The 144,179-nt window shown below is 41.3% G+C and overlaps 7 protein-coding genes across 9 annotated transcripts; 4 read left to right on the top strand and 3 right to left on the bottom strand.

Moving 5' to 3' along the window:
• Positions 1 to 29,786: 29,786 nt before the first annotated feature.
• LOC139444725 (uncharacterized) lies at positions 29,787 to 32,756 on the bottom strand. The gene is made up of 3 exons (XM_071225660.1): positions 32,456 to 32,756; positions 30,016 to 31,496; positions 29,787 to 29,864 (listed from the first exon to the last, which is right to left on the bottom strand). Exons 1-3 carry the CDS (start codon positions 32,754 to 32,756, stop codon positions 29,787 to 29,789), a joined length of 1,860 nt encoding a protein of 619 aa, XP_071081761.1.
• A 14,588-nt stretch (positions 32,757 to 47,344) lies between these two features.
• Positions 47,345 to 48,361, top strand: LOC139445138 (NF-kappa-B inhibitor epsilon-like). Its single transcript, XM_071226241.1, has one exon. It carries the CDS (start codon positions 47,345 to 47,347, stop codon positions 48,275 to 48,277), a length of 933 nt encoding a protein of 310 aa, XP_071082342.1. The 3' UTR covers positions 48,278 to 48,361.
• Positions 48,362 to 57,697: 9,336 nt separating this feature from the next.
• LOC139445128 (transmembrane protein 42-like) lies at positions 57,698 to 62,255 on the bottom strand. The gene is made up of 3 exons (XM_071226231.1): positions 61,987 to 62,255; positions 61,338 to 61,484; positions 57,698 to 60,346 (listed from the first exon to the last, which is right to left on the bottom strand). The coding sequence occupies exons 1-3, from the start codon at positions 62,173 to 62,175 to the stop codon at positions 60,206 to 60,208; spliced, it is 477 nt and encodes a 158-aa protein (XP_071082332.1). The 5' UTR covers positions 62,176 to 62,255; the 3' UTR covers positions 57,698 to 60,205.
• Positions 62,256 to 62,461: 206 nt separating this feature from the next.
• Positions 62,462 to 66,935, top strand: LOC139453966 (ER membrane protein complex subunit 8-like). The gene is made up of 5 exons (XM_071235425.1): positions 62,462 to 62,665; positions 63,056 to 63,132; positions 64,177 to 64,246; positions 64,670 to 64,761; positions 66,202 to 66,935. The coding sequence occupies exons 1-5, from the start codon at positions 62,462 to 62,464 to the stop codon at positions 66,353 to 66,355; spliced, it is 597 nt and encodes a 198-aa protein (XP_071091526.1). The 3' UTR covers positions 66,356 to 66,935.
• Positions 66,936 to 72,108: 5,173 nt separating this feature from the next.
• LOC139453965 (kinesin-like protein KIF15-B) lies at positions 72,109 to 121,380 on the bottom strand. Of its 3 annotated transcripts, none has more exons than XM_071235422.1 (36): positions 121,298 to 121,380; positions 116,359 to 116,380; positions 115,788 to 115,965; positions 114,471 to 114,547; positions 113,746 to 113,783; positions 112,378 to 112,478; positions 110,760 to 110,939; positions 107,897 to 107,998; positions 106,343 to 106,450; positions 104,782 to 104,907; positions 103,330 to 103,388; positions 102,128 to 102,191; positions 100,535 to 100,667; positions 98,671 to 98,771; positions 97,897 to 98,100; positions 95,774 to 95,984; positions 94,911 to 95,047; positions 92,995 to 93,174; positions 92,254 to 92,448; positions 90,946 to 91,053; positions 90,278 to 90,383; positions 88,258 to 88,388; positions 87,307 to 87,384; positions 86,844 to 86,960; positions 84,935 to 85,186; positions 84,288 to 84,515; positions 83,177 to 83,275; positions 82,745 to 82,792; positions 82,123 to 82,151; positions 80,592 to 80,682; positions 80,015 to 80,103; positions 78,849 to 78,974; positions 78,006 to 78,077; positions 76,297 to 76,390; positions 75,320 to 75,451; positions 72,109 to 74,479 (listed from the first exon to the last, which is right to left on the bottom strand). In XM_071235422.1, the coding sequence occupies exons 1-36, from the start codon at positions 121,302 to 121,304 to the stop codon at positions 73,874 to 73,876; spliced, it is 4,629 nt and encodes a 1,542-aa protein (XP_071091523.1). In that variant the 5' UTR covers positions 121,305 to 121,380; the 3' UTR covers positions 72,109 to 73,873. The 3 variants fall into 3 exon arrangements, with proteins under 3 accessions (XP_071091523.1, XP_071091524.1, XP_071091525.1); XM_071235423.1 differs by having other exon boundaries at positions 94,911 to 95,041; XM_071235424.1 differs by lacking the exon at positions 82,745 to 82,792.
• Positions 121,381 to 121,975: 595 nt separating this feature from the next.
• On the top strand, positions 121,976 to 129,282 carry LOC139445121 (uncharacterized protein SCO4629-like). The gene is made up of 3 exons (XM_071226221.1): positions 121,976 to 122,155; positions 123,541 to 123,664; positions 127,803 to 129,282. The coding sequence occupies exons 1-3, from the start codon at positions 121,976 to 121,978 to the stop codon at positions 128,261 to 128,263; spliced, it is 765 nt and encodes a 254-aa protein (XP_071082322.1). The 3' UTR covers positions 128,264 to 129,282.
• Positions 129,283 to 129,825: 543 nt separating this feature from the next.
• LOC139444715 (cadmium metallothionein-like) lies at positions 129,826 to 142,050 on the top strand. Its single transcript, XM_071225648.1, has 4 exons — positions 129,826 to 129,853; positions 132,744 to 133,371; positions 141,328 to 141,426; positions 141,948 to 142,050. Exons 1-4 carry the CDS (start codon positions 129,826 to 129,828, stop codon positions 142,048 to 142,050), a joined length of 858 nt encoding a protein of 285 aa, XP_071081749.1.
• The last annotated feature ends 2,129 nt before the right edge of the window (positions 142,051 to 144,179 follow it).

The raw sequence follows: 144,179 nt of genomic DNA, 5'->3' as shown, positions 1-144,179 counted from the left end.
AAATGTACAATACCAGTCTTTTCTCTGTTAACACATCTTGTTATCGACATACCACTTGTGTACATGACTTAGCATTAATTGGAGATCCGTTTCATTCTCCGCGAGTAATACAAGGTCGTCAGCATAAAGTAAAACACACGCTAACTGGTCGTTTATTGTCACTCCTTTCTCTAGCGCCTTTAAAGTGATTGCTAGATCATTAATACACATATTGAAAAGTATTTGAGTGGTGTATTCATGTTAAAACTGCGGCATGGTATCTCAGTGGGCTAGCACTATAAATTGGCATCAGTCAAGCAGCCACACACACACACACACACACACACACACACACACACACACACACACACGTGCATGCAGTGCAATACTCTTGAACGCAACGTTAAAGTCACCTTCAGCAATACAGAATGTCAAATATAAAGTTTAATGCATACTAAATACAATGACTTCCAAAGCCCTCTAGATTTCCTGTTTGATCAAAATAATCTGCACATCAGTGAGACCCTGCGGGCCCAATAAGCGAGCATCTGGATACAGTTTTGTAACGGAATGTCATGATCGGAATGCATAAAAAGACCATTTGAATGTATCTCATTGTTTTAACTATAGATTTTTAACCCCTTCTTATCTAGAGCGATAGTGTGATGACCTTGTGTAATTAAACTCTGTATCTCAAAGTCAAGCTAAAGGCAGCTCTGGTTACCTTTCGATATTACCGTAATTGAAGAAAAAGATTCCATTCTCATTTAACATTTCAAGAAACTGATATCAAGACCGACTTTCAAGTGACGTTCCATTAAAAATCAAGAAAATACGCAAAGCTATATTTTCCAGTATCCGGTTGCCGCTACAGATATAACAAAACATGCAGAAAGCACCATAGAAGAAAACATCGACAAGAACGTAATGGATATTAAATTTATATATCATTTGAAACGCTCCAAGCTTACAACCTAATTCCTCGATGCACGGGAAGCCATCAGTACGTGACACTGTACAACATTCCCGTTGTTGATGGTCACGTCATTGTGGTTTTTAAATTGTTGCGTTTCTTAACTGTTGAGTATACTATAAGGACACAGCCGATATATTGCCTGCTACATTTGGCTCTTTCCGTAATTGTCCTACTTTAGTCCCAGGCAGACCGAAAAATTATTGCAGCTGAAAACGTGACACCTCGCTCAAGTGAGTTATTTTTGTTTGAAGTGTCGCTTTTATTATCTCGTTATAAATCAACAGTGAGTAACTCCAAAAAACAGACAATTGCGTAACTCTTGCAAACGTGATTAAACCGAAATAATCAGTTTAGTCATATGTGGAATCCTCAGCATGGAAATAAGTTACGCAACTACTGCCTTTTCAAACAGATCTTGTCCAGGAACTTTACTTGCAAACCACTATATCCAGGAATCTCAGAAACTATCCCTCTAGACTACGTTGTGGAAGCCTCTCCCTTCATGTGGAGAGACAGGTCGGCACAATAGAAAACTGGGAAACTGGGGATGATGAGCCTGATAATCCGGATGTCAAGTCCCACCTGATGAAGATGGACAGCTAGTCTCTGTATGATAGCGGCATCGCGGCGTCGTTTCCCTGTGCCCCGGGGTAATGGGTTATATAAGATATTATAGTAATCCGGTAAGGGTGGGAGGGAGAACATATTAACAATGTCACCCTGTGACAAGTTCAAGCACAGGTCACCAGGGTTACCAGAAGGAAATATTTAGGTTGGCAAACGTGGTAAAAATAATTCACATTCATACAGCGGTAACGTTCGGGAAGCCTCGGCGGCCTCCGGAAAAACCCGAATCAGATATGGCTGCTTTTGTTCAGTACGAAGATGCTCTGTCAGTGCCTGTTTCCGAAGACTGAAACAACTGAAAGTATTATACAGCAGTGATTGAAAACACCTGCGCCACCAAGTTTACATTATCTTGACTGACAAATCACAAGTTAATTTCATTCGACATGAGGTATCCTGCTCCCACATTTTTCAACACATTCCTGCATGATCTTAGCACAGGTGTAATTCTATGTGATCTCAACATTTGTCACTTGACGTAGTACACATAACGGGCAAGTGTTAATATATTTATCCCCCAACCTTTCTCAACAGGCAAATAAATTCCTTGTACGAAATCTCAATAACGGATGTTTAATATTACTACTGATATGGATATAGGATTCTTGTCCAAATTCAGGTATAAGATTTACCCTTAGAGGAATATGTTTGGTCTTGGTGCCATCTTTGAGTAAAAGAGTATGTAAGACTAGTCAAGTCTGTAAGTCAAATATACAAAGAAGCCATTGTCTCTCATAAGTTTTCTTATTAATCGAAATATACCTTGAACACAAGTATTTTAATATATTCACAATAAAATCAAAAATTTAGTAAGATACTTTTTATCCATATATAATTTGAAAATAATGTCATATAAAATTCCCGCAAGGTTATTTATACATGTATATGTCAAAGGAAGCAGAAAATGAAATATGAAGTGATCAACATATTCAGTGAGGGCAAAGGTAACAAATGAAATAACGTCATCAAGATGACGTTTATTAAGGTTTTAACCATCACGTTGACGTTAAAACATCATACATTCTTCTCCTGGTATAACGGTTGATATCTTTATGCCATACATTTCATATGAGTAGAAGATATAAGGCAAGACATTTGTTCACGTGAAAAAAACATGGGAACATATGGGTCAAGTTAAAATAGGGAATTGCATCGGACAGCACTTTGTCACCGATGCGTCAAATTTGGAAATGTCGTCAACATGTCTACGTTTAAACTTTTTGAAAGCTTTACTGAGGCCTTGAATGTTGTAACCTTGATCAAACAACTTCTGAGCCAGAGTCGTCATTTGTCGTAAGAAATGTTGATTACCATTGGATCGGTAGACTGAAAGAACAATACAGTTGCATTTCCCTGCTTGTGATCGATCGTGTTTCTCGCATAGTTCTTAGTTACATTCAACTCACAATATTTATAACCGGAATTTACAAATGTCCAAGTTGTGGTGGAAATTATTTACAGTGACATTTATAAAAAACAACAACCTTATTTTGATCAGCATATCAAAAACAGATGCTAAAATTGTGACGCGAGATGAATTGTGAGATGAAGATTCATGGTTTTTTAAGCAGAGTATTAGGAACGGAGATAACTGTTGATTCAGAGAGCCACGCATTTACTGCCATGTTTCGTTTTGAATGAACTCGCCGGATACGGATTTCTAATAAAGCCGATATATATTTAAGAAAATAACACTCATTAGCGTTGCACTTTGGTAAATTGCCCAATAACTTTTACGTATGGAATATTTTGACGAGTTAAAGGGCCAGTACATCGACCATTCTGAAGCATTGTTTACAAACAATAGCCGATAACCCCCGAGCTTACCGAGAAGTTTCTGCACCGGTCACTGCGCCCGAGTGTTGGCTCATTGCATGACCGGTTTTTTCTCTTGTTTGATTGGTTGGTTGGTTTGTTGTTTAACGCCGCACTCAGAAATATTCCAGCTATATGACGGCGGTCTGTAAATAATCGAGTCTGGACCAGACAATTCAGTGATTAATATCATGAGCATCGATCCACACAATTGGGATCGATGACATGAATCAACCAAGTCAGCGAGCCTGACCACCCGATCCCGTTAGTCTCTCTTGTTTGAAAACAACGCACTTGTTCTGCAATAAGAACAGGCGGGTTTTATGCAAGCCTTTCGGTAGGCTTTACGTATTGTTTTGCATAATTATATAGATATGCTACTACAACTGAGGCAATGAGGTACATGATGACAATACAACCATACACATCAAAGTGACCGTATCGCTCTCCGTAGGGCTTTGAGGACAGCACGTGGAGCCGTACAGCCATTGTAAGCATAGGGTAACTACGCAAATGGAAATGGTTGTTCAGGTTTTAGGAACTGTCTTCTCAAAGAAGCTTCTCGCGGTAATGCCATTTCGATCGCATGGTGGCATATAGTAGTTAAACTATAACAAATACGTCAAAGGAAGGTATCTATGTTATATGTAGCCATACTCTGTCAACTAAGGTTCGTTTCAAGGCGTCAATCAGTAGACAATAACCAGAGTGTGACAACAGGATGTGTGTTTGTGGGGAGATAAGAAAATAGGAGCCAGTGATTACCCGGCGGTATAAGCGCATCCGTGGTATCGTGAAGGGCGTTATCGCTTGGGACGACGTTTGTTTGTCACAGCGATATTTATTGATAAAATTGCTTTTTTGTTTGAAGTTATCATTAACTTTATAAAAATTAAAAAGTAACTTCAGCTGCAAATCATGTTGCATTTATGACCCATCGCAATTATCATAGGCCCATAGAGTGGTTTTGATGGCCTATACATTTTTTTTAACATGGGGCCAAAGGCTTTTCCTTCCCAGTCACTGATTTTGGTTATGAATAAGCAATAACGTTCTTCGACAAGCACATCAAAAGAGGAATTGAAATTGTTTGACAGGCATTTCTTAGAAGTTGACTGATGACAAAGTAGACAAAAGGTTTATGTATAACAATGAGTCTTGCTTGAAAAGGGAAGGGTCTGTACCGAATCGTCACTTTAACAATATAATAAAGAAGTTGTTTTCCATGAACTTTTTGTCTGCTGTGTCAGGTATGACTTTACTCTATATTCTGAGCCCGATGGACTCAGGTTAGGACAGGTCCGTGGCTTGGCTGGCTGTTTTCACCTGATACTATCTCCAGCAGACCACAGAGCAGATATATAACCACGAAACCGACAAGACCCTTTCCATGTTCGTACTCTAAAAGCAAAGTGGATTGTACAATAGCATGAACAGCTATTTATGAATCACTAACAAATGGTGATGATACAAGGTGTTCAGGAAAAGTCCTGCATATCCTGCCCAACGGAGGCACCCATAACAAACACATGCAAAGACAAGTCAAGTGTTCACCCGAAACGGACGGGAAGATATGGCACAAGTCAAAATAGGGAATTGTATCCGACATGAGTTTTGTCACTGATGCGCCAAATTGGCAATGTTTCCCACATGTCTGACATTTACCCCCACACCAGTGTCATCCCTTGTTAGCTCCAGCAACCAATGCTCATCTTTTCAGCTCTGAAATTGAAATGGTTAAGTGTTTCTTACTACTCGAGGGTTTCCTCATAAACTGAATTTACCCTCGACCTTGACACTTACGACCCCGGGCCTGAAGTTCTTTTCAGTAAGTTGCTACTGTTCGCGACAAATAATATTATTTCTTCAAGTAGGACAACCCGGTATGTCTGTGTGACCAATAGTGTTATTGTCTATGACAGTGCCAAACTGTTCGCAAAGATATAGTTTGAAGGTCGCGTTGCTTCCTTCTATGGCTCCGTACTATTCCAGTTATCATTCCAGACAAGCACCGCGTAACAAATATGTAAGGTCATTCCGGTAAGAAGAAATGATAACATATCGGTATGTTTATTCTCGTCGATATAGCTGCTTAATATAGTCCTAATAACGCCAATTTCAAGTGTTACAGTCTTTAACGCGAAGCTAACGCCCATTGTACCTCCGCTCTATGAGAATTTCCGCGTTTAAGATCTGTTATGTTTTGCTTGACCTATATAGGCGTATCAAAGTGTATATTTATGGTAATGTAGATTCAATACAACGCATGGGATACTATTCAGACAGGTGGCCGTTTCAGTATCATGTGATAGTCCTATGCGTAAACCTACGACTGCTGCAATAACATTTCACACACAGGGGCTGTACGTATTGTATATTATCTATGTTTGTAGGACTGTTTTTACACAAGACTCCGAAACATCCGTCACACAGTCACAAATAATTATTGCGTGTGGTTATGCCAATCTAAGTAATACCACTGAACTCTGTTTACATAGTGAATCATCATAATAATTGACATTATAGAGTCCCATCGGGACCCATTCGGACGACTACATCTTGAATTATTATGACAGTGATGCAACACGCAGACCAAGTAAACTGCATCCATGGTCTGAGCAGCCATGTCAACAGCTGATTGTTTACTTGTGTGCAGTGTGTTGTTTGAGCAAATGATAATTAATACACCCCACAGTTTGTGTCAACAGCAACCAACAGCGCCAGGAGCAAGGTCATAGCCTCGACATGGCGCGGGAGATTGGGTCACTCAAGACATGACTTGGTCACGACTGTCGCTGCGAGGAATACAACAAAAGTTTTCTCCAATAAAACCGTCTACTTCTGTTGAATTAAGCGAAAGCATGAGGAATAAGGGTCACGTGACTACTGCCGAAAGAGGCGTGGACGGCTGTGTACATATTTGCAACAGCTGAAAGTATGCAATGCGCCGTGGCGAATCAGCTCTCAGGATTAAAGGGATCAGAACTAAGCTGTTGTAACGCTGTGGGAGAGACAATTGTGTCTACGCAGCATTTCCTGCACCGACTGCACAACATCAGTCTGAGAAGATGGAATATGCCGACAGTCTACAGTACTGCTTATCTATAGTCGGCATCTTTCTCTCCCCCGTGAGGGTGATACATCGGGGATTGCGTGTGTGAGTGAGTCGTTGAGCGTGTGTGAGTGAGTCGTTGAGCGTGTGTGAGTGAGTCGTTGAGCGTGTGTGAGTGAGTCGTTGAGCGTGTGTGAGTGAGTCGTTGAGCGAGTGTGAGTGAGTCGTTGAGCGTGTGTGAGTGAGTCGTTGAGCGAGTGTGAGTGAGTCGTTGAGCATGTGTGAGTGAGTCGTTGAGCGTGTGTGAGTGAGTCGTTGAGCGTGTGTGAGTGAGTCGTTGAGCGTGTGTGAGTGAGTCGTTGAGCGTGTGTGAGTGAGTCGTTGAGCGAGTGTGAGTGAGTCGTTGAGCGTGTGTGAGTGAGTCGTTGAGCGAGTGTGAGTGAGTCGTTGAGCGTGTGTGAGTGAGTCGTTGAGCGTGTGTGAGTGAGTCGTTGAGCGTGTGTGAGTGAGTCGTTGAGCCTTATATCAACACTCGTTGAGATATTTGATATCAAAAGACACGATATATTTTCTATATTTAAATGTGTACACGCGTGATTGAACACGTGACTGAAGTTAGATCTAATGAATGAGTGCATGATTTTACATAATTATATTCAGCAGCCATTTCTATAATCCGATTCCCAGTCACCTCTTACGAGTGAGTGAGTGAGTGAGTGAGTGAGTAGGGTTTAACGCCAGTTCTAAACAGTATTACAGTTATATCACAACGAGTCAGATAGATGTGGAAGGAATGCCCGAAATGATGCAGGTCTCAGACGTTTACCAGGTTGGTGAAACCAAACCCACGAGTGTGGATATGGTGCTGACAAAACTAGAAACATATTCGGGAAGAACCGGGATTCGAGCACACGACCATGAGTGAGTGAGTGAGTAAGTGCGGGAGTGGGTAAATGGATGATATGGTAAATGAGTGTGGGTGAATGAGAGTGACGTTGAATCTGGTGAGTGAGTGAGTGAGTGGGGAAGGATTTGCCAAAGCTCTTTCATCCTTATGATCCAGAAGGAATTCATGACAACTTGACAGTTTTAATCCATACATCCGTTCAGATTCTTTAAATTGATTATTCTATCAAAGTAGTCAATGAATTTTACACACAGTCAACACGTCGATACGTATGGCACGTACTTCTGAAATGGAATATATTTGGTAAAGATGTCTCTAGCTCAGTATGTAAAAATGTGTAATAATTAATCTGTATAATTTTCTATTTATGTATATTTACAATAGTTATTAATTGATATTCCGTGCTTGTCCTTGAGGTCGAATTCAACAATTCGTATTCAACAAAGTAGTTGTAAACGTACAGTTAGCGTCCTCCGAGTGTTGTGTATCCGAGCTTGAAGATACAAAAGCTTCACTATAACAGACGTGTTGGAGCGTGCAATTCACTGTGCAGAGTTGCGTCCCTTAGGCGTACCAGAACCTAATGATAAGGGGTTCGAATCCAAGCTTCGCCCTGATTCAGGCTTTCCTGCCACAAGAAACTGACACGCTGTGATATAACTGAAATACCGTTCAAAGCGGCGTTAAACCCAATTCACTCACTCATAAGAGGTGACTAAACTGCGAATCGGGTGGTAGAAATGGCCGCTGAATATCAGCTATCAACTACTGTCCAGTTCAACCTCGGTGATCGTATGTGCCATCGCGATATGTTGTCGTCACTGCAATGATGAATCTGATTAGCCCATGTGTTCTGACAAGACAGTATAATGAGTGAGTGAATGAGTATGGTTTTATGCCGTTTTTAGCAATATTCCAGCAATAGCACGGGGGCGGACACCAGAAATTGGCTTCAAACATTGTTCCCATGTCGGGAATCGAACCCGGGTCTTCGGCGTGGCGAGCGAACGCTTTAACCAGTAGGCTACCCGACTGCCCCAGAGAGTATAATGTATATATCCTATAAATATATACATCCTACACTGCCTCACGACTTACAGGATCGTAAATCAGATAACATGTTGTCATGTATGTCAAGCTCGAAATCGAAAACTCCGATATAGACTCAAACAATCATTCTTCAAGTGGGAACATCGCCACACAGATCACGATTGACAGGACCCGGATATACAGCATATAAGTTAAGCTTAATATGCCATATGTGTAATAAATCATATCGGGAAAGTTCTTTTAATTATTATAGGAGTAACCAAAACTGCACAGTTGTAAACGACAATCGTGATGTGCCGTGTACTGTTTCAGCCGATCAGGTATCAGAGAGACGAAACTCACGTGGCGCTCCGCCGACTGTCATCTGGCAATCTGCATCGCGGTTTAAAGGGACGTCTATTACCTATACATTTATTTGATAGATGAGTTGACATGGCTGTTTATGCTGCGTTTATAACACACTGACCTTTACCTGAGCCAGGCTGTGGGTCCTACCTATCGTCGTCAGCAGTGTTATTGCTACTTAGTCTGCAGTCGCGGCTGTAAATGGCGTTAGAGGTTGTAGCGAACTGGGCTAGGTCAACGTACACCGACATGTGACGGATATGTGCAAGCTAAAGGAATTCCGGTATCAACAATTGACACGGAATGTACGAATTACACAAGTGAGTGGGAATGAGTTGAGTTTTACGCCGCTTTAAGCAATATTCCAGCAATACCACGGCGGGAGACAACAGAAATGGGCTTCACGCGTTGTACCAATGCAGAGAATCGAACCCAGGACGGTGTGACGAGTGATTGCTTTAACCACTAGGATACCCCAACGCCCCTTATTTTGTAATGACATGGTGAATCGATATGAATCCTTGGAATGAATTATGTTATCAGACATACAGACATAATTTATTTTTTTTGAAAAAGTTGACCTGAAAGTAACACCCGATTGGTCCCGACACAGACACGAATATTTTGCAACTGATAGGATACGATAAGAGATGTGGTAAGATAACGTTTATTTTCCAGAAGGAAATGTGGATGACCTCAGTACAAGGTCTCAGCGTATTCATTTCCAAATTACCGATCCAATGGTTTGTCTGATCGAGACACGATTATTCACAGCCCGCCATATCTGAATATTGCCGAGTGAGCCGAGAACAACACATAAACAATCAAGGCACCAAGACAGCAGTCATATAATGTGGTGTTACAGTTACTCTAGTTGCTCATCACAGACGACACACTTGTATTTGTTCTACAGTGAAAATAATCAATCATTATGTACCTGTGATGCCAGTCGTAAAACAGTTTGGCCGAATGTGATGGGGTGGCATGGTGTGACGCTTCATCAACGCACTAGCATCAGTACCGAAATGTCGCTAGGAAAGAGTATGAAGTTGAAATCCTTTTTCTCATTGATACTAAAGTCTGTTAAATGCCACCTGCAGATATTGTTTCTGGTGTAATGTCCTACTATTGTTATCGATCGACCAGCTATACATACCATAAGGTTATTTGAGTATTGTAAACTATCAGGGAACGATCGACACAGATGGAGACCATCTCACGACGGTGAGTATCGAATGTCGATTGTGTAAAACAATTTTTGTAATTTAACCATGGAGGACAAATAAACTCTAGATTAAATCGACTTGTGATTACAATGGTCGTATTTTTCAATAAGCAGACTGCAACGGTTGACGTTTCATATGTTTCTGAACTCCACGTGGCCGGAAACGCATCAACTGTTGCTATAGTTACAGAAGGTGTACGTTACACAGACAGGTCGTGTTGTTAACCACGGTGCTGACATCAACACGCAACATAGGCAATATGTATGACACACAACCAGTGGTTAATGAAACGCGATCCGTGGTTCATGCTCTGAAAACATGGTAGCGTGTTGCCAGCAATACATTATCAATGCTTACTATCTAATATTCGACTTTCGCATTGTGTTTACCCTCTTCTGCTAAGCATGACCTTGATCTACCAAGATTATTGCTGGGCAATGTATACACAGACCCGTCCAGGACTTTAAAAAAAGGGAGACCAATGCATTTTAAAGGGGGTGACCATTTAAGAATTGAGATAAGGGCCAAACATGCAATATAAGATAATTATAAAGCTGTGTCAAATAGGTACTAAAGGTAAAGTCATAGATTGATGTAGATCGAGCCGATACTACGATGGTTTGGATGTGCATTTCTTCGATTTGTTCACTAGGATTGGTGGTAGCAAGGATATTCGTGAACGATCATGCATACAAACTCTCTGATGTTTCTCAATGTACGCTAAAACGCTGAATTCAGTATTAAAGGGGCACTGATCTAACGCCATTTCCCGGACTGGTTGTTGCCTTTGTTATTGTTTTTTCCCCCGTGAGTACCCGGATGATACGCAACGCAACTGAGCGTGACCAGAGACTGGGCTACCGTCTGCAAGGACAGCTAAATAAACTTGGAGGCTGGAGGCAATATTTGTTTTACGCATTTTTGAATAAACACTGATTGGTTAAATGTGATCTATAAAGATTCGACAAAGGGCGCATGTTAATTAATTTCTTCAGCCTAAACAAACAGACAAAAAGAACGGCGGAGCTCATCGGAAGTCGTCATTTGGAAATACCCCAGATGGTTATAGTTTAATACTAAAAAAAAGTATCCATGCAGTGAAAGCATTTTCGGATTTCGGATTGCGTCGATAATACGATTACTACTCCCTTGTTGTCATCCACGTTTTCTCGTATAAACCTACACTTGTGTATTTGTCGTCATTCACTTGATGCTCAGTTAATGAATTTATTACAGGTACAATTAGTGGTAGCACCACTTAGATTACCTGACAAAGGTTCTCATTTGGCATTTATTGTGTCTGGGGTAATTATTCAATCTAAATCCAGGTTTGAAGTGAGGTGAAATGTGCGTTATGTAATATTCACGTGGCAGCCCAGCAAGAGATGAATGATCAGTTGATTTACTTTTTTAGGTAAATCAACGGATCGTTCCTAGTCATCAAAGGATTAACAGAAAATACGTTGATTGATTAATCACTGTTATCTTGCACCAGTGGATATGTCAAAAGTGAGTGTTTACATGTCTAGGTTTACTAAAACAAAGGGAATACACTCATATCATGGCGTGAAGTGCCGATGTAAAAACAACATACTTTGTTCAAAGGGTTAACTGATAATACGTTGATTGGTTGCTCATTGTTATCAAACTCAGTGGATTTTTTAGGAACCGTGGACGTTATGAAAATAGTTGTCACGTGGCCTTTCTCAGCCAACCCTTGAGACTTGACACCTATGTGAAACACCTGAAACAATCCAAGTGATCAGTTGAGAAACGAACACTGGTGATAATATCCCGAAACAATATATATCTTTTAGAATATTTGATAGTTACAGAGACACGTGACATCGAATAAGTTATTTTGTATAGCTGCAGATGAGTAGGACATTATTCCTTTGTGTGGATATTCACGGATACATTCCTCGAACAAGGAAGCTGCTTATTTATACACATAAATTTGGTAAGTTGTAATTATGGTATTTGCATTTTGTTTTCCTTCATTTGAACCGATTCGTTCTTGTTTCTCTACGTCTTGGTTGGGAAATTCTTCAATGCGCGATAGACGTTGTTTTCACAGGTCATTTCCTTTGTAAGCGTGTATAGATTACCGTCAATTTGTAAACAGTGATTCTCAGACACTCACAGACACATTATCAGACACAACGCTTCTGTATGTATTCGTGCAAGGGAATTCCAAGGTGTTCTCTAAGGAATATGGAAGTAGTTCGGCAGTTAACGTCATTTCAAGAATATAGCCTCGTGAAAAAGTATGAACGTTAAGTTAAGTCGTTCATACATTTATGCACGTCAGTTTCGCGGTCATGTGACCGGCCTCTCCTCCAATGGAAAAGCCGTATATCGTGTAAACTTCCAATTAAATAAATGTTGAATAATTAGTCTTGGGTCCGGACGCTTGGATTCACGCATTGAGGTTAAGGGGGGTTTCAGGTCCAATATTATTTGCCATTACTTCGGGAAATATTCGATTCTGATTGGTCAACCAGAGGTAATAAATCACACTAACCATCTCTGATTGGCTGAATTGACGACCGCATCACTGGGGAAGATGATGCTAACAGGCGAGTGAGTGAGTGAGTGAGCTGGGTTTAAAGATGCTTTTAACAATATCCCATTGATATCACTGTATATCACGGCGTGTCACCTTAATGTGGGAGGAATGCCCGACGTGAAGCAGGTCTCTGACGTTTACCACATTGGTAACGGCTATGGTGCTGACAAATCTAGAAACGTAATCGGGTCGAACCGGGATTCAAGCCTACTATCATAGGTTTCTGGCATGTTCATAGAACGCTACCCTCCACGGTGAATTGCGGCGTCATAGAGAGACTGGGCCACGCGTGCTCCTATATAAACATGTGTACAATTATAGGTTATGACATGCAGATAGCAACTATTTCAAAGTATGCGTGGCAATACATTTTGGCAGAAAACACGATAGTATCGGACTGTGACGTTTCAAGACATCAGAGATCTTGAAATTCTATAGCCGACCGCGACGTCATATTTCCTGCGTCACAATATTATATTTTGTTCGCTGTGGTAACCAATGACGTCATAATGGTCTGCAAAACATTGTGATGCAATTTCATTGCAGCGATATCTTCAGCGTACCCGTGCGATATCTCCTGTGGGAGCCAGTTTGGGATGATAAATAGAGAATCTCACCCGTGTCTTTTGATATCAAATATATCAACACGAGTTGATAAAAGTGGAAAAAATTCCGAGGCTTGCCAAGTTGCCAATATATTTGATATCAAAAGACACGAGGGTGAGATTTTATTTATCATCCAACATCATTCTTCCAACTTTTTCAATTAGTAGACAGTAATTAGCAGTGCCATTAGTGATGTCATTTGATGTCATGGTAACCAGTGACGTTACAATGGTCTGCAAAGCATTGTGATGTAATTTCATTGCAACGATATCTACAGTGTAGATATCGCTTGATCTAATCCAAGCGATATCTCCTGTGGGAGCCAGTATTGATGATAAATGTAAGGTAATCAAGCTCAGACAGTACGTTTGTCTGAATATGAAGGTCGGATGACTTCATGAAACTGTATCAAAAATGGTTATACCATGAAACCAAAAGGCGATGTGAGGACATTCCTCCACTTTGGCTATGTACTATGATTCCGAACCCACACATCCACATCCTACAGCCAACATTACCACGCCAATGGTGCCACTGGACCAACTATCTATCATCATAATCCGCCCCAAGGAAATGACCATCTGGGCACCAATCTTTATGGTTGTTGCGAGGTAATGGTAATGGCGTGAATTGATCAGTTATTTGCGAATTGCATTATGTTCAGCTTCATCTGTATGCTCGACGTCAGGACACTGTGTTAGTGGATCTAGTTAAACAAAGACTAATGCTGATTAGGCAAACATTCTCCTGAACATTTCAAACGTCTTTTTGAGGCATCCAAGGTCAATCCCTACAAGACAAACAAGAAACTGGAAGAATCAATACTTTCTTACTTAATTGCTCCTAATTCCAATTCAGTTCTTAAATACCTCTTCTTAAAAAGTCTTTTTCTTGTTTTATATATTGTATTTCATGTTATATGTATTGAACAGAGCTATGATGTGAAACCTGTTTAAATGTTTTTAATCTCTCACGCCTAATGAGAGGGCCGATTACAGAAGCAGGTTCAGACAACGTACCAAGCGCCCGACAACTCGGGGGTGAGACAAATGGACTGAACTAACGAGTCATGGAAGGTGTCCTTCTGAGGAGCGGTGTGGCTCCTGCCGTCCTTCGACCGGCGTTTGGACCAACCGACGACACCGCCTGTCTCGTCGTTTTTGCTTGATTGATATTTTATCAAGAATCCACTCTAATATGTATTATTCCCAAAAGTGCAAACCTTTTAAACATGATTAATATGTACACTGTCGTTGTTGACGAGCTGGGAACGATTTGATCTGGTAAATATATTCAATTTGGATAGAAATTTTATGCTCACGTCAATAGAATGCACTTGCTTAGACAAGTTATTGACGTTTTACAGGTTTATTTATATAACAATGTATGCATTTTCCGCACAAACACAATTCAGAAATTTTGTATGGATTTAAGATAAACATAAGCTGGTATTCATAAGAATCCGACCCGTGAAGATCCGGGGTAGAATAGTCCTTCAGCAACCCAAGCTTGCCGTAAAAGGTGACTATGCTTGTCGTAAAAGGCGACTAACGGGATCGGGTGGTCAGGCTCGTTGACTTGGTTGATGCATGTCATTGATCCCAATTGCGTGGGTCGATGCTCATGATTTCAGTCACTGGATTGTCTGGTCCAGACTTGATTATTTACAGACCGCCGTCATATAGCTGAAATATTGCTGAGTGCGGCTTTAAACAACAAAACAACCAACATATGAATCCACGACATAAGACCAGTATGTTCCTCATGTAATACTACCTAGCGTAAACAATCATATCTGTATTATATCCCTGTTATACAATCCTGCTACTTTGAACCGGGCGTACATATTGTGTAACGCTAACTGACTCACGTCTTGTGGGAGGACGGTAGTTTGTTTACATATTAAGGTAAACAAGACCATCGACCAGGAGAGTGAACAAACGTCACCCATATATTTATATCAATTTTAATCCATGCATCCAGATCACTGATCAGGTATGAATATCAAGTATAAACTATTTCTTGCCGACATAGATATACATGGAAGACAGAGACCGACCTTGTCTGAGTCCTTCTCTAGTGAGTGAGTGAGTGAGTTGATATTTAACTTCACATCGGCAATATTTCCTCTACCCGTGACGAGAAGTTATACATTAATAATACATATATTTAGACTAAATAAAAACCTGTCAGAAAAATAACTAGAATGTCACAGATTAATATCTTAAACTGGCATCCAACCATAAAATGATATCTATATAAGTTACAATACAGGGGTCAGCCTTGTGGTTAAAGCGTTGGCTCGTCACGCCGACGACCCGGGTTCGATTCCCCACACGGGTATAATGTGTGAAGCCCATTTTCCGGTGTCCCCCGCTGTAATACTGCTGGAATATTGCTAAAAGCGGCGTAAAACCATACTCATACCTTCAGGTGTTGGCGACTATTGGTGCATTTAACCGAAATGTAAAAGAACGCAAATTCTACAATTAAAACTATGATAGGAATAGCATACATTGAATGATATGGATTTACGATACCCGAGTCCACCTCTAATTGTTTTAGGATATATTGTATATAAATACAATAACTATGTCAATGTATGAAATATGCGGGGCACGGGTGGCCCAGTCGTCTTAGGCGCCGCGATTCGCTATGCGGAGTTGCGTCCTTTGGGCACTGCAGAAACCTATGATCGTGGGTTCGAATCCCGGTTCGCCCCGATTATGTTTCTAGGTTTGTCAGCACCATACCCGTGCTCGTGGGTTTCACCGAAGTGGTAAACGTCTGAGACCTGCATCACTTCGGGCTTTCCTCCCACATTAAGCTGACACGCCGTGATATAACTGGAATACTGTTAAAAGCGGCGTTAAACCCAACTCACACACTCACTATGAAACATTTATATTATACTTATTAGTATGACAACGTTAACATATTTTAAATGTTCATATTACAAAGCGTTAACTGATATTTCACGACATGACTCTGCTCAAGTACGTACCCCATGAACCATTAAACAATAGAGGGAGGTGTGATAGTAGTTAATGCATATGCCCGTTCATGTGCCATGCTTGTGATATTATCTTCACAACACTAACAAATAAAATAGAGACATGTAAACAACGTCAATGCAAATCAAATTGCTCTTTCGTTGAGCATCAGTATACTCACGATGAAGATCAGAGAAAGTTGGCCGACTTTATAAAGGAATGCGGGGGGTCGTGATGCACTTGCAACAGCTGTAAATCTTAGTACATGAAAGGTTGACGGAAAGTGTCAAAACGTTTGGATAAGGACGTCTGTCAACGCCCGACCACAAGACGTAACCGTGTCACATGAGGACTTCTCAGCTCTATCCTTTCCTTGAACGGCGAGCTGTGGTACTCCACGTCGACGGAGCAGAATGCCTATGCAAATGTATGAATCATGGTTTGCGTTGGAAATGATTTTAATGTTGCTCGAATTATGTCTGTGCATTTACTTAGCAGGATATGATTGCATGTTTCACAGTGATTGTTTTGTACGAGGTGTTGTAAAGTGGCTGGGTGAGTGGTGGAATCGGTATGAATGTGACGGTGGTAATAGCGATGTTGGTGGTAGTAGTAGTAGTAGTAGTAGTGGGAATAGTAGCAGCAGCAACAGTCGCAGTAGCCGTAATAGTCATAGTAGTAGCAGTAGTAGCAGCATTAAAAGTCATAGAAGTAGCAGTAGTAGCAGGAGCAGTAGTAATAGCAGTAGCAGCAGCAGTAGCCGTAGCAGCCGTAGCCGTAGCCGTAGCAGTAGCCGTCATAGTCATAGTGTAGCTGTGGTTGTAATAATGGAAGCAGTAGGTGTAGCTGTGATTGTAATAGTGGAAACATTAGGTGTAGCTGTGATTGTAATAGTGGAAGCAGTACGTGTAGCTGTGATTGTAATAGTGGAAGCAGTTGGTGTAGCTGTGATTGTTATAGTGGAAGCAGCAGGTGTAGCTGTGGTTGTAATAGTGGAAGCAGTTGGTGTAGCTGTGGTTGTAATAGTGGAAGCAACAGGCGAACCTGTGGTTGTAATAGTGGAAGCAGTTGGTGTAGCTGTGGTTGTAATAGTGGAAGCAGTTGGTGTAGCTGTGGTTGTAATAGTGGAAGCAGCAGGTGTACCTGTGGTTGTAATAGTGGAAGCAGTTGGTGTAGCTGTGGTTCTAATAGTCGAAGCAGTTGGTGTAGCTGTGGTTGTAATAGTGGAAGCAGCAGGTGTACCTGTGGTTGTAATAGTGGAAGCAGCAGGTGTAGCTGTTGTTGTAATAGTGGAAGCAGTTGGTGTAGCTGTGATTGTAATAGTGGAAACAGTAGGTGTAGCTGTAATTGTAATAGTGGAAGCAGTAGGTGTAGCTGTTGTTGTAATAGTGGAAACAGTAGGCGAAGCTGTGGTTGTAATAGTGGAAGCAGTAGGCGTCACTGTGGTTGTAATAGTCGAAGCAGTTGGTGTAGCTGTGGTTGTAATAGTGGAAGCAGTTGGTGTAGCTGTGGTTGTAATAGTGGAAGCAGTTGGTGTAGCTGTTGATGTAATAGTGGAAGCAGTTGGTGTAGCTGTGGTTGTAATAGTGGAAGCAGTAGATGTAGCTGTGATTTTAATAGTGGAAGCAGTAGGTGCAGCTGTTGTTGTAATAGTGGAAGCAGTTGGTGTAGCTGTGGTTGTAATAGTGGAAGCAGTAGGCGTCGCTGTGGTTGTAATAGTGGAAGCAGTTGGTGTAGCTGTGGTTGTAATAGTGGAAGCAGTTGGTGTAGCTGTGGTTATTATAGTGGAAGCAGAAGGTGTACCTGTGGTTGTAATAGTGGAAGCAGTTGGTGTAGCTGTGGTTGTAATAGTGGAAGCAGTAGGTGTAGCTGTTGATGTAATAGTGGAAGCAGTTGGTGTAGCTGTGGTTGTAATAGTGGAAGCAGTAGATGTAGCTGTGATTTTAATAGTGGAAGCAGTAGGTGTAGCTGTTGTTGTAATAGTGGAAGCAGTAGATGTAGCTGTGGTTGTAATAGTGGAAGCAGTAGGCGTCGCTGTGGTTGTAATAGTGGAAGCAGTTGGTGTAGCTGTGGTTATTATAGTGGAAGCAGCAGGTGTAGCTGTTGTTGTAATAGTGGAAGCAGTTGGTGTAGCTGTGGTTGTAATAGTGGAAGCAGTAGGTGTAGCTGTTGATGTAATAGTGGAAGCAGTTGGTGTAGCTGTGGTTGTAATAGTGGAAGCAGTAGATGTAGCTGTGATTTTAATAGTGGAAGCAGTAGGTGTAGCTGTTGTTGTAATAGTGGAAGCAGTTGGTGTAGCTGTGGTTGTAATAGTGGAAGCAGTAGGCGTCGCTGTGGTTGTAATAGTGGAAGCAGTAGGTGTAGCTGTGGTTGTAATGGTGGAAGCAGCAGGTGTAGCTGTGGTTGTAATAGTGGAAGCAGTTGGTGTAGCTGTGGTTATTATAGTGGAAGCAGCAGGTGTAGCTGTTGTTGTAATCGTGGAAGCAGTTGGTGTAGCTGTGGTTGTAATAGTGGAAGCAGTAGGTGTAGCTGTTGATGTAATAGTGGAAGCAGTTGGTGTAGCTGTGGTTGTAATAGTGGAAGCAGTAGATGTAGCTGTGATTTTAATAGTGGAAGCAGTAGGTGTAGCTGTTGTTGTAATAGTGGAAGCAGTTGGTGTAGCTGTGGTTGTAATAGTGGAAGCAGTAGGCGTCGCTGTGGTTGTAATAGTGGAAGCAGTAGGTGTAGCTGTGGTTGTAATAGTGGAAGCAGCAGGTGTAGCTGTGGTTGTAATAGTGGAAGCAGTTGGTGTAGCTGTGGTTGTAATAGTGGAAGCAGCAGGTGTAGCTGTGGTTGTAATAGTGGAAGCAGCAGGTGTAGCTGTGGTTGTAATAGTGGAAGCAGCAGGTGTACCTGTGGTTGTAATAGTGGAAGCAGCAGGTGTAGCTGTGGTTGTAATAGTGTCTCATAGGATCAAATACCAAACTTGCTCATGTTACGGTCGAGTGTCGCTCCTGTCCTTGGCTATATTTCCGGCACCGCTCGGCAAAGTCCGGCTCTCGGTGCCTTCTGTGTTAGAGAATTAGTGTCCCGACTATTTCATTCTCTTGTAACCTAATAGCATTCTCAAACCATGTATTGTCTTGATGTAAGTTATCTTTAATATGTTAGCTTCTTTATTCGTGGATTGATAATGGTTTTTTTGTAATTATGGTTTGCAATCATTAGGGGAATGTATATGTACATTCAGATAGTTCTCATAAACTTATGGTCAAGTTTGCCTAATCAATAATTCTACATAGCCCGTTGTAAATTGTGAATGACACCGGTAGATAGCTAATGTTCAGCGCTTTACTTTGATACTTAAATCTTCAGTATCGATATTGTAGCTAGTTCACTATTCGTGTTTTCCCCGTGTTAAGAAACACGCTGAACTAAACTTAGTTAATAGGGTCTGTAATACTCAGTTTTGCTGGTAATCCGTGGTTTACCAACTTTCCCGTGATAGTCTGGGTACTTAGTAACTAGTGTTTGCAATACTCCGGTTTTCTAGAAATCCGTGGTTTTGGGAGAATGTTTAGCATTTCCTTGTTCAGTCAAAACTACTGAAACTTTAGACGATTAAGACCAGTTGATATTCAGACGTAATCGTCTATTTTGTAGTCTAAGTGACTAATTTTAGGGATAGGCACTCTGTGTTCATTTCCCCTTACTTAAACCAGTCGAGCTTTTTTCACACATCATCAGAGTGTTGAGTTAATAGACACAGGTGTTACCTGGTCGCAGCCGACTTAAATGGCTGACTACGCATCTGATCGGTATCTTTTCAAAGCGTTGTTTTAGCTACTTATTTTATTACTGTTATACAGTTGCTTTGTTAAGCCGGCTGCTTATCTGGTGTAATTAATCAGTGATCCTTGTTAGCCCAGATTGTGTTTATCTGATCTAGTAGTACAATTAATCGTTATTAATAAACATGTGAACCTATTACCACGTTTTCTTTATTACTTTCTTCTTATTCTATGATACCCCTGATCAGATGGAGCACAGCCCCGTGACATAGTGGAAGCAGTAGGTGTTGCTGTGGTTGTAATAGTGGAAGCAGTAGGTGTTGCTGTGGTTGTAATAGTGGAAGCAGTAGGTGTAGCTGTGGTTGTAATAGTGGAAGCAGTAGGTGTTGCTGTGGTTGTAATAGAGGAATCAGCAGGTGTAGCTGTGGTTGTAATAGTGGAAGCAGTAAATGTTGCTGTGGTTGTAATAGTGGAAGCAGTAAATGTTGCTGTGGTTGTAATAGTGGAAGCAGTAGGTGTTGCTGTGGTTGTAATAGTGGAAGCAGTAGGTGTTGCTGTGGTTGTAATAGTGGAAGCAGTAGGTGTTGCTGTGGTTGTAATAGTGGAAGCAGTAGGTGTTGCTGTGGTTGTAATAGTGGAAGCAGTAGGTGTAGCTGTGGTTGTAATAGAGGAATCAGCAGGTGTAGCTGTGGTTGTAATAGTGGAAGCAGTAAATGTTGCTGTGGTTGTAATAGTGGAAGCAGTAAATGTTGCTGTGGTTGTAATAGTGGAGCAGTAAATGTTGCTGTGGTTGTAATAGTGGAAGCAGCAGGTGTAGCTGTGGTTGTAATAGTGGAAGCAGTAGGTGTAGCTGTGATTGTAATAGTGGAAGCAGCAGGTGTAGCTGTGGTTGTAATAGTGGGAGCAGTAGGTGTAGCTGTGATTGTTATAGTGGAAGCAGTAAATGTTGCTGTGGTTGTAATAGTGGAAGCAGTAGGTGTAGCTGTGATTGTTATAGTGGAAGCAGTAAATGTTGCTGTGGTTGTAATAGTGGAAGCAGTAGGTGTAGCTGTGATTGTAATAGTGGAAGCAGTGTGTCTTGCTGTGGTTGTAATAGTGGAAGCAATGTGTCTTGCTGTGGTTGTAATAGTAGAAGCAATGTGTGTTGATGTGCTTGTAATAGTAGAAGCAATGTGTTTTGATGTGCTTGTAATAGTGAGTGAGTTAGGTTTTAAGCCGCTTGTAGCAATATTCCAGCAATATCACAGCGGGGAACACCGGAAATGGGCTTCACACATTGTACCCATGTCGGGAATCGAACCCGGGATTTCGGCGAACGCTTTAACCACTAGGCTACCCGACCGCCCCAGTTGTAAAAGTGGAAGCAGAAGGTGTTGCTGTGGTTGTAATAGTGGAAGCAGAGGCTTGTTGATCAAACCTTGGTACGTGTTGTCGTGGTACATCCATATGTTTGGTGGATAAAAGGAGAATAGGATTGACTTGTTGCTGCCTGCAACTGCAGTATTCACCTACTCGACTATTCATACCTCCAGGAAGTACCTGCTAAACATGCCCTCCGTAGCTGTGTTCCTAACCGCGCGGAGGACATTCAGGACATATGTTGTATTTATAAAACACTTACCTGAGCAATGCGGTGTTTGATTTACGAGTCACCGTGTTCACATGCCTGTAGGTTCACAAACCACAATTATGCAGTTATGGAATAATTGTCATGGGAGTGAGATCCCGCCGCCCATTGTGTACAGCTCATCTTAAAGGTCATGACAGTTCAACAGGGCCAGCCGCGAGACTGAACCTAGTCTAAAGCCAGAACTGAAGCACACCAGTTGCTGCTGGAAGACTGAGACTAAACTAGGCTTGCCATCCGCCACCAACAACGACTTCATTCATCACACAGAACACACGATGTAGGGATGGTTGTAAATATCATATCGCAAACAGGGATGTATATTCATTTTCACGTAAACATGACGTGTGTCAAGGTGACGGTATATCAAATACATAGCCCAAAATATACATTGCCTTCGTTGCTTTGTAAACACTATGAAATTACATGTTATTCATAAGATATAAAGTGGGGTTTTTTTTAGCCTTTTTATGATATAGGACAATCCCGGACATGATTGGAGAGTAAATAGGAGGATATGATACCGTAATTCCTGCACTACACCGACCTGTAGAGACACAGTAGGAGCCACAGTGGGACACGTTATTTTACGTCTTATGCGTGGATGTATTACCGTAAATCTTGCACTACAGACACCTAAAGAAATGGAACCACGGTGGGCCACGTTGTCTGACGTCTTTTTCGTGGATGTATTTACGTAAATCTTGCGCTACAACAACCTGTAGAAATAAAGCCACATTGGGACACGTTATCCGACGTCTTATGCACGGATGTATTACCGTAAATCTTGCACTACAGACACCTAAAGAAATGGAACCACGGTGGGCCACGTTGTCTGACGTCTTTTTCGTGGATGTATTTACGTAAATCTTGCGCTACAACAACCTGTAGAAATAGAGCCACATTGGGACACGTTATCCGACGACTTATGCATGGATGTATTACCCTAAATCTTGCACTACAAGACCTTCATGTGCCGTACACTCACAGACGGATACATTTGCCACTGGGTGCAAACCACGAGCACAGATAGATACATGGGCACTATCGGGCAAAATGTAGGATTCGCAACCTGGACCACTAGATCCAGGAATGGCTACTCTGTTTTTTTGTTTAATAATGGCTGCGGGTGGCACGAGGATTTTCACTAACGCATCCTTTACGTGACGTGTAACATTCTGTTCTCAAAGGGTGAAACATAACATACACAATGTCCGTTAATGTCCACATATGAATGACGTAAGCTGAAGACATCTACATCAAGCATGGCGTCGCCTGATAACCAGGTACGGTGTTTTAGTGCCGATTACATCTGTTTGATTATACTCTCTGATGCTGATGCACCTGAAACGTCTAGACCGGGAACTGAGTCTGATGTCCAGGTGACGAGGGTGGATAAGAATCGATGTATGCAGGAGATACACACATAGATACGCAGAGAGGTGGGGGCTGGGAATAGAAGAGACATGGGGCAGAGAGGGGGGTGGGGGAGGGACAGAGAGACAGACGTAGAGAGAGAAAGAGGGCGAGAGGGGGGAGCGACAGACACACAGAGACAAAGAGAGAGATAGCGACAGACACACGCACATAGAGAGAGAAAGAAGAGAGAGGGACAGAGAGGCAGACTTTGATATAGAAAAAAGGCGAGAGAGGAGGAGCGACACCACAGACAGAGGGAGAGGGGGAGAGAAAGACAAAAGGAGAGGAAGGAAGGAAGGTGTTCTTAACAGCATGTGCAGTCACTACAAAGACATAACCTTCTCTATCGGAGGCTATTACATATGTCTCCTTATCATATATGTTACATGCATTTATACATGGGAATAGTTTAAATACTTTTCATAACATATATCATATTTCGAGTTGGCAACATTTCACACACTTCTCTGTTCTGGAATATATAATATACTCCTTCATTGGGGAATATATTGTATACTTCCCTATTTGTAATATATTATACTTATATCACTTATGTATTGGGGAATACATCAAATACTTTTTTATTGGGGAATATATTACATACTTCTTTATTGGGGAATATAGTACATATTTCTTTATTGCAGAATATATTTCATATTTTTTTTATAGAGGAAGATACGACATATGAATTCCTATCAGAATATAATCCACACGTATCTAAGGGGAACGTTTTACGTTGTTCTCGTTTGAAAAATATAAACACACCTTTTCTTTATCAAACGCAGCATGACACACTTTTCCATCGGGGGAAATATGGGTATACACTTCAACCTGAAAATACATTACGTACGAGACTGTTATTATCTTGTCGTGTGTTAAAGCTGTCATGAGAGCAGGCTCACTAGACAGAGACGTGAGAGTTACCAGACATCTGTCCCGCTGAGCCTGCACGAGGAGATGAAGATGGAAAACACTGAGATATTTATCTTTATCACATGTCACTAATCTGTCGTGACCTCACCGTTAAAATGGTCACAAAACGTCAATTGAACCCCACGTGGATATTGATCTTCACAGGTGTCGTGAACTCCACAGGAATAGATCAGATGTGTCACGTAATGATCAAGATGATTATACAAAATAGGTGTGGCAATAAAGTCAAGTGGAGATATAATGCACTGCATTGTTGATGATGCTGGTTCCATGGCGGACCTGTTATCTCACGCCCGCATCTCTTAGAGCAGAGTTGTGTCCCTTCGCAGATTAATGTCCCTTAGGTGTCAGTATTTGATTAGAATCCCAGATGGACTCTGGTAATGAAACCTGGGTTGTAGGCACCATATGTTGTTAAGGCCTACATCTGCATCACTTCTCCAACAGTAATCTGACTGGTTGTAATTATATAGATGATGTACTGTTCAAGGAGGCATCAGACCCACTAACTCCCCTGATTAAATAACAACACAACAGTTTGTACGTTACCACTGACCACCTGTATAACAGAATAGTGTCAAAACACAATCAGAACGTAGGTCATATACGGTATCAGGACAATGCAATTTGTAAAAGTAGACATACACGGCACCCGGTGACATAAGCCAGGTCATACACAAAGATATATCCGCAATTAAGCGATTATGGACAAGAAAAATTCTGCATCAGAAAGCAAAGAAAATTTGAACGGAATAAGTGTCCGTATAATATTTCATAGACCTACTCCTCAATGCCGACATGTAGCGTGCGATCACCCTTCCAACACAAGTCTGGGCGAGACTGATGGGTATTTCGGTTCGGCCTCTCTAAATCATATCACGAGTTTCAGCAGCTAAGTAGGAATGAGTAGACACGTTTAAAGCTGCACTTTGGTCAAGTGGTCCATAAAGTAATAATAATTCATCATTGGTGAACTTCAATGTTGGTAACAATATTGTGGAGTAATTTCACACTGTAACTAGACGTATTATGACTACTAACAATTTTATTGCATCATTAAAATTATAAATTTAATTCCATGTTGTTGTTTTTATACAGATAAGGGTTCACATATATTAACAACATACACGTACACAGTATAATTTACTCCGCTGAACATGTTAGATTAGTAAATAAATTCACTTTTTAAATACATAACATTCGGGACAAGATTCGTAAGCGTGTAGTTGGAATCGGAATAAGCTATTGTTTAATTGATACAAGTCAATTAGCGCCTTTGAATCTTTGTACGACTCAACAGATGATTAGAGGTTAAATATTTAATGACTGTGATAATAACATGTATCGAGGCATTGTTGGGGGAGAGATAACACAGTGGTATTTATATGTTTGGTTTTGCTTCGAATAGCAGCTTTTCTCGTGATCCATGGTTCAGCATCACTTAAAAACAAACTTTGTGTTTTCTGTATCGTCACATGACGTCCTAACATGTCCCCTACTTCCTGGGTTCACTCGATTATCCATTGTATGATATCTCCATCCTATTACTTTATTTGTCATAATATACCGGATAATCGAGGTTGAGTTTTTGACTTGCTGCGGAGCTACGGGAAGCCATTTTAGCGTCCTGTCACCCACTTAGTGTGTGTGTTACACAATTGCTTTTTCCGCACCTGCTGCAATTACAGCTTCATGTCCCTACACAACACAGCGTGGTTTCATCCTATAAGCCTGCATAGGTCGATCTATTTATCGGGCTGTGATAGTTACTTGTGGCGGAGATACATTCCTCTTTCCAACTAACAAGACACAAAGATCACAAGCTGTCCTACTCCTAAGTTATCATTTCAAAAACAGGTTTTTTTTACTGTAATTTGAATCTTCAGTGGTAGGGGCTTTGTAAATATTTCCTGCAGAATCTATTTCTTTCAAATTTGTACCTTCATTGATAAACTGAGAGGCAAAAGAGTATACCGACTTTGTTTTTTATGTCATTGAAAATTGAAAGATATGTTGTTAAATTGGCATATTTCCATTTGACTATCACTCATTCCTGTAACAGTGTGTAAAAGGTAATCTGTGACTGCGTAGTTTTGTATTAAAATAAATAGGTTCATTAAAGACTGGGGTAAGAAATGAATTTGCAACCGCATGTCCCCTTACTTGTTTGAAATGTTGTAAATTGAAGCCGATAAAATCAAATTGATTGATTTTCTAGGGTACGAATTCTAAGATACCCATCAGTAGTTGTCTATTATGCGAAATTTATTTTTGTTATTTATAAAAAGTTTTAAATCAAATTATATTTTTAAATATAAAACCAGGTAGAAGTATTCTTTGAGTGCAGACTGAGTGCCAGCGCGGTTCAATTTTGGGATATAATCACGCTTAACTTAACTTAAGAAATTTTTAATTGACCATCAAAGTTATGATAAAATCAACGAGAGGTTAGTTACTTTTGCTTTTCAGTGTACACGTATATTTGTTTTGGGGAGGGTAGTCACTTGATTATATGATGTTACTTTCAAAGGGGTGTCAAGTTTAACAAACGATTCGTCGGAGCAATAACTTTGCAGCAATTATTGACCACAAAATTGATAAAAGATGAAGAATAAGATGCACTGAGTATGGGGGTGAGGAACCCTGATGGTGCGTCACGTCGTTGAATGTCATGACATCAAATGACATAAGCGCTCCACCATACAAGTGGCATAAATCCAATACGTTATGTAACCGGTCCATGTAACCAACGGGTGACTGAATCACAGCTGTGCCTCTCCTCCCGTCTGTCATACAGACCCTGATACAAATATAACCAATACAGCCCATGCGAGTCTATAATGTTTGGCAAGTCTAGATTACTGCAGTATTAGGAAGAGAGTCTCTGATCTCCGTTTTATTATATTTTTATTAAGATGATTTAATAACCGTTTTTTCGGTACGATATAGGGGCCGTCTGGTAGCCCAGTGGTTAAAGCGTTCGCTCGTCACGCCGAAGACCCGGGTTCGATTCCCGACATGGGTACAATGTGTGAAGCCCATTTCCGGTGTCCCCCGCCGTGGTATTGTTGGAATATTGCTAAAGGCGGGGTAAAACCATACTCACTCACACACTGTACGATATGTTCATTTCAGAAACTAGATGTTAGTCCAGCTCTACTCTTGCAAGTACTGAATATGTTTCGGACTACGTGTTAAGTGTAAAGGCTTAGACTGGCGTGTTGTCCTTGAAATACATTATGTGTACAGTTATATAATAAAATACATTCTACGAGGAACCCGTTACATCCCTGGGCCGCAGTAGTCTTAAAGGTTAATTATACTGGGCAGTCAACTGACAAATGAAACACATATCCCCTTGTGAAGCTCTGCAGATGTGACAGAGCCTGGAGCTGAGAATGGTATGGTGGATGTTATGGAGTAGGGGCGGTTGGATTGCTGGTTTTATATCGATAACCCATATAGATACCATGCCACTGTTTAACACGAATACCCCACTCAGACACGGTGTACTGACTCCGAGCCGACCAGTCCTTGTTTAGCCCCTTAATCCCGAGCGCCTGGCAGGGTAACATCTTTTAACGTCTTTTTGGTATGACGCGGCCGGGGATCGAACCACCGACCTTCCGCTCTCCCGACAGACTCTCTATACACTAGACCACGATGTGAATGGAATGAGGATGCTGTTTAATGAAATATGTGCTGTGTGGTATGTAAGAGACACTAGGCTGAGAGATCGAGACATGCGAGTCAACTAGGGCGCACAAAATGTTTTGGGGGAGATTATAATTCCTAGATGTGCTTCACTATTTGGTTTGTATATGTTTAAAAGAGAGAAAAATGTTTTTGTACAGAACGTCCCCATACGACAAGGTACTAGCATATTACATGTAATATGATATATTACATATAGATACATCGAACATTATACATAATCTATTCACCTATAAACAAGCTGAATGAGTATTGTTTTACGGCGCGTTTAGCAATGTCCCAGCAATATCATGGCGGGGGGCACCAGAAATGGGCTTCACACATTGTACCCAAGTGGGAATCGAGCCCGGGCCTTCGGCGTGACGAGCGAACGCTTTACCCACTAGGCTACCCTACCGCCCCAAACAAGATGGAGATGTATGCAGTTGCATAGAGTATTTTCTAAATTGATAACTTATCCTTGCATAGTGTTGCGCAGTGGAACTGAATATTTGAGCGTGGTTTAACTTAAATGAAAACTAATGTAAAATTTGTATGACTTACCTTTTTTGTGGTATCCAGGAACTAAACGTGATAACCTGTTATAAAACTATGAAGACCTATAAGGAACTAAACGTGATTACCTGTTATAAAACTATGAAGATCTATGAGGAACTAAACGTGATTACCTGTTATTATATGAAGGAAAGATGAATCAACCTCAAATGAAAGAAACTAAATGCTAATTCTAACAGTTACTCCTAAGGGAGTCTTAACACTGTCTAACACTGTCTAACGCCATGTCTAACGAACTCTGGCCAACTGTCTAACCATCTAACCGTCTAACCATCTAACCATCTAACTAACCATCTAGCGAACTCTAACCAGCTCTCTAGCGAACTATGACCAACTAACTGATGCGCGCTACCGCCTTATATTTGCTCACATCCTCACATTTCACGTGCAGTCACAGCCATACGTTGGTGTGTTCAGGCGATGCGATCGTTATGCATCGGGTGTGTTTTGAAGAACATATTCTTTATTTTAAACTAACACGAGTGCACGTGAAGCGCGATCTATAGGCTCCGTGTGCGTTTTGGAGCACATTTTTAATGAACAGACATGTCTTCAGAACATGCCCCCCTCCATGATAGATCCATGTCTATCATGAAAACCGACTAAACTTAGAAGAAACTGAAAGGAAACTGAATCTATGAGTATGTACATTTGTTGCTGTTATCCAATTTGACGATTTCAGAACTCAACTCCATTCAAGAGGGCAGACCTTCGTGATAGGTCTTTTCAAGACTGTTTTGCCAACTTGAACATCAAGGACGCGCACGTGATCATCCTTTCCAGGATACGTTTTGAGAACTCTCCCAAGAGGCCAAACTCCACGAGGAGTATCTGGAGATACCACAATGACAACGTCATCAACCTGTATGTCTCTGGATGGTGTAAACCATTTCTTTCTAATGTTGAGAGTCGGGAGCCACTCCCTCATCCATCGTTTCCACACATGTCTGATGAGTTCTTGAACTCTCCTCCATCGCTTCTTTGGGCTGAACGAGGTAGAGTCTAACTCTGGTGCGAAATCTCCACCCACCTGACCATGTAGGAAATGGTTGGGCGTAAGAGGCACATCATCCTGTGGATGTGCACTTTGATAGGTCAAAGGCCTAGAATTCAGAAGAGCTTCAGCTCCTGTAAAGGCTGTCATCAGCTCTTCATCACTGACGTCACCTGAACTCAGTATAGCATAGATAGCCCGTTTTGCTGACTTCACTAAAGACTCGAAAACACCTCCAAAATATGGTGCGTGTGGAGGATTAAACAACCACTTCACACTTTTGTTTGCCAAGGTTGACTTAATCACATCCGAGTTTAGTCCAGAAATGAGCTGCTTCAGCTCCTTTGCAGCACCAACAAAGTTGGTTCCATTATCCGAGATTACCTCCTTTGGCATACCTCGTCTGTGGGCCATACGAAACAGGGCATTCAGAAAGGAATCCGTGTCTAAACCGAATGCCATTTCTAAATGAACCGCTCGGGTTGACAAACATGTGAAAAGGCAGAGATAACGTTTCTGTCGACTCTTGCCTCGACCCTGTACAGTGAAAAAGGGACCTGCATAGTCCACACCTGTTGTCACAAATGCTTTCATTGTACACCTCACTCTGATCTTCGGTAGGTCTGCCATTATCTGATGCGCTGGTTTGGCTTTTTGTCGTCTACACCAAGAACATTCTCTTTCCCACTGACGAATTTCCTCTCTAGCTGAAATAATCCAAAACCTAGATGAAACTGCTGATAACGTACTGTTCGTACCTGTGTGATTGACCTGCTCATGGTAAAACTTGACAATCAGTTTGGTGACCCAACTATGTCTAGGGAGTATAATTGGAAATCTGGCACTGAATGACAATACGTCAGCAAATCTGAGTCTCCCTCCTGTCCTCATCAACCCATTTTTATCAACGTAAGGCTGTAAGCCAAACAACTTGCTGTTTGAAGGCAAGTTTGATTTCCTCATCAGTGACGAGTAGTCATCAGAAAATTCTTCTCTTTGAGTCCTGACCATAATTGTAGTTTCGGCGTCCTCAATTTCTTCAGGATCAAGTTCACCCTTTTTCCTAAGTGAATATGGAACCCTAGCGTTGTTCAGAAATCTAAAGATCCATGCCGACACTCTACACAATCTCTTCCAACTAGAAAATCTAGCTGGCGCTAATCTCCAAGAGATTGGATCAGACTTAGTAAACATGGCGATGTTTACTTGAGAAGAAGGCTTCTTCAGTTCTGATGTCTCAGTATTGTCCATGTCAATGGTCTGCTTCGGCCATTCAGTTTCATCATGTGTCATAAATTCAGGTCCATTCAGCCATTTCTCTGTCAAAAGTGCTTCAGCGTCTACACCTCTACTAAGAATGTCTGCAGCATTCAGTTTGGATGGTACGTATTTCCACTGACTGATGTTTGTATGCTCCTGTATGTATCCAATCCTATTTGCTACAAATGGCTTAAAACACCGACTCTGTCTTTTGATCCACCACAGTACGTTCTGGCTGTCTGACCATAGCGTTGCACGCTGCGAAGGTAATTCTAATGCCTTTGTTATAGCCAGTAACAGTCGTACACCCAGAACTGCCGCAAGCAGCTCCAATCGAGGCATACTAACTGCCTTGAGGGGAGCAACATGGCACTTGGAAGCAACTAGATAACTCGACTTTGTGTCATCTTCACGAGTGGTTACTAAATATACCACAGCTCCAAATGCTGCCTCTGAAGCATCTACAAATGTGTGCAACTTCATCTTTGAAGTATCTAAGCTAACCTCAAGCCCCCTTGGAATTTTAACAGAACACAACTTTTCAATTTCAAGGTACCATGACCATGCTTTTTGTTCCAGATCTGGACTGAGGGTTTCATCCCAGTTAACACCTGATATCCACATCTCTTGCAGAAGAACCCTTGCCCTAATGATGAATGGACCTAAGAACCCAAGAGGATCAAACAGCTTTGCAGTTTCTTTCAAGAAGTTCCTCTTAGTCATCTTGATATCCTGCTTTAAGGACATGAAAGAAAATCTAAACTCATCTGATTCTGCATTCCACAGTAAGCCCAGTGCTTTTACAGATGGCAATTCACTCATTTGAATATTAATCTCTTTCAATCTATCCTCTTCTGGTATTTCTTGGAGAACTTGCACGGAATTGGAAACCCACTTACGAGCGTGCATACCTGCTGTCCTCCAGAGCTGTTGCAGCTGTTTGTAAAGCTCTATAGCTTTGCTATTTGTGTCAACGGAATCCATATTGTCATCCATATATGTTGACTTTTCCACTGTTGCTGCAGCCAATGGAAGTTCTTTCTCCATGGACTTAGCATGTTCTTGAGTGATATACTGAGCTAAAAAGGGGGAACAATTTAGTCCAAACACAACCTTTGAGAACTCAAACACATCTGGCTTTTTGTTCAGATCCATAGACCTCCAAAGAAACCTTAGATATGGACGGTCATCCTGAGCGACTTCAATTTGAAGGTACATTTCAGCAATATCGCAAATGATTGCAACAGGATGTTTGCGAAAACGAAGCAAGATCTCAAATAGATCATTCTGGAGTTTTGGTCCTTGATGAATGACATCATTTAAAGATATGCCTTTATTCTTTGCAGATGCGTCAAATACGATTCTTACCTTTGTTGTACTTCTGTCTGGTTTAATGACTGGAAAATGTGGTAAGTACCATTTACTTTGATCTATTTCTGTTTCAGGTACCTTTCTGATGTAACCTTTTTTCAGGTATTGTTCTATGACTTCATTGTAGGCTCCCGAAATCGTTTGATCCTTTGACAACTTCCTTTCTAAATTAAGAAGACGATTGTATGCCATGTCATAGTTGTTTTTCAGATTCTCATGACCCTCCTTCCATGGAATGCCAACCTGATATTTGTCTGCTTTGTAAACAAGGGACTGTTCTACAGCCTTAACTGCATCATTCTCATCAATGCTTCTAATCGATGTCAAACCAGAAATGCTTTCAGACTCCCAAAATGAGTGAATCAAAGATTCAATATCTGTATCTGCGATTGCTTCTATTTCTGTATTTCTGATGAAGAAGGAACCTGCTACATGTGTTTTGTCTGAACCTGATACAGCACCAACACAGGTCCAACTAAGGGTGTCAACCGAGCCACAGGCTCTCCTTGAGCTCCACGGACCTCTTTAAGAGAGGAATGCAGCTCTAAATAATCCATACCTAACAGGATGTCAACTCTTGGACGAGAACTTACCTTTGGAAATTTTATTTTCATCAAATGTGGCCATTCCTTGGCATGTTTTCGCCAATCAATGACTTCCATTCTACCTGTTACTTTGGTAGTTGTCAAAGCTGTGATGTTCATGTCAACGGAACCATCAGTACTTTCTAAGCCAATATCAATCAGCATACTATCAAATATTTCCTGTTTGTCATTGAGGACATTGACTGACACTTGCTGTGTCTGACCTTGAACACCAAGTTCTGCTGCTACATCCTCGTTGATGTAAGTATGCGTGCTGGCATCATCCAGCAAGGCATTAACCATCATTCTGTGCTGACCATTTTTCAGGATAACAGGAACTGTCCTGAGTGAAAGGTAATGACCTTCCTGCTTAGAAGTTGCCATGGTGATTGTTTCTGACCTACCTGCTTGTGGTGTTCTTGTTGTATGGTTCATCTCTACATTACCACTGTCAGCCCTAGCATTGCTTGTAACTTTGGTTTGATCATGAAGTAACCTGTTATGATTTGCTTTACAACCATCAATCCCACACTTCAAAACTCTGCTACACGATCTTCCCAGATGACCGATATCAAGGCAACGAAAGCATAAACCTAACTGTTTTGCCCTTTCCCAGCGTTTAGGTAGGCCAATAGATTTAAACTCTATGCAATCTGAAGTGTCATGATCTGCTTCATGACACACATGACATTGCCTTGCCCTAGTTTTATTGTGTGTGGTTGCATATGTTCCTTTCTTAGAACTATCTCTCTTGTCTGTTGTCTTTGACCTATCAGCTATTCCATGTTTTACCTCTGAAGCTATCGTTTGGAACTCTGCTTCTTGCAGAATCCATTCCCTAAGCGTCTCAACAGACTCTTGTCTTTGGTGCTCAAATAACCATCTGTGGAACTGAGTAATCATAGGCTCATTCATTTTCTTAACAAGTAGTGAATACAAACATCCACTACCAAGTTCCTCTATTTTATCAGATTCCCTCAGACTGACTACAGCTACATCAAGCATGTCCGCAAATTTGTCCATATCCTTAGCATTCCCTAATCGTATTGGCTTGAAATTGTATATTTCTTCCAAATGCAATGCTACCTGGCGTCTCTTGCCGCCATATTTTCTGTCCAATCTCTCCAAGGCTACATCATAGACCGAAGCACTGTGACCTAGCCTTGAAACTATGTGTGCTGCTTCTCCAGAAAGGTACTGCTTCAATTGCAGAAGTTTATATTCATTGGTGGCTGGAGCTTTATCAACACATGCCATAAAAGCAGACTTCCAGCCTTCATATTCTCTGACATCGCCAGAAAATACTGGAATGGAAACTCTCCTCAATTGTTTCCACATGTCTTCACCTAAATTGTGTTGCCTAGATGACTTACCTGAAGTTGTATAACACCCTTTTGTGTTATCTGGGACTGGTGTCCGTTTCATATCCATATTTGACCTTTGTTGAAAATGGCCTAAATTGAACGCAGCATGTTTGTAACCTTGGTTACTGATTTGTCCAGTGCCACCACTGTCCAAGTCATGCGACCGATCCGCTTCGAATTGACGAGATCTTAACATTTCTGACTGAATGCTTTTTGCGTCCGAACTAACATGTGATCTATTCTTAAGAAATGTTTCAGCCTTATAAAGGGCAAGTTCAGTTTCAACTTCAACAGTTTCTATCTCTTTACTAGTTTTCTGAACTTTCTCTAGGTCACCAGCCCAGTTGTAGGCTTCTAGTAATTCCACTATGAGACCTATAGCCTTGCTTTGCAGGAAACTTACCTGATCAATTAGACTCCTAATTGTCTTACAATCTGGTGTCTCAAGTTCAACTAAATTCAACAATTTGTTCTTTGATTTTGTCAAAGCTGACTTTGAAATAGTTTTCTGATGCTTAAGTTTAGCTATTTTTAGCTCAAGCTCAGAAGTGTTCTGTTTTAGTCCAACGTCTGAAAAAGTGTACTGTTTCAGCGCTACGTCTGAAGAAGTATCCTTTTCTATTTCCGCCTTACTCGCAGACCCTAACTGCGACATACTGCTTGCATGTTACAATCAGCTATACCTAATGCTAAACTAACGAAAGCCTAATACAAAACTAAAATATTCTAACCAGAGAAACCACGCTCTGCTACCAAATGTTGCGCAGTGGAACTGAATATTTGAGCGTGGTTTAACTTAAATGAAAACTAATGTAAAATTTGTATGACTTACCTTTTTTGTGGTATCCAGGAACTAAACGTGATAACCTGTTATAAAACTATGAAGACCTATAAGGAACTAAACGTGATTACCTGTTATAAAACTATGAAGATCTATGAGGAACTAAACGTGATTACCTGTTATTATATGAAGGAAAGATGAATCAACCTCAAATGAAAGAAACTAAATGCTAATTCTAACAGTTACTCCTAAGGGAGTCTTAACACTGTCTAACACTGTCTAACGCCATGTCTAACGAACTCTGGCCAACTGTCTAACCATCTAACCGTCTAACCATCTAACCATCTAACTAACCATCTAGCGAACTCTAACCAGCTCTCTAGCGAACTATGACCAACTAACTGATGCGCGCTACCGCCTTATATTTGCTCACATCCTCACATTTCACGTGCAGTCACAGCCATACGTTGGTGTGTTCAGGCGATGCGATCGTTATGCATCGGGTGTGTTTTGAAGAACATATTCTTTATTTTAAACTAACACGAGTGCACGTGAAGCGCGATCTATAGGCTCCGTGTGCGTTTTGGAGCACATTTTTAATGAACAGACATGTCTTCAGAACACATAGATTATACCAATGATGTTAAAATAACATTTGACATATGGAATTTGAAACACTTGGGCGGAAACAGATGCGGGATTAATGAGATCTTTCAAAGATGTTACAGAATTTAGGCTTCTGGGTGATAACTGTAGGTTAGATCTGAGCACTGATACAAGAAAATGCTCTCCGTCTTCCATTTCAACACTTGTGCAATTCTCATACAATATTTCGTTAGTTTGTATATTGGTGTGCCTGCCTTTTTCTAATTGAAGATTCTGTAAATCCAGTCTCAGTTTTGTTAATGTTACGCGGTTATACACCATTTTAACATCAAATAGATAGTCGTGTAATTTACCCTTACCGCCATGCAATATTGCCTTAGTGTCTTAACGTATGCTGAATCATGGAATTAATTCGGTCTCTTGCAGACAGAAACATCTTCCTGAAAATGCTTTGTAAGGATTCCTTAACGTTATTAGACGTGATGTTCGGAGGCAGGTGCTGCTCCAGTTGATGGAGGTTGTCCACGAGACGGAGGCTAAATTAATATCTTCATAAAATGCTGCAGAGAGAAGGTCTTTCGTCGCTCATATTAGACTGACACTTAGGCAATGAAAACATGTTTTTAAATTTATTAATTTTCTTCGAAAGAACCTTTCCTCTTCTGCTGTTGCCGTGTGGAATCAAGCAAACTAGACTTGGTTAGTTTGATCTAAATTTGTTTAGTCGACGTGAAAGTGTGAGAATATGCGGGAAATACAAAACTTAACCCCCCTGTTCATAAAATAGACCTGTCCGTCATTTGCGAGATCAGATTCTATTCAGGGAGTCATCATTATATTAATACGGGTAAATATTTTTAAAGCTTGTACATTTTATTAAAATCTTAAAAGAAGCTTGACATAATGTTGATATCTCATATAAGAAATAAACGACTCGTGGTCGTTGTTTATCGTACAATAAAACACTGCAAGGAGAATAAACAACTCGGGGCTGCGCCTCTCGTGGTTTATTCTGCGTGCAGTGTTTTATTGCAAAATAAACAACTCCCATTCATCGTTTATGTCTTAAGTAAAAGGGGTGTATGTGTCTTAAACCACTGTTCAAGTACAGCGCTACTTAAAAACACAGAATATTAGTGACGAAACTCAACGAATTTACATATCGGGCCGATGAAATAAACATATCATGTGACTGAATCTTAGGCTTAAAACACCCAGTGGTATACGAACGTGCCCCAAGGACTGGTGCAACAAACAGGTCTTTATTCCCATACTATAATGCCTTACGATAGTCGGGGCGGTCGGGTAGCCTTGTGGTTAAAGCGTTCAATCGTCACGCTGAAAACCCGGGTTCGATTCCCGACATGGGTATTATGTGTGAAGCCCATTTATCATCCAAAACTGGCTCCCACAGGAGATATCGCTTGGATCAAGCTGCAATGAAATTACATCACAATGCTTTGCAGACCATTGTGACGTCACTGGTTACCATGACCTCACAATCAAATGACATCACTAATGGCTCTGCTACTGAAGCTGTTTGCAGTACTTTTTACACTGAAGACACTGCTAATTACTGTCTTAAAATTGAAAAAGTTGAAAGAATGATGTTGGATGATAAATAAAATCTCACCCTCGTGTCTTTTGATATCAAATATATCAAGACTCGTTGATAAAAGTGGCCAAAATCCTCGGCAAGCCTCGGAATTTTTCCAATTTTATCAACTCGTGTTGATATATTTCATATAAAAAGACACTTTCTATTTCTGGTGTCCCTCGCCGTGATATTGCTGGTATATTGCTAAAAGCGGCGTAAAACCATACTCATTCACCTTACCATAGTCGTAGCGCTAGTTTGTTTTGTGAATGGGGCCTTGGAGTCGTCCCACAAAGCAATCGTATACGTCTGTCGTATGCCTGTGTCAGCGCTGTTTGTGTGTACGGGCCTTTCTCTGAGTCTGAGAATGACGCACATAGCGACGGTAAGTCAGAGATATTGCTTGCAAGGACTCGAGATCCCATTAACAAGTAATTTTACCATAACGACCTCTTTTTCTCGTTGCAAATCATACCCTAGATGTTCTGATTTAGCAAACTGTTAATTATCTTTTCAAAACAATGACTCGGCAAGTAGTTTCTTGTACATGATATGCAACGTATATCATCTGCTAGCTATGCTTGTACCACTTAGGGCAGCGCGGACAACGACTGATTAGTTTTCCTTATATGGCACACAGTCACGTGACGTATGAAAGGCGAGTAAGCTGATGAAAGTCACATCTCCCAAATATCGATCAGCACTGGCCTTGACGGTAGTTAATGGAAACTATGGCTTCATCAATACCCGAATGACCATCTGTCAATAGCTCTATTAACTCGGGTCGGGTGACCAGGTGTGTTGTTCTACCTTCTCGTGGAACTCGCACTGTGGTCTTAGTCTAGCCTTGCTCCAAGGCTGTACTGAATGATAAGTCGATGGTGTTGTAGTGATTCTGTCCTTGTAATAGGCAAGTCTAGATAAGCAGACAATACAAGGCCACCAGTGCCTTATAGGGACAACTTGTTCTTATAACTTATATAATCTAGAAATGATGATTTGAACTAATAATTATTGCCTTAGAGACTTGTGTAAGTTTAGAACGAGCCCACAGGCAGGGGATTGGCGTTCCAGATTGAACGTGTGTGTGTGTGTGTGTGTGTGTGTGTGTGTGTGTGTGTGTGTGTGTGTGTGTGTGTGTGTGTGTGTGTGTGTGTGTGTGTGTGTGCGTGTGTGTGCGTTTGATTTTGTTTGTGTGTGCATGGTTTCTTTTGTTTGTGTGTATGTGAGTGTGTTTTTGTTTGTTTGGGTGCGTGTGTGCGTTTGATTTTGTTTGTGTGTGCGTGTTTGTGTATACCTGTGTTTTTATGTGTGTGCGTGTTTCTGTTTGTTTGGGTGCGTGTGTGTGCGGTTGGTTTTGTTTGTGTGTGCGTGGTTTCTTTTGTTTGTGTGTATGTGTGTGCGCGCGCGTTTGTCTGGGTATATGTGTGTGCGTGTGTGTGTGTGACTGTGCGTGTCTGTGTGTATTTTAAAATACACCTTTAAATAAAACCTTTAAAATAGCAATATTGAGGGAAGACTGCCTGCACATATGGACAACACGCAGTGGATACGGCGATGGGCGGGCACGTGTTTTGTTATACAAACTGACCAAATGAAACAGGATTTCCACAAAAATGGCAAACAAGGAATCATATACATTAAAATAGATACATTCGTAAAATGATACCATTCCTATTTGTGATGTTCAATTCAGCTACGACTCACCAACTAACGCACGAATTGACAAACAAGGATTTACATTTGTTCACTTATTATAACGTACAGGTATTGTGATCCCATGTCTTGTAACCATTCCTTGTTCCTTTCCTGAGCTTAGCAACTGACGCGCGTTTCCTTTGTTGCTCAGTAACTAACGTACGGTTCCTTCATTGCTCAACAATTAACATAGTTACGTTTCCTTTGTTGCTCAGTAACTAACGTACGCATCCTTCATTGCTCAACAATTAACATAGTTACGTTTCCTTTGTTGCTCAGTAACTAACGTACGTATCCTTCTTTGCTCAGCAATTAACATAGTTACGTTTCCTTTGTTGCTCAGTAACTAACGTACGTATCCTTCTTTGCTCAGCAATTAACATAGTTACGTTTCCTTTGTTGCTCAGTAACTAACGTACGTATCCTTCTTTACTCAGCAATTAACATAGTTACGTTTCCTTTCTTGCTCAGTAACTAACGTACGTATCCTTCTTTGCTCAACAATTAACATAGTTACGTTTCCTTTGTTGCTCAGTAACTAACGTACGTATCCTTCTTTACTCAGCAATTAACATAGTTACGTTTCCTTTGTTGCTCAGTAACTAACGTACGTATCCTTCTTTACTCAGCAATTAACATAGTTACGTTTCCTTTCTTGCTCAGTAACTAACGTACGTTTCCTTCATTGTTCAGCAATTAAAGTACGTTTCCTTTGTTGCTCAGTAACTAACGTACGTATCCTTCTTTACTCAGCAATTAACATAGTTACGTTTCCTTTGTTGCTCAGTAACTAACGTACGTATCCTTCTTTACTCAGCAATTAACATAGTTACGTTTCCTTTGTTGCTCAGTAACTAACGTACGTATCCTTCTTTACTCAGCAATTAACATAGTTACGTTTCCTTTGTTGCTCAGTAACTAACGTACGTATCCTTCTTTACTCAGCAATTAACATAGTTACGTTTCCTTTGTTGCTCAGTAACTAACGTACGTATCCTTCTTTACTCAGCAATTAACATAGTTACGTTTCCTTTGTTGCTCAGTAACTAACGTACGTATCCTTCTTTGCTCAGCAATTAACATAGTTACGTTTCCTTTGTTGCTCAGTAACTAACGTACGTATCCTTCTTTGCTCAGCAATTAACATAGTTACGTTTCCTTTGTTGCTCAGTAACTAACGTACGTATCCTTCTTTACTCAGCAATTAACATAGTTACGTTTCCTTTGTTGCTCAGTAACTAACGTACGTTTCCTTCATTGCTCAGCAATTAACATACTTTTCCTATGTTGCTCAGTTACTAACGTACGTTTCTTTTATTGCTCAGTTACTAACGTACGTTTCTTTCATTGCTCAGTAACTAACGTACTTTTCCTTTGTTGCTCAGTAACTAACGTACTTTTTCTATGTTGCTCAGTTACTAACGTACGTTTCTTTTATTGCTCAGTAACTAACGTACGTTTCCTTTATTATTCAGTAAGTAGCATATGTTTTCTTTATAGCTCAGCAACTAACCTACGTTTCCTTTATAGCTCAGTAAATAACGTGCATTTCCTTTATCATTCATTAACGAACATACGTTAGACATAGCTGCTCTACTAATATTGACTCTGGGTTATCCGAATTTAGATGTTATTTTTCTCGCTCTTTCACCTTTTCATTGTTTTATACAGTAACTCACTTCAAAACTATATCTTCCAGAGGCTGAGACAAGGGATCAGGCTTAATCAGTGAATTCCGTGTCCTTCCTCTGATGAAGCTGGTGACAGTGTATGGGTGTGGCATAGAGGAGAACCACGTGATATCAGGAACTGACACTGATGAATGTTAAAAGTGGAACTCGGCACGCGGAACTTAGGGACCTTGTTTTAGACCGCCCCGTACATAACGTGCTCATATTGTTCTGTAGCATCTTAGTTTTTAAATATTTTATTCTGAAAAGGGCGTCCTCACAATTAATCGTTACATTCTCTGTAGCTTAAATCAAAACATATTTATATTATTAAATGCTGTCTTGTTTTAATTGTTAACATATGCCATTTATATAATCTATGTTACCAGGTAATGAGACATAATTTGTTACTTGTGTATTCGTAATTCAATAAAAACAACATTGAGTGGAACATTGGGCCAGCAACGACATCAATACGCGAGGAATACACAATAACCTCCTAGGCGGTAAACCCACCAATTACTTCAGACACATTACCATAACTCGTCCTACCTCAAGGGCAAGCGAACGAGCGCCCGGCCACACAGCCAGTGTCAAGCGTTCACCGACAGACGAAGAAAGATACTCACCGCGACAGCCTGAAGTGACGCCGGTAATGTCAGTTATATCACGACATCGTCGGTAACGCTTGCCAAGGGGATGGTTTTTTAAACTTTGAAAAACAGGCAATCCTCTCAATAGGAGTGCGTATTTCTCCGCCTGTTGCCATAGAAACGTTTCTGCCAAAGAAGATCAATACAAATCTCCTGCGTGTTGTCGGGTCAGGGGATTTGGGGGACCCCTTCCTCCTCGCGTGAAGTCATGTGCTTGCTGCAAAGCAGTTGCGTGTTGGTTGTAGAATGTATTTTCGTCAGGTATTATTGACAGTACAACTCTTGTATATAAGACGTCGTCCCTCAATCCTAGAAGGCTGACGCCCATATGATATGTTTCCTGTAAACAAACTCATGCAGATGTTAACCCCCTTTAGAATGGTGTCTCGTACAGGGAATTCACAGGAAAACATATACCCAAAAAAATCCATCTGTAGAATTCAAAACTACTTTGGCATTTTAACGTATTTGGAATTGTTAACATACACTAGACATGTTTATAGTGACATGGAGCCAGGGCGAAATGAAGGGAAATATAAATAGGAACGGAAATTAAGTTTCGGTGAATGACGTCACACACTGGGACAATGTATTTGGTAAACCGTTCTCATGGATGGGGTAGAAGGCAAATAGGGCGTATACTGTACATGGGGGACGCTGCTTACACTCAAGCAGATACTCCCAGGTACAATAGGCGTCGTTTGGGCTTATATATCAACGTGCAGTCCTTGTTTTAGCCCCTTAATGTCGAGCGCAGGCAGGGTAACAACAAGTACCATATTTTAACGTCTTTTGATTGACGCGGCCAGAGATTGAACCACCGACCTGTTCAGCTCTCCGGGCAGAAACTGTGTTCACTAAACCACGGAGGCGGTCACTTCTGAATATGGTGTCATGCATTCGTCAAATGCAGTTCATACTTTCTACAACAAGAATATTAAACTCTATTAGCAGGCAGATACTTTTCTGAAAAAGTTAACTTGACCACGGACCTATATAACCGTGACTTGACTTACACATTACAAAATCTCTATTCGGCTACTAAGCCCTTCTCGTTTATTTTGTCTGTAGTTAAGTTTAATATTGTATGTTTGTTTGTTTGTTTACACCTTATTTTTTATTTATTTCGTTATTATTAAATAGTTCATACATAACGCTCGTTGGATAAAGATGTTTTTAAAAGAAGCAACCATGTGGGTCATGAGAGCCAACTTAATGGGGCTAGGGGGACACTGAGTGCTCATACTATCAATACTATGGACCAGTGATTGATAGTACGAGCACTTAGTGCATTGTACAGACCAGTGAAGATCCGGGGTAGAATAGATCGTCAGCAATCCATGCCTGCCATAAAAGGCGAATATGCCTGTAGTAAGAGGTGACTAACGGGATCAGGTGGTCATGGTTGATGCATGTCATCGTATCCGAATTGCGTAGGTCGATGCTCATGATGTCAATCACTGGATCAGACTCGATTATTTACAGACCGTCGTCATATAGCTGGAGTATTGCTGAGCGTGGCGTTAAACAACAAACAAACAAACCTCTCACACAGCGCCGTTTTCGGGATTTAATAGTGATGAGTAAATAACGCTCACTCACTCACTCACTCACTCACCACGACTCTGCAGGAATCAGTTAGTCGAGCGTACAGGGTTTTCAGACATACCAGAAACAGTTTACAAACATGGTTAATATGGCACACAATCAGCTGATGGTGCCAGTCAGTCACCGGTTCCTCGAGGGGCTTGCCACACGGTATGAACATTAAATTATTCACAAGGGCACAGGACTTGCCAACTGGAACTTGCGCCAGACCTAGCTACACTTGGCAAAGCAAAGATAATATTAATACCGGGACTATGTGAGCGATGTCAAGCACCCTGAGCGAAGTCAAATGGACGTCAAGAAATAATAAGGGGCGGTGGGGTAGCCTGGTGGTTAAAACGTTCGTTCTTCACGTGGACGTCCCGGGGTCGACTCCCCACCTGGATACAATGGGTTAAACCTATTTCTAGTCGCCCATGTCGGAATATTGTGGAAAGTAGCGTAAAAACCTATGCTTACTCACTCATTTGAACTGATGGCCACTGGGATTCCTCGGGAGAAATCTCGCTGTCAAATAAAGCCTCACGAGTTTATGCCCCTGTAGTACTAAATGAAGCGCTCGTAAAATGATGTAAGAAACGCTACTTCAAAAACCTCTACTCAATTAGTAGTGGTGGTAGTGTGGTAGTAGTAGTAGTAGTAGTAGCAGTAGTAGTAGTAGTAGAAGTAGTGTTGGTGTTGGTGTTGGTGGTGGTAGTAGTTGTAGTAGTAGTAGTTGTAGTAGTAGTAGTAGTGGTGTTGGTGCTGGTGTTGGTGTTGGTGTTAGTGGTGGTGGTGGTGGTAGTAGTAGTAGTAGTAGTAGTAGTAGTAGTAGTAGTAGTAGTAGTAGTAGTAGTAGTAGTAGTAGTGGTGGTGGTGGTTGAGGTGGTAGTACATCGAAAAGGTTGTTTCCAATACTAGTGTAATACTCCAATCCTTGTAATACACAATAAAGGCGACTTCATAAATCAACCTAATCTTTTCTATATTTGGGAGCTGCAGCTTCGTATTCACTCTAATTGAACAAGTATTGCTTCAATGAACAACAACTATATTATCTGACAGCCCCGGACTTTGACACATCAATTGTCTGTCTTCCTATCTAGACTAACATTTAGTCCCAGAAATAAAGTTATCTGATTTAAAAACATATGTATCTAAAAGCCAAAAAGTAAAATCCAAATGAAACCCAGATCAATGCTTAATTGCTGGTCAAGAGTTGAGGCAATCTAGACGTCCCTAATCATTCTAGACTTGAGTTGAGGCAATCTAGACGTCCCTAATCATTCTAGACTTGGGTTGAGGCAATCTAGACGTCCCTAATCATTCCAGACTTGAGTTGAGGCAATCTAGACTTCCCTAATCATTCTAGACTTGAGTTGAGGCAATCTAGACGTCCCTAATCATTCTAGACTTGAGTTGAGGCAATCTAGACGTCCCTAATCATTCTAAACTTGAGTTGAGGCAATCTAGACGTCCCTAATCATTCTAGACTTGGGTTGAGGCAATCTAGACGTCCCTAATCATTCTAGACTTGAGTTGAGGCAATCTTGACGTCCCTAATCATTCTAGACGTGAGTTGAGTTCAGTCTTTATTCATTCTCTGAGGTCTTGGGTGAGTGAGTGAGTATGGTTTTACGCCGCTTTTGGCAATATTCAAGTAATATTACAACGGGGGACACCAGAAATTAGCTTCACACATTGTACTCATGTAGGGAATCAAACCAGGGTCTTCGGCGTGAAGAGCGAACGCTTTAACCACTAGGCTACCCGACCGCCCCCGCTGACGTCTAGGAAATAGACTTTGTTCCTGTCCTGTTCAGCAATATTTATTGATAATAGCGAGATTAATGAACAGGTAATATGCTTCATATCTCCTCTCTCTAATGCGATAGTGTATGCAAATATATTCATGGCCCACCTGGCCTGTCACGGGTTACAGATCAGTGAAGTGTTACAGATCAGTGAAGTAAACTTCAACTACAAGTATATTACCAACAGCATGGTTTTAAATAAGGAAGCCAGTTTTGTTCTAAAATACATACATTAAACACAATAACATTTTAGGAAAAAAAACTTACTACACTTCAAATGTCAGATTTGAGATAACAATGCTTCGGCCGCGGAAGTAGACTATTTGGGTATTTCGAAAATTACAACTTGTTAGTCACAGGACCACACGCATAGCTGTATGCACGTGGGACTACCGACCCACTCACTCGTGTTCTGCACCCCATGTGACTATGAGGTGGAGGAGAATGTGACAGCGACTCCCTATTTCCTCTTCCCGTGACAGCATTCTCCGAGAGTCAAACATGTTGTTGGGGCTGTAGGGGAGAAAAATTGATGACGAATATCCGCAATAATTTTATTGAATATGCATGCTTGCCGTAAAAGGTGACTATGCTTGTCGTTAGAGGCGACGAACAGGATCGGGTGGTCAGGCTCGCTGACTTGGTTGATGCATGTCATCGATCCCAATTGCGTGGATCGATGCTCATGATGTCAATCACTGGATTGTCTTGACCAGACTCGATTATTTACAGACCATCGTTATAAAGCTGGAATATTGCTGAGTGTGGCGTTAAACAACAAACAAATAAAAGCAAGCATCTTTTACTATATTTATATTTTTTTTTCGGCTTAAAGGTTTCAGCCTCTAAAGAACTCAAACAGTTTCAATAATGCTGAATGGTTGCATTTTCACTGTTCTTTCTGCTGCATTAACGATAATCTGTGAGAGTAGACATATATAACCAACCATATTGGCCTCGTTGCATGGGACGCTAGCTATCATACAGACTGTTTACAGTGATTTCTTGGCACACTAACAAGGTCAATTTGCTGGAGCACTGACCGCGCGACACAAACTCCTTACGTTCTAACACGGTAACAATATTTTTCACTGTAAGAGCCCCACCATGTAAGTGAGTGAGCATTGTTTTACGCCGCTTTAAGCAATAATCCAGCAACATCGCGGCAGGGGGACGCCTGAAAGGGGCTTCAAACATTGTATACATGTTCGGAATCGAACCCGTGTCTTCGGCGTGACGAGCGAAAACTTTAACCACTAGGCTACCCCAACACAACGTTAATGTGCTATACACTGAACATTGACACATACAAATATATGCCCCTTTTCCCTATTGGAAATAGCAAAAATATCTCTTAAAAATATGAAATTATCACTGCTTTACCAATCTTTCAAAAATGCAACTGTCACGATTTATCACAAATTCTATGGCAACATTCCATTACTTAAGCAGGGGTTCGGGCTAAAACTGCACGTGCACCTCAGCAAAGCGTCACCGATTTCTCGGGCGAAAACGGCACTCCCTTTGGCGAAAATAGCACGTCCATTTTTAATCGATAAGAGCAATTTATGTAGTAGTTTATATATATGCTATGTTTACATACTTTATTATGTTGTGTTGCATATAAAATCGCACCTCTATTTTTAATCGATAAGAGCTATTTATGTAGTAGTTTATATATATATGCTATATTTACATATAAATGTGGGCTGGCTACAGCACTGCCATGGGCGGGACACGGTCTGTTATCCACAGAAACATTCTTGTGAAGTCGACTGTCGGTAGAAAGGAGAGATATACATGCAATATCTAAAAGATACTATTTATTTCCTACATACTAAAATAAATATTAAATATAATAAATAGTATACCTTCACTATATGTTTAGTTGCGCCTTCCAATCATTTGGAATAGAGGCTAATTTCTTATGTAAACTTGTTTTAAAGCGATTGACATTTCACAATTATTTGTGTTCGGAAGTGACCATGCGAGTTTAATTTCATTTATTTTACTCAAAGCATGTAATGTTTATACAATAAGTTCAGTTGCGCCTCTCAATCAGAGTCGGCGAGTAAATTAGAGTAGAGGCTAGTTTCTAATGTAAATTTGTTTTATCATTTCACAGTAATTTGTATTTGTAATGACCATGTTAGTCTTATTTCACGTATTTCAGTACCAAGGTCCAAAAACACCTGCAGAGGTGCCGTTTTAGCTATAACCCCTTAAGCAGGAGTGCTTATTTATACGTTTCTGGATACAAATTGTCGAATTAGTCGTTTTCATGCATGTACAAGTGTTGAGTAAAATAATTTGTGTTCTTCAAAAGTAAAGTAAAAAAAACCCAGATCAACATGAGGTTAAATGTCAGCATTTACTTTTACTTTTAGAACCGTCACGGTACTGGTGAAAGTTACAAAATGCTTGGGAATGCTTGCTTAAATATCTTTCTTCCAACATCGTGGGATACAATATACACTGTGACAGTCATGTGAGTGTCATTCACCTGTGACTACTTTGATCGCTGCATTGTCAGCGCATTGCTCGTGGGTCACGTGACATGCACTGAACGAGCACACGCTGAGCATGCAGTATCTCACCCCGCTTCGATCTGTTTTGTTTTAATCGTCCTTGTTCACCTCGGTCTAAACGATGACACACATTTATCGAGAAACGTTACAATATTTAGGTTAGTCGTGACTGAGCCAGCCTTGTATGATTTCGAAAGCGTTGTAAAACAGCCGAGCGTGTTGTGAAAGCTTGGGGAATCCCCTTACTCGCACAAGGTAGGTTGATTGTGATTGGCTGAAGGCTCGTCCTGCGTACAGCGGTGAACGCCTCGGCCGATATTTGTCATGGATAGCGCCTTGCTCATTCATACATGCGCCGTTGTAATATGCCTTTAGCAATAAAACGGCAGGAAGTCACCCACCTCGGTTCCTTGCGCAAAGACATGAAACTAGCTTAGTCTATATACATCGCTTTTAATAGAAGCAGTTTGCGCTGGGTAAAATTGTGGATTCCGAAAGTTGCGGTCAAGTTGTTCGTTCCTAGAAATCAGCTGACACATGGTTTCTCCTGCCCTGCTTGGTATTTAAGTATCAGGGTAAAAAGGTTCGTCATTCGTCTAATGGTCTACGGAACGAGAGGTCGATGTAAACAGTTCAGACCCGTCCCTAGGTAGGGCATTATCTGGAAAAGGACGATGGCGTGCGATGACAACGTGTTGATTTGTGCTGTAGACATGTCAGCACGGCAGTCCTCTGAATCCGGTCAAAATTCTTGTGAGGATGTTTTGGACAAATTTCAAAATATTTCCATTAACGACATGTCACATCCAGTTATGTGTGGAATATGTCTCACCGTCAATATTTCCGATTGCTGTTTGCATGCTAACTTGAGTATGGACTGTGAGGAAATTAGACAGCCAATGTCGTGTGACGTCATGGACCTGTTCTCTCAAGACAAAGACGGCGACAGCAACCTCCACGTTGCTATCATACAGAGAGAGGCCTACATCGTGATGAACATGATTGCACTAGCTCCTCACAGAGACTGGTTAAATACTTCTAATGGACTGTTGCAAACTCCTCTGCACCTCGCTGTAATTACGCGCCAAGTTGACGTCGTGCGACGTCTTGTGACGTCAGGTGCTTCTCCCGACGTCAGAGATATCTATGGTAACACTCCTCTTCACATTGCATGCAGGGAAGGCTACGATGATATCGTGGAATGTCTTTTAACGCCAATAAAAGTCGAAGAAGTTATTGATTTGAAATTACCACACATTCCTCAGGATTTATCACTTAAAAACTACGAAGGTCATACGTGTTTACATCTCGCTGCCATGGAAACCAGTTTGAGAGTCATGGATTTGTTACTTTCCGCCGGTGCCAACATTAACATTGGGGACGGGAAGAGTGGACGAACAGTCCTACACCAGGCGTCAGAGACTGGCAATAGGATACTCCTTCATTTCTTGTTTATGTGGGGTAAACTCGACGTCAACTGCACGACGTACGGCGGGATGACGCCATTAGCTCTAGCTGCCGGTCGGGGCTACGATGACATCACAGCCATTTTGATCGCTAACGGTGCTGACGCTGAGCACATAGAAACGGACAGTGAATGTTATTGAGCATTATTAAAGTGAGCTGAGTGAGGGTATGTACGGTTTTTGCAATATTGTATAGCAATATCACGTCCTGAAATAATCAATGAGCTTTATATTTTACACCAACGTCATTGGGACCCAAACCAGCTCCTTCGGCGTGTCGAGCTAACACTTGACCTACTGCCCGAGCCTCCCTCCGATTGCAAGGCAGCAAACTATGGTTATAGACGGTAATAATTAGATACATCTGTAATACAACATATGGTTTCACAAAATGTAACAATTGTCAGTTTTGTGCATTTGGTATAAGAAGTGATATTATTTGGTATATTTTGTGTCTAGTTTTCGCCGACGTAATTCTCAATGGGCGGGGACTTAGGTAAAAAGATTCTTTGGGTCTCGCAGTTTAATATGCAAGTTAGTGTGTGTGACGTACAATTTACTGCTATCGGCATTTTGCCGTGATAGGTTGTTATCGGACATTTTAGGACAACAGAAAGTTTGTGTCATAAGGGATCGACCGGGAAATCAGGGCTTATATGAGAGCCTATTTACTATTTATTCCCAATATTATGATATCAAAAATTCATTTTCTGGCATCACAAATTTGATTTTTGATATAAAAAAACCCGATGTATTTTAAATATCATTAAATCGGGTTATTAATATCACAAAATGAATTGTTGATATCACAAATTCTATTTTGTATATATACTGAAGAGCAAAAGAAAGTATACCGAGGTTTTTTTATGTAATTGAAAAGTGAAATTACTGTTACATTTGATTAACCATCGCTCCTTCCTGCAAAACGTATCTGTGGCTGGGTATTTTGTGTCAAAATATATTGGCTCAATGAAGATTTGGGTAGGAAATGAATTTCCAACCGCATGGCCCTGGTCATGTTGGAAATGTTGGAAATGTAAGTCGGAAAAGGCAAATTTATTGAATTTCAAAGATAACACGTCTAAGAAACCCATCAGCAGTCGTGCATTATGCGAATATTTTGAAGTAATGTAAATATATTAAATAAGTTTCAATCAAATTACATTTTATAAAATAAAACCATGTAAAGGTATTCTGTGCTGACTTATCTTGAGCACAGTTCATTTTATTATATAATGTCGCTTACTTAAAATATTTCAGTTGAAAATCAAACATGATAAAATCAACCGAGAGGTATAGTTTCTTTTATTCCTCAGTATATGTTTTCTGACGTTTGTGATTTGTATAGGCAAGACGTATGTTTTGTCCGATTTGTTTTGTATAATGGTCCTGAAATTGTTTAATACCACAAAGTCGATATATATATTTTCCAATAAATACCATGCATTATTGTACATTCCTATGTCATGTTTCAAACAAACAGCTGCTCTGTGAGTCAGAAATAGAAACCTAGATCTGTCCCTTGGCCCACATCTACCTCGATGCTTATGTTATATATACGGTTTATACACACATTTACGTCTTGTTGTTCAATATGATTAAAGTCTATATTTCGATATGTGTTTATCAGGTTTATTCGTTATTACCAAAAAATAAAATACAGTCAAGTCTCGTTAATCCGACACTCGGCTTTATCCGACACAAATGATGGGAACCGATTGATTCAGCGCTATTTAGTCCCGTTAATCCGACAGTCTCGCACTCCGACTCCGACACACCTAATTTGCAACGAATTACCGAAATCACTCATTAATAAGTCTCGTTAATCCGACACAGTGGTCAGCGTACTCCGTGGTCATCTGCCCGCGAGTACACAACCCCGTGTTTTGAAACGCACTGGCTGCAGAGATTAACTTTAACAATTAACAGGAAAAACTTTTCAAACCTGCATGTACAAAGCTATACAAATGTAGTTTACAGATTGAAGCCAGATAAATGTGCATGAAGCCAGTTTAAAATACGAACAGGTATATAAAACATGGTCGACTGGTATGTAAACAAGAAAGCATGGATGACTTCATTAATATTCAAAGCCTGGCTACTGATCTTGGACCGGCAAATGCGATTGGAGCGACGCCACGTGGTATTGCTGTTGGACAACGCCCCATCCCATGCTACTGTCGACACAACTAATGTGAAATGTCACTTTTTGCCACCAAACACCACATCGCACATTCAGCCACTAGATGCCGGGATCATAAAGAATTTCAAGCTTTATTATAAGAAACAGCAAATGAAATTACACCTGATGCTGATTCCGGTTCCCGGTACACAGTGAGTGAGTGAGTGAGTTGGGTTTAACGCCGCTTTTAACAATATTCCAGTTTTATCACGGCGTGTCAGCTTAATGTGGCAGGAAAGCCCGAAGTAATGCAGGTCTCAGACGTTTACCACTTCGGTGAAACCCATGAACACAGGTATTATGCTGACAAACCTAGAAACATAATCGGGGCGAACCGGGATTCGAACCCACAATCATAGGTTTCTGACGTGCCCAAGGGACGCAACTCTGCACAGCGAATCGCGGCGCTTAAGACGACTGGGCCACCCGTGCCCCCTCCCGGTACACAGACATATCAATGTATGACGTTAGCGCCGAAACAGATTCCACTGGGCGTAAAATGAGTTCGGAAGGAGCGGTGATAATTATATGAATGGATCACCGAAAATCGGTAATGACACCAGGTGTTCGCGAAAAGGGTAGGCATGTCCTACCCTACAGGCAGAACCCGTCACTCTATCACTACTCACACAGACCCGATTAAACTTGAGATCAATTCGTGTTGTGTGTGATTGCTGATGTCATCAAACATCGCGTGTACTGGTGCTCATGCTGTCAATCATTGGTTTGCTGGGTCAGACGCTGTAACTTTATTTCAGCGATCGTCGTGTGTTGGAAATCATAGGCAGATCAGAAGTGGGGGCCAGGGGGTTTGGTCCACCCTTTTTAAAACCAAATGCAGTATGGTGTAGGCAGTAAAAATATCTGAGAGAGGAGTTTGATACTTTGGACCCCTCCTTTTTAAAAAAAGGCTGGATCCGCCCTTGGAAATTAATACATGTTCATGCAGAAGTGAGGTGAGGTGAAATTGGGTTTAACGTCGCGTCCAAGATTATTGCACTTATATAACGACGTGCATGCACGTGTATGTGTGTGTGTGGCTGCTTGTACTAGTCCGGACCAGTCCTTGTTTTAGCCCCTTAATGCCGAGCGCCAGACAGGGTAACAACAAGTACAATCTTTTAACGTCTTTTTGTATGACGCGGCATGGGATCGAACCCTGGACCTTCCGCTCTCCGGGCGGAGGCGCTACCACAAGACCACGGAGGCGGTACTGTTCATGAAGAAATCTCTGTGGTGATATGTGTTCGTCGTGTACAAAGCTGTAAATTATGTGATCTCAGATTTAACGTTTCACTGCTAACACTTCGTCAGCTGTCCACGCTATCATAGCATTCAACATGAAACATTATTATTATGGGGTTGTATAAAGAGTTGTATGTGTACCTATCAACCTTCAATACTTTGGTCACTGTCAATAGTGTGCGCGTGTGTGCGTGCGTGCGTGCTTGTGTGTGTGTGTGTGTGTGTGTGTGCGTGTGCGTGTGTTTATTTTCAATTGCGAAAGACCGTCTTCGTGGTCTAGTGGCAGAGCGCTCGGCATTAAGGGTCTAAAACAAGGACTGGTCTGCTCGGAGTCAGCATACTGTGTCTGACTGGGGTATTGATGTTACAGCAGCATGTTGTCTCAATGGGCTCGCACTATAAAATCGGCATTAGTACAATAATCTTGAACGCGACGAAAACCCATTTCACAAGACCTCACTTATTATTCAAATATTAGTTGTCTTATTAAACCTATAGTCCCCCGTAAAGAGCCTGTGTGCTTCAATCGCCGAAGGCCCAGCCGGAGCATCATCTGTGCTCACCCTTCACAGAATACCATCAGCTGAGTTCCACATAAAATGCTGGGGCGGTCGGGTAGCCTAGTGGTTAAAGCGTTTGCTCGTAACGCCGAAGACCCGGGTTCGATTCCCGACATGGGTACAACGTGTGAAGCCCATTTCTGGTGTCCCTCGTGATATTGCTGAAATATTGCTAAAAGCGGCATAAACCCATACTCACTCACATAAAATGCTGTTATACACTTACAGGCAAAAGAAAGTATTCACTTGAAAATTAAGTTCATTCTATCATTACTGAGTACCGTGAAATTGAGGCCCCCGTGTACCTTGAGACGTCAGATGCACGTCGCCTGTTGTAATTAAGATACTCATTGATATGATGCATGTAATATCGCATATGATACCCGTATCATACACATCACCATCTACTCGCCATTTCTTGATTGTGTAATTTTTAGCCAGCATCAAAAAAGGATGTATACTTTATTTTGTCCTGAACAGTTTATGTGACGATAGAACCGTAAAGTCCCACTTTAATCTGCTGTTTAACCATGGACCAAAAACAACAACCTGCTGTGAAAGGTATTTTCAGAAAACTCGACTGCATTTGGTTAACGTGGTTGCAAGATGGAAATACAGTCTATTCCTCATGAGTATCCCAATTGCGTAGCACGATGCTCATGTTGTCAATCACTGGATTGTCTGGCCCAACCTCGATTATTAACAGTCCGCCGTCATATAGCTGGGATATTGCTGGGTGCGGCATTAAACAACAAACAAACAGACATATTCTTTCAGTAGAGAGGCCTTTAGTTATTAATAAAATTCCATCATATTGAATATTATATAGATCTATCTCAAGGGTGAAGACCGCCTCCGTGGTCAAGAGGTAGAGCGTCCGCCCGGAGAGCGGAAGATCCGGGGTTCGATCCCCGGCCGCATCATACCAAAGATATTTAAGGGGCTAAAACAAAGAAAGGACATAAAGGGGCTAAAACAAGGACTGGTCGGCTCGGACTCAGTATACTGTGTCTGATTGGGGTATTCATGTTAAACTGCGGCATGGTATCTCAGTGGGCTAGCACTATAAATAGGCATCAGTCCGGACTAGTACAAGCAGCCACACACACACACACTTGCATGCACGTCGCTATAAAAGTGCAATAATCTTGGACGCGACGTTAAACCCAATTTCACCTCACCACGAGGGTGAGAACATTGTAGAAATATAAGTCGTATCACATAGTAACTAAATGCTTCAGGTACATTGTGTCTACATTGTGTCTACATTGTGTCTATAGTCATGATATTCATACTGGGGTCTGTTTTGACTGACAGTGGGCGGGTTTCATACATATGCATGGTCCGTTTCGACTGATATCCGCCGACACTGGCGCGTTGGGGGGTGGGCGTTGTGGGCTTATCAATGACGCGATGGGTTTAGGCACGGGTATATAAATACCAGTATATATAGGTTATAGGTCCGTGGTTATAGGATATTTGCGTTGGGTAGTCACGAACAAAGCGTCTGCTGCAATGTAACCTGTATATTACGCACGAAATATCTATTACACAATTATAAATTAAATCTCGCAATATTTACCTTTCTATTTGACGTGAGAAACTATTTAAACAAGAGTGGGATTTTACGTACACGCGGTACATTATATGACGGGGTGGGTGGGGGTGACAACTGACGATTATCAATGTGTCCCCGGCCATTATTTGACTGAAACAGAAGCAGAGAATGGTGTACTGTCGCTGACTGACTTACTATTAACCGTGAAGTTTTGGAAGAATTGGTCTTCAGCAAACCATACTTGTAAGACGCAACTAACGGGATCCGGTGGTGTGGCTCTGTGAATTGGTTTGTCACCGTATCCCAATTGCTTAGATAGATGTTATCAATCACTGGGTTGTCTGGTCCAGACTCGATTTTTTACAGATCGACGCCATACAGCTGTAATATTGATGAGTGCTGCGTTAAACATCAAACAAACGAAAGTACAGTTGAATAGGACTTGTTACAGAGTGTGTATCACTTACACGTGAGAATCGTTATCCGGCGCCAATATACTCACAATAAGACCTTTTACATACGGCGATAATTTATCTCTGCGTGAGACCTTTGTTATGAGTATTATGCCCCTATATACACGTATTAAATTGTTTTGAAAGCGCAAACAAATGTTCATCTATTCACTGCACGGCAGACTCCGGGGTAAAATAGGTCTTCAGCAACCCATACTTGCCATAAAAGGCGACTATGCTTGTCGCAAGAGGCGACTAATGGGATCGGGTGGTCAGGCTCGCTGATTTGGTTGATGCATGACATCGTATCCCATGGGTGGATCGATGCTCATGATATATAAATCACTGGATTGTCTGTTCCAGACTCGATTATTTACATACCGCCGTCATATAGCTGGAATATTGCTGAGTGCGGCGTTAAACAACATACAAAGAAACAAACAAACATTGCGCTGTAAACGGAAACCTCCACAAAACGTTCACCTGAGGTGAGATAATTAAAAGGTCTCAATGGCACCTTCTTATATTTTTTCTGGGCATGGTAATTATTTTATGAATACTTGCAGGTTAGACAAACAATTAATGTTAAAATATGTTAAAATTGAAATGCCCCGCCAATCAGTGAGTGAGTGAGGGTGATTTTACACCGTTAACATCACAACTCTACACACGAATGGGCTTCGGGTATTGTACCCATGTACGGAATCGAACCCGGATCTGCAGCGTGGCGAGAGAACGCTTTAGCCCCTATCCCAACGACCGCCCAACGCCATTGAAAGCCAGTACAGGAGGCACTCTGTTGTTCAAGCAAGACGGTTGTTCGGCGAAACAGTCGTCAGTGTATTGACCACTACTCGGAAACATCACTTCTCCAGGAATCAGCACTGGTGAAAGAGAAAGTATGTGTTTCCTATACCTGGAGTTTTCATCCTAATTGTTATTTCGGAACCTCAAAATGGGATAACGTATTGGATTTGGTTTCAATGACTATATGCGTTCGTTCGCTGTAATACAAGAATGGTTTGTCCTATCAATGTAATGTACTAATTCAAATGACGCTGTACATGGAAAGACATGCTGAGGGATACTTAGAAAACAAATAAACAATAGTTTGAGAATGTTTTGAAGTAATAGACTCACGTGAAGCAATTAATGCACTTGAACAAAGTATTTTATTAGTACAAAGTGTCATTTAATTATGGATTTAATATATAGAATGGTTCCAACTACTTTACTTGATAATTCTAATGTGTTTTGTTGTTACAGTTTCACATAAACAGAAAAGGGATTCAACAATGCAGTTATCAAACGCATTTCGTCACTTTCCAAAATATGAAGTTCCCTGAATATGATCATGATGTCGTCACTCCTAAATATAACGTGTACGTTTAGATACATGACGAAATCGACTGGTATCCCAGACATCATGGGCTGCACCTGGTTCTAGAGTCATCCCACTATGTTAACTCAACCTTATTTATCTATGTTGCTTTAAGGTTGATTGATAGGCATTACTTAGAAGTTGACGGATGACAAAGTAGACACAATTTATGGATAACTCTTTATTTACTGTAAAGGCGACGTTTCGGTATAGATCCTTATACCGTTGACAATCATATTAGTCGCTTAAGGTGTTATTTTGTTATGAAGTCATATATATTGAATAACATTTAATTTTTTAGAGCACTATTTTTATCTTCTCACTTAACATATTCTGTAACGAAAACCTGAAGTACTTTACGACGCATTAAGTGTAGGAACTGTTTTAGTGGACGCCTAAATTTATCACAAGTAAAAATGACATTTCAGTTTTCAAATACAAAAATTTATATATCGGAACATTATTTACTATTAATTTTATTCAGATACTATTGAACGAAAATAACAAAAATATGGAAATTTTAATGTTATTACGGCTGCATGTATGGATTTGAAGCACTGGGTAATGTCAACATTAATATGTGAACAGGAAGTAGAGCATTGTAGCATGTAGTTTTTGAACTTCGTCCATTGTGAGAATGTTAAAGAGCATTTAGCAGGTGTGTAAGTGAATGATGAGGTTATTTTAATAACAAATAGCCTTTATTCCTTTTTTTATAATAGCATTTTTTTCATTTTAAATAAAAATAGACTGTATTCTTTTAAAATAAAAATAGCTTTTATTCTTTTTAAATAAATATAGTCTTTATTCTTTTTAAATAAAAATAACCTTTTATCTTAATACTATCTACAATTGATGATGTTTAAATAAGATTTGCAAGTTAGATGACACTGATGTCATGAGACCAACCTGAGAACACAGTTTGTGTGCATTCTGTCCTATGATACAATCACACAAACCTAGTGACCAGTGTACAATAGCCCCATGAAAATAATTTCTGATATATATTTATACTTCTAAAAACACTGTATCACATATTACACTTCAAATTTAAGCATTTAAAATTTAAAATTTCCGTGTACTTGATGGTGATGACCACTGATTACACTGTGTCCCCCTCACATGTGTGCCTGTTATTAAACAGTGGTGTAATGATGACAGTATCGGACCCAAACTAGCCTCCATGTGCAGAATTATCACACCATCATTATTTTCACATTTTCAACCCCGATTGTGCAGTCAAATATTGATCTGTTGGATGAATCATTTTAAAATTTGTTTTAAAATCAGTTAAAAAGTGAAATTAAGAGGTAGAGCAGATGTGTTTTAGAAGCAGATATTAAAAGATTAAGATTGATATCAGTGGAAATATCTGTATCAGGTTATATCAAAAGAGAAACAATAGTGTATTAAACTTACACACCAATGTAGATGTATTGAAATCAAATATGTATGTAAACATCTTGTGAAATTTTCGAAAAATATTCGAAAAATATCTAAAATTGTGAAACCTGGAAAGACTCGACAATGAAGGTTGTTTACACTGTTGCTACACAGCACAGCAACTCAATTTACATTGAATTAAGGCCCACCCATTTAAGAATGCTTCGCATGCATTCATTTTAAAAACCTTGTCAGTCAGACTGATCAGATGGTGGCGCTTTGAGTCAATGTTTGTGCATGCATGCATGTGTGTGTGCGTGCATGTGTGCATGTTTGTGTTAGGAGAGGGGGTGCCATGAAAAATGTAACATGTATTTGGGGGACCATGACTATATATTTAGAATTACTTTGTTCACAGTAAACTGCTGACACAAAATGTTACAAACATTAAAGAAAACTAAAATCTTGACACCTGTCTGTTTTTCTTCTCGTGTAATTTTGTTGACTCATTAAGTTGGTAAATGTGGGAAGACATTATTTCATAATGTTGATCGGACTGACATTATGTAAAACAATAATAATATAAACAATCAACAAGTTGTAAAAATACTATGTTTATTAGAATTTCAACAACTGAATTGAAGTATCTTTGTACAAACATCTGAAAACCAAGTTAGGGCCTCAGATCTATGATGTCGGTCAACCACATCCATGAAATTCGAGTTGGTTTAAAATGACTTACCATCAACTTGCAGGAACAGGAAACTGGCTACAGGTGAGGCCAAGGGTTTACGAGTGAGTTGGTTTAACGCAGCTTTGAACAACATTCCAGTTATATCACGGCGTGTCAGTTTAATGTGGGAGGAAAGCCCGAAGTGATGCAGGTCTCAGACGTTTACCACTTCGGTGAAACCCACGAGCACAGGTATTATGCTGACAAACCTAGAAACATAATCATTTGTATCCAGGATCATAGGTTTCTGGCGTGCCCAAGGGATGTAACTCTGCACAGCGGCACCCTCGACAACTGGGCCACCTGTGCCCCTAGTGAGATTACAAAATAGCAAGAATGATATTACTTGTTAGCTACAAAAAAACTTTCTGTGCTGTTGCTTCTAATTCATAGGATATATCCTCACTGGTGTCATTTTATGTCTACATGAATATAATATTTTCCAAAATAATTATGAGATCCATATTTATGCTTGTAGTAACTTTATCTCCATGTAGGAATTCAAGTAAACACATGTTGTATTTGTATTCTACTCAAAAGAAGTTAAAGTACTCCTGATTCTTTCATATTGCCTTGACAGATTAACTATAGTGATGTGAATGAATCAGGTGTTCTAACTTCTTTTGATTAGTATTTAAACATACATAGTGTGCCAAACATTCCTAACAGGTCACTCTCAATTGATCATACGTTTGTATTTTTAATACGTTTCTAAAACAATTCTAAAATACATCATTTTTGTCTAAGACTAAATCTAGTAGTGTATTACCAATATAAATCAATAATCAAGTTCATGGTGTTGTGTTTTTAATAAGGCTGCAACAAATACACCATGAGGCGAACACGATTCGTATCACGAATATAGGGTAACGAATATGATTATTAATTCACGAATACAATAACAAGTCAGCAGCTGATGTATTATTTGTTATATTCAGTGAAGCAATATAAACATAAATTATTTGACATGGTTTGTTAATTATTAATATATTATACATTTATATACTGCACTTATCCAGGTACTAGTATCTGCTCAAAGGCGACAATGACCTGTGACCACAATACTGTAAAATTAAATGATATAAGAGTGTTGTCTTTTGATTCGGTTTGTTTGTTGTTTAACGCCGCATTCAGCACTATTCCAGCTATATGACGGCCGTCTGTAAATAATCAAGCCTGGACCAGACAATCAAGTGATTGACATGATGAGCATTGATCCACGCAATTGGGATACGATGACATGCATCAACCAAGTCAGTGAGTCTGACCGCCCGATCCCGTTAGTCACCTTTTATGTTAAGCGTAGGCGCCTTTTGAAGAAATCTATGCATATATTATGTTCTTATGGATATTTTAATGTACCACTAACGAATTCAATTCATGAATGGATACCGTTCGATTCACCGAATACGCGAGTGAATCGTAACAGCCCTAGTTTTTAATAATTTGATCTTAAATATGGTTCTGGCAGGACCTGAAATATGGTTCTGCTAGGCAAATAAGCAGTTAGTTTAGACTCAAAAACATAACATTTCAATGAAATTCTAAAAATAAACATATATTTAGTAAATACACATATATAACATAAAATGTCAGAGAACAAAATTGTGACAGTATCTTTCAGAAACTCATTTCTGTGACAACAAATGTATTTACAGTTATCAACAATAGGTCCCAACAATAATTACAAATACATCAATCAATAACAAGGCCTTGGGACAGCAAACCAGTGGCTGACAGCATGAACAGTTACCTAGAACATAGATGAGGTGAGGTGAAATTGGGTTTAACGTCGCGTCCAAAGTTATTGCACTTATATAGCGACGTGCATGCATGTGTGTGTGTGTTTTTGTGGCTGCTTGTACTTGTCCGGACTGATGCCGATTTATAGTGCTAGCCCACAGAGATACCATGCCGCAGTTTAACATGAATACCCCACTCAGACACAGTATACTGACTCTGAGCCGATCAGTCCTTGTTTTAGCCCCTTAATACCAAGCGCCAGACAGGGTAACAACAAGTACCATCTTTTATGAACATAGATGACACCCAATCAGCCAGGTCACACACACAGACAGACCACCCAATCCTCATCAGGCAGCTTTTACGACAAGCATGAGGTGGGGACTTATTCTGACCCAGAATCGATGGGGGACATGTGTCTTAAGGCACTTAAAGACATGATATGAGATCTGACAAACTTTGGCAAAAACAAAATATGTGTTTCCTATTTCAATCCATCCACAATTTGGGAAGGTAGGTTAGATGTTGGTTTTACTTTTTTTGTTCTCTGAGAAACTAATTTGGAGTATGTCTGTAAATGCCTGATTTTCAAATAAAGACAATGACTGGCTTATTTGAAGTGAAGCGCAACAAATTTACACAAGTGGCATAAAATTCAGACAATATAGTGATGGTTGTAGAAGCTGTGGTATTACTCAAGAAAATCAAGTTTTAGAGTTGAGAGTCCCAGATTAGTATCAGTCATGAAACAAGAACCACACACTTTGTTGGGGTGGGTGATCTTGGGGAGATGACATATGAGAACATCACATATTAACATGGAAGATGACAGTTATGTTTTCTTCTTGTCATGTTGTGCCTGCGACCGCTGACCTCCTCTGTGTATCAGCAGTAGACCAATGAGAATGCAGCAGGAGCCAAGCCACCACAGCATTGGAAGACGTTCTCGGAACATGAGACGGCTCACAAGTGCCTGCATATAAATTACACAATAATTTACATTCTGATGGAGTGCAGAAATACCACATAAAAAATTAATTGTGTGTCAATTGTAATTTAATTTGTTTAAAAAGAAGTTGTGCTTCACACATTTTCTACCTGTCACACAACAGTAGTCCATTGGTAAATAATAATGATGTAAAAATGTAATTCTTGAGCACATACATTGCCATAGTCTGAATGAACGCTGTGATGAAAGTTTTCTTACCTCAGATCAACTACCTGCTCAAAACAGTTACCGGTAACTCAATATGTTCGCTTACACCAAAGAGTTTGCCTTTAATTTTGTCATTGTAGGATGAAAACAAACATACTCTGTTTATCTCCTAATTCCATTACTTGATAAATGTCACATAATGCACTTTATTACACGTACAGAGAGTACTGGCCACAACTATGGTCAGAAAACATACCAACTTCAGCTTAACAAAACATACAAACAAACATGCCTTTTGTCATCTTTATTAACACATGTTTTGGTAAGCTCACATTTGAAAAATGTATTATTTATGTACCACAGTTGTGTGAGCCCTCAGTGGATATTTACATGGATATCGTGTTTGTTTGTTGTTTAATGCTGCACCCAGCAATATTCCAGCTATATGACATCAGTCTGTAAATAACCAAGTCTGGAACAGACAGTCAAGTGACTGACATCATGAGCATCGATCCACGCAATTCGGATGCAATGACATGCATCAACCAAGTCAGTGAGCCTGACCACCTGATCCAGTTAATCGCCTCTTACGACAAGCATAGTTACCGTTTACAGCAAGCATGGGTTGCTGAAGACCTATTCTACCCCAGAATTCACAGCTCTACATGGATATCACACAACTGACTTCACAACTTGATCTCATGCAGTGTTATGTATGACAAATACAGATTTCAAACAATGTTTCAATGTTAATCATTTAATTTTTATGTACTAATAGATACTAAAATAAAGTTCCAGACCAACTTACTGTCACTAGGAAGTTTCCTGCTGTGTTTGTGACTGTTGCCTCTACAGATGATGAGCAGAGTTGCAGAGACTTGGTAAACAGTGTCCACATGAGACCATTGCACAGGAAGATGCCAACTACACCACACAGTCTCACAACTAAGACAGTCTGAAAACCAATATCACAGAACTTATTTATCAAGTTATCACATACATTTCTAACAGATCGATAAAACATGAAAGCTGTATTCAATGTTCATTAATTAGTGTTTTATTTAGTTTAAAAAGATATATCTATTTATTAACTACAGTAAACTATGGTTATAACGAACACAAAGGGACCACTAATTTTAGTTCGCATAATCCGTAGTTCATTATAGGCCTAGAATCTATATACATCATATATGCATCAAACGGCCGGGACTAAAAAGTAAGTTCGTTATAGCGGTCAGTTTGTTATAAGCGTGTTCGTCATAAAAGTAGTTTACTGTAGTTTGAAGAAACAAAATATAACCTTTGGGCAAGTAAATATATGTGCTGTTTGAAAAATATGTTAAAATTTACATGCAACCGTTCAACAATTATTACAAATATTTTTTTTTATAAAGAAATGGATGAAGTACTGCATATTAAAGAGTTACATTTATGTACAAGAAAGGTTCGAATATCACCTTATCATGCTTTTCTATAACTTCCTCCATCGACAGACAGTCGATTCCAAGGAAGTATCTGTATGTTTCCCAAATATTTTCACCGACATTATGTGCTTCGTCATAACTTGTTGCTAATTTTGCACAGACAGAAGCTAGAGCAGCCATTGTGCCCGCAAACAGAGCAAACACTAATCCTTGATTCGGCATGTTGATTAAAAATGAAACACTGGCATTGGATAAGATTCAAACAATGGTAGGCTTATTTCGAGCAGACGAATTTTACATGTTACATGGGTGCAGCCATTTTGTAGTTCCGCAGATCAATACTATTATTAATATTATCATTAAAAACAAAAACATTGTTATTCTTTCCCGACTTGGTTGTTCGAACGTATGTCTTTATTCAAATTACAAGTCTCTGAAGCATAAATGTTATTCTGTTTGTCAGAATAAAAATGAAAAGTCATTGTAGGACCGCACTCGCTCATCAAAAATGGCGGAAATCATGGTCAGCGTGCAAGCTTACTGCAAGCTTCTGTTGCACGCAGCTAAATACCCACACTGCGCTGTAAATGGAGTCCTTTTGGCTGAAGATTCCAAGGGGAAAGAACATCGCGGAATTCGTTTTGTTGATTGTATACCATTGTTTCATATATCACTGAGCTTAGCGCCCATGCTGGAAGCTGCTCTTCTGCAGGTGCGTGCCCTGCCCATTCTCATATGATGATTTATGTTCGGAAACGTTGATACCCAGAAATAACAATATTCTCTATATGATCTACCGAGTGAAGATTACATGTTTGTTGCATTTATGTTGCCTGCGTGGTACTTATTACTGCTCTGATCTAATCTCCTAGGCTAACCCTAAATATTAAAGGGGCCACTGGTGGAATAAACCTCACAGCACTGTGCAGAGTTACGCCCCTTGGTAATGCTAGGATCCACTGATTTTAGGTTTGAATGTCACGTTTTTTTCCAAATTATAACTCTTGGATTATTAGCACTACATTGGACCCTCTTCCCACACAAACTGACCAAAAACTCTGGAGCTCTTAAGTAATCATGCAGTGTCTGTTTTCAATTCCAGATTGATGCATATTGCCGAAGCAAAGGCTATGTGATAGGAGGATACTACCAGGCTAACCAGCACTACAGTGACAATCAGTAAGTACACTCAATATTCAACATGGGACTGTCATTGTATCCCAATTGCACAGGTCGTCGATGCTCGTGATATTAATCACTGGATTGTCTGGTCCAGACTTGTTTATTTACTGACCACTCTCATATAGCTGGAATATTGTTGTTGCAGCGTTTAACAATAAACAAACAAATTTATGTGGTTGCACATTGTTTCATAACATATCCATTGCATACACCCCGAAGTAAGCATTTGCATTTTATCATTTGTCTGTGTGTGTGTATGTCAGGTTCCATTCATCATGTTCATTCCTAATCAAGCACACACATTTTCTGTGTCCCAGTTGAGGAACTGTTTTTTTGTCCGTTTTCAATTAGGCATGCAAGTTTTCGTGTCCGATAAATCCCTGACCATGCTGACTGTATCATGTATATTGTGAAATGAACACAGGGATATACATTTTTTTTAAAATGTTCATGTTTATCTTGTTGATGCACCGTTAGCAAGTTTAGAATTTAAGTGTGCAAACAATAATATTTATTAACCATGTACAATCTCTGAATGCCATATTTCACAAAGAGATGGATAATAAAAAGTTTTCCCTTCTCTTTTTCCAAATAGACTTGATTATTTACAAATCGCAGTCATATACATGATATAGCTGGAATATTACTGATTGCGACACTAAACAACAAACAAACACACATTCTCTTTTTTTTTGATTCTCTGCAAGCTGGCAAGAGTTAGATGTGAATTTGATCAAACCTTTACTTTGTGAACTCATACTTCACTTATAATTGACGGTTTTAATATTCAAACACTAATTATTGTCATCAAGGCTGGTATCTGAGCAAAGTGCTAATACTTTGCTTCATTTTCATGCTGTGCAGTGGGGTAGCCTAGTTGAAAAAGCATTTGCTCGTCATCCTGAAGACCCGGGTTGATTCCCCCCATGGGTACAATATGTGAAGCAAATTTTTGGTGTCCCCCACTGTGATATTGCTGGAAAATGTCTTAAAGTGGCGTAAAACTATGCTCACTCATTTTCCTGCTTTTCTGTGTTCCAGATTGAATCATATGGCCAAAACAGTTGGAAGAAAGGTCGTAGACAACTTTGCAGATGCTTGTATATTTATGGTAATGTATTTGTTTGAAGTAAAATAATATAAGTAATAAATGCATCAATAGAAATTAACAGATTTAGTCCACTAGTCCTTAAAATATTATAATATATAGCAAAACCTTTTCCTTGTCGAAGAGGTAAACATTGCAATCTAGTGGTCCGACTCTGTTTGACGCTGATTGCGTGTCATTGACAGCATGGATCATTGATCACAATATTAATCACTGGATTGTCAGGTCCAGACGTGTATATTAACAGGCCGCCATCATATAGCTGGATTATTGCTTAGAGTAGCATTAACAAAGAAAAAACAGGCATGTCATTATCCATGAACACTACTTTGCTGTGGAACAAGTAAAGATGTGTTAGGCATGTGGGAACTGTGTTGTAATTGTTGAGTTGCCATGGTTACAGTTAAAGATGTTTGGTGTTTACAGATAGACAACAGACATGTGAGCCCGGAGTCAGTGTCCCAAGTCTTCAAAGGATACTCATTCCGTGACAACTCGTGGAAGGAGCTAGAAAAGAAGTAAGACATTGACAGGATACTGTATTGTCATTCACTCAGGAATCTACCTCTGATTGGCCGACCCGTGAAGACTCCGGGGTAGAATAGCAACCCATGCTTGGCGTAAAAGGCGACTAGCGGGATCGGGTGGTCAGGCTCGCTGACATGGTTGATGCATGTCATCAATCCCAATTGTGTGGATTGATGCTCATGATATTAATCACTGGATTGTCTGGTCCAGACTTGATTATTTACAGACCGCTGTCATATAGCTGGAATATTGCTGAGTGCGGCATTAAACAGCAAACAAACAAACAAACCAACCTCTGATTGGCCAGTTGCTGACTTGTAGAAACCAATAACATGCTGGCTGGTGTGTATGGATGTAATGACTTATTACGTTTCACACTGTTACCATGGTTATAACTCACAAATGAGTCTTTGGCAAGAAAAAGTGTTTTCATGAATATTACTAGCGGTGGAAATTAACAGTTATAGTCCACTAGTCCTTATAATGATAAGATGTAGTAAAGCCCTTGAAAAGGGCAAAGTTATATTGATCGTTATGATACCATTGAAGAGTTTGGCAAGGACTTGTGCCAATTTTAACACTGATTATTACAAACGATAAAGACTGGGGAGGAAAGTCCCTCTGATGTAAAGGCAATCCTAGTAAGGCTAGTCGAGTGCTGGTGATATTTAAATAATAAAACGTGATAAAAGAACGTTATTATTTGACCTCGACCCTAAATGGGGACTAGGTCAATGCGTCTGGTCTCTCTTGAAATGCCCTATGCCTGCTTGGTATTGCTTTGTCAGCCTAGTCTTTGAGAGCCATTACGAGAATAGACATTTAGCATGTTAAGGGTGGAACAATACAACAAAACTTCAATGCACCACAATTCGTTGTATGCTATGCAGGATACATCAGGCCTGTATCATGATACATGAATAAATGATATTTATCCGTATCTTATCTCTCTTTAACGAAATCATAACCCTATCTGGATAGGGATAAATGCGAGCATAAAAGACCACCTGCATCTTACAATTCAGATGTTTGGGATCATTTTGCTTTCCTGTTACTTTTTGTGATGGTTTCAAATAACAATGAAAAAACTATTGGTTGCCTTTTTTTTAGCATTTTGAAATACATGAGTATTTCAGTTCATGTTCATGTCTTCAGCAACCCATGCTTGCCGTAAAAGGTGACTAACGGGATCGGGTGGTCAGGCTCCATGACTTGGTTGATGCATGTCATCGTATCCCAATTGCGCTGTTGATGCTTATGATGTCGATCACTGGATTATGTGGTCCAGAGTCGATTTTTTTAAAGACTGCCGTCATATAGCTGAAATCTTGCTGAGTGCGGCATTAAAGAAACAAATGAACATCTGGCGTATTGAGAGCAGTGTATCAAGATACATGCCCTGGTACTCATATCTATGTCTTGTGTTTCAGGCGGGTCGTTGAAGAGGACACATTAAGTGTAGCATCCACGTTATTAAAATCTGAAGCCTACAAGAAAATATTGGACTTTGACAATCACTTTGATGATATAAAACACGACTGGAGAAACCTAGAGTTGAACGACCTCATCAGTCGCTGCACATAACTCTTCCTTCAGGGATCTGTGAATAATCTGTAAATGTAATATATGTTTCTGGGACTCGGACTGAAACTGTGAGAGAATGGGTCAGTCGGTGGCTCTGGATTGAGCCATATCCAAGTTGTTGCCATAAATAATTGTGTATATGCATGGTGCATGGTTCTCCAAAAATGGTCGTGTGGTTCCAGATGAATGTGAGAGTAGTTGCAGAGTTTGCAGCTATGAAACGTTAAGGTGTTTCCTCTGTGGTAAACCTATGTTTAGATCTTAACAAATGTTGTGGTTCTGAGTGCTCAAACAACTATGTTTTTGTCAGACATCAGCCTACACCATATATCTGACGTAATCATTTCGTGAAAAGAGACAGTTGCTCTATGCACCATACACTGGCATTATAGGAAGCCCATTTGATTGGAATTTAAATTATTATTTTTTCTTAACTTAAACATTTTCTCTTTTTTCTTATCAATATTTAAGTAGCATTTTTGAGGCATGATACCATTGTATGTGAAATCATTTTCCACGTGTCGTTAATTTTCATTCAATATTAGTATCGTGAAAAAAATAAAGAACGATGGCATTTAAATTGGTCCTGTTTGTTGTGTCACATTTAGCTGGTTTAGTCACAATTATCAACAGCTGTCAGTCACAGGTACTGTTTTGTACAGTATTTAACCAAATAGGTGCACATGTAGAAATCATCAGTCCTTAATGTGATGAACCCTAGACATGCAAGAGATAGAGGGTTAGAGTATGGCCACGGGTTGAAAACTGTCGATGTTGTTGTAATAACATGATGCATAGTCATGACAGCTGCCAATGTCACACGTTTTTTGTATTTGTTACGAATTTGCAACTAAATATGATATTTCTGCCTTAATTCATATGAATAATATGCCAGTATATGAAAAAAATACAAGGACAGTTTTCATAGACACTGGTAAAGAAAGGGTCTTTATCATGTTTATTTATCATTACACCATCTGAAACATGTGCCACAGTGTTTTCAGGCACAGAGTAGAGGTTCTGTGACTAGTGAGCCGTTCATAGTCCCATTTCATCACCTGAGCATCAACTCTGCATCCATAGTCATGGCGATGGAGGAACGTAGTGGATACAAACCTCGAAGTGGTGACAAGGGTTTTGGGAGGCTTGAAATGTCACGAAATTTTGTTCATTCCTTTAGTATAGAAAAATTGGACAGGAACAACCTATTTCTCTTCAAATACAGCAGCTCTATGAAGCATTGCACTGATTGAGCTGAATACGATACACTGTTTGTGGTCATTTCATGTAAACTGGTTAAGTGTTGCTTGTAGTTTGAGTTAGGCTTTTTCTGATTAGAATTTAATCAGATTTTTTAAATAAGATATTAGATGTATTTAGGTGAGACAACTTATTGCACACATGACTGTATCTGTTGATGTTGGTTGATAATTGTCGGACAGCTGACAACATTGTTTAACATGTTTGGTGAAGTGTTGGGCAATACATTTAAGGGGAGTAGACAAGCAGGTAGTGTTTACTCTTTTCATTTTCTAGACCCGAGTTTGTTTCTTTAAACGTGTGTGATCTGTGAAGCCATGCAGAGTGGCATCCCTTAGACATGCCAGGAACCTGGGGCTTTGAATTCAGGACCTGATTATGATTGTTGTGTTGTGTTGCTGCCTTCCCTTGTGAGACGGTTTCTGCTAAGTGGTAAATGTCTAAGACCTGCATCACTTTGATGATACAACTGAAATAATCAAAGTCCTCACTGCGGATAGACACTTCCACACCTGGTTGTGAGAACAGGTGCTCTATGGCACTATGAAGAGTTGTAGCCCTTAGCGATGCCAGGATCTGCTGCTATAAACTACCAATTTTCCCTGACACTGATCCTTGGCTTGTGAGAACTATTCCCGTGCTAGTGGCTTTCATCAAAGTTGACAGCAATGTCCCTGGGTCCCTTTTCTCCACCATCATCTGGACTGCCTTTATCACCCAATATGCTAAAGGCAGTTGGACCCAATATCCAGTCTCACTGATCATTTGTATATTTTTTCTATCATGTCTGTCACAGATTATTCAGCCCTGTCACTCTCTGAATTTATCCTTGTTCTGTTTATTCTCATGCTGATCTGTTTTCATTCTTTGCATCATAAGCAGAAATTATTTAACCAGAACAGTGTATGTATATTTTGCGATGTTGTGTGTAACTCTGTGTGGAGTGAAGTGAGCCTGATGGTCCTTTAACACAGTATCCTATCCTCCTTACAGTGTTTTACACAGTATGATGTACCAGTCATGGGTGGCATGTGATGCGGAGAGCCTGATGGTCCTATCCTCCTTACAGTGTATTACACAGTATGATGTACCAGAGTCATGGGTGGCATGTAATGCGGTGAGCCTGATGGTCCTATACTCCTTACAGTGTTTTACACAGTAAGATGTACCAGAGTCTGTGATGGGAGTTTGAGGAGTGTATTGCAGAAAGTGAGAAGTATTAGACTAGCTCTCAGCACAAGTGATACTTAATGTGGTAAACAGAATTTTGTTGTTCAGAATGGTGATATTAACAGTCACAATATCTGAGAGAACTTCTACTTGCAAAGTGAAAACCTGTGTATATTGGATCTGTATGAACCATCACTGTGTCACTGTTAAAGAATGTACCAATGATTGTCATCAAGTATTGTTTCTGTGCGTCCTAACATAATGTTTCAAAAACAAGTTCTGTAGATTGATATTAGATATCAATGACACTTTTCTCTGTAATTCAAAAGAAACCCTCTTCAGCAGATAAACTTCTTGTTCAGTGATTTTTGTCATTCCTTAACGATGTTCGCCTGTATGTATGTGAGCTGATGTAAGACATTATATGATTACCTTGCAACCATCGGTAACAATGCCTTAAATCATAAATGTGACGCATTAAAATTGGGTTAGATCTTTAGCAACCCATGCTGTCGTAAGAGGCACCTATGCTTGTTGTAAGAGGCGACATTCTTATCGTAAGAGGGGACATTCTTATCGTAAGAGTCAACTATGCTTGTAAGAGGCGACATTCTTATCGCACGAGGCGACATTCTTATCGCACGAGGCGACTATTGTCCTAAGAATCTTGAAGCCTTAAAGCATTTTTAAAATGGCACATAGCAGCGGGGTAGCCTAGTGGTTAAAGAATTTACCCGTCAAGCCGAAGTCCCGGGTTTGATTCCCGTCATGGGTACAATGAGTGAAGCCCATTTCTGGTGTTCCCCTGTCATATTTGATGGAATTTTGCTGATAGCGGTATAAAACCTGACTCACTAACTCATGCTCTCATTAATTTCATGATTGATATTATTCAAACTTGTTTACTTTTTAATTTTTATAAAGGTTGAGAAGTAATAGGAATTCCCTGTTGGTTGATTGTTGGGATATACCTGTAATCCTATAGTAGGTTTAGGTGCTCATATTTCTTGTATGTTACATGATATTCAGAGAGACTAGCTCATGGGTTACCATGGATACTTGTGTGTAGTTATATTAGTTTGAACATCCTCAGCACTGAAGTAACGTGCATGTTGAAGTAATGTATTGCCATGAATTTCTGTTGAGACTACAGGACAATATTATTTTCTGGTGTGTATGATAGAATATCTATAAGAAGTTTATGTAAAAAATACATGTTCTCAGTTCTTAAAGTTCTCACATTAAATAATATTGAAATTATCGGTAATAAGAATGAACATCACTTAGGACATGGAGTCTTCATTCAAGTGAGTGAGTTTGATTTTACCATGCTTTTAGCAATATTCCAGCAATATCACGGAGAGGGACACCAGAAATGGGCTTCACACATTGTACCCATGTCGGGAATAAAACTCGGCTCTTCGGCATGACGAGCGAACGCTTTAAACTCTAGGCTACCCCCCTTTCATTCAAGGTTCACTGATACTCCTAGTTTTAAATACACATGTAGTTCACATTTAAACTCCTGATCACTTAAGTACTGTTTTTGTCACTAAAGGACATTACTGTTTACTGGGGTCTTTTACAAGGCCCATCGTATTCTCCATCCCCTAATATCCAGGGTGTTATGTCTCGATGCTATCACGATAACTTGTCTGGACCCAGTTGCCAGCTCGGCTTTGTTTCAGAAGTGACGTCGCTGGAGTACTGCACTATACTTATATATTGTATTACTCTTACACTCTGGGAACAATAAAAAAAAATTATGTAAAAATTGTATGTTTTCACCTAAATTAGCTATCTCACCACTTTTAATAAATTAATCGTAACTCACAACCCTACCCCCATCATGTTTGATTGGCGAGTGATGCCCAACCCTAACGATGGTAAAAGTCCGCTTGATCTGAAAGAGGATCCAGGTGCTGAGGATAGACTTAGGGTTAGTTTGGTTTCCCTAACAATCAACGAAGCACGTCAGTTCAGTGAAGTGAGAGCCCCAGTTGACAGCTAGGGCCAATTGGATTCTAAGCTCACCCGACCTGTGAAGATCCGGGGTAGAATAGGTCTTCAGCAACCCATGCTTGCCGTAAAAGTCGACTATGGTTGTGCTAAGAGTCGACTAACGGGATCAGGTGGTCAGGCTCGCTGACTTGGGTGATGCCTTTCATCAATCCCAATTGCGTAGATCGATGTTCATGTCAATCACTGGATTGTCTGGTCCAGACATGATTTTTTACAGGCTGCCGTCATGTAGCTGAGTGCGGCATTAAACAACAAAAAAACAGCACCCAGTGACCTGCAGTCCACCTCCATATAGCAGCAAATGGGTCCATGATATTTTTTTAAATAGAGATACTAGATAATAGCTCATGCATATTCTCTTTATGGCCAACAATTTTGAAGTGGGTCATGGGACCACAGATCTAGAATAAATGTTACGAGAACCTAGCTTCCAAGCCTCCAGATGAGCACTACCGCTGTTGGGTTGTCACTATATTTGATTTGACATTTTTGTACAATTGTTGTGCGACAGATTTCTCCTCATTCCTGTGTGTTACGTCGGTACAAATGGTGACCAGACGAAGTAACAGTCCATTGCATCCTGCAGTCGAGATGTAAATAAAACTGTCAATAGATGGAGGACTGTTTCCTTGTTTGTTGTTTTGTTCGTCGTCACAATTCACTGTACAGATGGGTGAGGTCGGGTAGCCTAGTGGTTAAAACGTTTGCTTGTCACACTGAAGAACCGGGTTTGATTCCCGACACGGGAACAATGTGTGAAGCCCATTCCTGGTGTCCGCTTTCATGATGTTGCTGGAATATTGCTAAAAGCGGCGTAAAACCATACTGCCTCACTGTATAGATACAGTGGGTTTGAATCCTGGTTCACCCTGATTAGGTTTGTCTGTGCTACTTCAGGATTTCCCTCCCATATACCTTGATAAAACTGAAATACTGTTTTAAGGCAGCATAAAACTCACTCTCAATATCAGCTCATGGGCCTGCATCAGTTTAGGCCTTCATGACAATCCGTAATATAACTACAATATTGCTTAAAGCAGAAAACCAAACTACTGTTCTCCCCCAGGCAGCTTGCAGCTGTAGGCATTATATATCAGCATGTTGGCTTGATGTGAGGGGAAAGCCTGAGGTGATGCAGGTTGTCTTCCACTTGGGGGGAAACCAATGAGTATGGCACAGACATACGAGCAAGTTACGAGCAAACGCTTTAACCACTAGGCTACCCGACCGCCCCTTTTGAACCAAAGAGTTTGTAGAAGTTTAAGTAATGAATGAACAATGTACCTATACCACATGTTCGTTTATTCTGTCAGCAAACATTTCATGCTTCTAAGTACTACACACTGGCTCTTGTCGCCTCCAGGTTTCTGGTTACTTTTTACACAGTAAAACAGCTGGAGCAGGAACAAAAAGAGTTGATACAACCACTTCCAAGGTGACACAATCTTAATTACACCAGTGAAGATATATAGCACTATTGAGATCTTCCAAGTTGTGAGCACAACCGTGACCACTGCTGCCATCAACATCATAAAAGAGCTACAAAATATACCATGTCTCGAAAATATATGTGTTCTGTACATCTATAGTCTATGTTATAGGATATCATCAGTGATAAAAACGATGGGGGCAAAAGAACCAATATTACGTAATATAACTTTTCACACCAAATCCTACATATATTAAAATCATGCCACTTCATGAGTGCCTTGACAATAGTTATAGGGTATTTTCCACAAAGGAAAGCTTAAAATCTGCCCAAACAGGCCAAGGCTGACTCACCTGTTGTTTCTGATGAGATTTTCACTGCTGCTTTTCTCATATACCAAAGTGCATGTAAGGGAGTGAATACAGAACTTCTTTTTAATACTTTCGGAAAAATGGAAATGGTTAAAATAAACTGAACCTAAAGAGTTAGGGATCATGAATTCTTTGGGGATATTTTTATGAAATTATCGGCTCAGTCGTCACTACCAGCCCAAAATATTCATGACTCCTAACTTTTTTGTTCAGTATATACTGACTGAGACAGAACCATGCAAATACTGATTACAAGTTAAGGCACAGACTGAAATGCTTGATTATATTATCACTAAATTACGAAAATAGTTTTCAGGAGCTGCATCTTCTGAATGCTTTTATAAACATGTTCTTTTCAATCCTTCCGTCATTTTAACGAACAAGTTCAAGGGAACTGAGTGAGTGAGTGAGTTGGGTTTAACGCTGCTTTTAACAGTATTCCAGTTATATCGCGGCGTGTCAGCTTAATGTGGGAGGAAAGCCCGAAGTGATGCAGGTCTCAGACGTTTACCACTTCGGTGCACGGGTATGGTGCTGACAAACCTAGAAACATAATTGGGGCGAACCGGGATTCGAACCCACATTCATAGGTTTCTGGCGTGCCCAAGGGACGCAACTCTGCACAGCGAATCGCGGCGCCTTAGACGACTGGGCCACCCGTGCCCCCCAAAGGGAACTGAGACCCAGTGAGATATAATGTGAGGGTATAGATGATTAAATGTATTATTGGAACTGATTAGTAAGGTGGGGACGATACAACCAGCTTGTGTAAGGCAAGTCAAAGTAGCACGGTCAGAATTGAGGTAAGTTGAGGAACAATAAATAAAAAACAATTTCTCCTCATGCATTCCCCCTCAGCACTTAGTCTTCAATAAAATGAATGATTACAGATTTAATCTGAATCACAATCGCACATATGAACCACATGGAATATATACTATTTACATTCATTACAGAATTTGAATAACAGAAAGATTGTATTAATACACAACATGATAGTAAAGAGTGAGTGAGTGAGTATGGTTTTACGCCGCTTTTAGCAATATTCCAGCAATATCACGGCGGGGGACACCAGAAATGGGCTTCACACATTGTACCCATGTCGGGAATCGAACCCGGGTCTTCAGCGTGACGAGCGAACGCTTTAACCACTAGGCTACCCGACCGCCCCTGATAGTAAAGAGGAGAGATAAGTCAGAAATATGGTAGACAGGTTCTACATAGAGGAACAATGTAAATCTCCACAGAAACACATTCCCACAACGACTATGTCATAGCTTCAACATCCTCCACACGCACAGACTTGAACTGAATCTCCATGTCCTCCGAGTCTTCTACTTGAAGCTCCCCCCCATCCACTTCCCCCTCCACGGCATCAGCTTGGTTGTCTTGTAGATGGTCATCAGCATCCTGCTGGAACACGACTGGCTCCAGGACAATGGGGGGATCCTCCTGGGACACGACTGGCTCCAGGACAATGGGGGGATCATGCTGGGACACGACCGGCTCCAGGACTACGGGTGGATCCTGCCCGGGCCCATCCGTCTCCAAGACAACAACAGGAGCATCCTGCTGCCCACGCAGGTTAGAAATTGTCTCTTGTTTAGTTTTCTTGGAGCTTGCCGGACGTTTACTCTCCAGGCGAGCCTTCTTGAGGACATCTGATGGAGTGTAGTCTCCGGAGAGAAAGAGGGTCTGTCTCTCCTGGCCCTTCCTCTGTGCGGACATTGTTCTCTCGCAGTGGGAGGACCGGCTTCCTGGCTTGATGTTCTCCTTGTGGTGGAGGATCTGTTTGGGCGTGGTCGGGGCTCCTGTGTGTCTGGCCAGATCCATCTGGAGCCGCAGAACCTCCGTCTTCAGCTGCTGATTCAGCTGAAACAGACCAATGGAATAAGCTGTTTGTTGCTGCCACAGTACATGTTTCAGCGCTGTCATGGCAGCCTTTAAGTAGCTGAGTCAAGCCAGCCAAAACAAATATTAAAAACATGACATTATCAAGGATTTATCTGGACCTGCTCAGAGGCCGATATTCGCAGCAAATGTCTAAAAAATCCCCAAAAAATTGTAATTACAAATTTCCCAAATGTCATTATATAGTAATAACTAGTGTTATGACTGAAGAAGCGACTTCGATTTCACTGAAAAATTTGAGCAAAAAAAATTCTTTCCAAACTGTGGTTTGGAATCCTAAATATATCCCTGATTATGAAGTGAATGTTTAGTGCTGCGGCAGCCAGAAATTCAGACAAACTAGTGATTGATATAATGAGCAACGTCCCATGCCATCAGGGTCTGCACGGCAATCCACACAGGGCAGTTGGTTCTCACTTTACACTTGGGCTAGTGGGGACATAGGTGCCCCTAAAGCACAACAGAGTTTATAGCTGTCACTCAGCAAAGAGTGCAGCAGTGTCCAGTGATTGTTTATTTGTTGTTTAACGCAGCGGTCAGCAACAGTCCGACTACATGGCAGCAGTCTGTAAATAATCAAGACTGAACCACAGTGATTGACATCATGAGCATCAATCTACACATTTGGGATACCACGACATGCATCAACCACATCAGAGAGCCTGATTATCCGATCCCGTTAGCCGCCTCTTAAGACGGGCATGAATTGCAAAAGACGAATTCTAACGCAGATATTCCCAGGGGCAGAGTTCAGGGAATTTGCAGCATGATGTGAAAACTAAACACATATATACATCCTACATTTGTCAGCTCAAAATTCTCCGCCTTTGTCTTCTGGAAGAGTTTGATTTTCTGTTTGAGATTCATGTGTCCACCCATCTTTGCCACCTCTTCCTGGAGACTCTTCACCTTCTCCAGCGTCTCCTCCAGCTCCTGGGAAACACACACAAAACTGTACCCTGGGTCTACATCATGCCTAATTCCTGCATATATGAAACAATAATTTCCTGAAATTCATGCAAATGTTTTTGATATGAATCATAACTGACACAATAAATTCACTAAGGAATTCAAATACATGTGTAAAACTGAAATAACTCTCATAAAATAGAAACTTGGAATTTCCACTATGTATCATCTGTATAAGTGGAATAAAAGTCGTGACTCCCAAACTCAGAAAATGACCGTCCCCAAATATATGGTGAGTCATCATGCCTCCCATTTTCACAAGGCCACGTAAAGCCCTGACTGTACTGTTGTTTGTAGCTTATCTCAACTCATTTAGATTCATGAAGTCTTTGAAAGAATGGTGAGAAACAAGTAACAATTGAGGAAATAGAGGGTCAATTCACACTGAATTCTTCTTTTCACATGATAGTTATTGCACAGGTGAGGTGAGGTGAGGTGAAATTTGATTCATGTGCCGTGTGTGCGTGCGTGTGTGCGTGCGTGTGTGCGTGCCTGGCTGCTTGTACTAGTCCGGACTGATGCCGATTTAAAGTGTTAGCACACTGACATACCATGCCGCAGTTTAACATGAATACCCCACTCAGATACAGTGTACTGACTCCGAGCTGACCAGTCCTTGTTTTAGCCCCTTAATGCCGAGTGACAGACAGGGTATCAACAAGTATCATCTTTTAACGACTTTTGGCATGACGCGTCCGGGGATCAAACCCCGGACCTTCCGCTCTCCGGGCGGTGGAAACTGGACTTTTACAGTCAGTTAACTCCCTTGCCTCGTGAAGATGATCCCCATTGGGACAAGTAATACTTACAGTCTGAGACTTGCTGTAGTGTTCCTTCAACACCTCCAGCTCTGAGTGCTTGATGCTCTTCTCCTCCCGGTCCTTGATGCACACTGCAGCCAATCTGTGAACAGAACATAACATCAAGATGGATATATCGGACATTTTCCTCCAGTTGTGAGCAAGGCAAGAAATATAGTACGTTTTTCACGATCTGCTCCGGAATGAGCACTACCGCCATTTTCAGTCAGTGAAAGTCAAAGTTGTTGCCATGGAAACTCAAAAAATGTATTTTTCAAAAAATCCCAAACAAACAAATGGCACTGGTTCACAACTAGACCTATCTATGTGCAAAGTTTGGTTAAGATATCTCTCATATTTTTTTAGTTCAGCTCCGTAAACAAAACATGACGGACAGGCTGACAGCACCCATTCCTATATCCCCTTTCCACTTCGTGGCAGTGGACAATAACAACCTCTGATCAAACAGATAATTTGACAACCGCATCAGAGGGGAAGTTACTATCCAGGCAAAAGAACTAATCATTCCAAAGATAGTTTGATATTGTTTGGGGAATGACCACTTTATGTTGGCTTACAAAGTACCTGTGGTACAGACTTTCATTGTCTGAATATGAGTCAACTATAAACAAACAACAATATTTGAGAATATATTTCATCATACTGCTGATGGTGTTTCCCTAACCCATACAGACGACCAATCCAAACCACTGGACTCGACTCACACCACTTTACTCTTCCATCACAGCCCATAGTTAACAATTAATTCATGGTAGAATGGAGATACTGTGTTTGCAAAGCAGAGCAAGGCTACCTGTAGATTTAACCGTGCTAAATGTAACCTTTAACTCTTGGTACTCGTGTCACAGGTATTATGGTATTTCCATGCACTATCACCTTATAAAATTTGTTTCCTGATCAAACATCTTTACGCACAAAACTAACACGGCTTTGTTTATATCAACTACCAACTCTGTCACACAGTTCTATTTTGTTGAACCAGGTGAGGTGAAATGGGGTTTAACGTCGCGTCCAAGATTATTGCACTTATATAGCGACGTGCATGTGTTTGTGTGGCTGCTTGTACTAGTCCGGATTGATGCCAATTTATAGTGCTAGCTCACTGAGATACCATGCCGCAGTTTAACATGAATATCCCACTCAGACACAGTATACTGACTCCGAGCCGACCAGTCCTTGTATTTAGCCCCTTTATGCCGAGCGCCAGACAGGGAAACAACAAGTACCGTCTTTTAACGTCTTTTGGTATGACGCGGCCGGTGATCGAACCCCGGACCTTCCGCTCACTGGGCGGACGCTCTACCACTAGACCACGGAGGCTGTCTTTTGTTGAACCAAAGAAGGAAAGTTATGATTGTGTGCAAGCCCTAATGCAGTTACATATGCACTTGCCACACAATCTGAGACAGGCTGTTATTAAATGGAGCAAGCTTGATGGTCTGGCTGACTAGATTTAGTTATGAAAATAAAGAATATGAACTTGTGGATGGAAATGATATGACTAGATCTTAACATATTGCAAAAAAGTAATAATTCTACTCATACAACCATGAAAGATCTCATCTGTAATTATTTGCCTTTATTGTTAAAGACATCTGTGGTAGTTTATTACCCTTGGAGGTCCAGCTTGAATTTATCTGAATTCTAAAGTTGCCTAATGCCTGTATTGCTAATGCTATTCATTTCAACTAAGATACCTTGTATTCTCATCCACCAATGTCTTCATGGAGTTTTCCAGATCTTCAAGTCTTCTCTGTCTGTCTGTCATGCTGAAAGTTATACAAATACTCAACTTATCTGAACAATATCATCAATATCGCACTCGAGTGAAAATAATATGCAACATTCCAGCAATATCATGGCGGGGGACACCAGAAATGGGTTTCACACATTGTACCCATGTGGGGAATCGAACCTGGGTTTTTGGCGTGACAAGCGAACGCTTTAACCACAAGGCCACCCATCGCCCCAAGAGTTACAAGCATGACACGAGTGACTCGAGGGCAATTCCAGGCCTTATTTCGATCTGTCCATCTATCTTGTCATTTGTGGATTGGATACCTATTTGTAAACATCAAATTCCTGCCGGCATCCAACTCGAGATTCGAGGATGGAGACATGCCTGATTCAAGACATTCGACAAAATTCTGAACATTCAAGGACATCAATGACATATAACAGTACAAACAAACATACAGTCAGGTTTTACATAGCGACCATGATTATTGCACTTATTTAGCGATGTTCATGCACGTTTGTGTGTGTGTGTGGCTGCTTGTACTAGTCCAGACTAATGCCAATTTTATAGTGCTAGGACACTGAGATACCATGCTTCAGGTAAACATGAATACCCCACTTAGACACAGTATACTGACTCCGAGCCAAGTGGCAGGCTGGGTAACAACAAGTACTGTCTTTAAATGTCTTTTGGTATGATGCAGCCAGAGATCGAACCCCTGACCTTCCACTCTCCAGGCGGACGCTCTACCACTAGACCACGGAGTCGGTCTACAAACATACAGAAGCTCCATGACCCCTACCTCTCTATGAGCTCCATCTTGGCTTTGTGGTGGCGTTCAGTCTGGTGCTTGGCCTGATTGGCCTCCTCCTCTGCCCGGCTGACCAACTCCTCCTTCTCCTTGACCTGGGCGTCCAGCAGACTGGCTCTGTCACACACAACCACATCGGGATATTGAATTCTCTTAAGATCAATTTAATACCTTTTATTCTCATCAGGTGTAAATGTACAAGTCATAATGTCACAGTCTGAATGCATTGTCAACACGAATACCTACATACTCCCAAAACACAAGTGTCAAAACTTGTGGTGTCACCCTGGGCAAGTCACTTAGTTCTAATGTGCCTCTGTTCACCCAGCAGGGAATGGGTACCCGATATGTGAAGTGGATGTGCGGTGAATTGCGGCGCCATAGAGGACTGGGCTCCAAAATAAACATGTGTACAATTATAGGTTGTGAAATTTGATGCAGGTCTCAGACTTTACCATGAACTGCTGACAAACCCAGAAACAAAATCATGGCAAACAATCATAGGTTTCTAACATGCCCAAGGGGCGCAACTCTGCACAGCGAATCGCGGAGATGACTGGGCCACCCGTACTCCCAGAAGAAGGTGAGATGAGGTGAAATTCTGTCGCGGCCATGAGTGAGTGAGTGAGTGAGTGAGTGAGTGAGTGAGTGAGTGAGTGAGTGAGTGAGAGTGAGAGAGAGTCCGGACTGATGCCGATTTATAGTGCTATCTCACTGAGATACCATGCCGCAGTTTAACATGAATACCCCACTCAGACACAGTATACTGACTGCGTGTCGACCATTCCTTGTTTTAGACCAGTCCTTGTTTTAGCCCCTTAATGCCTTAATTACCATCTTTTAACGACTTTTGGTATGACGCGGCCTGGGATGGACGGGTGTACGCTCTATTCATGAGACCACAGAGGCAGTAAGAAGAAGAAGAAAAATGAGGAGAAGAAGGAGCAGTAGAAGAAGAAGGAAGAGGAGAAGGATAAGAGGAAGAAAGAGGAGATGAGAAGAAGGAGCAGTAGAAGAAGAAGGAAGAGGAGAAGGATAAGAGGAAGAAAGAGGAGATGAGAAGAAGGAGAAGAATAAGAATCATACCTGGCATTCAAAGACAAACAAGATGGTGGCTAGTTCAAGGTTTTACATTTATTCTCAAGGTGTGTACTCACTGAGCATGGACATTTTGGAGCTCCGCCTCAAGCATACAGCATCTCTCCTCCAGGCAGTTCCTCTCACACTGGAGCTGACCAAAGTCTTTCTGGAAGCAGACATTGAATCAGGAATAAGTCCTGAGCACAACTGATGGGCAATTATGAAAAGCCTTATGGATCACGGACCTCTTGCAACAACCATTTCAGAGAAAATCATACACGAGCATCACTGGGCAGTTGACCCAGTGTGTTACTGATGGCAGTGTTTAAAGTAACTGCCTGCCAGCCTGCCCGTGGCTGCTAACTTTTCTGTCAGGCTGCATGAAATTTTCCTCCACCTCCCCGACTGTCTGGCAGATATTTTTAAGACTACTTACTTATGCAGTTGTTTCATAATCCTCGTAGATTCTAAAGTGATTGTTTTTCATTATTTCAACTGAATCTGGATGAGATTTTTTTTCGCAACGTTTCAGTATTCTTAATGTCTGAATGCAGGCAGGTAACTTTGAAGATGGGCAGCCAACACTTATGGGTCACCTGCCCAACTGTCTTGTTGGGTTTTGAAATTGTTTCAAACATGGCTGATGAGATTCACCTGGTACATGGAAATGCTGTCGTTCTTCTCCTGCAGTAAGACGTCATTCTGGTTCATGAGCTTCTCCAGCTCCAGGATTGTCTTATTAGAGCTGAGAGGTTGTCAAGGCAACAATTTCAGAAAAAGTGAATTTTCTAAAAATTAGTACACAAACTTAATTTTAATCTTATGTTTGAAATCTTACAATGTACACAAAGTTTGTTAGAAAAAAAGAAGATGTTTCTTCCACTTCCAAATGAATTTGGTCGGAATAACACATAGTTTTACATGAAACATATCATGGCAGCCAACTTAAGGTATTAAATCAGAATGTGTTGGTTATCAGCAAATACAGGAGGAAAATCAATGAAGTGCTATGCTTTTTAGTCTTGTTTGTTGTTTAACACCACACTCAGCAATATTCCAGCTGTATGACGGCAGTCTGTAATTAATCAAGTCTGGACAAGACAATCCAGTGATTGACATCATGAACATCGATCCATGCAATTGGGACCGATGACATGCATCAACCAAGTCAACGAGCCTGATCACCCGATCCCGTTAGTCGCCTTTTACGGCAAGCATGGGGTAAAGCATGGACAAATTTTGGGAGAGTATAAGCAGTTAACACTTTCTTGACAACATGATACCTATCTTTTCAATGACATATTTGGTCAAATGACTTAATTTTAATGATGCTCTTTGTGCTTTATGCTGCAGATGTTCATGACATAGCCACTGAAACTAGTTCTTGTACAAACTCTTTCCCAGCTTAACCAAGTCAGGGAGGAGACGTTTTCAGTACAAAGCATTATTATCAAACAATTAGTATTTTCTGGTGAGATATGTAGAATGTAACACTTAGATAAAATTACTGGGAATATATAAATCTAACACAATGTTCAAATAAACTTTCACAATGATGTTAAAACATATAAAATATTTGAAATACATACCTGACTTTCCCCAAATAGCAACTCAACAACGAATGAATGTTATCCGATCTGGGTGGATTTTTATAGGGCAAGAAATGGGGGAACGCATGTGCATTTCAATTTGCACGGATCTCGCGTGCACCGGGTTACCATGGCTGTTACCATGATGCGTTAGGGCGATTGGTTTTATTGTCATCTGCTTTGGGTTTTTTTATCATCAAATTTCATTTTTCAAGATAAGGTAATGTTAAATTTTAGAAACTTTGACAAAAATTACTCAGACATTTTAATGACAACTTTTCATGCAATGTTACATGGGGTGACATTTCTTTTACAGTTCAGTATACATTGAATACCATGTTAAAAAACATCGGAATTAAAGAAAATAACTTTTCCCCCAGTTTCCCTATCAAGTGTTTTTGAAGTTTTAATTGCAAAATTTCTCAGTCAAGAAGAAAGAATTTCTTTCCGAAATAGACTTTGATGCACATATAAATAATTTGTTTCAAAAGCCCCGTTTCCAGGCTGCTATCTGTCTGTGTATAAGAATCACCCCCAACCCCCAAAAGTAAGTTTTTTTCTCTCATGAAAAACAGCTTGAGAGCTGACAAGGATACTAATTTTTCTGTTCTTCATCATTTTTTATCTGAAATTGAAACAAATACAAAAAATAAGAGACAAACCTGCCAACTGAACAACTTCGAGAACAATGTTCATTCATATCAGTATAGATCATTAATGTAAAACTGATTAAAGAATAACTTTAAGATAACATGGTTAATTTACCTGTTTAAAATAAGTGTTATATAGGACAATAGCTGTGATGACGTGTGAGATACCATGATCTGACTGCGCCTTGCCTTCCTGAACAATGTGCATCTGTTTGAAGATTTTACCAATTCTTTTTTTCTCTTAGTTTTCTTTTACAGTGGTTGCCATAATGACGGTTCTTCGATCTGATTTATTTACCAGTTTGTTGGCCACACAGTATTCATTAGGTTTTCACTATAGCTGCAATCCAAAAGCCTCTCACAGATAGGTAACGTAACAGTAATGATTGAACAACCATTTTGATGCTCACTCTATTGTAAATGGTTTGTTGGTTGGTTTGTTGTTTAACGCCACACTCAGCAATATTCCAGCTATATGACAGCGGTCTGTAAATAATCAAGTCTGGACTAGACAATCCAGTGATTGATATCATGAGCATCCCCTCTATTATGAAAAGAAACAACTTGCCTCGTTTGTAAGCAATGCTATTTTCTCCTGTAGCTTGGCACATTCAGCCTGAAAAGAAGCAAGTTTTAGGTTAATGTTGCTGTATCTAAATATACATGACAAGAAGTGTTTGTTTGTTTGTTGTTTAACCCTACACTCAGCAATGTTCCAGCTGTATGACGCGGGTCTGTAAATAATCAAGTCTGGACAAGACAATCCAGTGATAAACATCATGAGCTTTGATCCTCTAAAGTGGGATATGATGACATGCATCAACCAAGTCAGCAAGCCTGACCACCCGATCCCGTTAGTTGCCTCTTACGACAAGCATGGGTAGCTGAAGACCTGTTCTACTCCAGATCATCACGGGTTGACAAGAAGTGGCACTCAACGGTTACTATAGCGACATGCTGAAAGAGAAAGGTAACGTGAGTCAGTATTCACGTCCCCTACCTGGGATGCTGCCAGGTGGTTGCGAGTCTCCTGCAGGTCTTCCTGGGCACGCTCTTGCTGCTCACTCATGTGTTCCATGCTGTCTTGTACCACCGACATCTGTGACAACACAAACACACATCTCACAACACACATCTCACAACCACACATCTCACAAACACACATCTCACAAACACACATCTCACAACACACATCTCACAAACACACATCTCACAAACACACATCTCACAAACACACATCTCACAAACACTCATCTCACAAACACACATCTCACAAACACACATCTCACAAACACTCATCTCACAAACACACATCTCACAAACACACATCTCACAAACACACATCTCACACACACACATCTCACACACACACATCTCACAACACACATCTCACAAACACACATCTCACAAACACACATCTCACAAACACACATCTCACAAACACACATCTCACAAACACACACATCTCACACACACACACATCTCACATCTCACAAACACACATCTCACAAACACACATCTCACAAACACACATCTCACAACACACATCTCACAAACACACACCTCACAACACACATCTCACAAACACACATCTCACAAACACACACCTGACCTGACCTACCCGAACCTCGGTACACACATCTCACAAACACACATCTCACAAACACAAGGGGCAATGGGACTTGAAATGGATATAAAATATTATTGAAAACTGTGGAAAATGAAAAATCTGATGTCAACAAATGTACAATTGACACATAATGGATGCTTTTGCAGGGACCATCCATAAAATTTGTGAGTCCGTGATGGGATTCGAACCACTGAACGTCTGATCTGAGTGGGTGAGTATGGTTTTACACCGTTTTTTAGCAATATTCCAGCAATATCACGGCGGGGGACACCAGAAATGGGCTTCACACATTGTACCCATGTCGGGAATCGAACCCGGGTCTTCGGTGTGACGAGCGAACGCTTTAACCACTAGGCTACCCGACCCCCCCCCCGTCTGATCTGAGGCCAGACACCTTGTCCACCTGACCAAAGAGGTAAGGATATCATCTGTGGGATGACTCCACGCCCGGCTTCACTTTCATTACAGGAACCCCTCTCACCTCCACATCAAACTTGATCTTGACAGCTGCAGCCTCCTCCTGCAGTTGGAGCACTTGATGTTCCAGGGAGGCCAGGTGCTGGACCTGATTGTTGTGGGCGGACTGCAAGATGTCGTGCTGCTGCGTCTTGTTGGTCAGTCGCGACTCCAGGGTGAGCTGCTCCTCCTTCAGACTGCCCAGCTTCGTCTTCTGGTCCTGAATGGTGTTCCACAGACTGGCCACTGATGCCTGGTGGAGAAGTGGAGATTTAAACACACCGGCCAACATTTGGTTACAGACGCAAAGACATGTACGCATGCACAAATAATTTGCACCACAAATCAATGACGAATTTTATTCCAAATTTTGATACAAATTCCTGTGCAGGAAGGTTCAGCCCTGAAACAAACAATTTTAGAAATTAATAAAACAGCAGTTTCTCTTCCTTTTAGCAGCCAACAGTGAGTGAGAATTGTTTTATGCCTCTTTTTTCAATATTCCACCAATATCACCAGAAATGGGCTTCATGTATTGTACCCATGTGGGGAATCGAACCCGGGTCTTAGGCATGACGAGTGAACACTTTAACCACAAGGCTACCCCACTGCCCCCACACACAAACAGGCACCTGAAGAGGCTAATGTAGACAGCTCTGACAACCTGCTTACCCGATCTTTAGCCAGCTCCTTCTCCAGGGACGTGATGGTGGCCGCGGACTTGTCCAGCTCCTGCTTCAGGAGGTCCTCGGTGTTGTGGTGGGCGTCGCACTCATTCTGCAGGAGGGTGGCGGCCGACTTGAGGTTATTGATCTCATCCAGGAACTTGCCAGCCTGCTGCTCCTGACTGGCCGAGTCCGTCCTGATCTGAGTCCGCAGGGTCTCGAGGTCACAGTCCTTCTGTTCAACCTGGTCCTCCAGGCTCTAAACATCAGTAACAACGAGGCTGATGATACCAGTGCTCACACAGTTCCAGGATCTGGGGCTATGGTAATATCAAGGCTGATTTACCTGGTTGCTATGATAGATATGCCAAAATATCTTTGGCACCCACCCAACCTGAATCCCGGTACCCACAAACCCGACCTACCTGAATCTTGGTACCCACAAACCCGACCTACCTGAATCTCGGTACCCACAAACCCGACCTACCTGAATCTCGGTACCTACAGACCAGACCTACCTGAGACTCTGTACACACAAACCCGACCTACCTGAATTTCAGTACCAACAGACCAGACCTACCTGAATCTAGGTACACACAGACCAGACCTACCCGAATCTCGGTACATACAGACCAGACCTATTTGAATCTAGGTACACGCAAACCAGACCTACCTGAATCTAGGTACCCACAGACCCGACCTACCTGAATCTCAGTACCCACTGACCAGACCTACCTGAATCTCAGTACCCACTGACCTGACCTACCCGAATCTCGGTACCCACAGACCAGACCTACCTGAATCTCGGTACCCACAGACCAGACCTGCCTGAATCTCAGTACCAAAAGACCCGACCTACCTGAATCTTGATACACACAGACCCGACCTACCTGAATCTCAGTACACACAGACCAGACCTACCTGAATCTCGGCATCAACAGACCCGACCTACCTAAATCTCGGCACCCACAGACCCGACCTACCCGAACCTCGGTACCCACAGACCCGACCTACCCGAATCTCAGTACCCACAGACCCGACCTACCTGAATCTCGGTACCCACAGACCAGACCTACCTGAATCTCGGTACACACTGACCCGACCTACCTGAATCTCGGTACCCACTGACCTGACCTACCTGAATCTCGGTACCCACTGACCCGACCTACCTGAATCTCAGTACCCACTGACCGGACCTACCTGAATCTCGGTACCCACAGACCCGACCTACCCGAATCTCGGTACCCACTGACCTGACCTACCTGAATCTCGGTACCTACAGACCCGACCTACCTGAATCTCGGTACCCACTGACCTGACCTACCTGAATCTCGGTACCTACAGACCCGACCTACCTGAATCTCGGTACTCACTGACCTGACCTACCTGAATCTCGGTACCTACAGACCCGACCTACCTGAATCTCGGTACCTACAGACCGGACCTACCTGAATCTCGGTACCAACTGACCTGACCTACCTGAATCTCGGTACCTACAGACCCGACCTACCTGAATCTCGGTACCCACTGACCTGACCTACCTGAATCTCGGTACCTACAGACCCGACCTACCCGAATCTCGGTACCCACAGACCCGACCTACCTGAATCTCGGTACCCACAGACCCGACCTACCTGAATCTCAGCACCCACAGCCCCGACCTACCTGAATCTCGGTACCCACAGACCAGACCTACCTGAATCTTGGCACCCACAGCCCCGACCTACCCGAACCTCGGTACCCACAGACCCGACCTACCTGAATCTCGGTACCCACAGACCCGACCTACCCGAACCTCGGTACCCACAGACCCGACCTACCTGAATCTCGGTACCCACAGACCCGACCTACCTGAATCTTGGTACCCACAGACCCGACCTACCCGAATCTCGGTACCCACAGCCCCGTCGACCTACCTGAATCATGGCCTGCAGTTTGTTCTGTTTTTCTATCCCGTCCTTATTCTTGTCTTCCAGTTCCTTGATGCAGCTCTCCTGGAACTGGACTGTCAGCTGTTTGTTCTCCATGTTTTCCTGTCATGAATTATGGATAAACGTCAGAATTCCTTAATAATCCTTATGTTAATACTTTGCCAAAACCTGAGGCAAAACATATTTTTTCAGTATTTTCTGGAACGAAAACCCAAATCCTCTTGTCCATCCAACCAGCTGACATTTTTTTTATATATTCTTCGAGGTTTATCTATTCCTTAATATGCAATCCATTGTCACCAATCAGGTTTCATTTGTCACGAATTTAAAGACTTGTCAAAATAAAAAAAATTATTTTGGCATTTGGTTGGAAACAAAAATGGGGCTTTCAATTTTTTTTCACATTTGTTCAGGGAAAAAGGTCTCTGAAGTGAGCATCAGCCCTCACCAGTGCCATGTCCAAATCTTTGCTGAGGCCCTCATTAAGCTTTTGAACCTGCTCAAACTCCATTGATATCTTCATCAACTGAAAGAAGGAAAGACATTAATTTGAGTCACATCTAATCTTGCACAACTTGTTTCCTGTCAATTTGCATTAATTCTGATTAATGTAGCACCATGAGCAATCATTTGGTGGAAGAAACCTGGTGCATTATAATTGGACTAAATAATAACAACAAATATGATAAGAGGACAAAGTCATCAATATCCACCAAAATGGTAAATATATATTTGTTGAAAAATAATAATCAAAAGGCACCAGTTCACCACTAGGCCTGTCAATGTACCAAGTTTGCTGAAGAAATATTGTAGTTTTTTTCAAGATCTGCTCCGGAAACAAGCATTACTGTCATTTTCAGTCTTAGCCTTAGCCGTTGCCATGGAAACTCAAAATATATAATATATTTTTTAAAATCCTCAACTATCAAAAGGCTCCAATTCACCACTAGACCTATACATGTACCAAGTTTGGTGAAGAAATATTAAACAGTTTTCTGTTTGTGTGGCTGCTTGTACTAGTCCGGACTGATGCCGATTTAGAGTGCTAGCCCACTGAGATACTATGCTGCAGTTTAACATGAATACCCCACTTAGACACAGTATGACTCCGAGCCGACCAGTCCTTGTTTTACCCCTTAATGCCGAGCGCCAGACAGGGTAACAACAAATACCATCTTTTAACGTCTTTTGGTATGACGCGGACGGGGATCAACCCCGGACATTCCGCTCCCCAGGCGGACGCTCTACCACTAGACTACGGAGACGGTCCTTGAGCAGATGGACACACGGATGGTGTCAATTTCAATACCCCCGCAAAACGCGTCGCGGGCGATGATGAAAAAAATGTCGCTTTGTGTGGTGTGGACCTATCCTGTCTGGGACTGTGAGGTGGACCTACTTGTGTCTCGAGCGTTGTGACAGCCTTCTGCCTCGACTCCTCCGCCACCCGGTCCCTCTTCTCCATGTCCGCCTTCTCCTTGTCTACCCACTTGATCATCACACGCAGGTCCGACGCCTCCTCGCCGTTTACTGTCACAATACAAACAGCAGATAGTGTTGTCCTCAAGACTGCATCACGCAACTTGTCCGGATTACCAAATAAGTATCAATAAGCATTGTGTCTCTTCACTGGAAATCATACAGATGTCTTCTAGACAGCCCAGTGTGTGCTGTGATTCATGGAGTAGGATACATGTCAGGTTGCTTCTCAACCCATTCTCATCAACCATTGATGCCTCTTAGAACATATCAGGCATGAGTGAGTGAGTATGGTTTTACGCCGCTTTTAGCAATTTTCCAGCAATATCACGGCGGGGGGCACCAGAAATGGGCTTCACGCATTGTACCAATGTTGGGAATCGAACCCGGGTCTTCGGCATGACGAGGGAACGCTTTAACCACTAGGCTACCCTACCACCCCTCGGGAAGCATGAAGTCCTGATGGTCAGTTCTATCTTCTTGTCCCCAAAGGATCTTCACACATACAGCCATTAACTGACCATTACCCTCAGGCCAAATGACCCTTAACCCAAGACACAATGACTTTTACCCAAAGACCCTGAAAAACATTTCCTCAAACATACCATCACCTTTATCCCAAGGCCCAATGACTATTGTCCTTTAACTATGATATAACATTTACCCATCATGTCTTTCAACACCCAATGCACTTAACTCCAATACAACCTGATACTTAACCTCAGACTTGATGGTTAAATCTGTCATGTCAACTGAAGTCTGATACATTCAAACTGGCTATGACCTTGACCTTTACATGAACGCTCGATGTCTGAAAGTTCCCAAGTGCAATAAAACAAATATGTTTGATAAGCTATCCCTGTGATGTTCCAACACCTTGTGATTTCAACAACTGACCTTCACCCCTTCATCAACAACTGACTTTCACGTCTTCATCAACAACTGACCTTCACCTCTTCATCAACAACTGACTTTCACTTCTTCATCAACAACTGACCTTCGCCTCTTCATCAACAACTGACCTTCACCCCTTCATCAACAATTGACTTCACCTCTTCATCAACAACTGACTTTCACTTCTTCATCAACAACTGACTTTCACTTCTTCATCAATAACTGACCTTCACCCCTTCATCAACAACTGACTTTCACTTCTTCATCAACAACTGACCTTCACCTCTTCATCAACAACTGACTTTCACTTCTTCATCAACAACTGACCTTCGCCTCTTCATCAACAACTGACCTTCACCCCTTCATCAACAATTGACTTCACCTCTTCTGCAACAACTGACCTTTCACCCCTTAATCAACTGACCTTCACCGCTTCATCAATAACTGATCCTCACCCCTTCATCAACAACTGACCTTCGCCTCTTCATTAACAACTGACCTTTCAAACATTAATCAACTGACCTTCACCCCTTCATCAATAACTGACCTTCACCCCTTCATCAACAATTGACTTCGCCTCTTCATCAACAACTGACCTTCACCCCTTTATCAATAACTGACCTTCACTCCTTCATCAACAATTGACTTCATCTCTTCCTCAACAACTGACCTTTCAAACCTTAATCAATTGAGCTTCACCCCTTCATCAATAACTGACCTTCACCCCTTCATCAACAACTGACTTCATCTCTTCATCAACAACTGACCTTTCAAACCTTAATCAACTGACCTTCACCCCTTCATCAATAATTGAGATTCACCCCTTCATCAATAACTGACCTTCACCCCTTCATCAATAACTGACCTTCACCCCTTCATCAATAATTGACCTTCACCCCTTCATCAATAACTGACCTTCACCCCTTCATCAATAACTGACCTTCACCCCTTCATCAATAACTGACCTTCACCCCTTAAACAAAGACTGATCTTCACCCTTCAACAATAACCAAACATTCACCCTTGACCTTCACTCACGAACTGACCTCTGGATGTCTCCCGTGTTTCTTCCAAGTCCTTCTTCATCTTGGCAGCTGAGTTTTCATACTCCTCCACCTCAATGGCTCTCTCACTCCTCTCCTTTTTCAAGATCTGACACACACAACATATAAACATCAAATAAACATCATATAAACACCACACATTTGGTATCTACGAGTGAGCAATATGTCAGCAATATTTCAGCAATATTTCAGCACTATCACTACAGGGACACCCGAAATGGGCTTCACACATTGTACCAATGTGGGGAATGGAACCCGGGTCGTCTGCGTGATGAGCGAACACTTTAACCACTACGCTACCCCAACGTCCCTGGCATCTACGAAAATACAAAACATGTTTGTGAGTCTGTAATGGAGCCATATTTAGAGCTGTTCATGATTTTGAGAAAACCTAGTTACACAGGTATACTGACTGTTTGATAGGCATTCTAGAAATTGGTGAGTTAGTTCGAAAACGTATAACTATTATCGATAACAACGTTTGGTTTATTGCAATAGCAAAGTTTCAATGAACGTTTTGATGATGATTCTTTGACTGTTCTCAAGCTGCAGTGAGTATATTTCGTTTCAAAAGTACCATCAAGAATGAGGCTGATGTTGCTAGCTGCACTGACCTTCTCCCCAAATTGATCGTTCATTGCTACACTTACATCATTGAGCTGTTCTATCTGGCTCTCATACTTGAGTGTCTGTTGTCGGATTCTCATCACGTCACTCTCGTACTCCTCCAGACGCTCGGACAACTTGTTGTTGCTCTCCTGGATAACAACAAACATAGGATGAGAGAGGAAGCCGTGTGTCACTCTCCTCTATCAGCAATATCACAAACATGGGGTGAGAGAGGAAGCCGTGTGTCACTCTCCTCTATCAGCAACATCACAAACATGGGGTGAGTGAGGGAGCCGTGTGTCACTCTCAATCTATCAGCAACATCACAAACATCCTCAACAGTGGAACAAACCCCATGGTATTCTGGGTTAGAACTGATCCCCATACAACCTGTGCTGGTTGTAAGAGGCAACCAAATGGATCGGGTGGTCAGTTTCATTTACTTGGTTGAGACTGAGTGTCATCGTAACCCAACGGCGTGTATCCTTGCTCACAATATCAATCCCTGGATTGTCTGGTCCAGACTCCATTAATTACAGGCCACTGTCATATAGCTGGAACATTGCTGTGGCATTAAACAACAAACAATACAGTAGAACAGGGAGAAGCACAAGTCTAGTGTGCGGTCAGCGGGTGACTCCGGGTGGTATTGAGGTCAGCGCAGCAGTGTCAGTTACACTCAAGTTCAATGGCCTGAGAGTTTCATCATCTGAGGGCCATGTAAATTGGTGCTTCTTGAACAAGTGGGAAGTATCACAGACCTCATGCATGCAGGAGAATGACTGCTTGTACTACTTGATGTATCCTCATACCCATGTATTTGACACAGCGTCACACCCTGGTATTTGACACAGCGTTACACCCTGGTATTTGACACATTGTTACACCCTGGTATTTGACACAGCGTTACACCCTGGTATTTGACAAAGCGTTACACCCTGGTATTTGACACAGCGTTACACCCTGGTATTTGACACAGCGTTACACCCTGGTATTTGACAAAGCGTTACACCCTGGTATTTGACACAGCGTTACACCCTGGTATTTGACACAGCGTTACACCCTGGTATTTGACAAAGCGTTACACCCTGGTATTTGACACAGCGTTACACCCTGGTATTTGACACATTGTTACACCCTGGTATTTGACACAGCGTTACACACTGGTATTTGACACAGTGTCACACACTGGTATTTGACACAGCGTTACACCCTGGTATTTGACACATTGTTACACCCTGGTATTTGACACAGCGTTACACCCTGGTATTTGACACAGCGTTACACCCTGGTATTTGACACAGCGTTACACCCTGGTATTTGACACAGCATTACACCCTGGTATTTACCTGGAGCTGTTTTATCTCCCCCGTGAGGGCTTCGTGTGCCGCCTCATTCATGATTTCAGGGATGTCCTCCCCCAATATCCCATCCTCCATCTCGATGGTCTGGTTGAGGTCCGGAGACACGGCCTTGACCTGGGATATCTCATGGATGGAACGATTGCGTAGATTGTACCTGGCTCTCTGAGGGGTGGTGATGGTCTAGTAAGGAGGAAAGTAAGCAGCAAATGCTGGATTGGTCTTGAACGTTCAAATACAACAATTAGATGAATACATATATACACCACAATAAATACCCAATCAAGGATGTTTACTGCTTGACTTGAGTGAGTGAGTTGGGTTTAAAATGGCTTTGAAGAGCATTCCATGGCAGCTTGATGTGGTGGAAAGTCTGAAGTGTTGCAGGTCTTTACAGCAATAGAAAGTCCTCTTGTCAAGATAATGACAACATATAGCAAAACCCTTAAAAATGGTGAATGTCTACTGGTACTTATGTTACCTTAACTATCGGGCAATTCGGCAAGGTGTAAAGGACTATGCCTATTTCTACTGCTGTCACTTAACCACTTGAAACCCACAAACACTGGTAAGGTGCATAATTAAGAAATATAAGCAGTTCCTGGCAGACGTAAGGGAAGCAACTCTGCACAGCAGGTTGCAATGTTTAGAGCATATCACCACCTCTGCCCCAAAGCACCATAGAAAAGACTGACATGGAAGAAACTGTATAAACACCAGAATGCCTACCTCTATAGTGCGAGTGTGAAGATCATTCAAGGTTTTTTTCTCGTAGTCATAGTGGAGCTGACGCATTTTTAGACTTCTCATGACCTCTTCATTCATCTGTTTAGCCGAGCTAAGCTCAGCACCCAGCTCAATTATCTTCTTCTCCGATGTCTCTTTCGTCTCTGTCAGTGTAGCCTTCATCTGTAATATAAACTTAGATTCATCGGATTGGCAAAAAAACCACGAAATTGTCATACAGTGCTGGGATCGCGAGGTACATGCTTAATGACCAACCTGCTAGCTATAGATGTCGATATGGATGTGGGTTCAAGCACTAACTGTGCTGTATGGATGTGGGTTCAAGAACTAACTGTGCTGTATGGATGTGGGTTCAAGCACTAACTGTGCTGTATGGATGTGGGTTCAAGCACTAACTGTGCTGTATGGATGTGGGTTCAAGAACTAACTGTGCTGTATGGATGTGGGTTCAAGCACTAACTGTGCTGTATGGATGTGGGTTCAAGCACTAACTGTGCAGTATGGGTGTGGGTTCAAGCACTAACTGTGCTGTATGGATGTGGGTTCAAGCACTAACTGTGCTGTATGGATGTGGGTTCAAGCACTAACTGTGCTGTATGGATGTGGGTTCAAGCACTAACTGTGCTGTATGGATGTGGGTTCAAGCACTGTGCTGTGCTGTATGGATGTGGGTTCAAGCACCAACTGTGCTGTATGGATGTGGGTTCAAGCACTAACTGTGCTGTATGGATGTGGGTTCAAGCACTAACTGTGCAGTATGGGTGTGGGTTCAAGAACTAACTGTGCTGTATGGATGTGGGTTCAAGCACTAACTGTGCTGTATGGATGTGGGTTCAAGCACTAACTGTGCTGTGCTGTATGGATGTGGGTTCAAGCACTAACTGTGCTGTATGGATGTGGGTTCAAGCACTAACTGTGCTGTATGGATGTGGGTTCAAGCACTAACTGTGCTGTATGTATGTGGGTTCAAGCACTAACTGTGCTGTGCTGTATGGATGTGGGTTCAAGCACTAACTGTGCTGTATGGATGTGGGTTCAAGCACTAACTGTGCTGTGCTGTATGGATGTGGGTTCAAGCACTAACTGTGCTGTATGGATGTGGGTTCAAGCACTAACTGTGCTGTATGGATGTGGGTTCAAGCACTAACTGTGCTGTATGGATGTGGGTTCAAGCACTAACTGTGCTGTATGGATGTGGGTTCAAGCACTAACTGTGCTGTATGGATGTGGGTTCAAGCACTAACTGTGCTGTATGGATGTGGGTTCAAGCACTAACTGTGCTGTGCTGTATGGATGTGGGTTCAAGCACTAACTGTGCTGTATGGATGTGGGTTCAAGCACTAACTGTGCTGTATGGATGTGGGTTCAAGCACTGTGCTGTGCTGTATGGATGTGGGTTCAAGCACTAACTGTGCTGTATGGATGTGGGTTCAAGCACTAACTGTGCTGTATGGATGTGGGTTCAAGCACTAACTGTGCAGTATGGGTGTGGGTTCAAGCACTAACTGTGCTGTATGGATGTGGGTTCAAGCACTAACTGTGCTGTATGGATGTGGGTTCAAGCACTAACTGTGCTGTGCTGTATGGATGTGGGTTCAAGCACTAACTGTGCTGTATGGATGTGGGTTCAAGCACTAACTGTGCTGTATGGATGTGGGTTCAAGCACTAACTGTGCTGTGCTGTATGGATGTGGGTTCAAGCACTAACTGTGCTGTATGGATATGGGTTCAAGCACTAACTGTGCTGTATGGATGTGGGTTCAAGCACTAACTGTGCTGTGAATGTTGGTTCAAGCACTAACTGTGCTGTATGGATGTGGGTTCAAGCACTAACTGTGCTATATGTATGTGGGTTCAAGCACTAACTGTGCTGTATGGATGTGGGTTCAAGCACTAACCCCTTCGATCTCCTTCTGAAGGTTGGCCACCTGGGACTTGTACTTCTCCACGGTTGCCACGGCAACTTTGTCCCCTGTCTGGGGCGTGCTGTAGGGGCTGACTAGCTTCTTGCCACCAGGGGTCTCGTCATCTGCAACTACACAGGAATCCAACACTGACCTCACTCACAGGAACTACTCAATGATGAAACTTTGCTATCATAGTATCAATAAGCATTACTTTATTACTTCATCACATTCAAGCAGTAGAATAACTCCACAGGTAGATTTGTACTACGTGATAGAGAGAGACAAGCAACTATTTGAACTGTCATTTTGAGGAGCATTCCCAACAGCAAAGTTTTTCTTTAGTTTTTTTTTTACTTTAACCTTCTGACACTACTCAAAATAAAATTTATGAAAATAAAAATAATTTTTTACAAATTGTTTTTATTCATTATAGAGGCTACATAGTCATCGTGTCATAAGAGGCATCACATAACATCGTAAATATCATGAGAAATATGTACAGGATATGATATGACAGTGAGTTCACCTTCGATACATTGTAATAATTGTAATAATGTTCATAAAACTCAATGGTGAATTTATGATTTTTGATATTTTCAAGAACAGTAAAATAAAAGTTTTAGAGGGAGTGAGTGAGTATAAAATTATTCCACTTTTAGCGATATTCCAGCAAAATATATACTGCAGGGGACACTGGGTCTTCAATTGGTTACCCCACCGCTTTAAAAGCTTTATTAAAGTACACACATCGGAAAAGATTTCTGTAGTTTAGGCATAATACCACTTTGAACAGTACTTCAATCACATCATAGCAGGAGAACAAAGACTATTACAATCAAGACGCAAGAATTCACCTTTCGACTTCTCGGCCATCAGTTCTTTGAACACCTTGTCCAGTTCCTCGATCTTGCGGTTGTCACTGATCACAGCTTGCCTGTAGTTGTCGTTATTCTTGAGCTGCTTCAGCTCGGTCCTCAGTTTCTGCAGCTCCACGTTCTGGCGGACGACCACAGGGTGGCACTTGATCCTCTCTGTCAGCACCTTCATCTCCTCCCTCAAGGAGGCCTGGGGCACAGGGGATAACAGTTAAACTAGCTCATTTCCTCCCTCAAGGAGGCCTGGGGCACAGGGGATAACAGTCAAACTAGCTCATCTCCTCCCTCAAGTAGGCCTGGGGGGACAGGGGATAACAGTCAAACTAGCTCATCTCCTCCCTCAAGTAGGCCCGGGGCACAGGGGATAACAGTCAAACTAGCTCATCTCCTCCCTCAAGGAGGCCTGGGGGACAGGGGATAACAGTCAAACTAGCTCATCTCCTCCCTCAAGGAGGCCTGGGGAGACAAGGGATAACAGTCAAACTACCTCATCATCTCCCTCAAGGAGGCCCGGGGGACAGGGGATAACAGTCAAACTAGCTCATCTCCTCCCACAAGGAGGCCCGGGGGGACAGGGGATAACAGTCAAACTACCTCATCTCCTCCCTCAAGGAGGCCTGGGGCACAGGGGATAACAGTCAAACTAGCTCATTTCCTCCCTCAAGGAGGCCTGGGGCACAGGGGATAACAGTCAAACTACCTCATCTCCTCCCTCAAGGAGGCCTGGGGAGACAGGGGATAACAGTCAAACTACCTCATCATCTCCCTCAAGGAGGCCTGGGGCACAGGGGATAACAGTCAAACTAGCTCATTTCCTCCCACAAGGAGGCCCGGGGGGACAGGTGATAACAGTCAAACTACCTCATCTCCTCCCTCAAGGAGGCCTGGGGCACAGGGGATAACAGTCAAACTAGCTCATTTCCTCCCTCAAGGAGGCCTGGGGCACATGGGATAACAGTCAAACTACCTCATCTCCTCCCTCAAGGAGGCCTGGGCACAGGGGATAACAGTCAAACTAGCTCATCTCCTCCCTCAAGGAGGCCTGGGGGACAGGGGATAACAGTCAAACTACCTCATCTCCTCCCTCAAGGAGGTCTGGGGGACAGGGGATAACAGTCAAACTACCTCATCTCCTCCCTCAAGGAGGCCTGGGGGACAGGGGATAACAGTCAAACTAGCTCATCTCCTCCCTCAAGGAGGCCTGGGGCACAGGAGATAACAGTCAAACTACCTCATCTCCTCCCTCAAGGAGGCCCGGGGGGACAGGAGATAACAGTCAAACTAGCTCATCTCCTCCCTCAAGGAGGCCTGGGGGACAGGGGATAACAGTCAAACTACCTCATCTCCTCCCTCAAGGAGGCCTGGGGGACAGGGGATAACAGTCAAACTAGCTCATCTCCTCCCTCAAGGAGGCCTGGGGCACAGGAGATAACAGTCAAACTACCTCATCTCCTCCCTTAAGGAGGCCCGGGGGGACAGGAGATAACAGTCAAACTAGCTCATCTCTTTCAAGGATTTGTTTGTTTATTGTTTAACACTATATGACGGTGGTCTGTAAATAATCAAGTCTGGACCAGACAATCCAGAGAATGACATCATGAGCATCCATGAGCATTGGGATACGATGACATGCATCAACCAAGTCAGCGAGCCTGACCACCCGATCCCGTTACTCGCCTTTTACAACAAGCATGGTTGCTGTAGACCTATTCTAACCCGGATCTTCACGGGTCCCCCTTCATTGAGGCCTGTGTGTTGGGATATAGGGTGTAAACGGTCTTCAAAGTCAAACTAACTCATAATTATATAACAACAAATTGCTAAAACTAGTAAAAGTTCAAATGAAATTGTTTTCTTTATCTTGAATCAACACATTTCATGTGTAATCATCGGGTGGGTTGTTTGGTGGCTGGATTGTTGGGTGGCTGGGTGGTTGTTTGGGTGGATGCAGTGAACACCATGATGGGAATTAAACCTGCGCCTTCAGTGTGACAAGCGGCAACTTTAACCCCACTGCCACCATGCATGTTATAAAATGTATAGGAACACACTACACTGGTGGCATCAAAGTTCATCTGTACTCATTGGCCATTTCTACTCACAATCTGATCGTTTTCTTTGGAGCTGTGGTGATCCTTGGCGTTCTCGTCTTCTCCCCCTGCAAGCCTCGTCTTGAGCTGAGCGACCTCCTTCTTCAGGATCTCGATGTCCTTCTCGCGGAACTTCATGACCATCTCCCGCGACTGGTTGAACTTCTCCCGCTTCTTAGCCACATCTTCAAGATCCTTAATGGTCTGTGTCAAATTCTGAAACATGGAGGTTTTTAACCATCACTGTCTGAATCAGTCATATTTTCAGAAATGCACACCATGAATCCAAGTTTAACAAGCTTTGAATTATAATATTTTTGAAATGATTCAAAGAAATGACAGCTAGCTAACGTCCGTGGATTTCTGTAGAAGATGCTCGGTGAGCTTAATGTTTCACCAGTCCACACTCCATCACCTACGTCCTTGCAGGCCGAATAGGGGAGTGAAGCTGAAACATCCTCACAAAAAAGTAAACTGCATGAAACATTTCTGATTTCTCCTTGGAATGAGTCATAATGTCAATCACTGGATTGTCTGGTCCAGACTCAGTTATTTATGGCAACCGTCATAGAGCTGGAATATTGCCTCAAGCGGCATTAAGCAACAAACAGACTTGGAATTAGAATTTCTAAAAAAAATAATTCTGACCCACGGTTATTTGGGACAAATTCTTTCTTCATTACAATATGACGATGTACCGGTGCACCAATGTATCTCTTCACCTTAATTATGATACAATGGAGACAGTTTATGTGAAACATGTCCCCTGAATGCTGATAGTATCACCTTCTTTTCAGTTTCAGCCTTCTCCCGGAAGAACATTGATTCTATGAAGTTCTTCCTCCATTCTGAATCTCCCCCAGTAGTCATGGTAACCGGAGCACTGTCTGAAGCAAGAAGTCAAGAAAAGTGTTTCAATTTTAATATGGAAAATTTCTTAGCTAAATGCTAGGAGTGAAACGACACAGCGAGGTCATGAAACAAAGGTCATTATACATCAAATCGTGTGGAAACGTCTTGACTATAAATATTTAAGAGCAGGTTAGATAGGAAAATCACACTGTAGACACATATTTGTTGCGGCTCTTGTTGGTAGCGAACTTAACTACAATACATTTTGCGATTTTTGACTGACAAAAACGCCAGGGGATCATTAAACGAGCAGTGATGTATTTTACCAATTGTATCGTCTTGTATCGATGCAGAAACAAATGTATCGAGTATCGTATCGGCGTATGAAAACTCACAATGCACTGGTGTATCGATATCTCGTTTCACCTGTACTATCTGGTCCCTGGTTTAATCATTACTCCAGCATTGTAATGACATCTTACTTGACATTAACTAGTCACATCTGTATGAGAAAACAGCAGTTGTTTAGGCTTACTACAACACTTATAGACTGCGTCTGCCCAGAGAGCGGAAGGTCAGTGGTTCTATCCCCTGGCTGTGTCAAACCATGACGTTAAGAAAGTGACTCGCGTCCCATCCTGCATGAAGGGGACACCGGAAGAACTGGTCGGCTCAGATTCAGTGTATTCTGTCTGAGTGGGGTATACATGTTAAACTGCACCATGTATCTGATAGGCTTGAAATGATACATCTGTGTACCTGACTTTTTATGCGACGATATGATACCCGATAGGTTTTTGTCTTTCTACTTGTTTAATGACCCCAATGCCGTTTTAGTCATTCAAATAAAGAAAAATGCGTTGTAATTAGCGTTTCAAGTTCACTACTAAAAAGTTTCGCTACGAACATGTGTCTACACCTTCCTTTTCCTTTTTGAACCTGCTCTGAAATATTTATAGTAAGAAGTTTTCATGCGAATTGACATAAATATGCCTATCGCGATTAGTATTGTATCGTGACTTATGTATCATGATACGTATCGCATCGTGACCTATGTATCATGATACATATTGTATCGTGACCTATGTATCATGATACGTATTGTAACGTGACCTATGTATCATGATACATATTGTATCGTGACCTATGTATCATAATACGTATTGTATCGTGACCTATGTATCATGATACATATTGTATCGTGACCTATGTATCATGAAACATATTGTATCGTGACCTATGTATCATGATACATATTGTATCGTGACCTATGTATCATGATATGTATTGTATCGTGACCTATGTATCATGATACGTATTGTATCCTATTTATCATGATACGTATTGTATCGTGACCTATGTATCATGATACGTATGGTATCGTGACCTATGTATCATGATACGTATTGTATCGTGACCTATGTATCATGATACGTATTGTATCGTGACCTATGTATCATGATACATATTGTATCGTGACCTATGTATCATGATACGTATTGTATCGTGACCTATGTATCATGATACGTATTGTATCGTGACCTATGTATCATGATACGTATTGTATCCTATTTATCATGATACGTATTGTATCGTGACCTATGTATCATGATACGTATTGTACCGTGACCTTGCTGTATTGTTTCTCCCTAATATCTCAGAAGGCTATCACTATTAAAGCTGTGAAAGTCCTGCACACGCACACACACAATCTGCAAACAGGTCAAAGGAATTTAAAGATTTCTCTGATAACATGCATCATGTTCTTATATAAAGTACGGATTGTGCTGTCTCTCACCTGACCCCCCCTGGAATGGGGGTAGTTCCCGTGGCGCCCCCTCCATCTGAAACTGCAGCAGTTGGTCCTTCAAGCGACGGATCTCGGCCTGTAGATGGAGTATGTTGCCCTGGGTGTCTTCGTTGACCACTGCCTGGAATACAAAGACATTCACTTCACAGAGGGACTATGCTCCGCCACCTGGCGCCTATGTTCAGCCGAGGTCTAGACGTAGAGGAGTTGTGTGAAACAGCTAAATGTTCAAAGTGCAATAATGGCGATCATTAATTGTTAGATAGATACTGTAAAACGTGAAATTAATGCGTCTCCAAAAGAATGCGACCGCTGGCCCCTAACCAAAAATGCGACTCAATATGAATGCGACACCCCCTCCTCTCAAGCATCAGTGGATTAATATCTAAACCAAATGTCCTCTGTCAGGTTTACAGGAGAATCCTCACCTTAATCCAACCTTACATTAATCTAATCACACACCAAATAGCACCGCTTATTAGCGCTGAGTAGAGAACTACAGCTAAAACAATACGTGCGCGCTGGCTCGTGTCGGCCTTTGACGCAGTCGCAAAGACACCGTGTTGGGTGGCGTCTGTCTGGACTTGCAGGTGTGATCAGTGATGACATGAGTGAGTAGAACACTTGTGACAATTCACTGGATATAATTAGTGTTTGAATGGCATTGTTTTTATACTTGTTACAAGTGCTGCTCAATACATAGTGATGTGGAATACATAGTTGTTTGTTTTCAGCGTATGTCCAAGTTGGTATTTCTGCAATCAAAAATGTCTTATTGTTGATATAAATGCGATGTTTAATAATGCGAGCAAAGACCACTCTCATTTTTCGCATTTAATTCACACTCGCTTTAATTTCACGTTTTACAGTACACATAGCACAGTAATTTTACTGTGAAACAAAGTGACTGCTGATGTTGGAATCAGATTTGTTGGGAGTGCCAAGTGGCCTGAGCCTTGTCTCCCTTAAAATAATTTTAAAGGGACACTTTTTCTAACATGGTATATGGATCTACCCACTCTATCACAGTTGTCAACAGGTTAAATCTGAAAAACATTAGTTTTTTAATCCATTGAAGGCAAACCTTGTTTACTCCTCTAACTGTTTGTGTGTACATGGTACATATTATGTTAAACTGCAGGCCCAAGCAGACGTGCTATAAGGCATGATAAGGAACACTGCACAAGGCAATATATTGAGCTAACTTTTTGAGGCGCAAATAGTAAGAAAGTGGTAAAGAAAGGTGGTGCCTTAGCTGGTCTGACCCCGGAACTCCCCATCCGCTGGGAGAAGCAGATGTAGAACTCATCACTGGACAGTGCCTGACTGACGCAGCCTGCATCACTGTACTTCTTTTTTTATTTTTTTCATTTTTTTATTTTTTAATTTTATATTTTATATTATATATATTATACATCTATATACCCCAGGTATCCATGTACTAGTATCTGCTCAAAAGCGGGATTATTTGTTCCACGGCCAGTGGATCCATCATTCCATCATTCTTAACTCCTTGGGGAGTATACAACCCAAGTTGCCTCGGGCCCTATAAGACTTCTACATCCACACCACTGTACTCACCTTGTTCTTGATCATCTTGGCTCGTCTGGCGAACTGTAGCGTCGACAAAGTCTCGCCAAAACACCTGGTCAGATAGTCACAGTCATGCAAGTGTGTTCACATGGTTAAAGTGAGTGAGTGAGTATGGTTTTACACCGCTTTTAGCAATATTCCAACAATATCATGGCGGGGGACACCAGAAATGGGCTTCACACATTGTACCCATGTCGGGAATCGAACCCGGGTCTTCGGCGTGACATGCGAACGCTTTAACCACTAGGCTACCCGACCGCCCCTTCACATGGTTAAACATACATTAACTGAAATGATTTGTTGGGATTTGTTGAGATCCTACTTATGTTTTTCATTTGTTTCATTTTCTACGAATCTACACATTTAGTTAAACATGTCATAGAAAAGTTAACTTTCATCGGTTTTGGTTAGTTGGGTAATTTAACACATTTGTCTGACTGGTTGGTGTGTTATTCTCCACAGCTGTCATTCAGTTGGTTGGTTCAATACATTGATGTATGAAAATGAAAACACTCAGGCTACATGGATGTGTTCATACAAGATAGCTACGCGATACATTGATGCATGGTTAATTTCATGATAAAACACTGTTCTTCTATCATGACGTCATTTCTGGAGATTCGAACATACGCTCGCAACATGATTACGTTGTAGATTGGAAGACGTTATTTTTGAGAGGGAAGTGAGATGTTCACCATAGATGTAGCTGGGCAACACAGAAAAATGCCATGGTTGAACAATCATATCCGAAAGTGGGCGAGATATGTCAATTTGTATTAGGGGAATAGGTACATGCAATCGCCGTGAAAGTAGTGAGAATATCCATGAAATGCCAAACTTAGCCCCCTGTTCATGAAATGCATTTGTCCGACATTGCAGGTGGATTGTATTTATGAAGTCATCAATATTATAAATACGGGTAAAGCGTGTACGTTTTACAAACATCCTTAAAGAGGCTATACATAATGTTGATATCTCATATATAAGAAATAAACGACTCGTGATGGTTGTTTATCATGTCCACAATAAAACCCTGCATGGAGAATAAACTACTCAGGGCTGCGCCCCTCATGGTTTATTGTGCCCTGCAGTGTTTTATTGTATGATAAATAATTCCCACACGTCGTTTTATTTTTTAATTAGAGTTATATATGAACATGCATATCGGTTTGGTCACATTGTTGACTTACTTAGATCCAGGATGTATACAGGCCACAATATGAGTCTTAGCATTGCCGCCAAGGGAGTCCTGAAACATGAGGACATGGAATAACAGGACTGTCAGAAGTCATGGCAACCAGGTCGGACAAGACTACAGAAGGGATGAGGAAACTGACCCATCTTCCAGCACACACTTCTTATTTAGGTGGATTAAAATCACTGGCCCTATGTTTCAGCCCCCACCCATGTTAAGTGAGTGAGTGAGTTGGGTTTAACACCAAACAGTATTCCAGTCATATCGCGGCGTGTCAGCTCTCAGACGTTTACCACTTCGGTGAAACCCATGAGGACGGGTATGGTGCTGACAAACCTAGAAACATAATCGGGGCGAACCGGGATTCGAACCCAAGGGACGCAACTCTGCACAGCGAATCGTTGCGCCTTAAATGACTGGGCCACCTGTGCCCCCCGAAATGTTAAGCATGTCTGTCACCTGTGAGTCGTGAGCAGGACTCATGTTGCGCAGACATCAAAACTGTACTCGGCAATATTAATTGCACTGAGTACTAATTACTAAATGGCTTTATTTCATGTATCCAAACCATAGGCTAATTACTGCTGTAGAAACTCAATCACCCCTGTAACTAAATGACCCCTGTAACTCAATCACCTCTGTAACTAAATGACCCCTGTAACTCAATCACACCTGTAACTAAATGACCCCTGTAACTCAATCACCCCTGTAACTGAATGACCCCTGTAACTAAATGACCCCTGTAACTCAATCACCTCTGTAACTAAATGACCCCTGTAACTGAAAGACCCCTGTAACTCAATCACCTCTGTAACTAAATGACCCCTGTAACTCAATCACACCTGTAACTAAATGACCCCTGTAACTGAATGACCCCTGGGACAGCAACCTGCACCATGCCCAGGGCATTCTTTCTTGCGCTGGGAGCCCGACAAGCATCATCCCTCCTTTGTTCCATCGTCTATAGTCGACCATTCACACACCGTTTCGACATATGTAATCGCTTTCTTCGTTTTGGTTTGTTCACAATTGTGTTCATTTTGCCGATTTATGCTTCGAATACTATCTCCTTCAGCACTCATTGTATTGGATCTATTTGGCTCCACTCCCGAAGTTCACCCCAGGAACATAAAGTTTGGACCAGACTAACCCATGGCTGGTATTATAAGCAATGTTGTCAAAGTACAATGACATGCAAATTACTGAATCTAACCACCAGGGCCCACTTGCACAAAGTGATCTTAGCGCTAAGATGATCGTAACTCCCATACTTTAACATAGGCTTATAATAGTTGTAGCGCTAAGATCGCTTTGTGCAAGTGGGCCCAGATCCTAGTCGCCTCTGTCAACAAACTTTGGTTGCTGGGGACCTACTCTAATCAAATTCCAAAATGCAATATATGAATAACACACTAAAATACTCAAGCAAACAATGACAGGTTTGTACCCTTAAGAGGAAGGTTAGCTTCGAGTCCCTGTACGGGACGTGTCGACTCTTGCCGTGCGCGATGTCCACGAGTGACATCATGACATTTCCCAGTGTTGACAGCGACTTGTTGATACATCCAGCCTCCTGTTGATGACAAATCAGACATTAGTTCATACTATCTAAAACATTACAGACTTTACCCATGCATGGTGAAAAACATGTAATTACTTTGTTAATTTTAATTATTACAGGTAAACAGAGACTTATGTGTAAGAGTGAGTGAGTGAGTTGGGTTTAACACCACTTTTAACAATATTCCAGTTATATCACAGCGTGTCAGCATAATGTGGGTGGAAAGTGTTGCAGGTCTGACGTTTACCACTTCGGTGAAACTCACGAGCACAGGTATGGTGCTGACAAATCTAGAAACACAAAAGGGGCGAACCGGGATTTGAACCCACAATCATAGGTTTCTGGCGTGCCCAAGGGACGCAACTCTGCACAGCGAATAGCAGTGCCTTAGACGACTGGGCCACCTGTGGCCCCCTTATGTATAGGAAAATTGGCTACTACTATTACATTCTTAAAACGAGCCAGTTTTTACTGTTTTCCTACTAAGACAACAGACACATAAGTAACAAACAATATTACATATTGTAACGCAGGTCTGGATCAAACAATCCAGTGGCTGAAATCCTGAGCATCAATCATCACATTGGGGATAATGTAATCATTAATTTTTGTTTTGTTTAACGCCGCACACAGCAGTATTCCAGCTTTATGACTGTAGCCTAAATAGTCGCGTCTTGACCAGACAGTCCAGACATCATGAGCATCGATCTACACAACTGCGATACGATGACATGCATCAACCAAGGCAGCAAGCCTGACCACCAGATCCTATTAGCTGCCTCATACGAAAAGCGTAGTCGCCTCTTACAATAAGCATGAGTTGCTGAAGTCCTATTCTACCCCGGATCTTCACGGGTGGCCATGTTATCAATGAAGTCACAGAGCCTGACCACCTGATTCCTTTAGTTGCCTCTTACAATCTGCAAGGATAGCTGGGGACCTGTATTTTTTCACGGAATCTGCACTGGCCGCAATGAAAACTGGTAAATACTATATCATATTTAATGAGACTTCAATGATGCTATGTCTGGCAGAGTATCTTGTTAGCTGAAAATCAGTTTAATTGCGAAAAAAAACCTGCCTGATTGTTTGTATGTGGTTTTACACTACTTTAAAGTCTACGTCCCCTATAGATAGAGGACCTCTCCCAAAGATGGCAGTGACAATCTTGACTTCATGCAGCTGAAATGGTACATCAGTCTGACTGCTCTTTTGTAAACATTGATAGTTCAAAGGCGTATCATTGCTAAGGTTTCACTCCATTTATTCCAGGGATTTCAGAGAGTTAATCAACCTGTACGTAGAATTTTCAAAAAGCAGTCATAATTAGATATCTTTAAAAGTCCTTGAGTCTCTGTCCGGTTGCGTTGGTGTCCTTCTGTCGTTCAGACCCTGCCTACAAGCACCTGCTGTTTACTCTGACATCCCCATCACTGGCCCCAGTTACCTTGAGTCTCTGTCCGGCTGCGTTGGTGTCCTTCTGTCGTTCAGAACCTGCAAGGTCCACCAGGTTCAGCTGCGACATCCTCACGTTCTGAACCCCTCCCTTTTGCTCCTAGAGGTGACAACACAGTTGTTTGTCACATGGAAGTCAAAACAACTCAATCACAAATGGAAATAAGAACTTTCTCCTCGAACTAAAATCAATCATTCTACAATTTTTGGTTTTCATTATCTTTCAAATCTAAACCAGATTACAGGTACAGAAACTCACCATTATTCAGTCATATAACACATTTTTTTCTTTTTCGTTGTTTTACGCCGCACTCAGCAATATTCCAGCTGTATGGCGGCGGTCTGTAAATAATCGAGTCTGGACCAGACAATCCAGTGATTGACATTATGAACATCGACCTTTACACTTGAGATATGATGACATGCATTGACTAAGTCAGCAAGCCTGACCACCCGATTCCATTAGTATGGGTTGCTGATTCAATTCGATTTAACACATAATGGGTGTGGATCTGCCAGATTAGGTACTTTGTTTAATAGGCATAATGCTTGATAATTGGATACAATGTGATTTTATTAAAACTTTAAAAAGTTTTCAGTATTGGTGTATCAAAATTATTTTTTTTAATGATTTTCGTCTTGATTATAATTCAATAGTTTAATACATATATACCAAAACCCTTTGAAAATGCATATTCAATTTTAAAAGATATTTGGCAAAATGGACATAAAAATCAAATGACATTGTTCTGGGTTTGAGGTAGGCATGAAATAATCAAATGCAACAATTACATCACAACGAATCTCATTCAATGTGTTTGGGAATGGACTTGAGCCCCCAAACAAATCTTTGTAAAATCTATAAATATTTTACATTTGTATACTTTTGCATTAAGGATCCTTAGTATAAGTAAAAAATTATTCTGATATCAAGCTGAAGTTGATTATTTCAATTGTGTGTCAGTATATAACAAAACACAGCTCGTTAAAACAGTGAAAATATCCGGTACAGTAACAACAAATTTGGTGATGCTTGATGACTACATGACCTGACTTATTACATTCAAACAGTCATCCTGAGTCTTGACACACAGCTTGAAACCATTACAATCTTTGATGGATCTCATATGCATTATTTGGCATTTCCTGCCCCTGCTTTGGGGTGGGGAAACATGACATATATATACAAATGTAGCCAGGTGTAAACAGATACTTATCATGCTTCACTGGTGAAGCCACCAGTGACAAGGTCTAGGGCTGGGACGGGTAACCCGGGTACCCGGGTCGGGTGGGTACTGAGTACGACCCCGGTACCCACCGGACTACCCGGACCCGTGGTTAGTCACGTGATATATTGTTTATTGACAAAAATTATCTAGAACTCTATTTTTACACTACAAGTCACTAATGTTCACATTTCTTTCTGACTGTGCACCCATTCCTTCTGATTTTCCATATGGTTGAATAAAGATATAACTTAATTCAACTCCCCCCCACTCAATACTGCAAGTGCACAATGTGCTTATTTTTATATTTGTGAACAAACCTTGGATTCTATGGCGAGGGTAAACACAGCGTGGCTCCTCGAACTCTCTCTGTTCATCGACGTCGCCGCCACCCTTCTGTTGATCCAGCCCGATGACAGCACCTGCGTGTTAATCATGTTAATATACTCCATCACTACACACTAATATGTCATCAGCATATCTTAATATACCGCAACACCATCACTACACACTAAAATGTCATCAGCACATCTTAATATACCATAATGCCATCACTACACACTAATATGTCATCAGCACATCTTAATATACCTCAACGCCATCACTACTCACTATTATGTCATCAGCACATCTTAATATACCGCAACGCCATCACTACACACTAATATGTCATCAGCATATCTTAATATACCGCAACGCCATCACTACACACTAATATGTCATCAGCACATCTTAATATACCGCAACGCCATCACTACACACTAATATGTCATCAGCACATCTTTATATATACCATAACACCATCACTACACACTAATATGTCATCAGCACATCTTAATATACCGCAACGCCATCACTACACACTAATATGTCATCAGCACATCTTAATATACCGTAACACCATCACTACACACTAATATGTCATCAGCACATCTTAATATACCGCAACGCCATCACTACTCACTAATATGTCATCAGCACATCTTAATATACCGTAACACCATCACTACACACTAATATGTCATCAGCACATCTTAATATACCATAACACGGTCACTACACACTAATATGTCATCAGCACATCTTAATATACCGCAACGCCATCACTACACACTAATATGTCATCAGCACATCTTAATATACCACAACGCCATCATTACACACTAATATGTCATCAGCACATCTTAATATACCGCAACGCCATCACTACACACTAATATGTCATCAGCACATCTTAATATACCGCAACGCCATCACTACACACTAATATGTCATCAGCACATCTTAATATACCGCAACGCCATCACTACACACTAATATGTCATCAGCACATCTTAATATACCGCAACGCCATCACTACACACTAATATGTCATCAGCACATCTTAATATACCATAACGCCATCACTACACACTAATATGTCATCAGCACATCTTAATATACCATAACACCATCACTACACACTAATATGTCATCAGCACATCTTAATATACCATAACGCCATCACTACACACTAATATGTCATCAGCACATCTTAATATACCATAACGCCATCAGCACAGATTCATCATGGTCGAGCTTTCCAAAACATTCATAGGGTAAACAAGGTAACAGACTTGCTGAACATTGTAACCATGGTAACAGTGGCAGAGTTAGTCGACTTACTATATGCTCAATAAAAAAAAAGAGGACTTACTAAATACTCAATAAACAAGAAAGGACTCACGACATATTCAATAAACAAGAGAGATCTTACAACATACTCAATAAACAAGAAAGGATTTACTTTATGCTCAATAAACAGAAAAAAGGACTTACTGAATACCCAATAAACAAGAAAGGACTTACAACAAACTCAATAAACAAGAGAGAACTTATGACATACTCAATAAACAAGAAAGGACTTACAACATCCTCAACAAGAAAGGACTTACGACACAGTCATTAAACAAGAGAGGACTTACTAAATACTCAATAAACAAGAAAGGACTTACTAAATACTCAATAAACAAGAAAGGACTTACTAAATACTCACTAAACATACAAGTCCTTGTGATACACTGCAGTGATAGGCACAGTGTCATTCAAAACCACAGATTGTGACCTTCATTCAGCCACAACTCTGTAATGTATGTGAGGCCTACCTTGTCTTCCTCAATCAGAGGCTTTAGTGACATCACACAACATTACACAATAGTCAGGATGGTAGTCTTTGTCTTCAATTGGTTATATAATTCTACAAGCTGGTGACAGACTTTGTGCTGTTTTCGGAAGCCTGGTATTTGTACAATCATGTTTTGTTTGTTGTTTTAATGCCACAGTTAACAATATTCCAGCTATACTACGGTGCCTGTAAACAATCAACTCTGGGCCAGACAAACCAGTGATTGATATTATGAGCATAGTCGAATATCTTCAGGGTATGATCATGATGATGGCACAAATTAACCAAATGAAAATAATAAAGAGCATGTAAGGCTGTTGAGAGAATTGCCATCTCATTGTTGAGGGGCATCTCAAAACTGTAATCAGATTGAAACCTGACATCCCCTTCTAAGACACCATTGTCAGAATCAACAGATACAAATTCTGTCTTGTTTTGTTTGTTTATTCTTAACACCACAATCAGCAGTATTCCGGCTATATGACGACAGTCTGTAAATAATCAATCTGGACCAGACAATCCAGTGACTGTTATCAAGCATGGATCCACATAATTGAGATACAATGACACTCAATTATCTAAGTCACAGAGTCGCCATATAGTCGCCTCTCACAGCCGGCACAGGTTGCTGTGATCAATATTTGAACCAAGACTCCCTGCTACCATCTTCACTGTCCTAGCCCTAAGACCCGTGAAGATTCCGGGGAAGAATAGGTCTTCAGCAACCCATGCTTGCCGTAAAAGGTGACTATGCTTGTCGTAAAAGGCGACTAACGGGATCGGGTGGTCAGGCTCGCTGACTTGGTTGATGCATGTCATCGATCCCAATTGCGTGGATCGGTGCTCATGATATTAATCACTATATTGTCTGGCCCAGACTCGATTATTAATAGACCGCCGTCATATAGCTGGAATATTGCTGAGTGCGGCGTTAAACAACAAACCAACAAACCAGCCTAGCCCTAAGTTTGAAAATACACAAAGGTTGTCATTGATGTTGTGGTTTTGGAGCTAATTACGTCATATGCTTCACTGGGACTTGCCACTGCCTGCTCACTGATGCCGTCGACAAAGACGCCTTTCTTGATGTTCTCACGAAGGTGAAGGCCTTCCGCTGAGGGGTCAAGGAGGTCGTACACACACTCCTGGTAGATCTCGAGGAACGAACACCGACACAGGAACTGCTTCCTGTCCCCATGCTGCAAGTGTTGACAAAGAGGTATAACGGCTTTCACACATCACGTTCATCTACATCAATATAACAATGACAATCAGTTTCACACACATCTTACACTGGTGCTGAAATAAGTTCTTACATATCTAGTTTATCTCGATATTGCTCAACGATGTCAAATGTCTTGAAATTTAAATCTACTACCTGCTTACAAACGAACACGATCCCTGAATTCACCGGATTATAGACCTCTCACTCTGCCGAAGGCCATGAAGTCTTCATCTCAAATGAATTTAAGTCTAAGATGAAGACACTCCTATTGAACAAGGCTTTTGATTACTTGCCATATGACATCATAAAGCAGAAAATGTTTTGAGTCTATTAGCCCGAACCTGGCTCTTAACACCATTTTCAGTTATACTTAGTGTTATTGTCGGACTATTATTGGATGAGCTTACTAGACCAAACAGAATTTTACAGGACTGGGCCTTTGGACTACTGACTACATCTTCCAGAGGCAGAGGAGTTAACTGACTATAAAAGTCCAGTTTCCACCCTTGCCGAACTAGGCTGTTATTATGGAGTTACATTTTGTCTGGACTAACAAGTCTATGCATAGTCCAATCAAAATTGCGCACCGAAATCGAAATCCGGCTCGTAAACTGTCATGCAGATTTCGATCGATTGCAGGATTTGCAAAGCATGTGCATTGCCAATTCGTTGTCAGCAGATATTTTCCAAATCTTTTCATGTTTTTAATCAAGGTGCTCAAGTGATTATGCATTTCGCGATGTAAGACCTGTTTTATCACAATATAGATCCTGATTATCGATCAGATCATCCTGACTGGGCGCCACCATTTTGTGTGAAGCAAACGCAAGTGATACGAGAGTGGAATCTGATTGGTCCATAGGAGAGGCTTAGAAGTGACATAATTGGTAATAGCCACTGGTGGCGCAACGATTGAGCCCAGTAATTCCAGACTAGTTCGGCAAGGGTGGAAACTGGACTTTTAAAGTCAGTTAACTCTCTTGCCTCGGGAAGATGAGTGAGTAAAGCTGCAGACTGAAAGACCATACAGGATGTGTGAATGTTTGTGCTATACAAATGCATTTTCTATGATGATGATGATGATGATGATGATGACGACGATGACGATGATGATGAAAATGATGATGAGACAAACAGCTAGCTTGTTAACATCAATAATATTCTAGCAAGTAAACTTGACCTGGGTTATATACAATATGTCTCAAAGTTAAATATTGTTGAAATCAATCAATATTTCTTCAAGCTCTTACGATTTAGTTCACATATAAAATTCCACATGTTTTCAATTTTATTTCACTGTACAAATGATGTCAATGAATCAGGGACTGAGAAGTATGCTTTATGGCATCTTGTTTGATGTAACGAGTCATTAATGAACAGATAGACCAGACCCAGCTGGTACTGAGGCTCACCAGCTGTTGTTCCCGGTTGATGTGACTGAAGAGATACTCGAAGCTTCTCGGAGTCACCCCACGCAGCTCATGCTGAAAACTCTCCGAGTCCTCCGACGGCCCTGAAGTTTGGAAGTAAACATTAGAAACAATTACATGAAACTCCTTCAAACTACAATTGGGTTTAAAGGGAGACATTGTATAACTACAACTAAGACGCAAGTCTCTTCCCATGTGAGTGAGTGAGTGAGTGAGTGAGTGAGTGAGTGAGTGAGTGAGTGCATGTGTTGGTGAGTGAGGCTATATTTAACTTTTTCTAAGCTAGCAGGGCACAATTTTAGGAACTTGATTTAACTTGCAGCAGGTGAATGTTGACATGAAAAGCAATTTGCACCAGACAAAACCAGGTTGCACCCTGGCCCCATAAATTTATCAAAGTTGGAACAGAGATGCATAAACTCGTCTAAATCTCAGATTTCTCAAGACCATTGAAGACTGCGTCATGTGTCATGAATTACACAGAACACAGGGATTCGTTACGTAGCATGGTGAACAAAGCTGGGAGGTACTGAGAGTGTTCAAAGATCGATGTTGTGGTGACAATAACGGCTAGTCAGACAAAATGTCAAATTCTTCTCACATGCACTTGGAGCATGTAGACATAAATATAAGGTTGCATTTTTCAATAAAACGCTGCACTGGTGCATGTTTCATATATGAGTGCAATATATATATTAGTTATCGGTTATAGTATAGCGGCGTAAAACCCAACTATATATATGAATTGTGTGTGTGAGTTGGGTTTTACGACGCTTTTAACAGTATTCCAGTTATATTGCCGCGTATCAGCTTAATGTGGGAGGAAACCCCGAAGTGATACAGGTCTCAGACGTTTACCACTTCGGTGAAAGCCACGAGCACGAGTATGGTGCTGACAAACCTAGAAACATAATCAGGACGAACCGGGATTCGAACCCACAATCATAGGTTTCTGGCGTGCCCATGGGACGCAACTCTGCACAGCGCCTAAGACGGGCCAACCGGGCCCCCTATATATACATGAAACATGCACCACTGCAGCCTATTATAGTTAAATCAAACCCTGGATAGGTATTATCAATTTGATTTTTCTAACTTTCTAATCGAAACAAGAAGGGTGTTAGAGTGCATTCTACTACACTGCAAACTATATAGCTTGGTGTCCTCCAGGGTTTCTACCATAGTATTTGAATCTATGGAACACCAGGAACTTTTGACATGAGGGTTTTAACTTTATTCACAATTGTGAGCACTGCAACAGACAGACCCATCCCTGTTATTGTCTACAGAATACCTGACACAACTCTGCTACAGTTACATACAAACTACAGACATGGTCTCCCCACCTACCCAGCATCGTGAAGGTCTTGCCACTGCCAGTCTGCCCACTGCAAGAAGGAAGAAGAGATGCAGGGTTAAACAATTTTGTAATTTAGAAGTGGCACCATAGCTTAAATGCATAGTGTGAGATAGGATATGTTTTAAAATTTGAAAATTTTCAAATAAATTGTATATTTATATACATATCCTATTTCACACGCTAAATGCCCACCCAACCATCCTCGAATCACAGTTACACCAGCCTGTACGCTCTAGATTGAGAATGAGCCTGTTGGATATGTCAGGTGATCAGATCGCGGGGATCGTGTCGCACAGTATTGCAGTGGTGTCTGACCCATGATCACAGTGGTGACATAGTGATGTCCGGGATTTGAACCCACACTTGCCAGAGTGAGGCACCTAATTGCCAGCACACAATCGCCATTTTTGTGGAAGCCTCATTGGCTGAGTGGGTTAGATCGCTGACTTTGTGTGCTGGCGAAGAAGGGCTAATTATAAAACATATTTCATTTTTCAAAAACTTTAACATTTTCAAAGATACTTAAGGAGAGTCAGTGCGTATTATACACAAGATCATTTTTTTAAGGATTTAATTAGGGTCGCGTATCATACATGAGTGCGTTTTTTCACAAATGAATATGGTAACACAGGTCCTTTCCTACATTTTCACCAGTAAACTCTGAGTTGGAGCGCAGCTGGTCAGGTCAGCATCACTGTACAGACTGGATACTCACTAGGCAAAGATTGTTCCATTGTATCCGTTGAGACAGCCATCAATGATCCCCTTGCCCACTGCACAGAATACTGCTTCCTGAAATCAGATACATTCTACGTTTAGTTCAATTCTCAGATGATATGTAACTGATGAAGTCATCTGAACATAACATCACAAACTACATGCCACGTCATGGGACAGTAGGTATCATTTTCCTGGGGCAAGGAAGTTAAATGACTGAAAATGTCCAAAAATCCCGAACATTTCTTTCAATTAACGTGCATACAGAAACGCATGCATTGAATGAAAAACTCATATGTATAAAAACAGCATGCATAAATACCCAATGAAGCGTTTTCAGCATGCGTACACAGGAGCTTGTTTCCGAAACACAATTACGAGCTAATTTACTTTCCGAGTCAAGCCTATATATTTAGAGCACTTATCATGGGTAGATACATCTAAATCATTATTGAATCTGTTTTAAATCTTAAAATGCTCACGCTTTGGGGGAAATACACAATAGAGTGATGAATAGATGAGTGAAAAGCATTGGTTACTTAATGAAAAATATAATGACCTAATCAAAATAGAAACCCTAGAGTGAAAGTAAAAAACTCAATTGCTCAAAAAGTTATCTGGAGCTCTGTATCAACGCTCTTTGATAAAAGTTTAAAACACCTTGGCAAGCCTCAGAGTTTGAAACTTTGATCAACTTGTGATAATACATTTTGGTGGGAGAGTGTGATTCTCCATATATACGCGGACCCAGTCAACAAGATGGCTTTGTCTTGAGTCTGGTTTGAATGACACAAGGCTGAACATAGCCACCCAGTGACATGACACAGTTCCTTCACAGACTGAAACAAGCAGCGAGATGTCCAGTGCTCATCACTTGCATTGCTACACATCTCAAATACAACTAGAACACCAGGCAGCATGGTCACTTCCTCAAATCAGGGAAACATATTTTCGAGCTAAAAGTTAATTTTAAACAGTCTTTTGGTTTGACTAAGGATACCACGGGCTTGCTTGTACAATGGCACAAACTTGAACGTATATATGCCGAAATCACATTCAGCGGAAAATTGAACGTATATGTATGCCGAAATCACATTCAGAGGAAGCTTGAACGTATATGTATGCCGAAATCACATTTAGAGGAAGAACTTTAAATGGTTGCTAATACCAAGCTTCTGAGCCAGAGATATTCTGTTCTATGTTAATGATAAGAGTGAAAAAGACGTCATTTTGGAAACAAAGCTATGGCAGAGAATGAGTCCAAGGTCTTCATAACAGAATGGAGAATATTAGCTGAATATTTGAGACAGCATACCTGTGTAATGTTGATATCCGCAACTTTGTCGAAGGAGAATACTTTAGGTTCCGGCTTGGCCCGCACTGTGACCGAGTTCCTTTGGTCGTCCACCTCAATGCCCTTTTGTGCTCCCAGCTCATTATCTCCCTTGTCTGGAGGTCGCACACGTACAAATACCTTGATGGAGTCGCCTTCACTGATGAAATGACAACAAATATGATGTTCTGTTATGTGAGTCACGAGGTCATCTGTATGATCGTAGTTCATTACTTGTGTTCTAAGAAAATTCTCTGTTGGTCAGACAATGAATGAAATCAAAGAAATTAAAGAATATTTTCAGTTTCATGGCATATTAAATTTATGTCATACATGTACATGATGTAGATTTGAGAAACAAGTAATCCTTCAACTTCAGACTCTTGGGCTAATGGCTGTGTCTAGCTCTGCTTAACTAGAGCATTGAAGCAATTTCTAAAACAATTTTCAAAACAATTTGTATTGTTAAAACAGAGGTTATCATGTTTACCAGATAAAAAAATCAAACATTTTGACTGTTACCATGGTTACAGAAAATATTTATGAAAAATACCTGGAATCGTGGCCGCCTTTATCTGAAAAAATAAATAAAATCATGAATTTCAATAAAGTTAGCTCAGCGAGACGTGGACTTCAGTGTAAAATGTCATTTTACACTCTATGACTGACATGTATGTGATTTGCCAAACATTTGGGTAAATCAATGAAAATTACATAATCTAACCAGTAGGGATGAAACGATACAGCAAGGTCACGATACAATACGCATCACGATATGCATCTTTACATCAAATCGCGTGGAAACATCTTGACTATAAATATTTCAGACAGGTTCAAAAGGAAAAGCTGGCTGTAGACACGTTAGTAACAGCTACTTTTAGTAGTGAACATTATTACAACACATTTTGCAATTTTTGACAGACAAAAACGCTCGGTGATGTATTTTAGCAAGTATGTCATCTTCTATCATTTAAGAAAAAATGTATTGTGTATTGTATCGGCGCACAAAATCTCACGATGTACCAGTGCACCAATGTATCGTTTCGCCTCTACTAACCATGCTAACTGTCTTTGTTTCAGAATATAGCCACACAAAGTTAAACAATGTAAATGATAAAGGTATCATCTGGGCTGAAAATGTCCCCATCCTGATCATAATGCTAACTGCTTACACCCGAGAGGGGTAGGGTAGGATTGTGGCTAAAGTGTTTGGTCGTAATGCCGGCCTCGATTGCACACATGGGTAAAATGTAATAGTGGGACTATACACAGATGCATCGGTGGATCGCAATTCTTTACTTCTCGATACAAGTATCAATCACAGTCACTCACTAAGTAAAAATTAACAATTTTGACCTTAAATGTTTGCTTTAATAACTGTTCCACTAAACACTAATCAGTAGTGCAAGTTAATAGTGAAAACAAATATTTTCGTTTGTTGTGCCATACTTGACACTGCTCACTGTAAATCATCAGTGTGCCAGGTATTTTGACATCCTGGCTATGAAAAAGATGGCTTACGCGCCACAGATAAGAGCACATGCAAGTATCGTGATACATATCGGATCGTGAGTAAGGTATCGTGATACGCATCGGATCGCACAGTTGGTGTATCGTCCCAGCCCTAGTAATATGTCCCTGCACGATATTACTGGAATATTACATGAAGCGGCATAAAACTCACTCACCAATTCACACATTTGCAATGTTTGCCAAGAAACTGAACAAGTGGGGACAGGGACCCCTTCAGCACAAATCCATGGGGTCATTTTCAAAACCAATGGGGACACACCCTGAGAGATATCATTAACTTAAAACCCCATGGTATGCAGGTTATTGATGCAGAATCGCGGTCCACAAGTTACGCTAGTGATACACAGAATTTTTGCATGGCATCTGATGTCATACATAATTGGCCTCAATAATTTTTTTGTGATCACTGCCGTTAGCATGTCTCGTCACAGTACTTGTTATAAAATTATAATGTAGCTCTATCACAGAATTACACTTCACATGATTCATACAACGCTGACATATCATAGTATTTCTACCTGAGTTATGCTGCAACCAGTGTAGTCATGAAACCAGGTTTGTTGGAAGTTACTACTTTTCTCAGGGTTTTTACCTTTCCTCAGTCTGTCACCACAGTCACTCTCAGGTGAGCCATGACAACACATTCTGTGTAGCGCTAACATACATTTTGGTCAGCTATTCTGCCGGGTCATTTGAAGCAGAAATATCTTCAGCATTACCAGAACTATCACTACTATGTTTGAAAAATTGTGTAAACTTGATTCTGACTATTTGTGACTTTCCGCAAAAGAAACTCGCTGATAGTAAATTGAGACACATATTAAGGCAACAAATTTCATGATGGTTATGTTCAATAATAGAAGCAGTTGTCCTGTGATGTGAGAGTAAGTGACTCCCATAATTATATAAAATAAACCCATCTACAAAAGTACATACATGCGCCCCTTGTCCCACTGAGAGTATATATAGCGAGAATCCTGCGAGGCTGCTGCCTCGCCAGAACACTGCATTTATGTTCATATTGGAAATCACAAAGAAAAGAAGGTTTCCGTTAACTTTCCACAGTTTCGCTGAGAGGGAACAGAGAGAACCAGATACATTTTCTCAGCACTTGGTTACCTCGGTAATCATGGTAATAAGGCCTCTTCAGTAAATGTGTTTATGGTTTCCCAACCTACCCTAGTCTCATGACTCTGGAACCCTCTATCCTAAACCACTTTTCTTATTTCTGTTAAGGTGGAATCAAAATTCATAATACATGTATTTTCTAAAAAAGGACCCAATTTCAATACATTTGTAAACCGATAGCTGATTAATGGGTTTCTTAAAATCAGATTGGAATTATGTCCGCATTTCAGCAACATTTTAGCATTCAAACAAACTTTCAGCGCCAAAGCCATTTAAAGTTTCAAAGGAGATGTCAAAAATGAAGCAACACGAGAAAAATTGTGGTATGTGAAATTCAACTGTTGCAATTGGATAAAAAAAATCAAGATATCCCAAAACACGTACTACAGTAAACTACGGTTATAGCGAACTCAAAGGGACCACAAATTTTAGTTTGTTATAACCGTAGTTCGTTATAAGCATATATACAGTATATATACAGTGAATGGCTGGGACCAAAAAAAGAAGTTTGTTATATCCACCAGTTCGTTATAAGCGTGTTCGTTATAAACATAGTTTACTGTATATGTTATCTCAAAATCCACATGCTTTCTGCATATAACATTTCATCATGGTACAATGTTTGTATCATGGATAACAATGATATATTTAATATTGCAGCCATGGCATCCATGTTTGAAAATCAGATCGGAATTCGGTGTGCAACATTTTAGAGACACCACATCTGGGATCGTTCACACAAAGTTTCAGTTCCAAAGAGGAGATATGGAAAATGAAAAGTTAATGACGGCCGGATGCCGGACAAGGTGCCACAACTTGAGCAAACACACATTATAACTTTTCTTTGCGACCCGTGAAGATCCAGGGTAGAATAGGTCTACAGTAACCCATGCTTGCCTTAAAAGGCAACTATGCTTGTGGTAAGAGGCGTCTAACAGGATTGGGTGGTCAGGCTCGCTAACTTGGTTGATGCATGTCATCGTATTCCAATTGTTTGGATCGATGCTCAAGGTATCAATCACTGGATTGTCTGGTCCTGATTCGATTATTTACAGACCGCCATCATATAGCTGGGATATTGCTGAGTGCAACGTTTAACAAAAACCAAAACTTTTTTTGCCTCATGTTAAACATAATTTTCTAATCTAACAGTGGATATATGATCATGGGGCAGATAGTTTCGGTGAGTTCCCCTCATTGTGTCTGTCATGATTTATCTTGATTTGAGTTAAAATGGAAATTTTGAGACCAATACTGAGGAAGCCATTTGCACACTAATAGAGCACACATTACCAAAATGGTGGAAGGGTATCTAGCCTTGGATGAAAACATGTAACAAATCGTTTCTTCCAGTAGTATACTCTGTCACATTATCAACACGTTTCTAAAATATGTTTCTTATATTTCACTAATCCCAACTTAAATGTCTAATCCTAGATCATGAAGACACAAACATCAGAACATGGAATGGAAAATTATTTTAAGTCATGATATGGATCATATAGGGCTGTCTATCGTTACAGATCATAGAGATTGATAATCGTTAAAAAATATCAATCAATTATTGATAAATATCGGGAAAGTAACTTAAGCAAACATGCAAAAAAGATTCTGAAAGAAATCAACATGTTTCACTCCACTGGTGAGTGGTGGCACATTAATTCAGGGATTACTTTGTAGACCTTTGAGATATAACAAAAACAGTTACTTTCAATCTTCAGCAATTGACGTAATTGACAATAACAAGTCTGTTTCTGTAAATCTAAACTTAATTTCATCCAAATAGTTTTTGTTACATTTAATCGATGACACAACTCTCATATCGATAATCTTTAATATTTCTTTCCATCGATGATAATTCCAATTACCAGAATCAATCTTTTTTGCCAGGCCGCGTATCATATGTATAGCAAAAAGATTTTAAAACAAATGCAATGATAATGATCAATAAACTACTGACCTAGTGTATTATGGACATTTGCTTCAAAAAGAAATTTGAAGGTGGGTGTGTAAATCCATCTTGTACTCATAATTAGCTATTTTGTCAGATAAAATGACAAGGGGGAACTGTGGATAAGTCATATGACAATTTTGATGAACTTTATAATATTTACAGTATCGATACATAGTTTCTGTGGTAGTGTCATATTTAAATTTGGTATTTACTCTGATAAACTAACCACTGCATATAATGTTTACAATCCAACTGATTCTATGAGTAGGAAAGATACTAACAGAGTAGCGATGGGGTCCGACAGTCACGACACCTGGACCCTACACAACACGTTATGTAGGATCATGTATTGACTGCTGGAACGAATCGCGGATTTCGGCTGGAAATATATTTGACAGGACATAGATGTAGTCATTCTATTTCATTTTAAGATTGAAATAAAGGAACGTGTTGACAAGAATACACAGCTGCATAGCACGCCCACATTGGCAAACTTGCAGAATATTGTTTTACGCCGCGACCAGCAATATTCCAGCGACATTATTTAGGCGGTTTGTAAACAGAGTGAAACCATTGGTTGTTACAGCATCAGCCATGCCGTCAGGGTACGATGGCACACAGTCATCAATGTCACACACAATGTGACAGCCCGATTATCATTTCAGTCGCCTCCTTCGACAAGCATGGGGTGCTGTGCACTTATCCAGAGCCCCCCGGGGGCGGAGCAGCAAATGGACCAGCTGGGTGTCACTGAACGCCGGACTGATAGTAACAGTGTTGCTGTCACCAGGGATGGTATTTCCAATTTGCAAATCTAAGTTGCTGAGATGTGTTTAATGGGGAATGAAAATAGCCTGTAACCATTTGATGAACAAACCTGACATAATGAATAGTCAAAACAGTCAATCTTCTACTCAGTGTTGTCAGTGCGGTACCAAATGGCGGACTTTTCGAATTTAGCGCCCCCTGCGAGATATCGCGAGACTTTCAATTAGAAACCTATTTTCCTACATCATATGAATGCTTCTTCCAGAGGTCGCCAATCAGTCTTAGTAACCGTCTAAATTGTACACTTAAATGCCAGCATATTTATATCGCTATTAAAAACAAGCAGTACCGAAATATCTACTCTGTGTTATCTAACCGTTGATATGAATTGGGTCAGCTTCTTTAATAATATATATCATATTGGTTAGGGAAATAGCAGCAAGTATCAGCTTTGTGAACGGCGGGCTCTTATCTAAAAATAGCAACCACCACAAGTGGAAATCCCCTAATTTGCATATCGGGAAAGGTATTCACATACGGTTAATTAACTGTGACAATCAAGTAACAACACACAAATTTATTCTTTGCACTTTATTCTGAGATTTGTTACGATATATTTATTTATTGTGAAGAAATATTCCTGAAAGTTGCGTTGATTCTAAATCTTAAATAAGCGAATAACGTACGAAGCCAGATCTATTTATAGACATAAACAAAGGGGGTCGCTGTATTCAAGTGACGTATGTTGGAGCAATCAGCTGACCAGACGTCGGCACATATAAATGCGATGTGGCTTTGTGCGTGTCTCACACGAGACGGCCACAGTACCTCAGTACAGACATTTTCAGAAAAGGCAAATTTTCCTCGCTCAGCTGGAAAATCCTCCAGGATGAAAATCGAGAACAATATTCTGACATGGGCACAAAAGATGTGGAATTACATGTTAATGAACCAGAAAATAAGCAAGGTGAGTGCCGACTTGAAACACAACCATACAGGTTTCGCATTTTAGCCATAACGGTCAAATTAAAATGAATAGCACGGCGTTGAATTATAAATTAATTTTTGTATATAAATTGTATTTTTAAAACCTTTCATTTAAAATAGTATCCTCAAGATCAAACGAATGACACGCTAACATATAATATTAATTAATCAATGTTAGTATAATAGTGTTTTTCGACTTCTTTATATCCACATAATTCCGAAGTTAATGCAAGTCATATAATAATGCAAGTCCAATACAGCCTTGTGTACGTGTCTGCTTCTATATGTTTGTCGATAACCATATAATGTGCTTGCGACACCATAGATGAGCCACTACCTCATATTTAATTACAGGAATGTGATATACGCCTGTCTGTCATGTTAAGTCATGTTAATATTAAAGGACATCTTCGTCTCAGAACCATCCAAACGTTCCATTTCTGTAATTAAAAAGGATATCATTATTTATTTTTAAATATGTATAACCCTATCCTTTCACGTGCTATTTATTCGTTTGATGTGTTAGGCTGCATACCAAATAGATGTTGCTCCAGCACATTTGTCTCAAACACGAGGAAGGAGATGGGACTTTTAAAAATATATTTTGAAAACAATGAGATGACGAAGGCCGCCCGGGGTTTAAAGTGACGCGCCGATGCCCGAGAAATAAATCTTTCTTTTAGCCCTATACATATACAGTAGACTACGGTTAAAACGAACACGCTTATAACGAACTGACGGATATAACGAACTTACTTTTTGGTCCCGACTCTTTGCTGTAGTTATGCTGTATATATGCTTATAACGAACTACGGTTATAACGAAATAAAATTAGTAGTCGCTTTGAGTTCGTTATAACTGTAGTTTACTGTATTTCTTTATGTTTAAGATGTAGCTCTGTATGCTAAGATGAAATAGGTATCTTTGTATACTACGATAGTAGATGAGGTCGGTGGAAAGTGAAACACGTTTACTGATTAAAACACTAATATGTGTTTATTATTAAACGCCGCACTCAGATACTGATATTTTAATTCGTATGGGTCATTATGGGACGAATACAATATTTAGTCAAAGGCCATATACATACAATATTATTATTGACGTTTAATCACCTACTGATGTGGTTTATAGAGCAATCTGCACGGGGAGCATGTCCGTCACCATGGTGACACTGTTTCGGTCCATTATTGTATGTATACATTTCACCTTAAACGTCACATAGGGATGAATATGTTTTTTATTGACAAATCTGTTTAGTTGGACAATGGATGCAACAACTGACTGATCAATACAGCTCATGTGACAATCACGAGCTTTACACTTTATTGAACTGCCGGTCATGTGTGGTGCTTCCGTTTATAGGGTGACGTCATCCTCGGACTGGGCAACAATGACATACGTACAGCCCAGCACGCTGCGCACTTGTTCAAGGAAGGTCTCGCGGACTGGCTCATGTTCTCCGGGAAGGATGGGACATTGACGACAGGTAAAAAGAAATAAACTGATATTTTTCTGCAAAGTGTTTAAATGTGAATGGAATTTCGCTGCATGTGCAGAGCGATGTCTCTTTGTGCGATAGTTATCCCAGATTCGGCCGATTAAGACCCCTGGCCGATTATGACTCCTGTCGTAACTGCGTTTTGGGGTAAACTCAGCCCTACTACAGTTACCTATGTTATTGTCGTTCCGTGGCGTCATAGGCAAAGTAAGCCTTGTCAGAATCCGGTCATCTTAGTCAAGGAGTGATTGGTCTATCGACTCTTACTCCGAACTGTCTCAATCCACATTCATGTACCGACCCATGCATACACCAGGAGTAAACACAAGACATAGGTTATACTCACATACTTTTAATAACCCTTCAGTCCATCAAAGACAACTTTCACAGAAGACAGGCTAGACTCGTCATAGACTGGACAAACAGTGTGATATCGATCTGCTTCAGTCACTGACAGACACGCGCCCCTCAGCTAGTATTGAACGTATCTTTTTAAAGGAGTCGTGTCTAACTTTTCTTTGTCACATGTAGTGAGTGAGTTGGGTTTAACGCCGCTTTTAACAGTATTCCAGTTATATCACGGCGTGTCAGCTTAATGTGGGAGGAAAGCCCAAAGTGATGCAGGTCTCAGACGTTTATCACCTCGGTGAAACCCACGAGCACGGGTATGGTGCTGACAAACCCAAAATATAATCGGGGCGAACCGGGATTCGAACCCACAATCAAAGGTTTCTGGCGTGCCCAAGGGACGCAACTCTGCACAGCGAATCGCGGCGCTTTAGACGACTAGACTACTACTAGATACTAGATACTACTAGATACCCCAAATTTGCGGGTATGTGTACATTTGGAGAGAGCAACATGTAACAGTACCAGATCGTTTCATATATAATTTAAGACAAAGGATATGTCTTTGATATGTCTAAAAGATATGTATTTTCAAAGTGGTACTCTTCACTAGGTTTACACAATAAGTTAATGGATTACACCTGTTTTAAATCATTCATTCTGACTGAAAAATATCTTTTGGATATAAATGTTAAGAAATTCCACACTATCCCGTTTCAGGTGTAGTTCTCATGACCTTCTGACAGAAAAAGGTAGACATTTAGCGATACCAAGGGAAAACAGATTGTGTAAATATTGTACTTGCCAAGAGGTAGAAGATGAATACCATTTTTTGCTGGTCTGTCCATTGTATGCAAATATCAGAAAAGAATACATACATACATATTTTTATCTGAATCCTAGAATAGTCAAATTTTATATCCTCATGTCATCTCAAAATGAAACAGTAACAAAATATCTTTCAATGTATATATATCATGCAATGAACATCAGATCCTCTGCATTATAGATGTGATATTTTGTTACGATATAAGTAATTCCTATTGCACCCATTGCTACTGTATGTATATATGTACTATAGGCCTATGGCCTTTTCAGTACTTGAAATATAGATTGATTGACTGACGACTAGACCACCCGTGCCCCCATGTCATAACAATGTCTCAATTTGATTCGTTAAAAGTTAGATCTGATCATGAACTCATGTGTGTCGTAATCGGAAACATACCGAGCGTACGTGGCCAATTGACTATCTTTCTATTGATTTTATGGCTCACTCCGGATTCCACAAATGAAAAGTATCTCACCTCTCTGCTGATTCATTAACTAATCGACGATAACATGGAACAGATAAAATGATAAAAATGAAATGTCCAGAATACTCTTGTGATAAATGTGAAATGTCCTTTCTCTATTAATTCTTTCCTAGATTACAGTTCTGTCACGAACTCAATATGCATAATGCAATCACATCATTGCAGTTATGAACGATTTTATTTGTTACAATTTTGTTACCATTTTCGAATGTTTTTGAGACGCATTTTTTACCTTATAAAACTAATGCCGATTATGACTCCTGGCCGATTATGACTTCTGTCCGATTATGACTCCTGGCCAATTATCGATTATGACTCCTGGCCGATTATGACTTCTGCTGATTATGACTCCTGGCCGATTATGACTACTGTCTATTATGACTCCTGGCCGATTAAGACTCCTGCCTATTATGACTCCTGCCTATTATGACTCCTACTGATTAAGACTCCTGGCCGTTTAAGACTCCTGCCTATTATGACTCCTACTGATTAAGACTCCTGCCTATTATGACTCCTACTGATTAAGACTCCTGGCCGATTAAGACTCCTGCCTATTATGACTCCTACTGATTAAGACTCCTGCCTATTATGACTCCTACTGATTAAGACTCCTGCCTATTATGACTCCTGCTGATTAAGACTCCTGCCTATTTTGACTCCTGCTGATTATGACTCCTGCCTATTTTGACTCCTGCTGATTATGACTCCTGGTCGATTATGACTCCTGGCCGATTATGACTCAGCACCATATCCCAAAATATACTGCCGGGCAAAATGAAAATGACATGATTTTAGTTTGTCTCACAAAGGTGGACGTACTCGTGGACATATTTTTTATATAAAGCTACCAGTTACAGACTGCTATCGTGCATTTTTATGAAGCAGGGATGTATCCCTTTTGAAAAAACAAGGATATAATTTGCCCCCTTGAATGTTACCGATTAGTCAAATATGGCTGCCCGGCTGACAGACTCGATTTGATAACATTTTTTTACGAAGGTTATCAAAACGTTACGAGGCTGAAAACAGTCCCCGAATCACTGCAAAAATCTTGTATATTCTTTTTTTTTCAGATGTCAATTATTTTTTATGACTCCCTTAGATATCTGTAATATATTTTATGACCCTCCCCAAGAGATTGTCATATTCGTCGGTGACCCTCGATTGATTCCCTGGAAAGGCTAAATTACCAGTCCCTTACATCAAGCGTGTCAACTTGATGTGGGAGGAAAGCCCAAAGTTATGCAGGTAGTGGGTAAGGGACCCGAAAGTTCTTGAAAAATATAATTATGCTTGATACTGTTGATAAAAGAAAAAGTTGCCTGCCGATTTTGTATGCCAGCCCACTGATTTACCATGCCGCAGTTAACCTGAATACCCCACTCACAGTATACCAATCTCATTAAAATCAGATCTTAGTTCTCGCTACCGCTAAACAAAGATCTGAGGATATCCCATTAGGGGTCACGTCAAAACGACCTTTCATCCGACCAATCAGAGCGTCGCTTACCAGATCATGAAAGTGACAGTCGGAATGTGATTTCTTATCATGCAGCCTCAAAAACTTTAAAACGGGGTATTCCGAACGATAGTAACGGGCTTAACGACTTATTCTATACAATCTAGGCCATATATTAGCCATTCGAGAATGTTCTTTTATTCAGGTTTCAAATTTTTAATCGAGAATTTGTCAAAATATGTTTCGAAGCGTAGTCGCCAATTTGAAATTAGTGCCGTAAAGCCCCCTGATTGGCTTATGTCGACTTCTTGTCAGTAATTCCATTAGTCGGTCAGAGTTCGCGAAAGGTCGGTCTGACGTGACCCGTAATGGGATGTCCTCAGATCTTTGTTTAGCGGCAGCGAGAACTGAGATCTGATTTTAATGAGATTGACAGTATACCGACTCTGAACCGACAAGTCCTTGTTAATGCCGAGCGCCAGACAGGGTAACAAGAAGTACAATCTTTTAACGTCTTTTAGTTAAAAACGACCGGGATCGAACCCCGGACCTTCCGCTCTCTACCACTACACCACGGAGACGGCCGCAGGTGGAACATGATTCCATCGGAGGTAGTCCCGTGAAGATTCCGGGGTAGAATAGGTCTTCAGCAACCCATGCTTGCCGTAAAAGGTGACTATGCTTGTCGTAAAAGGCGACTAACGGGATCGGATAGTCAGGCTCGCTGACTTGGTTGATGCATGTCATCGGTCCCAATTGCGTGGATCGATGCGCATGATATCAATCACTGGATTGTCTGGTCCAGACTCGATTATTTTACAGACCGCCGTCATATAGCTGGAATATTGCTGAGTGCAGCGTAAAAACAACAAACCAACCAACCAACAACCATCGGAGGTAATATCTCTGCATAATGCGGTGTAGGAAGGTATAGGTAGACGTTGATATTATGGGTTTGATTTTTTAAATTTCTGCCTCCTCAACCTTGTGTACGTGTTTTCAGGGAAGTGGGACCGACCGGAGGCAGAAGTGTTCCGTGACGTGGCGGTGAGAGCTGGGGTCCCAGAGAATAAGATCATCCTGGAGATCGAGGCCACAAACACAGGCGAGAATGTTGCGTTTTCTCACACAGTCCTTGAATCTCTCAACATCAAGCCCAAGAAAATCATTCTGGTGACAACTCCTTATCATGAACGTAGGGCTTATGCTACTTTCATGAAACAGTTTCAGGGAGCAGCGTCAATGGACGTAATGGTGACGTCACCGGAAATCACGCTCCAGGCATATCCAAATAAGGAAGTCGGGTCTTTAAATGACGTCATCGGTGTGATAATGGGGTGTATGCAGAGATGTAGGTTATACCCCGAGAAGGGTTTCCAGATCCCTCAGGATATACCCAATGATGTATGGGAGGCCTACGAGTCGCTGAAAGACCTTGGGTGTTTTAACAACAATCTCGTCTGACGTCGCCATGACTCTCTTGATATGCTACGTCATATATGACCATTATTTCGTATTTCATTTTGTACATTTTTTTTTAGATACACTTATGTCTTACTTAGAAGGGTTTTGGGGTCGCCTGTAATAAAGCGATCCCGTTTCTATGGTTACGTTAACGTCAGGTGTGATGGCCACTCGTGGCGTTCCACGACGTGATATTTCGAAACGACATTAAACCAATCTCACGCACTCACTCGACATGATATTACTTCAACACTACAATCAATGCACACTCGGTTAGTAGATTCACGTCTTTTTTTTGTTGTGATACCACAAATGTGATGGAAGAGCAGATGGTACATACATTACATACATCCCTCGTTACTGGCTTACTTGGGGGGCACGGGGGGCCCAGTCGTCTAAAGCGCCGCGATTCGCTGTGCAGAGTTGCGTCCCTTGGGCACGCCAGAAACCTATGATTGCGGGATTGAATCCCGGTTCGCCCCGATTATGTTTCTAGGTTTGTCAGCACCATACCCGTGCTCGTGGGTTTCACCGAAGTGGTAAACGTCTGAGACTTGCGTCAATTCGGGCTTTCCTCCCACATTAAACTGACACGCCGTGATATAACTGGAATACTGTTAAAAGTGGCGTTAAACTCACTCACTTGCTTACTTATAAGATGTATACTCAGATGTAAAGACCCTGAACGTGATGTTTGATAGATAGAATGTAATCTAAACAGTGGACCCGTGGAGGGTAGAATAGGTCCCCAGGAACCCATGCTTACCGTTAAAGGCGACTATGCATGTCGAAAGAGGCGACTAACGGGATCGGGTGGTCAGACTCGCTGACTTTGTTGATGCATGTCATCGTATTCTTATTGCATGGATCGATGCTCGTGATGGCAATCACTGGATTGTCTGGTCCAGACTCGATTATTTACAGACCGCCGTCATATAGCTGGAATACTGCTGAGTGCGTCAAACAAACAAACAAACAAACAAACAAACGTTTATCTTATGAATACTTGATTGATAATTTGTTCACCGAGGCTTACAACGATTGCTGGTAGTAGACAGCACTTCATGCTGATGCTCGCCAGTCGATACTGAATTTACTGGACCATATCAATAATTGAATTGGAACGATGTCCTCTGTGAATTGACGTTTGACGTCTGTATTATAATTTGTTTCGTCAGCAAAAATGTTCGAAACACAACGACGTTTATGTTGAATATCTATGTGTGATATACTATTTATTCGCGACTGTGATATAATCTGTTATACATACTTTGAACAGTTCGTGACTGTTATGCTGACAATGCTGTATTTCTTTATGTACATGTTTTTTGTTTTGAACGTAGTTTTGTTTTATTAGTTGTATTACGACCAGTCGGTTGAGAGTAAGGATACGATTTACGGATGAACAACTTCTTTATTACAATTATAAGAGCGACGTTTCGATGTAGGTTCTAACACCGTTATCAAGCAAGTTAAAACCCACACCGAAACGTCGCTCTTAATTGTAATAAAGAAGTTGTTCATTCATAATTCTTATTCTTACTTAATACTCCAACTTCTAAATGCCTATCAAAGAAGTTACGGTTGAGAGTAGGTTAGGTCTTGGCAGTATTCCAGTATTCCAACTCGGATGTCGTGCTCATGGACCACCGTTGGTGGTTTTGAGAAATAAAGTGATTTTTATTCCAAGCATTTGATGTCAATTATTGGTTGTTCTTGTATAGCTGATTGATATTTTTCAGAATTTATAACAATACGAATGTTCACGAATAACATTTTGAAGTTTTACTTTGTAGTGTGTGACGGGCGTGACGTCATGACTAATAGTTCAGGAAGCTGTTCAACAGTTCCATGTCGTATTTTGGGCAGTCGAGTAACCTATTGGTTAAAGTGTTCGCTCGTCACGCGGAAGACCCGGGTTCGATTCCCAACATGGGTACAATGTGTGAATCTCATTTCTGGTGTCCCCGCCGTCCTATTGCTTGAATATTGCTAATAGCGGCGTAAAACCATACTCACTCACGCTATGTCGGATATCAATCTATATTCCTTAAGTTTTGGAGTAAGCTATGCTCTGGAAATGAATACAGATAATGATACGGAGCATATCATAGACATGCACGGGTGTGGTGATGACAAACCGATCCGAGTCAATATGGGATTCGAACCCACGGTAAGCGGAGCATGTCTTAGATCACCGTACCACCTGTCACCCGGTTGTGATATATCAAGATGAGACGAACACGTCACACAAGACGAATAGTCAATAACGCTTCATTGAACGTATAGTAAAAGATAATTCCAGCCAAGAAAATACCAACATATGAATCTATGATGAAGTCCCCTTTGAGCCCCCGAGATCTATATTGTTTTAAACGTTTGAAAAACATTGGAGAGTCGTTATGAAATATATTTACACATGAATGAAAAAGGATTTGATACTTTTCAATTTGGACTTTCGGACACTTAATGCAGAGTTATAACAAAATGTGTCACAGTAGCTAATTGTAGAAGTTTTCGGATAACTTTCTCCCCAATATCTAGATATGAACACGTCCCTAACCTTGGCTGATTTTCTCAGGAAATGTGGCTATACACGGTATTGTTACGTGTCAATTCCCAAACTGAAACAACATTTTAATCCAGAATTTTGTACGTAAAGGAATTTTGTGTGAAACCAAGAAACAACCAACAAATTGTATACACTCAACAAATGTAATACAATTTCACTGGGTTTACAAATCAATACAAATTACTGATCAGCAATTACAATGGACGTAAACAATAGAGTGGTAGTACTATATTCAATGGCAGTAAAAAATATGATGACAGTGGTCAGTATCAAATACAAAAATACAGTTGTGATAGCAAAAGTCCGTGATGATAGTACATTCACCAAGCGACGACTGTGGTAAAGCTTTTGAGATGACCTTGGTATCGAATACGGGGTGATGAGTGATCCTCACACGAAAGCTGGTCTTGATGTAATGAATAATGTGAGGGATACGAGAGACACACCCTTGTTCCCTTATATAAGTCTAACTAGCTACTGGAAATTTCCACACAGTTCCATCACAACACAGAATAAACTACATGTTTCCTTAGAAGACTATCACAGTTTACACATTACACTAGCATCTAAATATAGTAACTGCCTCAAAACTGCCTACACTAAACAGTACTACACTCCTGACAACCAATCACTGCCCAAATACAATGCAATGAGCTTCGAATCGCAAAAGAAACAATGTCAGTTACAATCATTGTTCAACAATAAAATACACCGCCATATAACAGTACAAACAAAAGGTTAATAATTCTGTTCCGGACTTGCTCATCGTTAGATTGCAATAACTCAATTCTTGATCTTGTCATAGGAACCAGAAAGAACAACTAGGAACAAATGTAAGTCATTTGAAAATGCCCGATAATTTTCATAACTATAATGTAAGCTCTTTTGTAATAACTTCAAAATTTAACATTTCCAGTAGACCAATAAGAACCCCCGACATTCCTCGTCTATCAGTTGCACAATGAGGTACTTCATAATTAGGCAGGCTGTTTGTTCTGTTAATGTGCAACTATAATTGTTATTGCCTGACAATGGACCATGCCCAGGAGCAGTGGGGAAATACCATACGTCATGTTTAGAATTATGCACGGAAATAATACATCACCAATGAATCATAAATTAGTTTGTCTATTTATAGAGATGAGTGATGTTTAGGTGCAGCACGTGATGGACTAATCGGACAAATAGAACGAACTACAAAAACATACATTTTCAACTCGGCCAAATAACCATTTACCTCGATGAAGATCAAAACGAGGTTGTCCAATTAGTGACGTAGTTGTTTCATTTTCTGCCTTTGAGCCATACAATACACAATTTAAGTTAAGTTTTTACTGGTCCCCAGCAACCAATACAGGTCGTAGGACGGCACTCCATGGCTCGGGTGGTCAGGCTGAGTGATTTGGTTGATTGCACGTCATCGTTTGTTTGTTTGTTTGTTTGTTTGTTTGACGCACTCAGCAGTATTCCAGCTATATGACGGCGGTCTGTATATAATCGAATCTGGACCAGACAATCCAGTGATCGACATCATGAGCATCGATCCACGCAATTGGGATACGATGACATGCATCAACCAAGTCAGCAAGCCTGACGACCTGGTCCCGTCGCCTCTTGACAAGCATAGTCGCCCTTTATTGCAAGCATGGTTTGCTGAAGGCCTATTCCACCCCGGATCTTCACGGGTCCTACGTCACGTCAAGGATTGATGTTCATGATATCATGATTTATAACAGACAGCCGTCATATTGCCTAGAGCGGCGTTACACAATTTCAAATAATTCAACAAACGGCATCAAAGCATCGCATACGACAGGAAGTTTGTTATTTTGACCCACAACTAATGTCATCGGCTACTTTCAGCTAAAGTCAACTGCTTCTGAAGTTACCTGTTACGAAACATTTCAGGTGAAAAGTGCCTGCAGTGCACGTGTTCGGATCTCTGTGAGAAGTGCCTGCAGTGCACGTGTTCGGATATCTGTGAGAAGTGCCTGCAGTGCATGTGTTCGGATCCCTGTGAGAAGTGCCTGCAGTGCATGTGTTCGGATCCCTATGCGAAGTGCCTGCAGTGCATGTGTTCGGATCTCTGTGCGAAGTGCCTGCAGTGCATGTGTTCGGATCCCTGTGAGAAGTACCTGCAGTGCATGTGTTCGGATATCTGTGAGAAGTGCCTGCAGTGCATGTGTTCGGATCCCTATGAGAAGTGCCTGCAGTGCATGTGTTCGGATCCCTGTGAGAAGTGCCTGCAGTGCACGTGTTCGGATATCTGTGAGAAGTGCCTGCAGTGCATGTGTTCGGATCCCTGTGAGAAGTGCCTGCAGTGCATGTGTTCGGATCCCTGTGAGAAGTGCCTGCAGTGCATGTGTTCGGATCCCTATGCGAAGTGCCTGCAGTGCATGTGTTCGGATCCCTATGCGAAGTGCCTGCAGTGCATGTGTTCGGATCTCTGTGCGAAGTGCCCGCAGTGCACGTTTTCGGATCCCTGTGAGAAGTGCCTGCAGTGCACGTTTTCGGATCCCTGTGAGAAGTGCCTGCAGTGCGTGTGTTCGGATCCATGTGCGAAGTGCCGTCAGTGCACGTGTTCGAATGTCTGTGAGAGTACGTGTTTGAAATATAAATTCGTAGAGTCACATCGCAATCAATCGGTTGTGAGTAGATTGGTGTCTACATTAAAACAGATGACAAAATGTGAATACTATGTAAACAGTTGGTCGTGTTCTGTTTGTTCCCTGTCTGGCGCCGACATGGCAATTGTGAAGCTGTATGACGCCGCTCTTTAAATAAGGCGACACTTTCCATATCTAATAGGAATCTGTGCATACAGCAGAGTCGATTGTACGATATCGACTTTATCATGAGCATGTGTTTTTGAATCACTATCAAGTAGTAATGATACCAGGTGTTCACAAAAAGGTCAGCGCATCCTGCCCCATCAGTGGCACCCGTCACAAACACATGCAAAGGCAAGTCAATTGTTCACCTGAAAAAAACATGGGAGCATATGGAACAGGTCAAAACAGGGAATTGCATCGGACATAATTTTTGTCACTGATGCATCAAATTTGGAAATGTCCTCCACATGTCTACCATAAAACCTTTTGAAAACTTTACTGAGGACTTGAATGTTGTAACCTTGATCGTAAATAATCTCTTCCTCCAGAATATAGTGAAGACCCTGAGCTGCATAACACAGGATTGATCAGCCTGATAAGAGGCAACAATTCACAGAACGACCATCACAAACAAACGTCTGGAAACTCTAGCTGCCATTATTTAAGAAGTTTAGTTTTTAAAATAATACAAAATAATATTTTAGACCCCCTAAAGACTATATTCGATCCTTAATATAGAGCCACATGTTTGACACGCACGGTGAGGGATGTGTGGTGTGAGTTTTTGGGTCTTGGGATGTGTAGTGTGAGTTTTTGGGTCTTGGGGTGTGTGGTGTGAGTGTTTGGGTCTTGGGGTGTGTGGTGTGAGTTTTTGGGTCTTGGGGTGTGTGGTGTGAGTGTTTGGGTCTTGGGGTGTGTGGTGTGAGTGTTTGGGTCTTTGGGTGTGTGGTGTGAGTTTTTGGGTCTTGGGGTGTGTGGTGTGAGTGTTTGGGTCTTGGGGTGTGTGGTGTGAGTTTTTGGGTCTTGGGGTGTGTGGTGTGAGTGTTTGGGACTTGGGGTGTGTGGTGTGAGTTTTTGGGTCTTGGGGTGTGTGGTGTGAGTGTTTGGGTCTTGGGGTGTGTGGTGTGAGTTTTGGGGTCTTGGGGTGTGTGGTGTGAGTTTTTTGGTCTTGGGGTGTGTGGTGTGAGTGTTTGGGTCTTGGGGTGTGTGGTGTGAGTTTTTGGGTCTTGGGGTGTGTGGTGTGAGTGTTTGGGTCTTGGGGTGTGTGGTGTGAGTTTTTGGGTCTTGGGGTGTGTGGCGTGAGTTTTGGGGTCTTGGGGTGTGTGGTGTGAGTGTTTGGGTCTTTGGGTGTGTGGTGTGAGTTTTTGGGTCTTGGGGTGTGTGATGTGAGTTTTGGGGTCTTGGGGTGTGTGGTGTGAGTTTTTGGGTCTTGGGGTGTGTGGTGTGAGTTTTTGGGTCTTGGGGTGTGTGGTGTGAGTGTTTGGGTCTTGGGGTGTGTGGTGTGAGTTTTTGGGTCTTGGGGTGTGTGGTGTGAGTTTTGGGGTCTTGGGGTGTGTGGTGTGAGTGTTTGGGACTTGGGGTGTGTGGTGTGAGTTTTTGGGTCTTGGGGTGTGTGGTGTGAGTGTTTGGGACTTGGGGTGTGTGGTGTGAGTTTTTGGGTCTTGGGGTGTGTGGTGTGAGTTTTTGGGTCTTGGGGTGTGTGGTGTGAGTTTTTGGGTCTTGGAGTGTGTGGTGTGAGTTTTTGGGTCTTGGGGTGTGTGGTGTGAGTGTTTGGGTCTTGGGGTGTGTGGTGTGAGTTTTTGGGTCTTGGGGTGTGTGGTGTGAGTTTTTGGGTCTTGGGGTGTGTGGTGTGAGTGTTTGGGTCTTTGGGTGTGTGGTGTGAGTTTTTGGGTCTTGGGGTGTGTGGTGTGAGTTTTGGGGTCTTGGGGTGTGTGGTGTGAGTGTTTGGGTCTTGGGGTGTGTGGTGTGAGTGTTTGGGTCTTTGGGTGTGTGGTGTGAGTTTTTGGGTCTTGGGGTGTGTGGTGTGAGTGTTTGGGTCTTTGGGTGTGTGGTGTGAGTTTTTGGGTCTTGGGGTGTGTGGTGTGAGTGTTTGGGTCTTTGGGTGTGTGGTGTGAGTTTTTGGGTCTTGGGGTGTGTGGTGTGAGTTTTGGGGTCTTGGGGTGTGTGGTGTGAGTGTTTGGGTCTTGGGGTGTGTGGTGTGAGCTTTTGGGTCTTGGGGTGTGTGGTGTGAGTTTTTGGGTCTTGGGGTGTGTGGTGTGAGTTTTTGGGTCTTGGGGTGTGTGGTGTGAGTGTTTGGGTCTTGGGGTGTGTGGTTTGAGTTTTTGGGTCTTGGGGTGTGTGGTGTGAGTTTTTGGGTCTTGGGGTGTGTGGTGTGAGTTTTTGGGTCTTGGGGTGTGTGGTGTGAGTGTTTGGGTCTTGGGGTTTTTTGTTTTTTTTGTCTTGGGGTGTGTGGTGTGAGTTTTGGGGTCTTGGGGTGTGTGGTGTTGAGTGTTTGGGTCTTGGGGTGTGTGGTGTGAGTTTTTGGGTCTTGGGGTGTGTGGTGTGAGTTTTTGGGTCTTGGGGTGTGCGGTGTGAGTTTTTGGGTCTTGGGGTGTGTGATGTGAGTTTTTGGGTCTTGGGGTGTGTGGTGTGAGTGTTTGGGTCTTGGGGTGTGTGGTGTGAGTTTTTGGGTCTTGGGGTGTGTGGTGTGAGTTTTTGGGTCTTGGGGTGTGTGGTGTGAGTTTTTGGGTCTTGGGGTGTGTGGTGTGAGTTTTTGGGTCTTGGGGTGTGTGGTGTGAGTTTTTGGGTCTTGGGGTGTGTGGTGTGAGTGTTTGGGTCTTTGGGTGTGTGGTGTGAGTTTTTGGGTCTTGGGGTGTGTGGTGTGAGTTTTGGGGTCTTGGGGTGTGTGGTGTGAGTGTTTGGGTCTTGGGGTGTGTGGTGTGAGTGTTTGGGTCTTTGGGTGTGTGGTGTGAGTTTTTGGGTCTTGGGGTGTGTGGTGTGAGTGTTTGGGTCTTTGGGTGTGTGGTGTGAGTTTTTTGGTCTTGGGGTGTGTGGTGTGAGTGTTTGGGTCTTTGGGTGTGTGGTGTGAGTTTTTGGGTCTTGGGGTGTGTGGTGTGAGTTTTGGGGTCTTGGGGTGTGTGGTGTGAGTGTTTGGGTCTTGGGGTGTGTGGTGTGAGCTTTTGGGTCTTGGGGTGTGTGGTGTGAGTTTTTGGGTCTTGGGGTGTGTGGTGTGAGTTTTTGGGTCTTGGGGTGTGTGGTATGAGTGTTTGGGTCTTGGGGTGTGTGATGTGAGTTTTTGGGTCTTGGGGTGTGTGGTGTGAGTTTTTGGGTCTTGGGGTGTGTGGTGTGAGTTTTTGGGTCTTGGGGTGTGTGGTGTGAGTGTTTGGGTCTTGGGGTTTTTTGTTTTTTTTGTCTTGGGGTGTGTGGTGTGAGTTTTGGGGTCTTGGGGTGTGTGGTGTTGAGTGTTTGGGTCTTGGGGTGTGTGGTGTGAGTTTTTGGGTCTTGGGGTGTGTGGTGTGAGTTTTTGGGTCTTGGGGTGTGCGGTGTGAGTTTTTGGGTCTTGGGGTGTGTGATGTGAGTTTTTGGGTCTTGGGGTGTGTGGTGTGAGTGTTTGGGTCTTGGGGTGTGTGGTGTGAGTTTTTGGGTCTTGGGGTGTGTGGTGTGAGTTTTTGGGTCTTGGGGTGTGTGGTGTGAGTTTTGGGGTCTTGGGGTGTGTGGTGTGAGTGTTTGGGTCTTGGGATGTGTGTTATGGGTTATTGGGTCTTGGGGTGTGTGGTGTGAGTGTTTGGGTCTTGGGATGTGTGTTATGAGTTTTGGGGTCTTGGGGTGTGTGGTGTGAGTGTTTGGGTCTTGGGTGAGGTGAGGTGAAATTGGGTGGTGTGAGTGTTTGGGTCTTGGAATGTGCGGTGTGAGTGCTTCGTTTAGGGTCTTAGGATGTGTGGTGTGAGTGTGTGGTAGTAGAAGTAACCGTCGCGGTAGTGATGAATAGAAGTCAAACAGATACTGAAATATACTCACTAATGACTTGATGAAAAGTCGCCTTTCCTGATGCCAGAGACCATATAATAGACTACAATCTGATATAATGGTTTCTGCTGATGCGCACATAAAATAACACTTTGCACCATGACTGTGGAATATCCGTATGTTATGAAAGGAAACCCTAGATTCATATAAAAGCAAGCCTAGCCACAGATTTGTTATATAGGTCTGTGACCTAGCCATCTCTATTCCACAGTCATGTCATGTCGATTTGAGGAGGGGACGGGAAATATCAGAGAATCCTTTTCAGATGACAGCCTAACACTGGCAGTGCCGTCATGTGTATGTGTGTGTGAGTGCGTGCGTGCGTGCGTGCGTGCGTGCGTGCGTGCGTGCGTGTGTGTGTGTGTGTGTGAGTGAGTCTGACGAGGGGGGATACCCTACAGCTTTCTGTTAGGGTTGCTGCACCATCCTGATTTCACTATAACTTTTGGTGTGGATGGTTATATACTATTGACAAAGCTGCATCGTTTGGAAGGCAACAGTTACATATTAATCACTTCAGGAATCATCAAAGACAAGTGACTGAAAGTTTTCTCAGGGAAAAAGACCAAAGCTCGTACTTTTGAAATGGCACATTGCGTATTTAAGAAACCTATTTCACCCTTGGTGGTACGAATGACAAAACAAAAAGAGAAGTGTTCATCTATTGGATTGAAATTTTTTTTTTCGAAGGGTCAACTTGACCCTACTACTGATGATATAGTAGGGTCAGGATAGTATATGTCGGGAAACAGTTCTTGGAACACAGCGTGATGTCATTCACAACCTGACATGAGAAACGACACTGAAAGCAATTTTAATTCATGAAGCACACTGCATTGCAAAATTGAAAGTGTATGTGTTATACTTTGTGTATGGTTTTGCTAAGGGTTGTCAAGCTCAGGGACTTGTTTGATTGTGTGACATCGTACCGCAACGGCATGAGACGATGTCCACAGCAATCCTTGGTTTGTCTGGTCAACGCCGCCATTGATATAGCTGCAATATTGCTGACTGCAACATGAAACAACACTCACTCACGTATTATGTATGATCCAAAACATAAATAAACAAAATTAAATGTAATTAGATTAGATTAAATTAAATATGAATCAACAAAATATAATGACTACCCACTATATGAAACTGCATAAATACATCAAATAGCTGTGTGTATGTGTGCGTGTTTGTGTGTATGTCTGTATAGTGTGTGTTGTGTGTGATGTGCGTGTGTATGTTGTGTGTCTATGTATATCTGTGTGTGGTGTGTCTGAGAGTGTGTCTGTTTGTCTGTGTTTGTGCCTGCCTGGCTGTGTCTCCGTGTGTCTGTGTATCTCTCTGTGCAGGAGCACCGATACATAGAAATTACTATCTGACAGACACGAGTGTAGTACTCTGTTTCTTACCCACCTTAAAATAGCACCAATTTAGAATCGAATCGATGCATATTTCGTCAAACTAGTTTCAGTCACATCTGTGAATAAAAACGGCCATAACGATGATTCAAACTAGATAACACCAAAGAATATTTCTTAAACATTCTGAAACCATGAAGCTGCAACGCAGATGTAGATGAATAGACAGCAAACTACGGTTATAACGAACACGCCTATAACGAACTAACGGATTTAACGAACTAACTTTTAGTCCCGACTCTTTGCTGTAGTTATACTGTATATATGCTTATAACGAATTACGGTTATAACGAACTTAAATTAGTAGTCCCTTTGAGTTCGTTATAACCGTAGTTTACTGTACGTCTCGCAAGTGAAACAAATTTAAAAGTATGACGTTATAGCATCGTTGTGACATGTGCTGGTGCCGCACATTCAATTTGAATACAGTCGTTGTCATCGCAGGATTGTTTGGATTTCTTTGCACATGGGGGATCTGCACGTTTGTAAAGGTTAATGTTAAATGTGCCCCCATAGACTGGAGCCGAAAATATTGAGGAGAGATGTCATTGAGTGTAACCCGTGTACTTGAATGTGACATTGCGGAGGTGACGTTCGCTGTCGAAAAGGGGACTACTCTTTGTCGCCACAGCCTGCTTGTGTTCCCGCCCCCGCCCCCAAGGATGTTACTGATGTTTCTGTGTTGTGAGGATGAAACATAACTGTAGTTGTTGACATTCTGGATGTTACGATGGCCGGAAAATTGCATAATATGCGTCGGAGAATATTTTCATCGGACAGTTTTTGCTGAATGGTTAGTGAGTTTCCAGTTTTGGAAACCAGCATTTTGGGACATTCGTCTCATGATAGAACCAAGTTTATTTATACCAACTGGCTGCCGTTTAAACCAGGGGAATATGCTGGATGGTTCCTTGGTTTTGGTGTCAATATAGAAAGGTGTGTGGACTGGTGTACCTTACAAGACGCAAATTTGATTACAGCTTGTAGATTGATATCGGGCAACGTTCATCATTTGTCGACCATGCTTTGGGGTGGATGTTTCGGAAAGGGAAAGGATTATCCCCTTGACATATTTTAGACTGCCTCTCTGCCTCAAGAAATTCCCTACCCTCGGTGTCAGTTTTAAGTGCAACATCGCCCCATTTCCATCTTCCCGAGGCAAGGGAGTTAACTGACTTTAAAAGTCCAGTTTCCACCCTTGCCGAACTATGCTGGAATTCCTGTGCTCGACCGTAGCGCCACCAGTGGTTATTACCCTTCTAAGCCTCTCCAAAGGACCAATCAGATTCCATCACTTGCATTTGTTTCAATCAAAATGACCGCGCCCTGTCAAGACGATCTGATCGATAATCAAAATTTATATTGTGATAAAACGGGTCTTACATCGCGAAGTGCATCAAATCACACGACCACCTTGATTAAAAACATAAAAAGGTTTGAAAAATATCTGTTAACAACGATTTGGCGATGCACATGCTTTGCAAATCCTGCAATCGACTGAAATCTGGACGACAGTTTACGAACCGGATTTCGATTTCGTTGATTTCGTCCGATTTTGATTGGACTATGCATTGACTCGTTAGTCCAGCCAAAATGTAACTCCATAATACCAGCCTGGTTCGGCAAGGGTGGAAACTGGACTTTTATAGTCAGTTAACTCACTTGCCTCTGGAAGATGCCCCATTTCATGTCAGTGTGGAGTTTGACACTACGGATCCAAGAATGAGTGGTGTTGTTCCACCACATGGAGTTCAAAATTGATTCAAGATCATGACGACCAAGTTGGTTGGTTTCATAGAGTTTGGTAATGTTTCGTCAGTAAGAGATTCAGAACGGCTATAACGGTTATAACTACCCATACCTTCACTCTTTAGAAGTTTTTGATTTGTTTTGATGACAGTGTTCATCTTGTCGAATTCGCGATCATGAATCAGCAATGAAAGGGTAGTGCTTTGACTTAAGAGGTCTGTCAAAACTTGACAACATTCCGAGAACTGTAGATGGTTCGTAGTTGCTACCATCTTCCTTCCTGGGATTGATAAAAAATGTTCATAAAATGTCAGAAAATTCTATTGGTGGGATGGATTCGATTAGGTCTGTGTCGCCCTTTGTACCCATGAACCCCTGCAGACGTTTCATGTTGTACATAAGAATTGAAAGTCAGTTTGGATGGGTTCATTGAAGTGTGCCCGATTTAGAAGCGCTGGTTAAACTGTATGAACCTCCGAGCTCGGAGGTACACACAGATTAACCAGCGCTTTTAAATCGAAATCCATAAACTGATTGCCAACATCACTAGCTTGGCGCAGGGATAGATGTAAGGACTATTGTTCCATTTGAAGTGATGTAGTCCCCCATTTAAGATGTAGACGGTGGTGACCTTGTCTATGAATTCAGAGCATGGGTAAAAGTTGTCACGAGGATCCATATACCCATTCACCGCATTTATTGTGCTCCTTGCAGAATGCAGTGCGCCAACAGACTTGTTCGAGGAGGACGAGTAACATTTATTGTGCTCCTTGCAGCATGCAGAGTGCCAACAGTCTTGTTCGAGGAGGATGAGTAACATTTATAGTCAGCCTTGCAGCATGCAGTGCGCCAACAGACTTGTTCGAGGAGGACGAGTAACATTTATAGTCATCCTTGCAGCATGCAGTGCGCCAACAGACATGTTCGAGGAGGACGAGTAACATTTATTGTGCTCCTTGCAGCATGCAGAGTGCCAACAGTCTTGTTCGAGGAGGATGAGTAACATTTATAGTCAGCCTTGCAGCATGCAGTGCGCCAACAGTCTTGTTCGAGGAGGATGAGTAACATTTATAGTCAGCCTTGCAGCATGCAGTGCGCCAACAGACTTGTTCGAGGAGTACGAGTAAGATTTATAGTCAGCCTTGCAGCATGCAGTGCACCAACAGACTTGTTCGAGGAGTACGAGTAAGATTTATAGTCAGCCTTGCAGCATGCAGTGCACCAACAGACTTGTTCGAGGAGGATGAGTAACATTTATAGTCATCCTTGCAGCATGCAGTGCACCAACAGACTTGTTCGAGGAGGATGAGTAACATTTATAGTCATCCTTGCAGCATGCAGTGCGCCAACAGACATGTTCGAGGAGGACGAGTAACATTTATAGTCATCCTTGCAGCATGCAGTGCGCCAACAGACATGTACGAGGAGGACGAGTAACATTTATTGTGCTCCTTGCAGCATGCAGTGCGCCAACAGACATGTTCGAGGAGGACGAGTAGAAGTGCTTCCATATAACCTGAAAAACAAATGCGTCCATTAGTACCAGGTGGTTGGCTCTGACACAATGACCAGTTGAGCACTTTTGCAACAAAGCAAGAACATTAAAAAACACACATTAACCATCGGTTGGTGAATTGCAAACACGGGAAATAAAGTTATTTTTATACCTTCAGAAATTCAACTCGGTAATGGAACTCTTCCATCTTCGGGACTACTCCTTGTACTCTGGACCTTGGCGTAGGTCCATCTCCTAGTGCATGATGGACTTGTTCTGCCTCTCAAAGGTGGGGAAGGCCCCTCCACTGAGTATATTCTGTGATGGAGAACGTTCGGTGACGTCCTTACTGTGGCCAGGAACGAACTGGTGAAGACATTCTTTTATGTCGGTCAACTGGTCAACATTGTATTGTTAATTTTTTGTATCACTCCGAGTGGCATCTGAAATAAATCTCCAGGGTATAAGTTTCTGAAACAATCATTCATTAATGTATTTTGATAATAGTTCGTTATCGTGTGTATGTTATAATAGAAACACACTTGTAACAAATGCATATTTGTTTTTAATATGAATAATACGAGCCTACTGTAGGGTGCTTGTAAATGAATAAAAGTAAATAGAAAATGTGCACCATTTGCGTTTTGGCTTGTCTCCTCATTAAATCATATATTCTTTAGCTTATGTGCATATATAATGTAACATATGGCACTTCTTTTAACCAAACGTAATAAAAAAAACTTAAACATTTCATGATGTATGGCATATATCACTTATATGATTTTTTTTCATCTGAAAAAGGCAAAAGGTATATGTCGCATTTAAGGGTATGTCAGTTCAAAGAATGAATGAAGAGAGATACTGGACTCGAGAACATTACAACACATTTCACCATTTACCTAAGACATTGGCCTTGTCCACTATACAAAATATTGACAATAATAACGTGTCATTAATGAAAGAAATTGTTATTGTCGCATAATTCGTGTGGTCTACGTTAAAATCAAATCAGTTTGTATCGTTATATGTAGAAGAGCAATAACACATGTAACATATTTTCTCAAACATTATCTGGAAGGCAGAGCGTCTAGTGTATGTTGTGATTACTTTCAGATATCAAACGATAGTCTGATATGTTCAACGTTGTACAGTTGTTTTTCAGAGTGTAATCCACGTGACTACACACAATGTACTTTAACATATACCAGAACAGTCTTAATTGTCTGGAAATCATGTACAGTATGCTGCAGTGTGTATTTAGTTAACAAAACTGATGTAGTTCTCAACGATTTATTCATCGGACCATATTATGAGATATTTAATCAACGTAATCTACCTGACATCATTTTTCGTTAGTAAAAGTTTGACGAGTTTAAAAGTTTTTATTATCATTTGCAAAGAGTTGGTCCGTTCAATTTACCAAATCTGGACCGGCAACTTTCTAACCTTTTGCCCGTCCCTCTGTCTCACTATAGTTTTTGTGTGAACACTGACGTTGCAAGCAGTCGCTCGTGCGTGGAGGTGTAACATTGAGGCATAAGCACGGGGTAAGGGTGAGTATGTATGATTTTACGTCGCTTTTTGCACTATTCCAACACTATCAAGGCGGGGATCACCGGAAATTGGTTTCACACATTGAACCCATGTGGGGAATCGAACCCGGCCCTTCGCCGTGACGAGCGATCGTTTTAACCACTAGGCTACACCACCGCTTCCATAAGCATGTGTGTTACTGACATGAGATGAGAAAGTATATGCTATACATGTGTCACCATTGACGTACTGATTTAGTACTATATCAACATTGTATTCTAATAACTCGCTCATGCTGATTAATGGACTGCATGCTTCAGTTATTGACTGATGTGGAGTGCAACTTTTTTTAGTTCGTTATAACCGTTGTTCGTTATACTCATATACACAGTATACACACAGGAAATGGCCGGGACAAAAACAGTTCGTTATATCCGCCAGGTCGTTATGAAGGTGTTCGTTATAAACGTAGCTAACTGTATTTCCCATGGTGACCATATGTAAAGACTGAAGCTCTTGAATAAATGTTGATGCTAAT

The sequence above is a fragment of the Haliotis cracherodii genome, unplaced genomic scaffold (genome assembly GCF_022045235.1).
Source record: "Haliotis cracherodii isolate W230 unplaced genomic scaffold, xgHalCrac1.p SCAF_10, whole genome shotgun sequence".
Classification (NCBI taxonomy): Eukaryota; Metazoa; Mollusca; class Gastropoda; order Lepetellida; family Haliotidae; genus Haliotis; species Haliotis cracherodii.
This window is presented reverse-complemented; position numbering and strand designations above follow the sequence as displayed.

Bases quoted from the DNA above. Each gene is read 5' to 3' on its own strand.
- LOC139453965 (XM_071235422.1), bottom strand. The intron at 115,966-116,358 runs GTATTTTTCATA...TCATTTCATCAG, and splicing joins AAAGGCGGCCACGATTCCAG to TGAAGGCGACTCCATCAAGG. The intron at 90,384-90,945 runs GTAAGTGTAGCA...TGTGTGTGTCAG, and splicing joins AGATAGAACAGCTCAATGAT to ATCTTGAAAAAGGAGAGGAG.
- LOC139445121 (XM_071226221.1), top strand. From the start codon at position 121,976: ATGTGGCTTTGTGCGTGTCTCACACGAGACGGCCACAGTACCTCAGTA. The intron at 122,156-123,540 runs GTGAGTGCCGAC...TTCCGTTTATAG, and splicing joins TGAACCAGAAAATAAGCAAG to GGTGACGTCATCCTCGGACT. The intron at 123,665-127,802 runs GTAAAAAGAAAT...ACGTGTTTTCAG, and splicing joins GGATGGGACATTGACGACAG to GGAAGTGGGACCGACCGGAG.
- LOC139444715 (XM_071225648.1), top strand. From the start codon at position 129,826: ATGCCTATCAAAGAAGTTACGGTTGAGA. The intron at 129,854-132,743 runs GTAGGTTAGGTC...GAAACATTTCAG, and splicing joins CAAAGAAGTTACGGTTGAGA to GTGAAAAGTGCCTGCAGTGC. The intron at 133,372-141,327 runs GTGCGTGTGTTC...TGCTCCTTGCAG, and splicing joins CCCTGTGAGAAGTGCCTGCA to AATGCAGTGCGCCAACAGAC.
- LOC139444725 (XM_071225660.1), bottom strand. From the start codon at position 32,756: ATGGCAACTTCTAAGCAGGAAGGTCATTACCTTTCACTCAGGACAGTT. The intron at 31,497-32,455 runs GTAGAATGGAAG...CCCCCTTTTTAG, and splicing joins GACAACTACCAAAGTAACAG to CTCAGTATATCACTCAAGAA. The intron at 29,865-30,015 runs GTATTGTCATTC...GGATTATTTCAG, and splicing joins GGAGACTCAGATTTGCTGAC to CTAGAGAGGAAATTCGTCAG.
- LOC139445138 (XM_071226241.1), top strand. From the start codon at position 47,345: ATGGCGTGCGATGACAACGTGTTGATTTGTGCTGTAGACATGTCAGCA.
- LOC139445128 (XM_071226231.1), bottom strand. From the start codon at position 62,175: ATGCCGAATCAAGGATTAGTGTTTGCTCTGTTTGCGGGCACAATGGCT. The intron at 61,485-61,986 runs GTGATATTCGAA...ATTGGTTTTCAG, and splicing joins TTATAGAAAAGCATGATAAG to ACTGTCTTAGTTGTGAGACT. The intron at 60,347-61,337 runs GTAAGTTGGTCT...ATTTATATGCAG, and splicing joins CAGGAAACTTCCTAGTGACA to GCACTTGTGAGCCGTCTCAT.
- LOC139453966 (XM_071235425.1), top strand. From the start codon at position 62,462: ATGGCGGAAATCATGGTCAGCGTGCAAGCTTACTGCAAGCTTCTGTTG. The intron at 63,133-64,176 runs GTAAGTACACTC...TCTGTGTTCCAG, and splicing joins CAGCACTACAGTGACAATCA to ATTGAATCATATGGCCAAAA. The intron at 64,247-64,669 runs GTAATGTATTTG...TGGTGTTTACAG, and splicing joins CAGATGCTTGTATATTTATG to ATAGACAACAGACATGTGAG.